Below are 143813 nucleotides of genomic sequence, written 5' to 3'. Positions count from 1 at the left end.
GGCCGGTGGACTTTGTGCTATATTGGTCCATTTATGGTATATCAACGGTCATGAAGAATTTGACTGTTTTTGAGGCTGATTTCGACGACGAAATTTAACACAAGCCCTTGATAGGCTTGTGTTAAATTTTGCCAAAATTGTGTGGCTGCCTCCCGGTGTCCTGTGTCTAGACGTTTCTCAATATACGTTTTGTCAGTGTCTGATCGTGTATTTGCCGATTGGGGGGGGGGGGGCGGCGGTAACGTGACGAGGCGGTTGGATAAAACCGCAAATGAAACTGGCGAGACGCTTTGCAGGTCGCTGAGCTCTTGGATTATAGGCGGATGGAGTTCATTATTCCCATCCCTATCCAAGAGTTCAGCGACCTGCAAAACGTCTCGTCAGATTCATTTGCGATAGCATCCTGCGGTGAGAATGACAAGGGTGGGTGACAAGCCCCCGGTAGCTTTACAAGGGGTTGGGTAGTACACCCGACCCGTAGTAACATTTGCTGGAAGGGGCTAGTAGGCCCTTAGTAGCAGTGACGGAGGGTTGGCAATGTCTTCGTAGCAGTGACTATGAGGGGGTGGTAAGCCCGTGGTTCAGTGACTAGGGGGGCCTGGTATGACAGTGAAAGTAGTGACTAGGGGGCTAGTTACGCCATGGCTGCTTTAACCACCCCACCCGTAGTAAGGCCCTGGTTTAGGTTTAGTTTCTGCTAGGGTAGTGACCATCCTCACCTGGTAAAAACTGACACTAAGGGGTTACCAGGGGTCGCGCTCTCAGTGTAAAATATGCTACTAATGTAATGGATGGTGTTTTCTGCCATGATTTTTGATCAATTTGATTATTTTTCATTGATCATTTTCATTACTAATTTGATCATTTTTCATTGATGATCATTCATCATTTCATGCCACGATTCTTTTATTCAGTTTTGCCATGACTCATATTCTCACTAGCTTACACTATGCGCACACACTCTCACACATAACCTCTCCTCCTACACGCACCCCCCCCCCCCCCACACACACTGACACACTCGCACCAGCCATTGCCAGGATGACCTTTTCTGTTCAGTCTTGTATGCATGTGTATTCATTTTCACACTTATTCGGAGATTGGTTTTAGTCTTGTTGTTATGTACAAATGTTTAAGCTTCAATTTATGCAATGTGCTTTTTCTCTGGAATATCCAGAGACAGGGGCTGACCTTTTCATATCAACTATACAGCGTAAAATGACCAAACTTACTGCTCATAAAACCACCGAACGTTGGACACCTGTTCAACCATGGAAAACACCAGCCCTTCGTAGATGCATTGCTAAACGTAACCTCCTGCTAAAACAATTTCTGATAGAACGAACATCAGAAAATGAAAGAAAAATTAGAAAATATCGCAACGTGCTTCGGCTAACCATCCGCTCTTACAAAAAGTTATGCTATGAAGGCCAATTAAAAAAAACATGCAAACAACCCAAGACGTCTATGGTGTTCTTTACAAAAGGTTACGCATACAAAAAAGAACATATCTAGACTTCCTTTTCCATTCGAGGTCAATGGCTCACCCACAGATGATCAGCATCTCATTGCACAGGAATTCAACAATTATTATAATCAGGTTGGCCCAAAGTTGGATGACGCGCTTGGTCCCTCTAGTATTGACCCGATCAGTTATCTCGATGAAAATGCTCAACTGGATGCAACAATATTTTTGCCTGTAACACCTCATTGTGTTAAAAAAAGTAAATGACCTGAAGGAAACAAGTGCAGGGGCCGACGGAATCAGCTCAAAGCTGTTGAAATTGCTGATTCCCTCGATTATTTCTGAGGCAACTGATCTTGTGAATATCTGCCTGAGGAAAGGTGTGCTTCCCTCCATCTTTAAGGCCGCCCCACACTGGAACTCGCATGCGGGTTGCGGGTTTGCGGGTTTTGAGTTTGCGGGCATAATACTAATTCATAGTGATTAGACCGTTTCCTTATGGTAACTTCATGAATGCAGTGAAGCCGGTACACCTTCAGAAACTTACATATAGTCGCAATACCAGCGCAACGAACCAAAATTCGGCTCCAACGAAAAACCCGCAAACCGCGCAGAACTCGCAGACCTCGCAGCGAGGAAAATCGAAAGTTGACTCAAAATCAACTTTTGGAATGCAATGCAAGGTCGCTCGCGAGCTAAAAACATGCAGACTCGCTTGTTAGATGGTAGTGTGGGTCACTCGGCCTAGATTGTAGGTATTATTTGATTTTGAAGAAACCCGAAAACCCGAAAACCCAAAAACTCGCAACCCGCATGCGAGGTCCAGTGTGGGGCGGCCTTTAATGGCCGCCCCACACCGGACCTCGCATGCGGGTTGCGAGTTTGCGGGTTTTGAGTTTGCGGGCATAATACTAATTCATAGAGTGATTAGACCGTTCCCTTATGGTAACTTCATGAATGCAGTGAAGCCGGTACACTTTCAGAAAATTACATATAGGCGCAAAACCAGCACAACGAACCTAAATTCGAATTCAACGAAAACCCCGCAAACCTCGCAGAACTCGCAGACCTCGCAGCGAGGAAAATCGAAAGTTGACTCAAAATCAACTTTTGGAATGCGATGCAAGGTGGCTCGCAAGCTAAAAACATGCATACTCGCTTGTTCGATGGTAGTGTGGGTCACTCAGCTGAGTTTGCATTATTTGATTTTGAGGAAACCCGAAAACCCAAAAACTCGCAACCCGCATGCGAGTTCCGGTGTAGGGCGGCCTCAACCCGCGCACCGACGGGGGTCTGCGCCAACTTAGAACCGACGGAGAGGGGCGGATGACCGCCCCCCCCCCCTGAGATCTCGAGAACGAAGCAAGGTAGCGACAAGCGGTAAACGGCATGGGGTACGCACGAACAAGGTCTACAATTTTTACAAAGGTCATTTTCAGGTCAGGTCAAAGATGACGTCACAGGGGTCAAAAAAGTCAAAATGGCGGCGCTAGATATGGAGACAGTTTTTCTCTCGAATTGGTCAAGCTAGGAATAAACTAAGGGCACTGAGAAATCCGTGAGTTTGCAAACTCCCTAGGGAGTTTGCCAATTCACTGACCGGTCAGGGAGCTTGAGAAATGCCAGAGCGGTTGGGACAAATAAAAACAAATGCGTAGCATGTGAGTGGCATACGTGCCGTCCATGATGGGCAGGATGTTTGACTTTACACCGCTATTACTAGAAAAGTTGTGACCCGATTTTTTATTTCTTTCACGAGAAGATCCGCAGTTCAATTCTGGACAGGTAGCCAAAATTTCACATTAATATCATGTTTGCGGCGCGAGTTATTGGCGAAAAACAGGAGGGGTGGGCGAAATCCGCCCCCCTTCCACTGCGCGTGTTAAAGGGACTATCCCACCTTCGAAAAAGTCCCGTTTAGGATTCGGAAATGTTACTTAGGGCATTGTGACGAATTCTGCAAGTATTTACGCGTTTTCATTGTATACTTTTTGAAATATTGCGACTTTTATATTTCATCGTGACGTCATTTACATCGGATCTGTGACGTAATGAAGGATTTACTTCATGCCAATGAGGGGGGAAATTTGGCAGCAAATATATTTGCTTTCAAATATAACGCGGCTCATACAATAACAAAAGTGTCTGATTGGGCATTTTGTAACGGTGCAACGGCATTTTAAACGGTAAATTTATCCAAACCCAAGATAATCAATCAATTACTAATTTATCGCCGGGGCCGCCGCTGGGTGCCGCCGGGGCGCCGAGTCAGCCAACGCCAGCTTATTCGTAAATCAAGTGATACTCTACTCGAATGCGTAAGAGGCGTTCAAAGGGCAAATGACGTCATCAGATTGCCGTTAATGCCGCAGGGCTGCGGAGTCGATGGATTTTCGGCGACTCCGACTCCGACTCCGACTCCGGCTTCAAAAAACCAGCTCCGACTCCGACTCCGACTCCGGGCAGAATTGTCGACTCCGACCGACTCCAACTCCCGACTCCGACTCCGCAGACCTAGCAGGGCTGCGGAGTCGACAGATTTTCGGTGACTCCGACTCCGACTCGGGCTCGGGTTTCTAAAATCGACTCCGACTCCGACTCCGACTCCGGTCACAACTGTCGACTCCGACCGACTCCGACTCCGACTCCGACTCCGACTCCGCATCCCTGGACTTAATGGTTAACCCGCGCACCGACGGGGGGGGGCGGATATCCGCCCCCCCCCCCTGAGGTTTTTCGCGGATAGCGGGAAAGCCGCGGCGCGTAGAAATTTGGTATGACTATTCTCTCATCAATTTTACACATGGTGTGCAAGTTTGAACCTCCTAACTTTTAAGGTCAGGTCACCAGGTCACTTTGAATGACCCAACCTCAAGTCACTTTTTTGCAACTTTGTCACCGTGCCAGAGCTACAGTAGATGTCGGAGGCCTTTGAAAGTCGCAGGATCTTATTAGGTCATTAGTAGCTACAATTTGTTTATCTCGGAATTTTGATGTCGGTGACCTAAGGTCAGGTCAATTTCGCGACCTCCACATTATACCTAAGTCAATGGGGGAAAAATCAACTCCCTGTTTTTACCACTAAAACGGGTCGGAATGGCCCCATATACCATACATGACTTCACATACGATCAACCTTCACTACCTTGAGGTCTGTTTTGCTGTTGGGCAGCTGTAAGGTCATGTGACGTCATCAAAGGTCACCAAAGGTTTTTTGCCAATAACTCCTTACAGGAACAAGATACAGCCGCGCGGATGGTCTCATTGTGTTCAGCTCGTCAAGACGCATCGAATGATATACATGATGACCTCGAGGTCACGTGACCTGAGGTCAACCTTTGATCTTGACCTTTCGAGGTCAACATATATATCATTCGATGCGGATTGACGAGAGGATCACGATGATGCCCTTAGTTTGTTCCTATCTTTACTACTTCGAAAGTTATTCGAGAAAAACCCTCTCCATATCTAGCGCCGCCATTTTGACTTTTTCGATCCCTGTGACGTCATCTTTGACCTGACCTGAAAATGACCTTAGTAAAAATTGTAGACCTTGTCCGTGCGTATCCGATGCCGTTTACCGCTTGTCGCTATCTTGCTTCGTTCTCGAGATCTCAGGGGGGGGGGGCGGTCATCCGCCCCCCCCCCCCCGTCGGTACTAAGTTGGCGCAGACCCCCGTCGGTGCGCGGGTTAAGAGATTGGGCCTGCGCATGGCTCATTTTCAAATGAAGGGAACGAATTTCTTCAACAACACGAGGCCGCGGGGGTTGCAACCAAGATAGATAGTGGTTTCTGAACCTCGCCGCAAACTTGGCTATCTCAACTCAAACCTATAATGTAAAAGTGGGATAGTCCCTTTAACATCATGGACGGCACGTATGCCACCCACATGCTGCACACTTGTTTTTGTTTGTCCCAACCACTCTGGAATTTCTCAAACTCCCTGACATTATCTAAGATTTCCGTGACCTGTGCTGACCTGACCTTGACCTGAAAATCAAAGTACAGGTTTGGTATCCTCAGGGTAGCTGAAACATCTATTCACGAGTGCGTAAACCAAAAATGAGCCTCATCTGACTATGTATACTAAGACGGCGGCTACAGCCCAAAATGTAAACAAGCAAAACATCGGTAATTTTTACTTTGACCAGACCTGTGACGTCATCGGTGACCTCGAGGTCAATGAAATTAGATTTCTCTCAACAGTTTTTTTCGGGGCTATCAGACGCCGTTCGAATTTTGCCGATCGGCCCAGTAGTTTCGGAGAACTAGGAGGGGGGGGGGCTATGAATATCCCCCCCCCCAGTAGGGCGCGTTATACGCAGACCCCATGGTGGGGCGCGGGTTAAGAATGGCCGAAATACTTAATGTTGCATATCATTCGACTCGGCTGTTCAAGAGGCACAGAATGATACCATTTTGAAAGCTTTATATTTATCACGTGTTAAGTTAATGGCACCAACGTCCTTTAACCTCATTTGACCTTATTTGGCCTGACCCTTGGATAAGTACACCAAACAAAGAAAACAAGTGGACCAATACCCGGACCAAGTGACATAATGTTAAGTACTGTGGTATCAAAGCACAAAAGTGATAGAACCAAGCGGATATCTCTAGTATTTTCCTATTGGAGTTACTTGAATAGGTATTTTCCCATAGGCTTAACATTACGACGTAATGACCTCTAACTGATCTCAGGTCAGTGACATAAAAAAACGAACCATATGTTATACAACTCGGTAAACTTAGCACATCCAGAAAGTTTGAAGGAAACCAGTACATAACTGTGAGTTGGACAGGTGCATAAGGAAAATTGAAGTTTGATTATGACCTTGTTCCGGTTTTTGTGACCTGGTGACCTGACCCAAGGTCACCCGGACCTGAAATTTTCAGGTCATATGTAAAGCGGTTGCCGCATAGGCTGTGCCAAATTTGGCGCCGCAGGTTTTACGGTATCTTTGAAAAACCTTAGGGTCGCATCGACCCCTCCCCCGCCCGCCAGGGCCAGGGTTAAGGTACCTATGAGCCTTAGGTTTGTGTTTCAACAATTGAATATCACTTAGCTGTGAAATTCCAAAATTACACAACATCCGATATCCCGCATAAAGCTAGTTGCCTTGCCCATAAGCGCGTTTAAACCACCAGACATGACCAAACCACGCCAACAACGAACAAAACCATCGCTCGGACATCACCAGCCAGATCCATCAGTGAACAGAAACCACCGGACATGACCAATTCACACCGACACCACGTAAAGCACACCATACTCAAAGAACAGTAATCACGTGCCAGGTTTCGCAGCCTTCTCTGAGATACCACCTGGAAAACAAAAGTAAATAAACGGGCATTTCAAACGCAGAGAACAAAAAAAAAAACACACAATTAACAAAACAAGATTTAGTCTATGCAACGAGTCACGCTGCTAATTATAGAAGTGATTTTTTTAGCATCTACCTTCTACATCTTTGATAATGGACACTACGTATCGTAGGACTTTGCATGGACCCATCCCATCCCACGTCCAATGTAGGGTGCGCTGTTCATGGCACCGTCTGCCGTCAGACCAAGTTTCAGCACACGACCACTGCCCACTGCGTCGAGCAGTGGGAGAACAAAGGAAGGTGGAGATGGGAGGTAGCAATGGCCCATGACGTCATGCGCAGGGCTGACAGTAGACTCCCCGCTGATGAAAAATCCGCCAGCCCTGAACAAACTTTCAGCAGTAGACGCTATTGGGGCGCACCACGACAATTAATGGTAAACAGATACCATCCGAGCCAGCGTCAAGTAAAGGTACAGTCCACCGCCAAAGCAGGGGAGAGTGGGGCAAAGCGGCCACCCTAACTTTTTACGATGCCATCCCTTGCTTTCTAAACTTGGAAAGATTCTTTCCATACCAATGTGATCCCTATTAAATTGCTTTTCAGTTCAACCTCGTTTTACTTCCAAAGGTGTTCACATAAAAGGAGATATTGACAAAACTGCCTATGCCTAATTGCAAAATTGCCTATGCATTTTGTCCACTTTGTCCCATACCATGGGGCAAAGTGGCCACCGGCGACTTCTAAAGCCCGATATGAGGAACAGAATAGTTGCCTCATGTACGACTAGACTATTTGATGGTGACCAGGCTTAACCCGCGCGGGGCTGGGGGGGGTAAATTTTACCCCCCCTCGCGAATTTTTGCGATATCTCAAAAACGGCGGCGCGCAGCGCCGCCAAACTTTCAGTACCTTTTCTTACATCAATTTGACACGTTCCCTGAAAATTTGAGCGAAATCCGTCGGAAAATTTTTGAGAAATTGACGTTTTAGTGACGTCATGTTCGCCATTTTCGCCTCAAAACGGCAAAAGTTCAAACGCCGCTAACATCTTCATTTTTAAAGGAATCAAGACGTAACAAAAAAGGTTATACGTAATTTTACTTTGTCTATCAAATGGCTATCTCGGTTTTTTGAAAATTTTGGATTTTGGCCTAAATTTTTTCAAAAAACTGACTTTTTTGGGAAAATCATTATAAAATCCAAAATTTTGAGTCTATCGAAAAAACCGGAATATATGTCAGAGAAGTGGTCTATGTGCACCTACATACCAAATTTTAGAAGAATCGGTTCAAAAATGTGGGAGTTATTCAAAATTTTATAACGTCACGACACACAATTTTTTTGAAAAATGACTTTTTTGGAAGTTCTAGACCTCGTACGGAAACAAAAATAGCACCATTCGATTCGCCGTGAAGAACTGCATCAGATAGACACCTTTTTAGGCCTTAACAACCAACTTCAAAATTTGACCTCACTTGACCTGACCTTGACCTGACCTCGACCTGAAATTCATCCAGAGGTGGTCCATATCACTTATTGAGTGTGCCTATTGAATTCTATGAGTAAAATGACCCATAAAACATGTGTCGCACATGCCCTTTTCTATATTTTGTTTTTTGGTGACCTGACCTGACCTGACCTGACCTTGACCTTGACCTCTGAATGATATTGTATGCAATGAATATTGTCTTGGTAGCCTAAGAACACGTTTTGGGCGATCAGTCTCAGTCCATGACTCCATTCTTCGGCAACTACGGTGCAAGGCCGATACTGTAGAAACTTGCAATTTGTACCCTTGACCTGACCTTGACCTTGACCTCAAACTTTAAATTAAGTACATGTTTTTAGTAGTTCGTGATGAGAGCTTTCGATTGGCGTTTGAATTTTCCAAATCGGACCATTAGTTCGGGAGATAACAGGGGGGGGGGTAAAATTTACCCCCCCCCCCAGCCCCGCGCGTTCGGCTGGAGACCCCAGCCCCGCGCGGGTTAACCCTCGCCCGTATAGGGGGGGGGGGGGTTGAACATACCCCCTCGGTTTTTCGCGAATAACTCGCGTAAAAAGCGGCCGATCGCGACGAAACTTTCAGTACCCTAGAGTTGATCAATTCTACACCTACCCTGAAAATTTCATGACCCTGACCCAAATGACTTTGACCTGTGACCTACTTTTCGAGACCATGTTTGGCCGGAATCGCGATTCGGCGTACGTCGGATCGCATTAGTCGCGCGTTTGAAGTCTTTTCATGGTTGCAACTTGCAAGCGTTCAAACATGTGATATGATGTTGCCCCCATGCATTAGGGTGGGTGTCAAGGTCATCTGAAGGTCAGGTCAGGTCATTGACCTTTGATGACCTCGCTTCACTTTTTCGAGTTTTACATGTTTCTAGGCTAGTTTTTGGAGCTGAATTCGAATTAAGCAACCATATGAACATTTACGAAGTAGTTTTGGTGCCTTCGTAACATGTGACGAGGGCATGTAACATGTTACGAAGCTGTCAGACGCGGTTGACACCTACTACGAATACCCAGCAGGACCCCTACTGGTTGACCTGACCTGACCTGACCCGACCTGGCCTAAATGCCTGAAGACATCATCTGTGATCAAAACTAACACGATATTCGAGATCAGCACCCCGAAAAACCCAATAGCAGCCACACTTTAAGACGTTCTAACAGGTCCCGATTTTCCCGACTTTCGGGTCATTGACCTGACCTGGAAGGTCAACCGATGACCTAGGACCTTAAAATTGGGTATCATCGGCTTCCTCTCGTCACGGGCAACACGCTCCTTTTTTCGCGAAGCTCTAGCTCGATCAGGGGCGAAACGGCAAGGGGGGTCCAACGGACCCCCCCCCCCTTATATGCCGCGGCTGGAAAAACACCAATACGGGCGAGGGTTAAACGAGGATGGATGTTTAGTTGTCATCTTCCCCCCCCCCTGTAGGTAGACAAAGAAAGGAAAAACATGGAAAATATTTAATTGCACTTTTGGTAACTCATGTAACCGTAAAGTGGCCGAAATAAACGCATGACGATACACCTAAATATCAATAACGTTTATTATTGTCCAGTTGGAAACAAGTTCTGGCCAATTAGGTGTTGGACACTTTTCTCCGTCCAATATACACCTATATATTTACGGAGCGAGCGAAGCGAGCGTAGTCTTTCCTTAGACTAACGGAAATTTTTTAGTATGAGCGGCCGGGCCGTGCGGACGCTTTTGCGAGGCTTATATCTCAGCAACCACTTGACCGATTTACACGCGGTAATTTTTGTAGGGTAGCTTCATTCCTTCTACCAAGTATTGGACTATTCCCGATGCATGTGGGTGACCACTTATGCACGTGCCACGTGCAAAACGAAGAGGTATCAGTTTTGCAATTGTTGCAATATCTCGGTAACTACTTGGCCGATTGCGCTGAAAGTTGGCATGTAGGTAGGCACCCACTAGGCACTGCATATCCATGTGCCAGAGTTGGGGTGCTGCTGCACGTGCGCACGTGCAGGGGTCGTTTCCAGATCTCGAGAACGGCTGGACCGATGGCGCTCAAATTTGGTACATGGTTAGGGACCAGTTAGTAGGGTGCCGTGCACAAGTCAGTTGGAGGTAGCCCCTCGAAATTTCGCACGTGCAAGGCCCACCCTCTCGCTCGCTCCGTTAGTCGCCCCCAAAAGGCGTTATACTGGTAATAACGTTTATTATTGTCCAGTTGGAAACAAGTTCTGGCCAATTTGGGGCTGGACACTTTTCTCCGTCCAATTTGCCCCGCGCATACCGTCCGAGACAAAAATATTCCAGCTCAACCATTAGTGGGGCAAAAAGCATTGAAGTTGGTAGAAGGTATCTACGACAACCAAACAATGCATGAGCGAGAACGCTTAACCCTCGCCGGCACAGGGGGTTGATGCAACCCCCCCCCCCCTCCCTAAGGTTTTTCGCAAATAACTCGCGTAAAAAGCGGTCGATCGCGACGAAACTTTCAGTACCCTCGCATTGATCAATTTTACACCTACCCTGAAAATTTCATGACCCTGACCCCAATGACCTTTGACCTGTGACCTCTTTTCCGAGACCATGTTTGGCCGAAATCGCGATTCGGCGTATGTCGGCTAACATTAGCCGCGCGTTTGCAAGCTTTTTGTGGTTTCAAACGTTCAAACATGTGATTTGATGTCGCTCCCATACATTAGGGTGGGTGTCAAGGTTACCTGAAGGTCAGGTCAGGTCATTGACCTTTGGTGACCTCGGGTGACCTCGGTTCACTTTTTCGAGTTTTACATGTTTCTAGGCTAGTTTTTGGAGCTGAATTCGAATTTGGCAACCATTTGAACATTTACGAAGTAGTTTTGGTGCCTTCGTAACATGTTACGAAGCTGTCAGAGGCGGTTGACACGTACCACGAATACCCGTCACAACCCCTACCGGTTGACCTGACCTGACCTGACCCGACCTGGTCTAAATGCTTAAAGACATCATCTCTGATCAAAACTAACACGATATTCGTGATCAGCACCCTGGAAAACCACATAGCAGCCACAATTTACGACTCCTCTCTGTGCTGCCCCGGAGCATGCGCATGTCCCACTTTCACAAGTGGGTCCAGGGCTTGAACGCCCCGAGACATGCCTATTTTTTATAGTTGCTGCGATGTTTAAAAATACCGCTACTGTTTTCCGTTTGCGATAAAATCCTGTGCCAATGCTGTGTGCTTGGTTCTGTTCCCGGTGAAATATAGTGTTATTTTCTGAAAAAAAGAATTACGACTTTCTAACAGGTCCCGATTTTCCCGGTTTTCGGGTCATTGACCTGACCTGGAAGGTCACCCGATGACCTAGGACCTTAAACTTGGGTATCATCGGCTTCGTCTCGTGACGGGCAACACGCTCGTTTTTTCCGCGATGCTCTAGCTCGATCAGGGGCCAAACGCGAGGGGGGTCGTACCCCCCCCCCCCCTTGTGCCGTCGAAGGACGCAAAATGGCCTGTGCCGGCGAGGGTTAAATAAAATTCCAAACGGTTATGGAAAAAATAACATTTGAAAATCGTAAAAAATTATAACCTGGCAAGAAATACTTTTCCGTGTATCACAGAACAATGGTGACGGACCGGCAACCCCAGTGTGGCTCGTTCGAACGACCGCGAAAAGAACTTAAATTGGCAAACTTAAATTGGAGCTGACGCCAGTTGTGCTGGGCTAAAACAAAGGCTGGCCGCTTTGCCCCGGGTGGCCGCTCTGCCCCAATCTCCCCTGCGGTGAGGTCTTGCCAATCTCCACAGATGGTTTTGACTCTGAAGATTTTTAAATACGGAGTGATCCCAGGATAGACAACAAAAGATGAGCTTGCGGCTGCAAGGATGATGCAACTGGGGCATTCCACGTCAAATCGAACAAAAATCGGCTGTTTTGCACCTTACCATCAGCGATTTCATTATAAATTTGTGAGCGAGTTCCTGTGTGGCCCCGGACATTATATTGATGTTTTTTGCACATTCTGACCACAGGTCTTCTAAATATAGGGCATCAAATTTTTACAAAATGTTGCATCTTTATATTTTTGAACGACCATAACTTTGGTTGTACTTGTTTGATTTGAATGAAATAACCCTTACTGTTTAGGTAATTTCTTAAGCATTTGTTTAGAATTGCACCTACTTAAATATATGACCTTGAAATTTGCTTAACTCTGTTCTTAAGCACAAATATCGAAATAGCAAAAAACACGTCACCTTCGATTTGGCTCATTTTCATATATTTTATTGCCTACCATATTCTTAACAACCTGTGAAAAAATTAGAGTGGGCCATTCATAAGTTTTGAAGAAAATCGCACATATGCAAACATATGTTAGCACGCGCAGTGGAGGAGGAAGAGCGAATTTCGCCCACCCCTCCTGTTTTTCTCCAATATCTCATAAGATTAATGCGAAATTAATTATGGCTACCTGTCAAGAATTGAATTGGACATCTCATCGTGCAAGCAATAAGAAAATCGGTTCACAACTGTTCTAGTAATAGCGGTGTAAAGTGAACATCCTGTCGCCGCAGCGACGCGGCGACTCGGCAGCCGGCGCCGACCGCTACGCGCCGCCTGAATTGTAGACTGTGCCGGGACGGAACGGAGCGGTTCCGTCTTTACATCGCGCTCCTTACCGCTGATTACGTTCGATTCGCGTCCAATTTTGTGAGAAGACTAAGAAATGTACAGGCAATCTTATGGTGAAAGAATTTTGAAAATCGGTTGGTAAACAATTGAAATATGAACGTATAAACAGAAAATTGTGATTGCTGCATTTCCCGCATCGGCCGAGCCCGCCTTGCAGCCGGCGACATGTTACTCTTAGCAGGCCTTTAACTGCCATATTTATTATTGGATTAACTAGAAATTCCCCATACATACTATAAAATGTATGTTCTTTCGTATAGTGAAGATCAAAAGACGTGAAGTAATCGTTGCGTGATAATGTTTTCGTTGAATTTACTTCATGATGCATTTCCACACGGCTCAAAATTCACCGCAAAATACCGTTTGCCTGAGACACTTTTACTATGGAACGTGAATGGTTGACTACGATGACTATGCATTTCCATTCTCGCAGAGTTTAGGATATCACTAATCAGCAATCATTCATTTCAGAAAGTGTACACAAGCAAGCATGTCTTGACTCTGTCTTTCAAGGTCACGCGCTGTTGCGTGATGTTGATGCATGAAAACGGCGTTTGCCGCGAAAGTTATGAATGGCCCACTCCAATTTTTTCACAGAATGTTAGGAACATTGTAACGGACATAATATGTAAAAATTAGCCAAATCGAAGGTGACGTGTTTTTTGCTATTTAAATTTTACTGTTTTAATTCAAGGTCAAAAGCATTTCAAGGTCACTTCAAATTAATTTTATAATTAAAAATCAAAGCCTTATCAATTGCCTATAAGACCCTGTTAATATCATTTTGATACCAGAAAAGGAACCAGAGTTATAGCCATTTAAAAAATTGATGTGTGGCATTTTTCGCTATATTCGATGACCTATATCTCAGCGATACGTTATCAAATTTCGAAAATATTATACGTAACTCAGTTTTGAACCATGCCCAGTCTGCCTACAAAGTTTCAGAAAAATCGAAGGGGATGACGGATTTCGGTGTTTGATTTGACGTGGAATGCCCCAACTGTAAGCTACACTCCAAGTTCATGGTGGTCTGACAAAGCGTTCCTATAGGATACAGATGCAAGGCTCAAACATGACTGAAACCTCACATTTCTTCAGCGGTGGACTGTACAGTGTACGTTATTTCGAAAGCAGAGAAATGATCCCCCTCGGGCGCCCCTCAGGAGCGGTACCATGCTCATTCAAAATCTAGCCAGTCGTTCATAAGCCAGAATGTCAGTGCAACGAGCATGGTGATTGTGATAAATGTGATAGACTGTCACCAGGAATGGCTCACAATAAGTACCATTCTGACCAAAACGGTGGGAGTTTGCCGAAGGTTTTAGTGCTATTAGCAGGCTTTTTGTGCACGCCTCAGCAGTTTTGAGCGGAGTGATTCCCATGGCATAGATCAGTGTCGGCGCGTCTGCAATGGAAGCCTCCGGAACAGCCGTTGGTCAGTTCATCGACCAGGTGCACGGGGCCGTAAAGCCTACTGCGGAGGTTCAGTCGACTCTGTCTTGGCCGTCTTGGGTCGTTTTTTTCCCTTCTGACTAATAACGGCTGTTCAAACATTTAAAGACATGATGTGGAGATGAATTGTGAATTAAAATGAAATCGGACTTACTCCACAAGAGTTCGTTGGGTCGGAGCTTTCGAATTGTATTACAATTCTTCGTCAGCGAGAGTCGTATCGGATGTTAAGATCGAATCGAAGGTACAGTGTGGATCGAACAAATATGGGTCGGACAGGAGGGTCTCTGAGGCAACTAGTTGGTCTTGAAATAAACATACAAACACTGGGAAACACGTGAATAATAACAGGATGCACACTTACTAGAAAAAGCCTGTAAAATGGGTATAAAACACACTATAGTCCGTTTTTCTTAAGTTCGACCCTCACTGTAATCATCTCTTTGAACACAGCACGAGAATTGCTAGCTGAATTACTTAGAAAACTGGCTGGCGCACATTGATTTCACAGACGATTAATTTTACTCAAAAAAATTCTTCCTGGCTCTTATTTCCCAGACTCCTAGGTCGTATTTGCCTTTATATACAACCCCACAGGGATGGACATTTTGTCAGAAATTATAACTAAACTGATCAATAGATCGCACGGCGTTTAACAGAACGGTACCTATATCATCGGTGTTTAAAACTTATTTGGAAAATATTATTAATGTCTGCAGTACAATGTGCGCTAACCAGTTTTCTAAGTAATTCAGCTAGCAATTCTCGTGCTATGTTCAAAAAGATGTTTACAGTGAGGGTCGAACTAAGAAAAAACGAACTATATAGTTCGTTTTTCTTAAGTTTGCCCCTCACTGTAAACGTCTTTTTGAACACAGCACGAGAATTGCTAGCTGAATTACTGAGAAAACTGGCTGGCGCACATTGCATTGGAGATATGAATAATGTTTTCAAAATAAGTTTTGAACACCGACGATGTAACGTTAATGTTAAACGCCGTGCAATTTATTACTTAGTTCAGACATAATTCCTGAGAAGTCGTCTATCATCGTGGAGCTGTAGGTATGGGTAAATACGAGCTATGAGTCTGTGAAATAGTAAACAAATTTGATAAAATTGATTGTCTGTGAAATGTGGTGAAATCAATGTGCGCCAACCAATTTTCTCAGTAATTCAGCTAGCAATTCTCGTGCTGTGTTCAAAAAGACGTTTACAGTGAGGGGCAAACTTAAGAAAAACGAACTATAGTAAAATATCTAATACAAAAATATAGGCAGGTAGGTAAAAATACAGTTAATGACATGTTAATGACAGTTAATGACAGTTAAAACTACCAGGTGCACAAACTACCAGATCAGCCATCAGATCTGACTGCTTACGTGCCATCCGCTACTGCTCCTCCGTCAAAGACCGCCTGCAAGAACTTGATTTTATACGCAAGAAATTCCACCGACACGGCTACCCTCTCTCGTTCATCAACCCGATCCTAAGAAGAACAGAAAAGGACCTCCAGCTGAAGGCCAGGGCTCTGCCGTCGCCACCGAACCCCAGCCCGCTGCCTGCACCCGTCGGGCTCTCGGTTCCGTTCGCTGGTCCCTGCTTGTACCAACTGAAGCGAGAAGCCAACAAGATCGGCATTCAGCTCGTGTCGAAGCCGTCGCAGACCATCGGGACCCTCCTCTGTAGCCAAGCCAAGCACCGTCTACCCAAGCAGCAGGAAAGCAATGTCATCTACTGCATCGAGTGCTCCTGCCGGGTAGAGGGTGACCCGGTCGTCTACATCGGAGAAACGGACCGAGAACTTGGAACCAGAGTCCGCGAGCACCGAGACAGCTGGGCTGGCTCGGTCCGCTCCAGAGCCAACGCTTCAGCGTTCAGCACGCACCGGGACTGCACGCCGGCCTTCGACGACGCCAAAATCCTGAACCGTGCCTGCCACCACCAGATGAGACTCCTTCTCGAATCGGCCTACATTCGTACCGTGGGACGGCGGGAAGCCGTCCTAGTGTCACCCAATGACCAATGTGAACCGCAACTCTGGTGCCCTGCTGCAAGACAGGTGGCTCCCCATTATTCGCCGTTTCTGCCGTTAAAAGTTCATTTATAGATTTTATCATTTTGATATTTTATATCTTAGTCTAGTTTTAACTGTCATTAACTGTCATTAACATGTCATTAACTGTATTTTTACCTACCTGCCTATATTTTTGCATTAGATATTTTACTAGTGTGTTTTATACCCATTTTACAGGCTTTTTCTAGTAAGTGTGCATCCTGTTATTATTCACGTGTTTCCCAGTGTGTGTATGTTTATTTCAAGACCAACTAGTTGCCTCAGAGACCCTCCTGTCCGACCCATATTTGTTCGATCCGCACTGTATATACCTTCGATTCGATCTTAACATCCGATACGACTCTCGCTGACGAAGAATTGTAATACAATTCGAAAGCTCCGACCCAACGAACTCTTGTGGAGTAAGTCCGATTTCATTTTAATTCGGCTGTTCAAACGATCCTGAGAACCGCGAATGGTACAGGGTGTTCCGAAAGTCCGACACATTTTCCATATTAATAAAGCATACATAAATCAGCAAAATCTTATGTTTATACCTATGTTGATATACATAAATACATACTCAAAATCGCCTCATCTTTTGACAATTATTTCGGCATGTTGGAGACTAAACCCTTCGCCGTAGCCCCCAAAATGTCTGCCTATCTTAGTTTCTCCCCCGTCAGCTCCATCAGCAGGGTTGTGAAATGAAATGATTGGGAAGGAGACGTCAGCCGGCGGCAGACGGCACCGATCACTCACCAGGCTTGATGCTGACGATGATCGGCACGTAGGCGACCAGGCACAGCAGGATGAACGCCACGCACACCGCCAGACAGCGGCACGTGGAGCAGGCGCACCGAGCGCGCGGCGCCACCTCCCGCGGGTGGGACATGGCGCACCACCTGGCCGAATGGACGGGGGCGCCCGTCAGCCGGCGGCCGACTCAGCTCGACAGCGGCCAGCCGGAGGGTCGACGGTGGGCGGCATGACCATTGCGTTAACCCGCGCCCCGCTGGGCTATTCCGCCATACGCGCCCTGCTGGGGGGGGGGGGGAGGGGGGCAGATTTTGCCCCCCTGTCTAACTTCCGAACCGATGGTCGTAGAAAGACGGGGAGAACGGCAATCGAAAGCTCTCAACAATGCGGATCTTAAGAGCCCAATTTTTTTTTTGCTTAAGTAGGTCAGAGGTCAGGTCAAGGTCAGGTCAAGGGTACAAAATGCAAGTTTCTACAGTATCGGCCTTGCACCGTAGTTGCCGAGGAATGGACTGAGACTGATTGCCCAAAACGTGTTCTTAGACTACCAAGACAATATTCGTTGCATACAATGTCATTCAAAGGTCAAGGTCAAGGTCAGGTCAGGTCACCAAAAACAAAATATAGAAAAGGGCATGTGCGACACATGTTTTATGGGTCATTTTACTCATAGAATTCAATAGTTACACTCAATAAGTGATATAGACCACCTCAGGATGAATTTCAGGTCGAGGTCAGGTCAAAGTCAGGTCAAGTGAGGTCAAATTTTGAAGTTGGTTGTTAAGGCCTAAAAAGGTGTCTATCTGATGCAGTTTTTGACGGCGAATCGAATGATGCTATTTTTGTTTCCGTACGAGGTCTAGAACTTCCAAAAAATCATTTTTTAAAAGTTTTGTGTGTCGTGACGTCATAAACTTTTCAATAACTCCCACATTTTTGAACCAATTCTTCTAAAAATTGGAATGTATGTGCACATAGACCACCTCTCTGACAAATATTCTGGTTTTTTCGATACACTCAAAATTTTGGATTTTATAATTATTTTCCCAAAAAAGTCAGTTTTTTTAAATTTGGGCCAAAATCCAAAATTTTCAAGAAACCGAGATAGCCATTTGATAGACAAAGTAGAATCACGTATAACCTTTTTTTGTTACGTCTTGATTCCTTTAAAAAATGAAGATGTTAGCGGCGTTTGAAATTTTGCCGTTTTTGAGGCCAAAATGGCGAACATGACGTCTTTAAAACGTCAATTTCTCAAAAATTTTCGGACGGATTTCGCTCAAATTTTCAGGGAACGTCAAATTGATGTATGATAAGGTACTGTAAGGTTGACGTCGCTGGCGTAACGCGTTTAGAAGTTATTGGCGAAAAACGGGAGGGGGGGGCAGATTCTGCCCCCTCCCCCCAGCGGGGCGCGGGTTAAGGACGGTCTTTAGCAATGCCCATGCAAAATTTCGACATTAAATTTCTTGCTGCTTCGGAATTATTGACGAAAAAGCATGGCTGGTACCTGTCAACGAACTTAAGAGACACCCAGTACAGGGTGTCCCAGAATTACCCGAACATTGTTAATTGGCGTATAAAATAAGTCAAACATGATTGCGCTTTTTTCTTATCGTCCTATATAGTCAACTATGGTGGCTGTGAAATAGCACATGCAATAGATACGCTTGTTACCAGATCAGCCGACAATGATGGAAAATGCCAGCCATTGCTGGTCTCAGTTGTTTTAGGTTACAGGACAATTTGCCGAACTGCGTTTTGCCGAATGCTTATTCGCCGAATGTCAATATGTCGAATGCATTTAGCCGACGTGTCATTTTGCCGACGTGTCAAAAAGGCGAAGTGCTAAAAGTCGAAATGCAATTTGCCGACATGCCTTTTTGCCGACGTGCAATAAGTCGAAAATGTCAATTTGCCGAAATGCTAATTTGCCGAAATGTCAATTAATCGAAATGTCAATTTGCCGAAAAGCCAATTAGTCGAAATGTCAATTCGCCGAAAAGCTAATTTGCCGAAATGCTAATAAGTCGAAATGTTAATTTGCCGAAATGTCAATTAGTCGAAATGTCAATTTACCGAAAAGTCAATTAGTCGAAATGTCAATTTGCCGAAATGATAATTAGCCGAAATGAACCTAACCTAACCTAATCTAACATAACCTAACATAACCCGTAAGTATTAACTTTAGGACCGACTCTCTTTTCAAAGGTAATTTTTACACATTCTTCCATTTTTTTTAGCTCCTTAATCCTGATATGATACCTACTTACAAGTTACATGTCACCAAAATATAAGAAAAACATAACCTAACCTTACCTAACCTGAACTACTGATTTTTGCCTACCCGTGGCCGTGGATAAGGAAGAAGTTGCTCACTTGAATAGCTTGCAGACAATGATAAGTCAAATATTTTTAGGTTAAGTGGATAGGCCTTTGGCCTGAAGCCAGATACACAACCACTTAACCTAAAAATATTTGACTTACCATTGCCTGTAATCTCTCCTAAGGCATTGCCTTCGGCACTGCACTGCTTCGCCACGAGCAATTTGATGTTAATTTATATATTCTATTGGCGCATTTTTACCTCATTATGCCATGAACAATTATTAGTTATGAAATCAGGTTAACCCTCGCATGTGTAGGGGGGTCGGATTAATCCCTCCATGGTTTTCGCGAATAACTCGCGCAAAAAGCGGCCGATCGCGACGAAACTTTCAGTACCCTCGAGTTGTTCAATTTTACACCTACTCCGAAAATTTCATGACCCTGACCCAAGTGACCTTTGACCTGTGACCTATTTCTCGAGGCCATGTTTGGCCGGAATCGCAATTCGGAGTATGTAGTCGGCAAATTTATTTCGAATAATGGACATTTCGACTAATCGACATTTCGGCAAATCGCATTTCGGCAAATTTACATTTCGACTAATAAGCATTTCGGCAAATTGGCATTTCGGCAAAAAGGCATGTCGGCAAATGGCATTTCGACTTTTAGCATTTCGACTTTTTGACGTCGGCAAAAAGCACATCGGCAAAATTACACTCGGCGAAATGCATTCGGCAAAATGACATTCGGCAAATTGCCTTTCGGCAATTTGTCCGGATACCGTTGTTTTACGGGTCTCCCGAAACTGGGTGTAGGCCTGTTTTCCTTGACCTCTTGCCCGAGGATAATACAATCATATAAGATAAACTTAACATCAAAGTGCTCCCAGGCCATAAGGCATTATCCCCCAAAACAAACATTTCTGCCTACAACACTTTTGCCGCGCTTTTTTACATCTGAAGTGGAAAAGCTCCATGTCTGAACATGGCGCGACCTTTGGCTTCCAACAGATTTGGTTTCCAAAACAAACCCGTTCATGGCCATTTTGGTTCACGGCATCCAGTTTTTGTACTGGTAAAATATTACCGCAGTAGTAGGTACTCTGTGCTAACGGTTGTCTTTGGGCCATCATATCAAGCCGAATGAGTGCACGGTGGCTCAAACTGTCTCACAATTTGATTTTCGACGGGTGCCTGGCCGTCTCTGCTGTTGGGGCGTTGTAGCCATCTGACGTTCACACACGCCCTTTTCGGGCGGTTCAAATGAAAGAAAACCTTCGTTAGACCACAAAGTGAGCTTCAATATACTTTTTTGCTGTATATGTTATGTTTTTTGGATGAATTGTAGTGATTTGCGCTGCTTTTCCCGTAGTTTTCGCATATTTTTCAGGCGAAGGACCCCAAATTCCAAAATTTGTCGAAGATAGTGGTGCAAAGTAATTTGTTACTTTAATAATAGTCGAAGTAGTGAAGCAAAGTGGTTCTTCCGTGCGCGGCTTTGTGCGCACGTTAAACTTTGGACTCTAAATTCTGCCATAGCACCGGAATAGCGCGATCGGAGGGTAGAGGGCAGGGTCATCGCAACAAGCTTCGCTTAGCGCTGGCTCTGTCCTTGTGAATCCTTCCCATCAAAATATTCGGAGGAAATTTATAAAAAAAAGGTAGACTGATGTTTTGTAGGTAATCCTGATCTATAGTTTAGCTAGTTTTTAGTTAGATCGGCGACGTTTGTTGTCCATGACAAGCAAGGGCTCCGCCACCGGGGGGACGGGTGGGACATGTCCCCCCCAACCAAAATGTTGGGTGGGACATACCTATCTTTTGTCCCCCCCCCCAATAATCGGCTCCTCCGCTGGTAGATAAATCGACTCTTGTTCCTGACACCGAATACAGAACATAAGTGCAAAGAATCTCCGAAGAAAAAAAACGTGATGAGAATCTAATTAACCTGTCGTCGACAACCTATATTGTCGCCCTGTGCTTTAAGTCTTTTTCTGTTATGGGGGCCACGGATTTCAATTTTTTAGTAGACAATATCGACAGGCATTTTCGCGTTAGGTATATCCAGGGGCGGTCGCAGACTTGGAGTTTGGGGGGGGGGGGCAACTTGGCAAAGGGGCCCCTGCGCTGACCCGGGGGGCCCGGTGCTAGCTTAAAGGGGCCCACGGGCGTAGTGCACGGGTGCAGAAATCCAGGCCATGGCCGGTGAAGCGGGGGGGGGGGGTAGGGAGCGGCACCCGAGCGGAGGCTCATTGCGAGCTTTGAGGATGTTCCATGTCGAAAAGGTACCGATAAGTGCATTTTAAAGCATTGATAATGCCAATAACTCACGCAAATGTGAATGGACTACCGCAAAAGTAAAGACGGCTAACTTTGCCATTTTCTGAGATCATCGTGCTAAAACTTTTGACAGTGGGTCATCGGTATCTGTTCACTGTTCAATCACACGTGTTCCGTTTCATTTTTGTTTTTTTTTTAGGTACCTTAACCTACTTGAGCACAAATGTAAGTTTTGAAGATCATTACAGTAACAAATGCTTCGAAAGATGGATAGTGGGCAAAATATCCTAAATTTGTCGTGCTGCATGGAAAGTAGTGTTGCTGAGAAAAGGGGGTTTGTTCCAGATTATTGTGGATGCAGAATACATTGTCTGCACCCTATGCAGAATTATTGTTGGTGCAACTGCGCCCACTGCACCCATGGTTCCTACACTTATGGGCCCATCGATAGCGCTTCGGCGATACCTATCGCCTAGATGCTGCAATGGGGCCCTTATAGTACGGTGTCAGACCCCCAGAGGCCGGCGTTGGATCCAAGGGTCAGCGAAGGGCCCAGGTAGGGCCCCAGAGGGTGATGTGGGCCTTCAGAGGCAAGTGCGTGACGTCCAAAGGTAAGGCTTGAGCCCCCAGAGAACATAATAGGGCCATCAGTGGCCGGTGTAGAGACCTCATAGGCCAGTTTTGGGCCCCCTCAGAGGCTAGTGTGGGGCCTCAGGTGTCGGTATGAGGCACTTAAAGACCGTTATGGGTCCTCAGAAACCGGCATCAATCCTTCAGAAGCCAGAACGGGGCCCTCAGAGGCACATAAGGGTCAGTTTGGGTCCCAGAGACAGAAATAGGACCAACAGAGGCCGGTGTGGGACCTTTAGAGGCTGGTTTGGGCCCTTAGGGGCCAGTTTAGGGCCCTCAGAGACCAGTACAGGGCCTCCAAAGGGCAGTTTGAGACCATCAGAGACCGAATTGGGCACTCAGAGGCTAATCTAATGTGGGTCTTTACAGGCCAGCATGGAGCCCTCAGAGGTTAGCGTGGGGCCATAAAAGACCGACATGGGCCGGCGTTGGACCCCAGAGGCCAGAAGAGGGCCCTCAAAGGCCAAGATGGGCCCTCAGAGGCCGATGCGGGCCCTTAGAGGCCGGCATCAGGTCTTCAGAAGCCCGTGCGGGGCCCTCAGAGGCTAAGGTGGGTCCTTACAGGACAGCACGGGCCCTCAGAAGTCAGTGTGGGGCCCTAAAAGATCGGCTTGGGCCGGCGTTGGACTCCAGAGGCCAATAGAAGGCCCTCAAAGGCCAATATGGGCCCTCAGAAGCCGATGCTGACCCTTAGAGGCCGGCATCGGGTCTTCAGATTCCAGTGCGGGGGGCCCTCAGAGGCTAATGTGGGCCTTTACAGCCAGCATGGGGCCCTCAAAGGTCAGAATGGGACCCTAAAAGACTGGCATTGGCCGGCGTTGGACCCCAGAGGCCAGCAGAGGGCCCTCAAAGGCCAAGATGGGCCCTCAGAGTCCGATGCGAACCCTTAGAGGCCCGCATCGGGTCTTCAGAATCCAGTGTGGGGCCCATAGAGACTAATGTGTGTCCTTACAGGCCAGCATGGGGCCCTCAGGTCAATGTGGGGCCTAAAAGACCGGTACGGGCCGGCGTTGGACCCCAGAGGCCAGCGGAGGGCCCTCAAAGGCCAAGATGGGCCCTCAGACGCCGATGCGGGCCCTGAGCGGCCGGCATTGGGTCTTCAGAATCCAGTGCGGGGGGCCCTTAGAGACTAATGTGGGTCCTTACAGACCAACATGGGGCCCTTAGAGGTCAGTGTGAGGCCCTAAAAGGCCGGCATGGGCCGGCGTTGGACCCCAGAGACCAGCGGAGGGCCCTCAACGGCCAAGATGGGCCCCAGAGGCCGATGCGGGCTCTCAGAGGCCGACATCGGGTCTTCAGAATCCAGTGCGGGGCCCTCAGAGACACTTAAAGGTTAGTCTTGGGACTCGAGAGACAGAAATGAGGACACCAGAGGCCGGTTGGGCCCCTGAGGCCGGCTTAGGGGCCCTCAAAGGCCAGTGGAGGGCCCTCAGAGGTCAATGTGGGTCCTCAGCGGTCAATGTGGACGCTTGACCGCCACTGAAAGGCCCTCAGAGGTCAGTGTAGGACCCTCAAAGACTGGTATGGGAGCTGTTAATGGCTGGCGTGGGTTTCTCGAGCCTCGTGACAATCGAATACGGGCCAGGGCCCCATACGGCCATGGGGGCCCATCGGTTGTTTGGGGGGGGGCCAAATGATATGATGGCCCCCCCTGATTTGCCTTTGGGGGGGGGGGGGCCATGGCCCTGATGGCCCCCCCCCCCCTGCGACCGCCACTGGGTATATCAACGTGAGTCTACTGCAACGAATGTTCGCAATCATACGTCCCAGTCCGATGATGAATCCAGTAGGTATATCCAGTAGGTAATCCAGTAGGTATATCAAATAAGGATCTCTCAAATTCAATCAATTAAACAATCAATACGGAGATTATTTTTTCGGGTAAACGCTGTCGTTCTTTAAAGGTAGTGTGCCAGCTTTCTTGGACCGTATGGAGTTAATGGCCCAGATAAGGAGAACCGGATTTTTAGAACTTATCCATACCTTCAAAACTCATGGAAACGTCTTAAATTCTTCAAATTTTGAGTACCCCAGTGCGAAATTCGCCCCGACGGGTTGTCGGTCGTACCCCAGCCACATTTCACACCACTATGAACAATAAATGCACACACTGAAATCGCTATTACCGATATGCTCATCCAATCAAGTTTCGATAAACCCGTTCATCATCATCTCCTGCGGTTTCGAACACGCCTGTTAGGTGGCTTCTGATGCTCGTCGAGGTCGGAATTTCCAAATACGCGTGGTGCGTCGGGCCGCGCGCTCTGACTTCGGCCAAGAAAAATGCGTCAGCTGATCATTGTCATTTCTGCCACTTGCGTGTGGTGAAATGGGGTCATAACTTATAAGACGGCTTTTTCATATCAATTATTTTACATAAAATCATATTTCAAACCATAAATAATGTTCGACAGCCAAATAAAAGAAACAATACCAATACGGGCTTACAGTTTAAGGCTCGACATTGTGTTGTCTACGATTAGACAGCTGATAACTCATTCCCGTACATCGTATGGTCGTAACACTATAATGACCTTTGCTTATTGTCACAAGTGCGCCGCATTCGCGATTGTTGCCCGACGCCTGTTTGCAGGTGAGCCCACTACAGTTGTTATACATATCTAAAAACCGAAAAACTTTTAGGCGAAAAAGGCACTATTCCAGGCCCATTTTTGATTTTTTTGCGATATTAGGTAAAAACAGAAGCTTCTTATCCTAGGAAAAATAAAATGGGAAATCTTTCAAAGGTGGCACACTACCTTTAAGCGGAAACTTCCATCGGTCAAATAAGAATATCGCAGAACTGTAGGATGAGAGAAGCTGTTTGTTTAAAGTGTTTGAGAGGTTAACACTCGTTCTTATATGGACTATGGTGGGTCGGATTGACCCACCCTCAGTTTTTCACAAGTAACTTGCGTAAAAAGTGGTTTATCGTGACGAAACTATTAGTATTTCCCGGGAATTTTGCACATCCTCTGAAAATTTCATGATCCTAAGTCCTAACCCCATGGGCCATGACTTTTGGGCCTGTGGCCTATTTCTGGAGACCATGTCAGGCCGAACCACCGATTCGGTGTATGTTAGCGCACATTATCTGTACGTTTTCAGACTTGTTATGTCATAAAACCGAGCCAACATGTGAAATGACGGTAGACACATGCATTCTGGTAGGTGTCAAGGTCACGTGAATTAGACACATGCATTCTAGTAGGTGTCAAGGTCACGTGAATATCAGGTTAAGGTCATTACCGTTAGATGAATTTGGTTCACTTTTTCGAGCTAGGCATGTTACTAGGAAACTTTTTGGAGATGATGTCGAATTAAGCATATAACATTGAGAAGTAGTTTTGGTACCAATGCAACATGTTACGAAGCTGTCTGTGGTTGACACCTACTTTGGCTAGCCGGAGGGACACGCACTTGTTGATCTCACCTAACCTGATCCGACCTTCGCCAAATGCTAAAAATGGATTCAGATTCAGCGCAAAACTATGAGCCAGATACCATTAAAAAATTGAAGCTGGTCTTTCAAGTTTTTTTTTCTGTCTGGTGTGTCAATATGATGAAGGTACAATGACTACAATCTAATATTGGGTAATATTGCATGGGTCAGGTGGCCTACCATTTCTCTATTTTTTATTTTTCTAGTTAAAAAATCATCGTATCAGGGCTATGACGAAAAACAAGTGGCCTAAATCCGATGAGAAAACTGGATTTGGGGGTACCCTAGGTTTAGAGGAGACACTAGGGCGATGGGCGAAGAGCAGACCGTCCCCCCCCCCCCCCCCAACCAAAAGTCCGTGGCGGAGCCCTTGATGACAAGCAACCACCTCTTTGATAACTGGTGCATGACCTTTTTGGCCGAGCCCAAGCTTGTCAATCAGGTTTATCTCTTGCTCTCTCTGGCTTTGTTTGCTGATGTAATTGCGCTTTGCCCAATCCTAACTGCTTGCAGATGAGCTGCTGAAGCTCTCAAGCAAAAACCATGCCGAAAGTCCGTTTACAAAGTTGAGAACGGGAGTTGATTCACCATGGTTGCCTATTAGTGGCTTAAGCTGAAAACGGAAAAGGACTACACTTACTTGACTCTGGATAATAATTGACTCGAGTCGTTACCGGTCACCAAAAGCACACAGTCCCCGAGCTCGATAGCTAAGGGATATCTTATAAAAGTATGATGCTCGTACCTAGGTACCTATATCATTAGAATCGAGCGCAATCGTACTTTTAGCCAAAAAATAAATGTTCGGGTAATTCTGGGACACCCTGTACATGTTAAAGAGCCCATCATTGTGAAACTTTCCTGTAATAATGTGTGAATATAACATTGCTCTTTAACCCGCGCCGGGCCGGTGCTCCGCGACGGGCCGGGGGGGGGGGGTGTCTGAACACCCCCTCCCCGTCTAACTCGGCTCCTGGGCCACGTAGCGACATGCGGTAAGCGGCATTCGAAAGAGCGTCAAAAATAATGACGGAAACACTTCGGTCATTTTTGGGTCAGGTCAAAGGTCAGGTCGCCAGAGGTCATCAAAGGTCAAATGTAGGCCATTTTCAACAATTTTGGAAACTGCCAGCGGCTAACTCGGAAACCAATAGAGCTACAGCGCCGCGGAAAAGCGCATTCCATAGCCCTTTTACAGACCTTTCTGAATAATGTTCTCAGATTTGACCTCTGCTCAACAGTTTAGCCTCTAGAGAGCAAATGCTGTAAAAATAACCGTTTTCACAAAAAAGGAGTTTTTCGGTAATAACTTTTGATTCAAGCAAGCCACGACATAACTTTTGCCAGCATCGTGGTCCTCTCGTCGAGACGCGAACTTTTGCCAGCATCGTGTTCCTCTCGTCGAGACGCGTCGAATGAACTATTCGCTGACCTTGAAAGGTCATTTTGAAAATTTGACTTTAAGTCAAGGTCATGACCTGACCGGAAAGGGTCATGTTGCATATCGGTCGATCCGTATCGTCGAGCTGAATACATCTGACGTGTTTTCATCGCTGTAGCACGTCTCTATCAAAAGTTATAGCCAAAAAACTGCTGGTGACCGGTCATGACCTGATATGACCTCAGGAGCACAGAGAGGGGTCACAGCCCACAGGTGCATTTTTCCGATTCATTGTGTCATGTTTACCCATGAATCGATGTTTGAGAGGTTTTTGAACACCATTCGTCCACAAGAGGCGCATTTCAATTTTCCCCCTTTGACTTATAATGGAGAGGTCGCAAAATTGACCTGACCTTAGGTCACCGATATCAAAATTTTGAGATATACATTTTGTACATACTGTTACTCTTATCAATCGCTGAAAGTTGCAAGGCATTCGCTCAGCCGCTGTAGCTCTGACGAGGATTGAAACTTTTTCTAGAGTGAGGTCACTTGACGTGACCTGGTGACCTGACCTTGAAAGCCCTGGGTCTGAAATTTTCACATGTGCGGAAAAGATGCATAAACATGTGTGCCAAAAACGGCGGCGCTCCGATATCTGCGAAAATCGCATGGGGGTGTTCAAACACACCCCCCCCCCCCCCGGGCCGGCGCAGGTTAAAGGGACCCTCCCACCTTCAAAAAAGTTAATGAATTGGCATGAAAGTGATGTCGCTCGGTTCAGAAAGAGCAAAAATGAATATCTACCAAATTTCAATGAAAAATATTCACCGGTTTTCAAGATATTAGACTTTTACTTTTGTTTACTTTTTGAGATATCCGCTGTTCCTAGCGACTTTATTTGAAAGTGCGGCATTTGTTGCGCGCAAAGCAGCATATACCACCGCGTGCTGCCAAACGTTTTAGTAAAAGATTTAAAAATCGTTAGATCTCCGCTGACGTCACAAATTCTAAGGGGGCATACCAATGCATTAGCCCCTTAGAATCCGAAAACTGCAAGTTTGAAATTCCATATCTCCGAATTAAAGCATTTTTCGATGTTGTGAATGCCCAAACCGGTATTTTCAGGCCATGGCCACCAATTTGGCTATCTCAACTCAAAACTAATGTTAAGGTGGGAGGGTCCCTTTAATACTCGTATAAGGTGCAAATAAAAATCGTTCATGCAAGAAGGGTGCAAAAAATAAGTTATTATTTGAACTCTTAATCTTAACTAAGGTCAATTTGGAAAAAAAAACATTTTTGGATAGCTCAAAATTCATGCATCCTGGCTCCATGAGCCCAAAATGGTCGTTAGCACAAATGAAAACAAAAGTTATTAGTCCATAAAGCAGCAGATAACAGCAGCGTTTTCAGCCGGGAAGGCTGGTGGTCCCTCTTGCCCCGCTGGGCCGTCTTACCCCACCTTCCCCTACTTTTGTTATTTATAGGAATAAGCTATGGTCTGGACTTGGGAGAACCTAAACAGAACAGAACAGAATAAAAGAAAGCCCAAAAGCCATTGATGCATGTCTTTCTTATGCCTCAAATATCTCGGAAAACCTTCCTCTCATGACTTCCAATATTTTCTCTAAACTAAAGCAATATATTTGGATTAACTTACTTAGGTACAATGCACAACAAAATTTGAGAGGGAAATGAACTGAAGCGTCCATTCCAGTCGAATTTGTGAGTGACAGCATTACTGATCATGTGGTGGGGGCGGGGAGAATAGGAGGTGTCTCCAATGAGTGTCAACCTGATTCTTAAGTGTTTAGAGTTGGTGCCTGCCATTTCTAACAATCAAAACACATCAGATACTTGAACAGCATTCTTTCTCAGGTAGGTATGCCTGGCCATGCTTTGTGACTTCATATATATTTTTGAAGTGGCTACTGTGACTGAATGAAAGAACTCCATGGAAAATACATGTGACACAGAATGCAAAAGGTTCTACAAAGAAAATTTGGTTTTGTCACTTGATTTACTTGCATATCAATGCCAAGATTTTGGATTGATATCATTTGGAATATCAATATCTGTTTTAAGGCATGTTGTTTAAGCACAATAGCACCTTGCACCTTGAAGAAAAATCCAACAACAAAATAGGGCAGTAGTAATGCAGGCATCGCACATCACAGTTGTTTTTGGCAGCCAAGGAAAGGCACTGCAGGTTGTTAGGATGTAGGTTGTAGGTTTTAGGTTTCAGGTGGTAGGTTTTGGGCTGTATCATTTATGTGGTAGATTTTAGGTTGTAGGTTGTAGGTAAGATTAGATCAGGTTTGGTTAGGTTTGGTTTGGCTTGATTGGAAAGCATCAATGGGTATAGCATCTCTCCTTGGATGCAAAAAAAGTGTGATGCCTGCTTTACAACTAGGTACCAAAAATAGTTCCCATTGTTAAACCCTTACCAATAGGCATTACCTACTATATACCTTCTCTGGGTATACCTACCTTACAGTCCTAGCTTGCAAGTTTATTAGTACCTTAGATGCAATTCAAATTGCTTACCTTTATGGTATTGCCATCATAAGAAGTTTCTACTTTAGAAGCATCAGACCAAGCGTCCAGGAATCACGGTAGTGGTACACACCATAGTGGTGCATGTACATATGTAGTTGAATACACTGGTATGCACAGATGCCTACAAGAAACAGTTGTTGTTGGGTTAGGGTGTGTATAGTTCATTTTTTTTTAGTTTGACCCTCACTGTAATCGTCTATTTGAACACAGCACGAGAATTGCTAACTGAATTGCTGAGAAAACTGGTTAGCGCACATTGTATCAGTATTGGAGTAATGAATAATAATTGTTAAATAAGTTTTAACCACCGATAACATACCGTTATGCTAGACCCCCTGCAATATTTACTGATAAGTTTGGTTATAACTCCTGACAAGTCTTCTATCCCTGTGGTTTAGCAAGCATAGGCAAATACAAGCTGCAAGCCTGGGAAAATACATGTCAGGTAGAATTTCTTTTGATGAATTTCAATTTGATCGTCTGTGAAATCAATGTGCACGGGCGGACCAATCAGTTTTCTCAGTAATTCAGCCCGCAATTCTCGTGCTGTGTTCAGAGAGACGTTTACAGTGAGGGTCGAACTAAAAAACGAACTTGAACTAGAGTAGGTATATCTATAGATGGCCTTGGGCATATCGGATGTTGGTGACAGAAAGCTCAAGCACTGGAACTGACTGAAACTCTATAACTGGGATAACCAACAGCGAGCGTGCAGGGAACACAGCAGTCGCTGAAATCGCTGAAATGAGAAACCACGGTATAAAGGGTCTGTTCCCGTCGCTCCTCCCAAAAAATCTCGGATGAGGTTGGATGAGCTTGGAGGAGAGCCGTTTCAGAGGAGCCACGGGAACATTTTCGCGAGGAAATCAGCTGTTTGCGGGCTGTAACGGTCGGCAATTTATGGCGCGCAAACGTAAATCAAGAGATAATAATCGCTTTCTAATAAAATAACCTTAGATCAATATCAAACATTACTATTTAAAGATATCCAATCGTCATCAATCACTAAAATCATTTCCACTTCCCTCACATCTCATTTATAAACAATTCACATTTGTATTACGTGCGCCAAATATGTCTACGCAAGAGCCTCCTCCAAAAAACCAACTTTCGTTTGGGATGAGGGAGGAGGCAAATAGTGGTGGTGAGATGTGAAATCAAGATGAGCTTGGAGGAGCTTGGAGGAGCGACGGGAACGATTTTTTGAAACGAGAGGAGGTTAGAGGAGCTTGGAGGAGGTTAGAGGAGCGACGGGAACAAACCCATAGAGAACTATCAGTGATGCCATCCACATTTTTGCTCCATCCCAAGATCTCGACCAGAATTTCCCAAGATTCTCGTCTCGAATCCCAAGACTGCTTATCACATACCTAATATCTATCCTTAGGTGTACCTCAAGTAAATCCATAGCTTATTTTTCTACACGTTAGTGTGGTTAGTATTCAACTTTCTCTTAATCGGGTCCACCCACGTCCTCATTGGCGTCTTTACACAGCAGCTAATGTAGAGGTCGGGGAAGGGTGATCGATCGAACTCCTACAGCTGATCGGTTGGCAGGTCAAGGACCCAAAACACAAAGTCGGAATCTGTTAGAATTTCTTTGAAACGATAACGAAGTCTGTGGCATTTTGGATTTTTTATTTCGAATTTTGTTTTTAACATGACACATTTGGACTTTGGAAATGCTAGGTAGGGTCAGGTGAGGTCAGGCCGTTTTAAAGTGTTTTCCACCACTGACCACCACTGACAGTTCTGAAATATGGACTCCAAAATAAGGGCGCTGTTCGGTCGCAGTTTTTTTTTTTTTTTTTTTGTCAGCAGGCTGCGAGCATGCTGCTACTTCGTGGCTCTCATTGGTCGAATTCAAGTGGTCTATTCGTTAGACCAATGAGAGGCCAAGAAGCGCCAGCAATAGCTTCCTTATATGGGAAAACCGTTTTTATCAGTTTTTTATCGTCCCTGTTTTTATCGAGAGCACACTGATAAAAACAGGGACCGAACAGAGCTCCGCTCTCAAAAGCTTACATGAATCCCGAAATCGTGACACCTCTGCTGTGAAACTGCATGCGTGTAAGTGCTGGGGCCCATGAATTTTCAAGCCCACGATGGCGAGGGGGTCTAAACGAGCACCTAACTCGTCCCCTGGACTGTACCGGACAAGTCGTCAGCAGCGTTGTGAGAGTCGCAACTCGCAAGGATACGCTTTAATTATTTTTTTTAGTCAAGCAGAGGTCAGGTGACCACACACTTTTCCGAGGTCAAAGACAAATTGCCCTTATTTCGGTTCGGGTCAACGGATAAGCCTCCAAAGAGCAAACCCATAATATGAAACGCTTTGTGCGGGAGCCGCTCTCTGAAACATTCTTTTTAAGGCATAATGTTTGTTAACCCTCGCCCATGTAGGGGGGGTTGGTGCAACCCCTCTGAGGTTTTTCTTAGCTACACGCCGAACCGTTTCAGATAGCCTGCACAAATTTTCAGTACCCTTTGGGGCATCCTTTGCGCAACTTTTGGTATTTTATTTTTGTCAAGGTCATGTCAGGTCACGGAGTTATGACGTCATAAAGGGAACAACCTCCGGCCAGATTTACGCTAAATTGGAGATTGCTTCACATTGGTATAAATGCCGACTGACCTGACACACTGATGGATTGTTTTAGAATCACAACTGGCTGATTTGACTTTGGCGCAGTGTCCGTTGACATTTTGAAGGTTACTAAAGGTCAAGGTAAGGTCAGTGACCTCGGTTGACCTGTGATGACTTCTTGCACTTATATGCCTTTTCGGGGTATTTTGATGCCCTGAATTCGAATTTGCTATCCATTTCAGGTATCGTCGGTTGTTTCTTGTAGTTCATTTTGGGTCAGGGTCAGGTCAGTGACGTCACACGCCTGACGTGACCCAATGCACAAATGACCTTGCAGACTTATGATGCTCCCAACGCATCATTTTTAGAGGTATGACATCGAAATACACACCAAACGATAGAGAATTGATCAAGGATCACGATAGTGAAGGTTTCAAGTCGATATCTCTTACCGTTTTGGCGCAATCGGCGCGGAAATCTGAAAAAGTTAGATTTTTCCGAAAATTTGACCTTTGACCGGTCATAAGTAGGTCAAATGTTGACCTAGGACCAAAAAAATATACCACCAATCGCGAGATCTCGTTGAGAGCAATCCGTTGGTCTTTTCCGCTAAGCTCTACGACGCTCCGTTTTCAAACGCCAAGGGGGGGTCGCACCAACCCACCCCCCTGCATGGGCGAAGGTGGCAAAACACCGTTTACGGGCGACGCTTAATGCTTTTCATAGCCACCCAACATCATGTCGCCAAACCACCCATACCCGTTGATCGGTAGTTGGAAAATGAACAAATGGGCGCCAGTCGCCAAACGCCGACTGAGAGCTGCTGCTATACTCATAATAAGTAATGATACAAAACTAATCCTGCGATCTCGGGAAGATGATGCCTGCTAGAAACACCGCAAGCTCCGTCCGAATATAGCTTACTTCAATATGTTTGAATGCTCTTAACCGTCCGCGAGGCAAATCCATCTCAAATTTCTTATCGTCTGAGGAAAAAGCAATCGAAAGCATGAGAAGACAAATTGAAATCAGCTTCTGCCAGATCCCAAGATATACAGTGCAAATCACAAGATCCCAATGTTGATGTCCAAATCCCAAGATCTTGGGACAAATCCCAAGGAATGGCATCGCTGAGAACTATATACCGATAGGTATCTTGGTGTGAGCAGGGGGGCGACACGGCTATTCGCGCAATGTATTCAGTTATGAGCCGCGCGGGGCCTCGCGATGACGCGGCTGGAGGCAACTGCTCAGCGCGCTAGGATACTTCTGGCGGGGCCGGGCGCTGAACGGTGTGCAATGAATGGGTTATGGGCGGGAAGACATAGATGAGGTATTGAATTTGAATTGACATCAGCAATCGGGTGGGGAGGGAGAACGTGTCTAATCGAGCTTGGGATGGGGAAAGCCGAAAAAATGTCACGATCGGCTCAGAGTTCCGACAGGGCCGGGTGCCGTACCATGTGTAGTATATTTAGGCGGGCAGACAGACATGAGTTAGTGGATTTGAATTTGCCTTACCATCGGTTTCTGGTGGGGTTTGAAGACGTTAACACGTTTAGTAAAGCTCGGGGTGGGGCAGCCCACTGGCGGATCCAGGGGAAGGCATTTGGGGCCAATGTCTTCCCCCACAACCGCTGCAGCGCCCGAAATCGCTTTTCGAGAATAAAAGCAAACTTCTCAACTTTTCTGAGGAAATGTTGGTTAATCACACTGCACAGCAGTGCGCAAGGAATCGAAATCAGAGTTTTTAAAATTATTTCGGAGAAACCTTTTTGGGGTTACCCCCCGCTGTGTCCAAGACCGCTTCATGGATCCGCCATGTTGTGACAAAGTCACAGTCGATACCAAGCTTCGGCGGGACCAGGCGCTGTATACGTTGTAGGTACCTTCAATGAAGAGGCGGACAGACGCCTGACCCCACATCCTACTGCTATACCCGTGCTTCTGTGGGTGAAGCACTGAAGCATCACGGAACCCCACAGGACCTGCGAGTCGACGAGGTGGCCGCTTTGGCCGCCGAGTACTGCAGCTCCGTGGAGTTGCCTGGGACCGATGGTAAAACAACAGCTCCGGCGGTGCCCGCCCCTATGGGCCGTAGTAATTAGTGAATTCCCGTAATGTAGAGATCATATCCTCAATGATCTCCATTACGATTTTATATTCCTGGCAGACAATATGGCAAACCAATTATGCTTCCCTACGTCCAGGCATTACCTCTGATGTTTATACGCCCAGTACAACATGTGTTGTTGTCAAACAACAATCGACGACGGAATCCCATCATCTCTTAAACCATCGGCTGTCAATTCACCCACCCCGTTTCCCTAAAAATAGACGATCAGACTCGGTCTGGGTCCTTACGACCCCTCTAGATTCGCCAGAGACGGGATCGGGTCGCCGTTATTGCACTCGTCTTAGTGTCTTTAGATACATAGACAGCTTCGACCGTACGGACGTTGGACGGGGTGATCGTTCTTCGAATGTACGCACCATCCAGGCCTAGGATGCATCGAGGTTTATAAGAATGCAGTCTGTAGATCAATCAGCATAACAATGGTGGTATGCAACCACATTAAAATATCTCCTCGGCTCCCGTACCGTTCCAACGCCCCTCCGTTATGCATTCGACCGACGTGTCCGCCGAGCCAGCTTGCCTCCAATGACGTCATTGGCCGGCCGGCGGCGTTCAAGGTCAAACGGCTGGTGTCCTTACCTGGAGTTCTATAGCCTTGGGTGTGAGAAACCAAGATACCTATCATACCCAATCCAGTAAGATAGTGACATTTCACAACAATCACGTGACTATTGTCATAATTTGTGTTTAATATCTTTTAACCTTTCTTGGTTTGCATAGCCTTGCTTTTAACACCTATGCATGATTTTGATACAATAAACAACGATAAATTTAATATGTTATTTGAAGCAGCGTTTGGGTAATTGCGTGTTTAAATTGTTTTTAACTTTAAAGTAACACGTGATGCTACCATGGGTGCATGCTTGGCGTATTTGGAGATTCCGACCTTGACGGGTGTCTGTGGTAGAAAACCACCACTTTGGTAGAGGAAACTACTGCTGAGTGCTGTCTGCTACCATTTGAACATGAACTGCATATTTCGCTATAGTTGCGACTTGCGACATCTTTGCATACCTATACCTACATATTACATATACCTACCTAAACCGCTACATCTGTGCGCGCTGATTCTTTTTTTCGAGGAAAATTTACTACGTCTCCTGGGCTACCTGAATAACCTGATGCTATACCGTATTTGTAAATTCCGACCTCGACGAGCACCTGTGGTAGAAAACCACCACTCCTGGGACAAAAGACGTGCCATTTGCCTATGCGTATATGTTACAGGCCTATAGGCGTATTTGGAGATTCCGACCTTGACGGGTGTCTGTGGTAGAAAACCACCACTTTGGTAGAGGAAACTACTGCTGAGTGCTGTCTGCTACCATTTGAACATGAACTGCATATCTCGCTATAGTTGCGACTTGCGACATCTTTGCATACCTATACCTACATATTACATATACCTACCTAAACCGCTACATCTGTGCGCGCTGATTCTTTTTTTTTCGAGGAAAATTTACTACGTCTCCTGGGCTACCTGAATAACCTGATGCTATACCGTATTTGTAAATTCCGACCTCGACGAGCACCTGTGGTAGAAAACCACCACTCCTGGGACAAAAGACGTGCCATTTGCCTATGTGTATATGTTACAGGCCGTATGAAAACTCAGTCCGTTTGCAAACGGCCTGGCCCGATTCAGGCCGTTTGCAAACGGCCTGGACAGCCCAGTCAGTATGCAAACGGACTGAAAAGTCAGGCCGTTTGAATACGGGCTGAAATTCCAGGCTGTATGCAAACCGCCTGAAATTTAAGGTCGTTTGCAAACCGTCTAGGCCGTATGACAACTTTCCAGACACCAGGCCGTTTGCAAACGGTCTAGGCATTTTGAAAACAATCTGGTCTGCATAAAGTTACAGCTGGACAATGTTGAGTTTTGAGTATCCATGACAGGTTGGATGATGATGTAAATAATAAACCAAATTATTACAAATGCATTCAAATATATTCAAAAAGACACACATGTGTGTCTTTTTGAATATATTTGAATGCATTTGTAATAATTTGGTTTATTATTTACATCATCATCCAACATGGTTGAGTTTGTTGAAGCACGACCGTTTCATGACATTACATACATGGCACCATGAAATCCTGAGGTGCATTCGGCATCCGGAAAAATATTGTCACTCGGATATTCTCCGTCGGAAAATTATTGTTGAGCGCCTATCTTCAGCATGTCTCGTTATATCGATACCGTTCGTGATCCCCGATGATTCTCGCTAGTTCCGGAAAATTCTCCCTGATTTTCCCGATGACGAATGCAGGCCTGGTCAGGAAGAGATTAGCAGAACTGTGACCCGGCCCGTATAGCGCCCGGTCGACCCGGGCTTCCCCCCCCCCCCGGACTTCAAAGTTTCGCCTTCTACCGCAATGGTCATTGGTCAAGTATTGCCGGCGTACGCCACTGCACCGGCCAGCCGCTGGCGGTTGACCGGGCGCGGTGAGGACTCTAATGTGAACCAGTGGCGCGGGAATTTCTTCCAGACTGGGGGGGGGGCTGAACCATAATAGAGATCAACCTAGGGTACTCCCAAATCTAGTTTTCTCACCGGTTTTAGGCCACTTATTTTTCAGACCATGGCCTTTTCAACAAAAAACGAAAATATTTGCAAAAAAAAATCAGGTATTCCGTCTCAGCTGAGTGAAGAAACTACCGTTTTGGCAACCTGGAATAAAGGTTTTAACCCTCGCCGGCACAGGGGGGGGGGAGGTTGATGCAACCCCCCTAAGGTTTTTTGCGAATAACTCGCGTAAAAAGCTTCCGATCGCGACGAACCTTTCAGTACCCTCGCATTGATCAATTTTACATCTACCCTAAAAATGTCATGACCCTGACCCAAATGACCTTTGACCTGTGACCTCTTTTCCGAGACCATGTTTGGCCGGAATCGCGATTCGGCGTACGTCGGCTCGCATTAGCCGCGCGTTTGCAAGCTTTTCGTAGTTTCAAACGTTCAAACATGTGATTTGATGTTCCTCCCATACATTAGGGTGGGTGTCAAGGTCACCTGAAGGTCAGGTCAGGTCATTGACCTTTGGTGACTTCGGGTGACCTCGGTTCACTTTTTCGAGTTTTACATGTTTCTAGGCTAGTTTTTGGAGCTAAATTCGAATTTAGCAACCATTTGAACATTTACGAAGTAGTTTTGGTGACTTCGTAACATGTTACGAAGCTGTCAGAGGCGGTTGACACGTACTACGAATACCCGTCACGACGCCTACTGGTTGACCTGACCTGACCTGACTCGACCTGGTCTAAATGCTTAAAGACATCATCTGTGATCAAAACTAACACGATATTCGTGATCAGCACCCCGAAAAACCCCTTAGCAGCCACACTTTACGACTTTTTAACAGGTCCCGATTTTCCCGGTTTTCGGGTCATTGACCTGACCTGGAAGGTCACCCGATGACCTAGGACCTTAAAATTGGGTATCATCGGCTTCCTCTCGTGACGGGCAGCACGCTCGTTTTTTCCGCGAAGCTCTAGCTCGATCAGGGGCCAGACGGCCAAACGTTGGAATGCGCCAGCATTCACATAGGATTTGGAGTTTGGTCAATTCCTCTACTCGAAAACTGCTGTGAAAGTGTATTTTCGACATAGCCCACAAATGACCTTAGTCATCGCATGACCTTGAGTGGCCAAATAAGTGTTGGGAAAGTAAGATTAGATGCTGGCGAGTCGATTGGTGCCATTTTTAGCGCTCTAGATCTACTGGGTGGGCCACAATCTGCTGTGCAAATTTGGGCCACGTAACCTTTGCTGACCTCTGTAGGTCAAACGGCTGGGAGTGCCGCCGTATAACTCGGACTGTGGATTGAGCATGTCAGGACCTACATTGTGTGCGAGTTTCAGCTTGATCGGAGATGTCCCGAATCTGGGCTGAATCCGGGCTGAATCTGGGCTGAATATGGGCTGTCTTGACGGACATCACCGGCAGGGGAAACTACTATTGTCTGCTATCATTTGCACTGCATGGTGTGTCAGAAGTGGAAATAGCCGCCCGGCTTTAGTTCTCCACCCTTGTCAATAGATGGCAGTACCGCAGCAATGTGGGCAGCGGATCGTGCAATTGACGTCAAATTTTCGGTACCTGCTAAGAACTGAATGGCGAATCTTACTTGTCATGCAAGAATCAAGTAAATCGGTCCACAACTTTTCTAACAACAGGGGTATAAAGCAGGGCCTCGTCTAAGGAATTTTCACTGGGGGGGGGGGCAGAGACTGAAGGACCCAAACCTAGGGTACCCCCAAATCCTGCTTTCTCACCGGATTTAGGCCACTTGTTTTTCGTCACAGCCCTGAGACCATATTTTTTTAACAAAAAAAAAGCAACAACAACAAAAAGCAAAAAAGGCAATCCGAGCCATGCTCGTATTATAGGGGAGGTCGAACGGACCCCCTCTGTTTTTCACAAATAACTCACGTAAACTTAGCGGCTGACCGCGCCGAAACTCTCAGTAGGGTAAGGTACCTAATTAGCGACCCCCTTAATTTGAACCGCCATTGCTCACGCTCTATGGGTGCCACTGTATTACTAGCTTGATTTTCGGAGATATCGTTCATTTTTCTATTAACCCGCACCGTGCCGGGGGGTGTTTAAACACCCCCCCCCTGCGGTTTTTCGCAGATATCTCAAAAACGGCGGCGCGGAGCGCCGCCGTTTTTGGCACACCTGTTTGTGCATCTTTTCCGCACATGTTGTGAAAATTTCAGACCCAGGTCACATTAGGTCAGGTCAACAGGTCACGCCAAGTGACCTCACCTCAGAAAAAATAAGAATGCTCGTCATATACACCGACTGAACGATTGCCTTGAAATTTTCAGCGATTGATTAGAGCAGCACTATCTATAACATGTATATCTCGGAATTATGATATCGGTATCGGTGACCTAAGGTCAGGTCAATTTTGCGGCCTCTCCATTATAAGTCAATGGGAGAAAATTGAAAAGCGTCTGTTTTGCACGAACGCTATTCTAGACAGTCTCAAACATCGAGATGTATGTAAAATTGACACACTGAACCAGAAAATGGCAACTGTGACCCCTCGTTATGTCCCCGAGGTCATCTCAGGTGGGGAGCATTCATTCTGGCCAGGGTTCATAATGTCCAGGGTACGCTATGCCCAGTGTCAAAATGGCCAGTGCCTTGAATGGGCCAGAGTTCATAATGTCCAGGGATTGCATGGTCCAAATGTGGCCAACTGGCTGCAGATAGGGTATATTCAAAGAGGCCAGGGTTCATAATGTCCAGGGCACGATGTGTCCAGTGTTCAAAATGGCCAGGGTTCATAATGTCCAGGGCACGATGTGTCCAGTATTCGAAATGGCCAGGGTTCATAATGTCCAGGGCACGATGTGTCCAGTGTTCAAAATGGCCAGTGCCTTGAATGGGCCAGAGTTCATAATGTCCAGGGATTACATAGTCACTGAAAGTGACGTCATTATGTAAAAACACGGAATCAGCTCAATGCAAAGCAGTGCAGTGCCGAAGGCAATGCCTTAGGAGAGATTACAGGCAATAGTAAATCAAATATTTTTAGGTTAAGTGGTTATGTATCTGGCTTCAGGCCGAAGGCCTGAAGCCTGATGCATAACCACTTAACCTAAAAATATTTGATTTACTATTGCCTGTAATCTATTCATGCGAGAAACTATTTCCTTATCCCTGGTAGGCAAACATCATTACCTTAGGTTAGGTTAGGTTAGGTTAGGTTAGGTTAGGTTAGGTTAGGTTAGGTTAGGTTAGGTTAGGTTAGGTTTGGTTGGGTTGGGTTGACTATGTAATCCCTGGACACTATGAACTCTGGCCCATTCAAGGCACTGGCCATTTTGAACACTGGACACATCGTGCCCTGGACATTATGAACCCTGGCCATTTCGAACACTGGACACATCGTGCCCTGGACATTATGAACCCTGGCCATTTTGAACACTGGACGCATCGTGCCCTGGACATTATGAACCCTGGCCTCTTTGAATTTACCCTATCTGCAGCCAGTTGGCCACTTTTGGACCATGTAATCCCTGGACAATGTGAACACTGGCCAATTCAAGGCACTGGCCAATTCGAGCACTGGACACATTGTGCCCTGGACATTATGAACCCTGGTCTAAATAATACGCACCCATCTCAGGTCACGAACAAAATCTAACAGTTTTTTTTTGCCAGTAACTTCTGATAGAGGCGTGCTAGAGCTCTGAAAACGCCTTTAATGTGTTCGGCTCGACGTTGCGGATCGACTGATATGCAACATGACCTTTTCCGGTCAGGTCATGACCTTGACCTGAGGTCAAATTTTCAAGTTGACCTTTCAAGGTCAAATTATAGTTCATTCGACGCGTCTCGACGAGAGGGACGAGAAGAGTGCGATGCTGGCAAAAGTAATGTCATGGCTCTTTTGAGTCAAAAGTTATTGCCGAAAAACCACTTTTCGTAAAAACGGCTATTTTAGAGTTTTTGCCCTCTTGAGGCTAAACCGTTGGCCTGAGGTCAAATCTGAGAACATTGCTCAGAAAGGTCTGTAAAAGGGCTATCGAATGCGTTTTTCCGCGGCGCTGTAGCTCTATCGGCTCCCGAGATAGCCTTTGGCAGTTGCCAGTTTCCAAAATGTTGAAATAGTCAACATTTTACCTTTGGTGACCTCTGGTAACCTGACCTTTGACCTGACCCAAAAAAATGACCGAAGTGTTTTCGTCCTAATTTTGGACGTTCTTTCGATTGCCGCTTACTGCGTGTCGCTACGTGGCCCAGGAGCCGAGTTAGAAGGGGGGGGGTGTTCAGACACCCCCCCCCCCGGCCCGGCGCGGAATCTCAGAGCACCGCCCGGCGCGGGTTAAAATATAATCATTTTCTGCCCAAATATCCACTTGTGAAAGCCGAAAAATTATCCTCGTCTATATTCGTTGCAATACCGAAAGCGCCATACGAACGATATCCCGCGAGACGAGCATGAGACTTTCAAGTCGAATGGAAAACGGTTTGAAGTTGAAGACTAACTATCACTACGTTTCCTTGACACGTCTAAATCGATTTAGCGAAATTTCACGTGCGTTTTTCTCGGAAACTATTTACCTTATGCAAAAAAATGAGCGTATATATGGCTTTAGCAAGCACCTAATCCTATATTTACATTTTTACATTATGCCTAAATGCTATGATGGAGCAAATTCATTTTTCAAAATCGGCTTAACTTGTGCCATGGAAACGTAGTCTATGATTTTAGATTTAGATACCTTTAGAATATAATGTTTTTTCTGTAATTTTGGAACGGGATTTTGACACTGCTGAACTCATTTTGTTGTTTTAGTCTTTCTTTTCTCCGCCAATCCGTGCCCACTAAATTGTTAAAACCACTCAAAGCCGTGTGAAATAATACAGTGCGTTTTATCTTACGGGTTTCGCTTCAACAAGAACTGGCGGCGGAAACACCACTAATTTATTTGTAGTGAGCATTTTGGCAAACCATTGCAAAAAAAAACGCTAATAGGGAATCTTCCCGATTAGCGACCGGGCAGGGTCGCTATTAAGTATATGGGTTTTCCCATATTAAAAATGGCAAAAAATGCGACGCCTGAAAAGATGAAATATGATCCCAAAAAGGTAACCTATAAGCAAAGCACTCAATCACTCGAACAGGAACGTTTATCCAACACGTTTACGTAAGCAAAAACTGATCACGTGATGCACCGAAGGCGAAAAGAAGGCGAATAACCAAATTTTGCGGGTTATCTCGTATGAAATTCGAGGTCCGCACTGGATTCGGCACCCCTGCAGTCAGTGACGACATTTAGCATCTCCTGCCACACTTTGCAAGCTTCAGCAACACCTCATTTTCATTTCTCTCTTTCCCCCTTTCTTTCCCTTCTTGAGCTATTTGCGACCATGTCGGGCGCAAATAGGAAATATGAGTTGCGACACACTTTTAACCGTCATGCAGTACAGAGTTAAAGGGACTATCCCACCTTTAACATGGGGTTTGAGTTGAGATAGCCAAGTTTGCGACGAGGTTCAGAAACCACTATCTATGTTGGTTGCAACCCCCGCGGCCTCTTGGTGCTGAAGAAATTCGTTCCCTTCATTTGAAAATGGACCTTGCGCAAGGCCCTATCTTCAACACGGAGCGACCGTTAGTGTGACGTCACCTCGTTTAGTCATTCTGATTTAAATGGGTTTGTTCGTTGAAAAATCGCTTAAAACTTGGTCTGAACTTTGTTGTGGTGCCTACAGAGTAAAAAGAATCAGCTCTATGACAGTAATGTGGCCTGGGGAAGGAGGTAATTTTGGGCTGTGACGTCACATATTTGAAAGTTTGTGTTTGGAATATGGGAAGCCTAAGATGTTAAATGAAAAATAAATGCCAGAACCGTGTTCCTGGTTATCCAATCTATAAAGTCGGGCACAATTTAACTGGTTTTAACAACATTTTAGAAGGTGGGATAGTCCCTTTAAGCGATTCACTATGGGAAAACGGCAATCAATTGAAAAAGGATTGTCGATTCAGAATAAAAGAGGTGCATCATCCTAATGTGCATCGCTTTTCATCAGAGAGGGCCCAAATACACACGTTTTGGATAAGAAACTCGTCATTTTTATTTAAACTCACCTGAAACGTCCCACCAGAAACATCGACAACCGGAACATAATTTAATTTGATAATTAAAGTATGGCTGACCTCTTGACAATATTTTTACCCCTTTTTCTCCTGTCAGTTTTTTTTTCTGTAGGAAGGTATGTCGCAAATAGGAAAGGGTCGCTAATTAGGCACCTTACCCTACCCTCGCATTAGTCAATTTTACACCTACTCTGAAAATGTCATGACCCTGACCGTAATGACCTTAGACCTCTGACCTACTTTTCGAGACCATATTTGGCCAGAATCGCGATTCGGCGTATGTCGGCTCGCATTAGCCGCGTTTGCTAGCTTCTCGTGGTTTCAAACGCGCAAACATGAGATTTGATGCTGCTCCCATGCATTTGGGTAGATATCAAGGTCACCTGAAGGTCAAGTCAGGTCATTGACCTATGGTGACCTCGGTTCACTTTTTCGAGCTGTACATGTTTCTAGGCTAGTTTTTGGAGCTGATTTCGAATTTAGCAACCATTTGAACATCTACGAAGTAGTTTTGGTGCCTTCGTAACATGTTACAAAGCTGTCAGAGGTGGTTGACACGCACTACAAAATCCCGTCACGACCCCTACTGGTTGACCTGACCTGACCCGACCTGGTCTAAATGCTTGAATACATCATCATCTATGATCAAAACTAACACGATATTCGTGATCAGCACCCCCCCCCCCCCCCCCCTCTTAGCAGCCACACTTTACGACTTTCTAACAGGTCCCGATTTTCCCGACTTTGGGTCATTGACCCGACCTGGAAGGCCAACCAATGACCTAGGACCTAAAAATTGGGTATCATCGGCTTCCTCTCGTCACGGGCAGCACGCTCGTTTTTTTCCGCGAAGCTCTAGCTCGATCAGGGGCCAAACGGCAAGGGGGGGTGTCCAACCGACCCCCCCCCCCCTACACATTGGAAGCTGGCAAACGCCGCACACATGCGAGGGTTTAGGTTGTAGGCTTGTAGGTTTTAGCGGTTTTAGGTTGTAGGTTTTAGCGGTTTTAGGTTGTAGGTTTGTAGGTTGAAGCTTAGGTTAGGTCAGGTTAGGATAGGTTTACTTAGAAAGAAACATCTCCGGGTAGCGCCTGTCCTTTGTTGGAAATACGAAACCCGTACCCATGCTCCGAAATTATACCGATCATGTGTCCAAAAATATTGCCTTCATTCGGCATTCCAGGACGGGCAGGAAATTTTCAATTCGTTGCGAGTATATAGTTCTTTGCGTACCTACATACTCGGGGTAAAAAAAGACAAGTAAAAGTCTTACCTGACGTTCAGGCGAATGCATGTTCGGTAGAACGTCATCTGCTCGAGCACAATCGGTGGACACGTTTGGCAGTCCCACGGTGGCCAGCGCGTTTCCCGTGTGGCCTGCGATATGGCTGGCGCCCCACTGCCGCCCAGCGCCAGTTTTCACCGGAGCCGACCCGCAGAGAGACGCCATGACCTGTATAGGGTGGCGCGGCGCGGCCGCCGCTCTGCTGCTGCTGACCGGCCCACTGGCGCGCGCCGTGCCGCCGCCGTGTCCCAACACAAGCTGGGTGGAGTCGCCCGCCGGCGACTGCTTCCTGCCCCTGCACCTGCAGTCGCCCGTGACGGCCGACCAGGCGCTGGCGCTCTGCACAGATGCGGCGCCGGGATCGTACCTGCCCGAGACGCTCGATCCAGAGACAAACTTCATAGTAAGCACAGCAGGAGGCCTGTATTGAAAGGTCACAGGTGAAACAGTTATTACGAGCGAGCGAGCGCAGCGAGCGAAGTGAGTCTTTTCAATATAACGGAAAAATATCAGTATGAGCGGCCCGGCCCGGCCCGGCCTGTAACGCTTTTGAGAGGCTTATATCTCAGCAACCGCTGGACCGAATGGCCTGCGGTCTTTTTTGCTGGGTAGCCCCATCCCTTCTACCCCGTAATTGACTACTTTTGATACATCTCAGTGACCGCCGTGGCACGTGCCACGTGAAAAGTCAAGGGTGTTCAAGCAGTTTTGCAAAAGTAATGATTTTGAGAGGCCCATATCTCAGCAGCGGCTTGAGCGATTGTCTTGCGGTCATTTTTATAGGGTAGCTGCATCCCTTCTACCAAAGGTCGGATACTCTTCATCTATGTGAGTGACCCCCACTGCACGTGCAAAATACAACAATAAGAGGTGCCAAATTTGTTCCCATTTCAGTATCTCGGTAATTACTGGGTCGATTTCGCTGAAACTTGGCATACAGGTAGGCACCCACCAGACAATGCATTCCCATGTGTTGCGGTTAGGGTGCTACTGCACGTGCGCACGTGCAGGGGGCGTTTCCAGATCTCGAGAACGGCTGGGCCGATTGCGCTCAAATTTGGTACACGGTTGGGGACAGGTTAGTAGGGTGCCGTGCAAAAGTCATTTTGGACCCCGTTTGCACGTGCGCACGTACAGAATGCCGCTTCCAGATCTCAGGAACGGCTGGGCCGATCGCGTTCAAATTTGGTACACCGCTAGCGACCGGTTAGAAGAGTGCTTTGCACAAGCCCGTTGGAAGTACCCTCTCGCCCTGCTGCAGGTGCAGGGCTCACTATCTCGCTCGCTCGTTCTTCGCCCAAAAGGCGTTTTACTGGTATCCTAGATGGTTGATTTTCATAATATATTTGTGAATGCAGCCACATATATTGTTGTTGTCATTGTTGCATTCAAGCTTCCAATTGTTCAGCAATCTCCTTACTCTGCATCAAGCCGGCTTATATGTCGTTCTTTTTTTACTCCATTTTGAGAATGTCGCCTAACGAGCAAAGTATCGATTGAAGTCCTATGATGCTTCTTGAGAGGTGACAGGACGCCTATCCTTAGCGTGGATGGAGCGCTGACAGCCTGGCCCGTCCGTGTCGGTCCGGTTAGGTGCAGATGGTGGCCGAGCAGGATGTCGGCGTCAGTCGGTGGGTCTGGCTGGGACTGCGGCGTCCCTCCGAGTGGGACGACTTCGCCTGGCCGTCCGGCGCGCCGCTGGTGTTCGAGTACTGGGCGTCCGGCAGCCCGAGCGACTGGCCCGACAACTGCGTCTACATGTTCAGCGACGGCACCTGGGACAACGGCAGCTGCCACTCAGACGCCCACTACGTCATCTGTCAGACCAGGGCACAGTGATGCCACTTGGCTTACACGACTACACTGAGGTCACGTGACAGGCCAAGATACCTACCGTGCATGATATGGTGAAATGGAGAATATGATCTTTCTTATTTCTTGAAGAAAATGATTCGACCATCACATTATTTTTAGCGCAGGTATAGCTTTTAAAAACATCATAAATTGGCATATTTTGAAAGTGAAAACATTTTTTTTGCAAGAGGGAAGCAGTACTTGTAGTATTTGCAGCACCCATCGAAAATGCATTGTCCTTCTCTATAAAAAGTCGCAGTGATGGCGCTTGTGTCACAAATAACGGCGCTTTAATTTTTGAATGCTATCGCTTTGGTCATTGCTTGGTTTAGTGATGTCAATTACCGAAAATCGTAATACCGATACCAAACTAAATACCTACCAATCAAGACCGTTAGGAAATACCGAAACCGAACTAACTTGGGAACATGGCGGAAATACCAACTTAACACCAATTTATCAGCCTCTTATACATCAGTGAGGGTTCATAATACCAACAAAATATCAAACACATTAGGATTGAAATACTAAATACCAAGTTGGTAGGTATATGTTTGGTATCGGTCGGTATACCAAAAAGTTGGTATCCGATTGACATCTCTAGCTTGGGTGTTAAGGCCTGGCTACACTATGCGTTTTCTGCGTGCGTTTTTGCAGGTTTGCGTGTTTTGCTTAATATCGTTCTAGGAAAAAAGTTATAAACAATATAATTTTTACTTTGGTTATATACAAAAGCTAATATAGCTCTTATGTAACTAAAATTTAAGGTGAAAAACATCACAAAAACGTAATATCGTTCTTTTTTCTAGAACGATATCACGCAAAACACGCAAACACGCAAAACACGCACGAAGAAAACGCATAGTGTAGCCAGGCCTTTAGCGTTATGAGCATTTGGACTCAGGGGTGTAATTTTCCTAAAATGATTGTGGCCTGTGGGTGCCCAGCTGTAGGGGCGCAAGGCCGCCGTAGGGGCGCCAGAAGGTTACGAGGGCGCCGTGAGATCATGACAAGGGCGTCATTCTCCCAGACGGGCGCCAGGTGATTAAAAACGCTATATGATCAGTGGCGCAGAGAGGTCAGAAGGGCGCCGCACAGTCAGTAATGCTAAGTTGGTGGGGAGGGACGTACATACTACATAGAGGCGCCAGACGGTTACAAGGGCGCCGTGAGACCATGAAAAGGGCGTTATTCTCCTAGAAGGGCGCCGAGTGATTGAAAACGCTACATGGTCCAGGGTCGCTGAGAGGCCAGAAGGGCGCCGAACAGTCAGTAGGTGTGCTAAGTTGGCGGGGACATGGGGCGCGAGAAGCTTACGAGGGCGCCGTGAGACCATGACAAGGGGCGCCGTTCTCCCAGAAGGGCGTCAAGAGATTAAAAACGTTACATGGTGTAGGGGCGCTGAGAGGCCAGAAGGGTGCCGAACAGTCAATGGATGCCAAGGAACACAGACATGAGGGCGCGAGATGGTCAGGAGAGCGCCTTTAGACCATGAGAAGGGCGCGGTGCTGTCAAACGTAGCGCCCAAGATTTTGGCCATCTACACTGCGCATGCGCCGCCACGCCTGCCGCCGTGTAAAACTCGCCGTGCAAACATGTAAAACTCGAAAAAGTGAACCGAGGTCATCAAAGGTCAATGACCTGACCTGACCTTCCGGTGACCTTGACACCCACCCTAATGCATGGGTGCAACATCATATCCCATGTTTGAACGCTTAAAGGAAATAGTTCACTTTTTAACATGGGTTTTGAACTGGAATAGCAATTCCGTAGCTTGGGCTGAGACGAGCATAAATCAGGAGCTTTTACAACCCAACGATCACCCTAGGCAAAGATATTCTATTTCTCGTCCCGAAAAAGGTGTCTTGCGTTGAGGATGTGTGCCTTGCATATATTTCCATCCAGTATGAAAAGAGCATGGGTCCCGAAAAATTCTTCAGAAACTAGAGAAATTATCTACGAGAACTCTAGAGAAATTCTCGTACTGATCAATTAGGACATTCAGGGGAACATTATCAGATCGAGCAGATCGCCCAAATGCCGGTGGCTGCGATAATTTCTCTGTTTCTGAAGAATTTTCGGGACCCATGCTCTTTTCATACTGGATCGCGTGTGCCTTACAGAAACTGAAAAGTTCTTCCTATATCAAAATATAGAAGAAAAAATATATTTTGTTATAAAAAGGTTTTATTTTCTTTGCTGATTATTTTGAACATAAAAAATAATAAATCGTTGCAAAATAAAAAATAATTTCGTGAAAGTGAACTATTTCCTTTAAAGGTAGTGTGCCAGCTTTCCTGGACCGTATGGAGTTAATGGCCCAGATAAGGAGAACCGGATTTTTAGAACTTATCCATACCTTCAAAACTCATGGAAACGTCTTAAATTCTTCAAATTTTGAGTACCCCAGTGCGAAATTCGCCCCGACGGGTTGTCGGTCGTACCCCAACCACATTTCACACCACTATGAACAATAAATGCACACACTGAAATCGCTATTACCGATATGCTCATCCAATCAAGTTTCGATAAACCCGTTCATCATCATCTCCTGCGGTTTCGAACACGCCTGTTAGGTGGCTTCTGATGCTCGTCGAGGTCGGAATTTCCAAATACGCGTGGTGCGTCGGGCCGCGCGCTCTGACTTCGGCCAAGAAAAATGCGTCAGCTGATCATTGTCATTTCTGCCACTTGCGTGTGGTGAAATGGGGTCATAACTTATAAGACGGCTTTTTCATATCAATTATTTTACATAAAATCATATTTCAAACCATAAATAATGTTCGACAGCCAAATAAAAGAAACAATACCAATACGGGCTTACAGTTTAAGGCTCGACATTGTGTTGTCTACGATTAGACAGCTGATAACTCATTCCCGTACGTCGTATGGTCGTAACACTATAATGACCTTTGCTTATTGTCACAAGTGCGCCGCATTCGCGATTGTTGCCCGACGCCTGTTTGCAGGTGAGCCCACTACAGTTGTTATACATATCTAAAAACCGAAAAACTTTTAGGCGAAAAAGGCACTATTCCAGGCCCATTTTTGATTTTTTTGCGATATTAGGTAAAAACAGAAGCTTCTTATCCTAGGAAAAATAAAATGGGAAATCTTTCAAAGGTGGCACACTACCTTTAAAACCACGAAAAGACTGCAAACGCGCGGCTAATGCGAGCCGACATACGCCGAATCGCGATTCCGGCCAAACATGGTCTCGAAAAAGTAGGTCACAGGTCAAAGGTCATTAGGGTCAGGGTCATGAAAATTTCAGGGTAGGTGTAAAATTGATTAACGCGAGGGTACTGAAAGTTTCGTCGCGATCGGCCGCTTTTTACGCGAGTTATCTGCGAAAAACCGAGGGGGGGTCCGTTCGACCCCCCCTATACGGGCGAGGGTTAAAGGGACTATCCCACCTTCTAAAATGCTGTTAAAACCAGTTAAATTGTGCCCGACTTTATAGATTGGATGACCAGGAACACGGTTCTGGCACTTATTTTTCATTAAACATCTTAGGCTTCCCATATTCCAAACACAAACTTTCAAATATGTGACGTCACAGCCCAAAATTACCTCCTTCCCCAGGCCACATTACTGTCATAAAGCTGAATCTTTTTACTCTGTAGGCACCACAACAAAGTTCAGACCAAGTTTTAAGCGATTTTTCAACGAACAACCCCATTTAAATCAGAATGACTAAACGAGGTGACGTCACACTAACGGTCGCTCCATGTTGAAGATAGGGCCTTGTACAAGGCCCATTTTCAAATGAAGGGAACGAATTTATTCAACACCAAGAGGCCGCGGGGGTTGCAACCTAGATAGATAGTGGTTTCTGGACCTCGCCGCAAACTTGGCTATCTCAACTCAAACCCCATGTTAAGGGTGGGATAGTCCCTTTAAGTCATGTCACCTCAAGGTCATACATATCATTCGATGCGTCTTGACGAACTGAACACAATGAGACCATCCGCGCGGCTGCATCTCCTTCCTGTAAGGAGAAGTTAACAAATAAAAAAAAACTTTGGTGACCTTTGATGACGCCACATGACCTTACAGTTGCCCAAGAGCAAAAAAGGCCTAAAGATAGTCAAGGTTGATTGTATATGAAGTCATGATAGGGGAGATGTTGGCAAGAGTACGCACCTTAGCTTTGCAGGGCTACTGCGGAGTTCCTGATGGGTAAATTTAAAAACGCTTGGCTTCAGGCGATCTGTTGGACATTTATGTGCTTTGGTGCAAAAGCTGGTTCTTCAACTTTCTTTTGTTGTTCAGCTATAAAAGTTTTTGTAAGGGTCTGCAAGTGGGTCTGGCAAGACCATAAAAACGCATCAACATGCTTGCCTGTTGCTGTGCAGATGCGCCATATGAAGTCCCTTCTATGGTCCAAAGATGGGTATTCTATCCCATTTACAACCAACAAAAAAGGCTGTTGCGTTCTCTTACCAACCGCGTACTTTTGCCCGCACCTACCCTTTATTAGGCCATTCCGACTCATTTTAGTGAAAAAAATCAGGTAGTTGATTTTTCCCCTATTGACTTTTAACCCGCGCCGGGCCGGGGGGTGTTTGAACACTCCGCGCCGCCGATTTTGGCACACCTGTTTGTGCATCTTTTCCACACATGTGAAAATTTCAAACCAGATCGCTTAAGGTTTGACCTGACCTAAGGTCAGGTCAATTTTGCGGCCTCTGGGAAATGGGATTCAATGAGAGTCAATGGGAGAAAATTGAAAAGCGTCTCTTTTGCACGAACGCCATTCTAGACAATCTCAAACATCGGGATGCAGGTACAATTGACACCCTGAACCGAAAAATGACACCTGTGACCCCTCGCTATGTCCCCGAGGTCATCTCAGGTCACGAATAGTACCTAGCAGTTTTTCGCTAATACCTTCTGATGGAGGCATGCTAGAGCGATGAAAACGCCTTAGATGTGTTCGGCTCGACGATGCAGATCGACTGATATGCAACATGACCTTTTCCGTTCAGGTAATGACCTTGACCTGAGGTCAAATTTTCAAATTGACCATTCAAGGTCAAATTATAATTAATTCGACGCGTCTTGACAAGAGGAACACGATGCTGGCAAAAGTAATGTCGTGACTCTTTTGAGAGTTAAAAGTTATTGCCGAGAAAACACTGTTTACATGGGGCCCTACGACGAAATCGTGTAGTTTGGTGGTTCGCGCTCTATTTTAGGTATGGAATTGAAGGGGTGCACAGAAATTTCGGATTCAGTCCCACAAATATAAATGATTAGAGAAAACGTTGGAGCACATTTTTCGTGAGTGATTGGGTGTTTTCTACGATATTTGGGAGGTTAAACATGAGCACCTCTACGTGGACATGACTTGTAACAGTTGTACTATTGAAAGGCATGTCATTGGTATCATGTAGTGATCGAAACCTAATATTTGTGTGGTTTCCTTTAAGTTAAACACAAGTTGAGTCAATTGATTCATTTTCTCAATCATGTTGTGTTCTGCTTATTGTTTATTGTCTGAGTAACTTCTTATCGGCTGGGTCTCGGTTAGTTGTATTCCCAGCTTTATATGCATCTTTGGCAAGAGAGTTTGATAAAAAACAAAGAAGATAAATTAATCCGTGCCGGGCCGGGGGTGTTTGAACACCCCCTCCAGTTTTTCGCAGATATTTCAAAAACGGCAGCGCGGAGCGACGCCGTTTTTGGCACACCTGTTCATTAGAGCACTTCATGGGCCGGATAAATCCGTTATCCACGGATAAATTCGTTATCCACGGATAAATCCGCGGACCGGATAGGATTGGATTCTAAATTTGTTAAAAAAAGAACGGATATGGGCGGGCCGGATTTGGGAATTGAAGGTTGAACCCGGATCAAAACGGATCAAAATTTTAACATTCAACATTGAAGTTAAAAATTAACCTAATGTGTTAAGCGGCAGCAGAGGTTTGATTAAAGTAATAGGCATCATTTTATGACACTCACTTGTCACAAGACTTGTCTTCAAGTGGATAATGTATGCAATGCTTTTTGGAACCATGATGGTCTATGAGATGTATGGCTGTCTGGTCCCTTAGATTGAATTTGTTAGTCCAGTTTTGGGTGAAACCAGTTATTGGTGAAACGGATTATTACGGATATTTTTTGGAAGTTTGGCTGCAATACGGGCCATGGGTGGGCCGGATTCTGATATTCAAAGAAAGGCGGATAATGGGCGGATCTGGATATGACTTGCCGGATATGGGCCGGGCCGGATCCTAAAAAGCCTATCCGTGAAGTGCTCTACTGTTCATGCATTTTTTCCACATATGTTGTTAAAATTTCATACCCAGGGCTTTTAAGGTCAGGTCATCAGGTCACGTCAAGTGACCTCACCTCAGAAAAAGTTTCAATCCTCGCCATAACAACACCGACTGAACGAGCACCTTGAAACTTTCAACGATTGATAATAGTAGCAGTATTTACAAAATGTTTATCTCGGAATCTTGATATAAGTGACCTAATGTCAGGTCAATTTTGCGACCTCTCCATTATAAGTCAATGGGAGAAAATTAAAATGCACCTCTTTTGAACGAATGGTGTTTAAAACCCTCTCAAACATCGGTTCATAGGTAAACATGACACACTGAATCGGAAAAATGCACCTGTGACCCCTCTGTGTGCCGCCCCTGAGGTCATCTGAGGTCATGAACGGTCTCCAGCAGTTTTTTTTTGCTATGACTTTTGATAAAGACGTGTTAGAGCGATGAAAACACGTCAGCTGTATTCAGCTCGACGATACGGATCGACTGATATGCAGCATGACCCTTTCCGGTCAGGTCATGACGTTGACCTGAGGTCAAATTTTCAAAATGACCTTTCAAGGTCAACAAATAGTTCATTCGACGCGTCTCGACGAGAGGAACACGATTCTCCCAAAAGTAATGTCGTGGCTCTCTTGAGCCAAAAGAAGTTATTGCTAAAAAAACAGTTTTCGTGAAACTGCTATTTTTACAGTTTTTGCCCTTTGGAGGCTAAACCGTTGACCTGAGGTCAAATCTGAGAGCAATACCCAGAAAGGTCTGTAAAATGGCTATCGAATGCGCCTTTCCGCGGCGCTGTAGCTCTATTGGTTCCCGAGTTAGCCTTTGGCAGTTTCCAAAGATGTTGAAATGAACTACATTTGACCTTTGATGACCTCTGGTGACCTGACCTTTGACCTGACTTAAAAATTACCGAAGTGTTTCCGTCATGACGTGCTTTCGAATGCGGTTTACCGCGTGTCGCTACGTGGCCCAGGAGCCGAGTTAGACGGGGGTGTTCAGACCCCCCCCCCCCCCGGCCCGGCTCGGAAGTCGCGAAGCACCGGCCCGGCGCGGGTTAAATAAATTAAGTGCATATCTAGCCTGCATATGTCGTGTGCCTGCAGCTGCCTCTTGCCTTGTGGCCGAGATGGCGCTTGGCGCTCAAAGCAAATACTTGAGCTGTTTATTCAGACATGGTAACTACACAGTAAAATGCCGCTTCCTGAATGTATTATCGGAGTAGTTCCAGAGAAAAACACAATGTTTGCTAAAAGGGCTGGTAATCGTATTGAGCACGTCCGTCGTTTTAATCACCACTGGCTCAGGTCGCCTTCGGTCTCCAGGAACACCTGCGAGTCGAAGAACTCCCATATTTTATCGCTAGTCTCATCCAGCTCGTACTCTTGGCAGCTGCGATCAAATAGCCTGTAAAATAAACGCGATGATCAAAATCATTATTCTTTACGAATATATCTCAGATAATGACCATTCATAAACATTTCAGCGCGGCAACGTAAAAAGCCCTTGCTGTAGCTATACAAGTTTGGCCAGCACAGTCTTCACTAGGCTCCGAAATCAGAAAAAATCAGATGCAGCTGAATCAAAAGGCCAACAATTTCAAGCTGGCCACTTTGCACCGCTAGCTTTACAACCCTGAACAGTATATAACTCTACTTGAAGGAGAGCGCAGATGGGCTCCCGGCCACGTCCATCCTGTGGCACGCTGGTCGCCGAGTCTGTGGTTGCAGCTTACCCGCCGTAGCGCAGGCAGCTGACGATCGGGAAGTCCTGGCGGTAGCACTTGACCTGGAGGATGTTGTCGAACATGGTGCCCACGGCCGTGGCCACCGGGGAGCCGACCTCCCTCAGACACTGAGATAGCTGCTGGTCACACTCGCAAGCGCACCTGGCCAGTCAGGTGAGACAGGTCAGCCTTATCTAACTGGCCCGGCCCGGTCATTGATGGGTCAGCCGCCATCGCGCAGACAGAGGAGACATGCGCACTGGTGACAAATACAGCAAACACCCGCTGGATAGGCGGCGGACACGCACTTCAACTTTTGGAACAGAGTTGCGAGCATTTTCTACTTTAATATCGTTGGAGTGGTACCTATGAAATTACTACCCATAGGTGTAGCTAGCTCCAATTGTGTCTGACGTGTCGCACGATAAGTGGTAAATACAAGTCACCTGGTGAAGGGGGATGGGTTGTGCAGGCCGATAGTCTCGTTGGTTCCGAAGCCCGGAATCCAGGCCGGACAGTGGTCGTGCTCACGGCAACACTTGTCGGTCTCGGCGAACACGCCCAAGTCGCTGTAGTTGGCCGCGATGTCACCATCTCCGCACCACTTGGTGCCTGCCGGATAAGTCAACAATCAAATACAACAGACTCAAGCGCGTCCATGCCTGGTCTAGCAGCTGACACGGTTTGCCTTCTGGTGGAAGGTGTGGATTAGCTGGGTTGGTATGACCCATTCTTGTATCTCCTAGCTTTGCCTTGAGTTTCTGCTGATAGTCTTCTATTCTATCCCTAGCAGTGCCAGGAAATATTGACCTATCGGTGGTCAGCATTTGCCTTGCCAGCACAAGGTTTTGCAGAAGTGTGGTCTCCGCAACCAGTAGCGGCGGAGCACCTTCAATTAAGGGGGGGGGGGCACTGCTGACTTTTTGTCCCATTATTTCCATGCAACGCCCATAGGGCTTATGTTAAAATGCCAAAATCAAAGGGGGGCACGGTGCCCCGATGCCCTCCCCGTTCCGCCGCCTATGTCCGCAACAACGCCTGGACTGACGTGATTGTCATTATTCCGACTACAATAGAATAACTAGTTATAAGTGTTGACTTCCATTACAGACAATACATTCATTTCCACCCACTATCTCACCCGGAAAAATGAGTGGGATCGGTAGATCTGCGTCGACCGTCACCCCCCATATCTCGCCGATATGTCCGCGCTGCTCCTCGCTGAGGTCGCTGAGGTGGTGAGGGGTGAGATCGCCGGGCCGGCAGAGGACGACACCCAGCAGCGCCGGGAGCGCGGCACCGAGCACCAGCGACCGAGCCATGGTCACAGGCCGCGTCCGTCGTCTTACTGAAGGCACCTGGTTTTCCGTTCTGCCGCCGGCCATTCGAGGTCACCTTTTCAATATCTCCGGCGAACTTGGAGCCTGCGGTGCCAGCTGCAGTCCTTCCCAAGGTGCTGCTGCTGACGCTGAGGCCGATTCCCATGGGTCAGCACTGTGCGTCAATCGTGTTTGGCGCCGTCACGTGTTTACTTTTGTCCTTGAATCCTCCGACAGCCAGATGGCCGGGTCGCACTGTACGTACTGCTGCACTAGGACACTTCAGGTGCCAATTGTGCTTACATAAAAGGGACATTGCTAACGTTACTACAACCTCGATCATCGTGTGGAGATTCGTATATTTACGGCGCACCAACGAAGCCGGTCCTGTACCTCAGTTGGTAGAGCGTTGGACTCCGCGTGGAGAGAGCACGCATTCCCGGTTACAACAGTCCGGGTTCGAAGCGCGACGGGCGCTTGACATTTATGGACCTCCTGACAGGTGGGGCGTTCCACGATAATTTTTTTTTTTTATAAATTTAGTCCGAACCTTTTGATGGGAAGGATTCACAAGGACAGAGCCACCGCTAAGCAAAGCTTGTTGCGATGACCCTGCCCTCTACCCTCCGATCGCGCAATTCCGATTCTATGGCAGAATTTAGAGTCCAAAGTTTAACGTGCGCACATAGCCGCGCACGGCCGGTCCCCTCGCTGACTTCACCTGGCTACGGCCTGCCACCAACCGCAACCATACCTGTCAGGAGGCCCATAAATGTCGAGCGCCCGTCGCGCTTCGAACCCGGACTGTCATAACCGGGAACGCGTGCTCTCACCACGCGGAGTCCAACGCTCTAACCAACTGAGCTACGGGACCGGCAAATAAAAAATTTAAAATGGAAAAAAATCGACAAATAAAAAATTAAATTTGCACCCTCATGTTTTATTTTTCGTTGAAAACTGGTGTAAGGGGTTGTGATGGGCGGGGAAGCCAGCTGTGGCAAGGATTTTTTTCTTCGAACAACGGTTTCTGAGATATTAGCCTCGGGCAATTCCAGCAGGCGCGCTGCAGCCCTATGTTTGGCGGCCTATAACTCAGAAACTATTGGTTTTCTAAGATAAAAACTTTATATGGTTCAACTCACAATCAGCCAACAAACATTTTGGCTATCTCGGATTTTCAATTTTTGAAAATTTTGATCACGTGACCTTTTGACCTATTTTTCGAAGAGTGACCTTAGGTCACGTGACCTTAGGTCAACTTTTGACCTTTCGACCTTTCGAGGTCAACATACATATGTTTCGATGCGGATCGACGAGAGGATCACGATGGTGCTATTAGTTTGTTCCTAGCTGGGATACCTTGAAAGTTATTCGAGAAAAACTTCATATAGGTATGTAGTGCCGCAATTTTGACTTCCTTTTTGCTCCTGTGACGTCATCTTTGACCTGACCTGAAAATGACCTCAATAAAAATTATAGACCTTATCCGTGTGTACCCTGCACCGTTTACCGCTTGTCGCTATCTTCCTTTATTCTCGAGATCTCGCTGTCGCTCCTGCTCGTAATAATGGACAGGTCATAAAAATGACCTGACCTGAGGTCAACGCAGGGCGATATCCACTTTTTTATTTTCGCAAATGAATGACAATTGATAAGGCTTTAATCGTCATCAGACAAAATTGCAACTTTCAGTGGGGAAAATATCAAGGTCACTCTTCGAAAAATAGGTCAAAAGGTCACGTGATCAAAATTTTCAAAATTGAAAATCCGAGATAGCCAAAATGTTTGTTGGTTGATTATGAGTTGAACCATCAAAGTTTTTATCGTAGAAAACCAATAGTTTTTTAGTTATAGGCCGCCAAACATCGGGCTGCAGCGCGACATCCAGGAATTGCCCGAGGCTATATCTCGGAAACCGTTGTTCGAAGAAAAAAATCCTTGCCACAGCTGGCTTCCCCGCCCATCACAACCCATTAGACCAATTTTAAGCAAAAAATAAAATATGAGGGTGCAGGGCACTTGTCGATTTGTCGTGGAACGCCCCAGGTATGGCTGCGGTTAGTGGCAGGCCGTAGCCAGGTGAAGTCAGTGAAGGGACCGGCCGTGCGCGGCTATGTGCGCACTTTGGACTCTAAATTCTGCCATAGAACTGGCATTGCGCGATCGGAGGGTAGAGGGCAGGGTCACCGCAACAAGCTTCGCTAAGCGGTGGCTCTGTCCTTGTGAATCCTTCTTAGCAAAAGGTTCGGAATAGATTTATAAAAAAAGATGCATGAATAATGGAATACATATGGAGAGGAAGTGGCATGCAAATGATGCCCATATGCATCAATCCTCCCGCACACTGCGAAGTGCATACGAAATGTACGAATAAAATATGTCAGAGGCCACGTTTTTTTTTTAAGGAAACTAGTCCCAGCAATGTCAATGACAAGAATCAAATACAACATAATTTTTATGAGAATTTCTCGGCTCTTTCGGTAGCTATTCGCCGCTCGCAAGTGGTCTGGCATTGGGCAGTATAGGCCGTGCGCCGCCGCCCGTGTTCAGTCTCCGCCCCGGCGCGGCACGGTCACAGACTGCTGACCACGCTGCCGATGTGACGGCCCGCCGCTTGGCTGCAGGACAGCCGCCTGCCGCCAGGCCATCCCGGACCGGTCGGTAGCCCGCTCTTCTGTCGCACCGCACCGCCGCGCCGCCCTCGCCGACCGACAATAGTACGCTGCTGCAAGGACATTGTGTGCAATAGTTTCAATACAAAATGCGAAGTTTCCGGTGAACGGAAGCTGCTAAAAATGATCTTTTCGTTTAGCGCACACAGGCTGATTAAAAAAAAAAAATGTATATGCTACAGTTAGTATGCGAAATCCGTTAGTTTGCAATGCATCTAGTTTCGTTGCAAACTACCTGACCGGCCAGGTAGTTTGCAACGAAACTAGTTCCGTTGCAAACTAACTGACCGTCCAGTTAGTTTGCAAACTAACTAGTTAGGATGCAAACTACCGGTACGTTGCAAACTATCTAGTTACTTTGCAACGGAACTAGGTGTTTTGCAACGGAACTAGTTGTAATACGAAATCAACGAGGCAGTGGCTATATTTGTCGGTTATATTCAACTTTTATGTAAGTTTTAACAACGATTGTTAAAACAAAGCTGTGTTTTTCTAACGGGTAACACTAGACATACGAGTAGGACAGGACGTCACATTTATGGATGAGACAGTGAATTAACCAGATTCGACTACATAATATGATACATAATGTGACGATTACTGGCGGATCCAGAGCACGGGCAGTTCCGGGGGGGGGGGGCATTTTGCGATTTTGATTTTTTTTTGCGGCACACACTGACTCCAGTCACCACCGCCGCCGCACAGAACAGAACTGAACTGTATTGTCCCATTGTCCCGTGGTCCGGGGTAAGCGTGCGATCAAGACTCTGTCTCACCGGCCGACTCCTACTGCGACTTGCCTAGCCAGGTGACCTAGCGGTGCCGGGTCATTCAGTAACAGCCAATGATCAAAAGGCAGGTCGCGTCACAGACTGATCGGTTGTGGAGGTAGGAGCTCGTCAGCGGCCTGGTTCTTGAATATTCCGAAATCGGCAGCAGAACCTTTACTTTCCGCTTATGTCTACGCATTTATGGTGATCACTGGCGGTTCCAAAAAGATGGTCTTAACCCACGCATGACTGGGATATTTTCCATAACGCGAGTGACTGAGGGGGGCTCTTCAGAGCCCCCCCCCCCCTCCTCCTATCTCCGAAACTACTGGGCCGATCGTCAAAATTCAAACGGTGTCTGATAGCCCTGGAAAAACTGTCGAGCGAAACCTATTTTCATTGACCTCAAGGTCACCGATGACGTCACAGGCTGGGTCAAAGTAAGAGTTATCGGCATTTTTGCTTGTTCACAATTTAGGCTCTGGCCGCCGACTGACAAGTCCAATCAGGCTGATTTTTGGTTTACGCACTCCTTGATATATGCCTTAGATACCCTGAGGGTACCGACCTTTTACTTCGATTTTTTTTTTAGGTCAAGACCAGGTCATACTAGGTCACGAAAATTGTATATCATGTATCGGTCACGTGACGCATGTTTTATGGTCCATTTTACATGTAGATTTCGTAAATAATGTCGTATGTGTCATTTAAGGTCATTTTCAGCTAAGAATTTACCGGAGGTCAGGTTAATTTCAGGTCAGAAAAGGTCAAATTTTAAAAATGAAATTTTACACAAAAAAGTGCCTATCAGATGCAGTTTGAGCTCAGGAACACGATGGTGTCATTTATTTTACTGTACGATGTCAAAAATGTACTGAAAAATGGTTTTGAAAGATATATAATTGTAAAATTTTGGCAATAATGCAAATAACTTGGCCATTTTTGAAGATATTGGGCTAAAACTTACTAGTGCAGTTTGTCAGTCATTGTGTGTTCTATCACATATATTCCGGTTTTGTGAAAAATCAAAAACGTTTTGAAAAAATTGTAACTTTACAATTACAATTTTTCAAAAAGTTTGTTTTCAAAAAGTTTCAACATATTTTTCAAAATTTTCCAAGTTTTGAAAATTCGAGATAGCAGTTTGATAGCTACGTGTATTTGTAGTCTAATGATGCAAAGAAACTGGATCTAGCTTTAAAACTAAGCTCTTGAGAGCGTTCGGGGTATATTGTTTCATGGTTCCGGCTCCGGTTCCGCATCTCTGACTGAAGGCATTGCGGAAGTGCGAACATCTGAGGAAAATATGGGGAGAGGGCAAGAGCAGCATTAGGGGGGGGGGGCAAACTCAGCATTATGGGGGAGGCCGAGGGCCCATCAAAAGTATATTAATTGACACCAGTGATAATATGTGTGCATCATTAAGCGGTGTAGGGCACAAGCACAATTTTCTGAGACTGTCATATCGTCTTGTGGATGGATGCATGCAAATCTATACAAATTGTCTTTGTCCGATGACCAAGAGAGCGGGACTAATGCTGACGGTGGGTGATCAGCGCGAGCTCGCTGCTGGCGCGGCGCCGCGGCCGCTGATGGAGCCCGAGGGGTGCTGACGAGCAGCCCTCGGCGGCAGTCGGCCTGCCAGCGCCGCCGTCGGCGCCCACACGGCCACTGCCGAAAACGCCCGCCAGCATGGTGGCCATCTGCATTTGGCTGCTGGTCTTCATGACAACTGGTGAGTCAACAAACTAGCCCTCTGATACATGTGTTTTGTGCTTAAATCGATTGGTTAAATGCAGCCAGCTGATGATTTGTTAAAATGGATAGCATCGACTCATTTGGAATATACAAAACAAATCAACTGCTTCTGTGCGCGACCAATATGACAGAAAGTCTATATCCTGTATTGTTTGTATTTCACAGATCAGTCGCTGGCTATCAAGTGCCATGAATGTGGGCAATATTCAAATGAGAAGGGAATTATCGAGGCCTGTAACAGGACACAGACCTCCGATGCCGACCGGAAAGACTGTCACCACACCAGCATTCTCTGCCTGGTTAGTACTGACTGGTTAGGTATGTGCTTTGAATATTTACCGTTCACACCAACTGTGAATTTAGGTGATCTCTGGTCTTTCTTGACCTTACGTTCTTCGCCCGTTAAAAGCAGTGTGTGGGTCGGCGCGGTGGGTCGGAAGTCACCCCGAGCGGGCCACAGAAGCGCAAGCCGTCTCCGGCATAGTTCATCATTTGCTACGAAAACCGAAAAAATATGATAGCCGACACCCCAACATTTTGTTGTTGCTATTTATCTTTGAGTTTACCTTTCATTATTAAATTTTAGAATAAAAAAGATCCAAATACACTCCTGTTTTTATGCTCTTCACTCTATGAACCATAATGAGTTATACACCGCACAGCTGGCATCGCACTTTAAGTGCCCATCCCACATTAACCCTCGCCCGCAAATGTCATTTTCCCATCCTTGAACGCACATGTGGGAAAGGTGCCACCCCCACGCCATTTCGTTTCTGCTGAAGATAGAGCTTCGCGGCAAAGACCAACAGATTCTTTGGGAAGAGACAAATCCAATGATACCCAATTTTACCTAATTAGGTCAATCATTGACCTTCCAGGTCAGGTCAAACTAAGAAATGTTGCTGTTTGGGGCCACCGTTGGAATACCATGTGCTGTGCCCGTCATATACCGATGGCGCTGCCATTTGTGGTGCGAAGCCAGCTAGAACAGCTCTTCGTCACACTATCCGACTCCGATTTTACCGGCTGTGGTCATTTCGGGTTAAGTTAAGTCAAGGTCAATGATATGTGTTTGTATGTCTGTGACCTGTGTGTCTCTGTGTGTATATTGATGTGAGCACCGGTTGGTTTGTGCGTCCCTATTACATGAGATCATGATCTGAGAAGCTTTTACAAAAATGCAGTCAAAAAACTTCACGAAAAGTAAATTCAGCTAGCCTGAAGTGAAATGTTCCTAGATGACCTAGGCTGACCTTGACCTTGACCCTTACATCTGTACATCGTCGAATAACATGTTCCATGATAGGTGGGAGGTAAGACTAGATAAAAATACCGAAATCAAGGTGTTAAAAGCTCAGAAGACCCATAGCCAACGCAAGATATTGGGTATTGGTCATTTGGGTCATGACATGACCTGAAGAACAAGATCATATCTCCGAAACCAAAAACCACAGAAGCTTGAAATTTTCGGGGAACACTGAGAAGAGATAGAGAAGCAGCTATACGAAAACTCAGGCTTCTAGCGGTAAAATGTTCAGTGCAGAGCAGAAAAACTATCTGGGGGGGATGGCAACCACTCACCTACATATGCAGGCGAGGGCAACATTACATTTGAGTTGAGATAGCCCAAATGGGGTCCCTGGCTAACAATCACCGGTTTTGGCACTCGCAACGTCGAGAAATGCCCTAAATCGAAAATATGTAATTTCAAAGTGAATTCACTTGAATTCAGAACGGCTAATGCATTTGAATACCCCGTCTAAATTTGTGACGTTAGCGCAAATCTAGCGATTATAGAATCTTATACTAAAACCTTTGTAAAGCAGTAGTGGTATATGCTGTTTGGCGCGCAACATCTGCCGCACATTTAACCCTCGCCCGTAAACGGTGTTTTGTCACCTTCGCCCATGCAAGGGGTGGTTAACCCTCGCCCATGTAGGGGGGGGGGGGTGCAACCCCCCCCCCCCCCCCCCTGAGGTTTTTCTTAGATACACGCCGAACCGTTTCAGATAGCCTGCTCAAATTTTCAGTACCTTTTGTGGCATCCTTTGCGCAACTTTTGGTATTTTTTGTCAAGGTCATGTCAGGTCACGGAGTTATGACGTCATAAAGGGAACAACCTCCAGCCAGATTTACGCTAAATTGGAGATTGCTTCACATTGGTATAAATTCCGACTGACCTGACACACTGATGGATTGTTTTAGAATCACAACTGGCTGATTTGACATTGGCACAATGTCCGTTGACCTTTTGAAGGTTACTAAAGGTCAAGGTAAGGTCAGTGACCTCGGTTGACCTGTAATGACTTCTTGCACTTGTATGCCTTTTCGGGGTATTTTGATGCCCTGAATTCGAATTTGCTATCCATTTCAGGCATCGTCGGTTGTTTCTTGTAGTTCATTTTGGGTCAAGGTCAGGTCAGTGACGTCACACGCCTGACGTGACCCAATGTACAAATGACCTTGCAGACTTCCGATGCTCCCAACGCATCATTTTTAGAGCTATGACATCGAAACACACACCAAACGATAGAGAATTGATCAAGGATCACGAAAGTGAAGGTTTCAAGTCGATATCTCTTACCGTTTTGCCGCAATCGGCGCGGAAATCTGAAAAAGTTAGATTTTTCCGAAAATTTGACCTTTGACCGGTCATAAGTAGGTCAAATGTTGACCTAGGACCAAAAAATATACCACCAATCGCGAGATCTCGTTGAGAGAAATCCGTTGGTCTTTTCCGCTAAGCTCTACGACGCTCCGTTTTCAAACGCCAGGGGGGTCGCACCAACCCCCCCCCCCCCTGCATGGGCGAAGGTGGCAAAACACCGTTTACGGGCGAGGGTTAAGATACTAAAATATTGCTTCCAAATGACGTCATAGGATTAGTGTTGGCTCCACAAGAATAAGCAAGGGTAGATGTCTAACATTTCAAAAACCAGTGAATATTTTTTTCAAAATTTTGGCAGATATTCATTTTTGCTCTTTCTAAACCGTGGTACACCACTTTTATGCCTATTCATTAGGTTTTTTGAAGGCGGGATGGTCCATTTAAATCGGTCTTGCGCTCTATACGTTTCTTTATCGCGATTTTATTACATGACAGCAACCACAGAGATAATCTACACAGAGGCCCGACTCCCTCTGGCTCCAGGGCTGACTCTCCGAACTTTCCACTGGCTATTCGCAGAAGCACGTCAACGGGAATCGGATGGTGAAGATGTGCACCGACTTCTGTAAGCCGTATGGTAAGTAAGAGAGCGCTGAGTGCCCCCGATGGAATGTAATTTTTCTTTTTAACGGCAAAATTGGACTGCCAAGAAATTGGATTTTTTCAAGTGCGTAATGAGCTCCACTTAATAAGCGTAGAATGAAATGTAATTAGAAAATGGCACTCTGTTCAAAGAATCCATTCATGAATCACGGGTAGACGGCAGTGCTGGTGCGCCTTGGCGCGGCCAGATGCTGGAGTCGGTAGCCATGCTAATGCATATTGCACTGCAATTTGCCTCAGCAAAGCGGCAGCTGTGGAAACATATGTAGACGTTCTGTCATTTCCACACACACCGATGACAAACTTAACCTCATCTTACTTGAAAATCAGATGGAATAGTAACCTTTTGCTCATAACTAAAGTAAGCCAAAACAAATCCAAAATATATTTTCGGTGCTGAACCTTCTTCAGTGGAATGACAAAAACACGAAAGAGTGACACATTTTAAATCATGATAAGTAAGTACGCACTCGCAACGCTAATAAAGCTACTTCCGAGAAAACACATCACATTCATATAAAACATCCAGATTTTTGAAGGCATCAAACATAAGGCATTAGATACTGGAAAACATTGGACAGCATACCTAATATCAAATCGCTATGATATATGGTACATATGTATCACGTACATCACAGTTCTAAATGAGCGATATCAGTATGTAGCAGACACACGGTATCTAACAAGTAAAGATCATTCACGTACATTAGCATCAAACACTTCGTAAATGGTGTGTAGTGCATACAAAATACAGGCACGTACTCTTCAATGAGCCTGTGCCCTACTCTGTGCCCTACTCTGAACTACCTGTGCCCTACTCTGAACTATGAGTACATAGTAAATGCCACCTTCACACACATACCCACCCACACCCACCCCCACCTATACACTTGCACCCCCCCCCCCCCCCCACACACACAAACACATTCAGTGGCGCAAACAGGCATGAACATGAACATATTTATTTACACTTCAACACACACACAGGGCCCACTCTTTATGTTAGGCTCATTGAAGAGTACGTGCCTGTATTTTGTATGCACTACACACCATTCACGAAGTGTTTGATGCTAACGTATGTGAATGATCTTTACTTGTTAGATACTGTGTGTCTGCTACATACTGATATCGCTCATTTAGAACTGTGATGTACGTGATACATATGTACCATATATCATAGCGATTTGATATTAGGTATGCTGTCCAATGTTTTCCAGTATCTAATGCCTTATGTTTGATGCCTTCAAAAATCTGGATGTTTTATATGAATGTGATGTGTTTTCTCGGAAGTAGCTTTATTAGCGTTGCGAGTGCGTACTTACTTATCATGATTTAAAATGTGTCACTCTTTCGTGTTTTTGTCATTCCACTGAAGAAGGTCAAGCACCGAAAATATATTTTGGATTTGTTTTTGGCTTACTTTAGTTATGAGCAAAAGGTTACTATCCATCTGATTTCCATTATAATCATAATCATGCTAAAAAAAACGTTTCACACCATTCAATCATCTTACTTGATTTTATTTTAGTTCCACAAGATATGCCTTAATTAAATAGAGTACCTACATTCTTGCATGAGTTTTAACTTAAAACGTATTGCAATAAAAACGATAAAAACCTTTAACCATGATATTGACTGTTTCATGCAAAAGGAAATGGTAAGTTTATCGGTATTAGGCGTGTTCAGCTTAGAAAAAGGCGAATTGATTTCAAGAAACTGATGTAGCTTCCTGTAGTTGTTTTGCATGTTTTGATATTAGCAGACCAAGGTCAAACGGCAGGGGGAGGGTCCAACGTGCCTCCCATTCCCTTGTACCCTAGCGGCTGGTAAAACACCAATAGGTACGGGTGAGGATTAACCCTCGCCCGTATTGGTGTTTTTCCAGCCGCGAACGTATACGGGAGGGGGGGTCGTGTGGACCCCCTTGCCGTTTCGCCCCTGATCGAGCTAGAGCTTCGCGAAAAAACGAGCGTGCTGCCCGTGACGAGAGGAGTCCGATGAAACCCAAGTTTAAGGTCCTAGGTCATTGGTTGACCTTCCAGGTCAGGTCAATGACCCAAAAGCCGGGAAAATCGGGACCTGTTAGAACGTCGTAAGGTGTGGCTGCTTTAGGGCTTTTCGGGGTGCTGATCACGAATACCATGTTAGTTTTGATCACCGATGATGTATTCATGCATTTAGGCCAGTTCGGGTCGGGTCAAGTCAGGTCAACCAGTAGGGGTGCTGCCGGATATTCGTAGTAGGTGTCAACCGCCTCTGACAGGTCCGTAACATGTTACGAAGGCACCAAAACAATGTACCTCGTAAATGTTCATATGGTTGCTAAATTCGAATTCAGCTCCAAAAACTAGCCTAGAAACATGCAAAACTCGGAAACATGAACCGAGTCATCAAAGGTCAATGACCTGACCTGATCTTCAGGTGACCTTAACACCCACCCTATTGCATGGGGGCAGCATCATATCATATCACATGTTGTTTGAACGCTTGAAACCACGAAAAGACGGCAAACGCGTGGCTAATGCGAGCCGACATACGCCGAATTGTGATTCCGGCCAAACATGGTCTCGAAAAGTAGGTCACAGGTCATAGGTCATTTGGGTCAGGGTCATGAATATTTAACCTTCGCCCCAGTGGGGGGGGGCATATGTTACCACCCTGTCGCGTTTTTTGCGTGTGAATAAAAAACCGCGGCGCGTAGCGCCGCGCCGCTTGGGGTAGCTTTTGGTACATCAACTTTGGACAATGTGTGAAATTTTTGACCCCAGGTCATGTCAGGTCAGGTCACCAGGTCAAGTTAACTGACCAAGCCTAAAAAAAAGTTTGCAATCATGTCCAGCCTGCAGTGTTTGTCAGAAAGGTTTCAAACTTGGTGGATTGCATGCTGTTATGGGCGCCTACAATTTGTATATCTCGGATTTTTTATATCCGTGACCTAAGGTCAGGTCAGTGGCGAAACCTTTCCATTACAAGTCAATGGAGAAAAATGAAAATGCCTCTAGATCCGTGTGTACGCATCGGAACAGTCCAAATATTTCAGAATCACAATGATTTAGTCCACTCGTGATGACCAAGGTGTCATTTTTGCTGATAGCCTCTAGACAGGTCATCCGAGGTCACTTGAGGCTACAAACAGTTTTTTTGCCAATAACTCGCGATTGGAAAGAGATAGAACGCTGGGGATGGTCTCATTGTGTTTGCCTTGTTGAGACGCATCGACTGATATGCAACATGACCTTTTCCGGTAAGGTCATGACCTTGACCTGAGGTCAAATTTTCAACTTGACCTTTCAAGGTCAAATTATAGTTCATTCGACGCGTCTCGGCGAGAGGAACACGATTCTGGCAATAGAAATGTCGTGGCTTTTTGTTGTCGAAAGTTATTGTCGAAAAACACTTTTCGTAAAAACAGCTATTTTTGGACTTTTTGCCCTCTGGCGGCCAAACCGTTGACCTGAGGTCAATATTGATAATCACCTTTTCAAAAGAAGAGTTCAAAAGCTATCGATTGCTTTTCCCTGCGTTATTCTAGCTACCATAGTTCCTGAGATAGCGGCATGTTTTCTGAAAAATATAATGACAATTGGCAAATTTTGACCTTTGATGACCTCTGGTGACCCCAATATTGCTCTAAGGTGAAAAATGACCGAAATACTTTCAAACGTACGCATTGAGAGCTATCAACTGCTTTTTACCGCGTCTTTCTAGCCCTCTTAGTTTTTGAGTTAGAGGTGGGTGGTAACATATGCCCCCCCTCACTAGGGCGAAGTTGGCTGAGACCGCCACTGGGGCGCGGGTTAAGGTAGGTGTAAAATTGATTAACGCGAGGGTACCGAAAGTTTCGTCGCGATCGGCCGCTTTTTACGCGAGTTATTCGCAAAAAAACCAAATGGGTCCCCTTGACCCCCCTCCCCCTATACCGGCGAGGGTTAAAACGGAAAATTATTGTCAAGGCTCGGGCCCACCAATCCTTTGCAAAACGACAAACATGCTGTCATGCCCAATGCCATTTTATGAAGCAGAGTCTGCTCCGTGCAGACTCCGTGCTGCTCAGTTGCAGCGAACGAGGGTGAATTGCAGGTGTTTTTCGCGCCAGGCACAGCTTGCCAGGTCGCGGCGCGTATTCCAGCATTATCCTGCAGGTCTTTGTTAAACCCTTGTGCCGCCTTTGGCGCACTGCGGACATCACGGCCCTCTTGAGTTCTTTGGCAGTCCCGCGGGACTGCTATTTGAAAGTTCTGTGCTTTGTTCATCGACACATAGATGGCGGTGTCCGTGCATGTTGAAAGGTTAGCACGTAGCGAGAGAGAGAGAGAGAGAGAGAGAGAGAGAGAGAGAGAGAGAGAGAGAGAGAGAGAGAGAGAGAGAGAGAGAGAGAGAGAGAGAGAGAGAGAGAGAGAGAGAGAGAGAGAGAGAGAGAGAGAGAGAACTTTGTATTTACAGACACTTGGTCCAATGCTACATAACATGAAGATTCATGGCACTCCCAGAGCATCATTCCATGCCGCTCTTAGCGGTGATCGCCGGCGTATGTCACTGTCAACCAGGACATTGATGATGTCCTGGTTGTATGTAAACCATCAAAATGTCCGTATGTATGTAACGCGTCAGTCACGCTTGGCGGGCTATTGCTCCGGAACGGTGCGGGCTACGGGGGTGAAATTTTCAACGCAAGTCGGACGCGTGCATCTGTTTGTTGTACTAAATTTTGGTGGGGGTGCGCTCGCCGGTTTGCACGTGACGGGTGCATCTTTGCAGAATTTTGGCCGCGGCCGGCGCCGATCAGAGAGCACGCGCATTAGCCTCAGTTTCTTCGCTTGCAAACCTGAGCAAAATCAGAGCCGGCAGGTCACTGACCTTTGGCAATGAATACCGGAACAGGGCACCGCTGGCCAGGAGGAGACTTTTCGTAGCCTGTAGAGTAGATCACTCAATAAGGGTAATGCTTGTTTGCTTGCATTTTACTAAATATTGGGGTCTGGTGATAGTCAGGTAGTTTTTCTGCTCTGCAATCAACATTTTTTCAAGCTAAAAGCCTGATGTTTCGTATAGCTGCTTCTTTCCCTTTCTCAGTGTCCACTGAAAATGTCAACTTTCTGTGATTTTTGTCCCTTGTTTTTCAGGTCATGTCCTGACCCAAATGACCAAAACTCAATATCTTGCGTTGGCAATGGGTCTTGTGAGCTTTCGACACCTTAATGTCTTTTTTATTTTGCTAGTCTTACCTCCCACCTATCATGGAACATGTTATTCGACGATGTGCCATGTGTTAGGGTTAGGGTCAAGGTCAACCTAGGTCATCTAAAAACATTGCATTTTAGGATTGCTGAATTTACATTTCATGAAATTTTTTGACTGCATTTTTGTAAAAGCTTCTCAGATCATGATCTCATGTAATAGGGACACACAAACCAATCGGTGCACACCAGTGTTCGCCACGGGCCGCAAAATCCCAGTCCAGCCCAGCCCAGGCCCATGCCCAGCCCGAACCCATTCATGGTAAAAGTGTCAGAGCCCAGCCCGGCCCAGCCCGTCAAAAATGAATGGATCAAAAATTGTGGACACCACACGGGTCATCCGAAGTTAGCAAAGAAACAATCTTTCGCGAGCAGCATGCCCAAAGCACATTGCATACATGCTTTATCATCTCGTTTTTTTTTTCTTAAGTCGCACAGTAATAAGCTATAGTTCTGGTTTTTGTCTCAGTCGCGAACCCTTGAATCCACTTTACAGTTACTGGCCCAGCCCATCCACAGCCCATCGATCCTTCATATTTGCCAAATATGGGCCTGGGCCCACAGTGTGGGCCCAGCCCAGCCCGTAGCCCAGCACAGCCCATGGCCTATTGCTAATCCAATAGGGTGTCCCCGCGTGAGTTCGAATCTCATCCTCGTCGCCACTGTTGTAGCTTGAGGTGACGTCCGCCACACACTCTGGCTCGATCCAAACTGGTGTATTCGGCCCAGACCATCTCGGCCGGTCACCGCACAGCCGCAGGCGACCAATCCCCGTCCGTCCCGCACCGGTGACGTCAGAGGTCATCATATGACGTCACCGGTGACGTCATCTCACATCCTAACAGGCTGGCCCGGCCCGTGGCGAACACTGGTGCACACATCAGTATACACAAAGACACACACAGATATACAAACGCATATCATTGGCCTTGACCTAGCTTGACCTGAAATGACCACAGCCGGTGGTATTGTGACAAAGAGCTGTTCTAGCTGGCTTGGCACCACAAACGGCAGCGTCATCGGTATATGATGGGCACCGCACGTGATATTTCAACGGTGGCCCCAAACAGCAACAGTTCTTAGTTTGACCTGGCCTGGAAGGTCAATGATTGGCTTAATGAGGTAAAATTGGGTATCATTGGATTCGTCTATTCCAAAAGAATCTGTTGGTGTTTGCCGCGAAGCTCTATCTCCAGCAGGAACGAAATGGCGCGGGGAGTGGCACCCCCCCCCCCCTCCCATGTGCGTTCTAGGATGGGAAAATGGCATGTGTGGGCGAGGGTTAACTAATATTTAGCAATGTCGGTAGTGCGGAAAAAGCAAAACTACAGAAGGCATCCAAAATAACGAAATGAACCTATTACAAAACTGTCCTGTTATTCTTAACCCTAGAACGCCTAGGGGGGGGGGGGTTGTATCAACCCCCCCCCCTGAGGTTTTTTCGAAGTGCACGCTAAACGGCTTGTCGTAGCGGGCTGAAATTTTCAATACCCTCTGGGGCAACCTTTGCGCATTTTTTGCCGAAAAAAATTGATCGGGTCATGTCAGGTCACGGAGTTATGACGTCATAAGAGGTACAGCCTCCGGCCGGATTTTCACAAACTGAGTGCCAACGCCCGAGGTTTCCTGACGGTGGTACGGACATCGGTTGATGGATCGTGATGAAACTTCCCATGCATGTTGGGGCAAGTATTGGCTATCATATGGTATAAGAAATTTGACCGGGTCAGGTCAGGTCACGGAGCTATGACGTCACAAGAGGAACAGCGTCCGGTACTATTTTTGAAAAGCGCCCGAACCACTATTTTGCTATTTCTTGTCACCTCAATGGGAATATGCAGCAATATTAGCTTCTATAGGGAGCAAATGGACCTCCCAAATCCAAAAATACAATCAGATTTCAAAAATTTAAATTTTGATTTTTCGAATTTCTGTCGCCGACTGTGACCTTGCCGACTTCCGGCGCTCCCAACGCGCCATTTTTAGAGCTAGGGAAACGAAATACATACCAAACGATAGAGAATTGATCAAGGAACACGATAGTGAAGATTTCAAGTCGATATCTCCCACCGTTTTGCCGCAATCGCCGCCGAAATTTGAAAAAAGTCTATTTTTCCGAAAATTTGACCTTTGACCGGTCAAAAGTAGGTCCTAGGTTGACCTAGGACCAAAAAATATACCACCAATCGCGAGATCTCGTTGAGAGCAATCCGTTGGTTTTTTCCGCTAAGCTCTACGACCTTCCGTTTCGAAACGCCAGGGGGGGGGGTCGTAACAACCCCCCCTGGTCGTTCGTGTTATGAGAAATGGCCTGGTCGTGCGAGGGTTAAAGGTAGTGTGCCAGCTTTCCTGGACCGTATGGAGTTAATGGCCCAGATAAGGAGAACCGGATTTTTAGAACTTATCCATACCTTCAAAACTCATGGAAACGTCTTAAATTCTTCAAATTTTGAGTACCCCAGTGCGAAATTCGCCCCGACGGGTTGTCGGTCGTACCCAAACCACATTTCACACCACTATGAACAATAAATGCACACACTGAAATCGCTATTACCGATAGGCTCATCCAATCAAGTTTCGATAAACCCGTTCATCATCATCTCCTGCGGTTTCGAACACGCCTGTTAGGTGGTGCGGTAGACCGCGCCCCAAAGCCAGGGCCCCGGTAACGTGAGGTAGCCGAGTCGGGGCAGCGTGCGCTGACCCAAGCCGGGGCCGCGCGTCCTCCCGGTGTCATGTGATAGCCCGGGGCTGCCCGGTATGCGATAGACCGCGCCCAAAGCCGCGGCCCCGGCTTGGGTCAGCGCACGCTGCCCCGACTCGGCTACCTCACGTTACCGGGGCCCTGGCTTTGGGCGTGGTCTACCGCAGGTGGCTTCTGCTCATACTGGGCCTCGGTAAAAACTGGATTGCGTCAGCTGGCTGGCCAGCTGGCGACATACGATAGGTATTTTAATATAGGTATAAGCGAGGTAGTAGGATGGATTTAAATGTTTCAAATGGCTTTAAATGTAAAATTGATAGGTAAATATTTATTCTTTAATATGTAGCATTGATATGTAAGAAGCTCTGCTAGCGCCACCATACGGCGCCAGCTGGCAAATAATCCAGTTAATACCAGGGCCCCTCATACTTTGTGGTGCGGTGGTGGTGCGTTGGGCCGAGCGCTCTGACTTCGGCCAAGAAAAATGCGTCATCTGATCATTGTCATTTCTTAACTTTAGATACGGCTGTTTCATGTCAATTATTTTACATCACATAATATTTCAAACCATAAATTAATGTTCGACAGCCAAATTAAAGAAACAATACCAATACAGGCTTACAGTAGAAACTCGACATTGTGTTGTCTACGATTAGACAGCTGATAACTCATTCCCGTACGTCGTAACTCTATAATGACCTTTGCTTATTGTCACATGTGCGCCACATTCGCGATTGTTGCCGACGCCTGTTTGCAGGTCAGCCCACTACAGTTGTTATACATATCGAAAAACCGATAAACTTTTAGGCGAAAAAAGCACTATTTTAGGCCCATTTTTGATTTTTTGCGATATTAGGTAAAAACAGAAGCTTCTTATCCTAGGAAAAATAAAATGGAAAATCTTTGGAAGGTGGCACACTACCTTTAAGCCGGGTCAAGCGTCAAGTAAAAATGGGATTTAAGTTTTCCAGCTCAGTACCGGTAGACGTTTAACCCGCGCACCGACGGGGGTCTACGCCAAAGTTTATAACCGACGGGTGGAGGGCGGATGACCGCCCCCCTGAGGTCTCGAGAACGAAGCAAGATAGCGACAAGCGGTAAACCGCATGGGGTACGCACGGACAACGTCTACAATTTTTACTGGGATCATTTTCAGGTCAGGTCAAAGATGACGTCACAGGAGTCAAAAAAGTCAAAGTGGCGGCGCTAGATATGGAGTTTTTTCTCGAATAATGTTCGAATTAGTCAAGCTAGGAACAAGCAAAGGGCATCATCGTGATCATCTCGTTAATCCGCATCGAATCATATATATGTTGATCTCGAAAGGTCAAGGTCAAAGGTTGACCTCAGGTCACGTGACCTCGAGGTCATCATGCATATCATTCGATGCGCCTTGACGTGCTGAACACAATGAGACCATCCGCGCGGCTGTATCCCGTTCCTGTAAGGAGGTATTGGCAAAAAAACCGTTGGTGACCTTTGTTGACGTCACATGACCTTACAGCAGGCCAACAGCAAAACAGGCCTCAAGGTAGTCAAGGTTGATCGTATATGAAGTGATGTATGGTATATGGAGCCATTCCGACGCGTTTTAGTGAAAAAAAAGCAGGGAGTTGATCCCCCTCCCATTGACTTATAATGGGGAGGTCGAGAAATTGACCTGACTAAGTCATTGATATCGAAATTCCCAGATACACAAATTGTAGCTACCAATGACCTAATGACATCCTGCGACTTTCAAAAGCCTCCGTCATCTACTGTAGCTCTGACACTGGCAAAGTTGCAAAAAGGTGACTGGAGGTTGGGTCATCCAACGTGACCTGGTGACCTGACCTTAAAAGTTAGGAGGTTCAATCTTGCACACCATGTGTAAAACTGATAAGCGTATAGTCATGCCAAACTTCGCGCCACGGTTTTCCCGCTAATCACGAAAACCCTCAGGGGGGGGGGGGTGGATAACCGCCCCCCCGTCGGTGCGCGAGCTAGCGGAACTGCAGAATATTGCTCGACGTTTTTGAAAATAAAGCTGTTTTTGTTCACAAAAGTCAATATGCCTACAATACTTCAAATCTCCGATCTGTTCTCTAAATTTTGAAAATGCTGAAGGTCATATGAAACAGGTATCAGTCGCGAATGCCTTTAATAAACAGTAAACTATAACGGGATACCTATACCAAATTGACATCCCTATTTTTGTTTGCCTAAATAGTATATTCATGGCTAATCTGAGGAAGGTGGCGTGCCCTGCCTTTACAGATCTGTAAAGACACGTCGCATTCTATCTATAGTATGCGACGCTTTCTTGACATGCTCGGAAATCCGACATACCGACTTTGTATGGGTTCTGAGACAATAGTACTAGGACATCATTAAGTTTTGCTCGTTCTCGACTGTCCATCCGTGGCTCCGGTGACTCAGAGGGGCGCTTCCGGCCTTCTTTGGCAGAGGTACACGGCGGGACCACCTACTGCTGCGCCATGCCGGACTACTGTAACGCGGCGCCCGCGGCCGGCGGCCCCCCGCTGCTGCTGCTGCTGCTGCTGCTGCCGCTCGGCCGCCACCTGGCCTCTCTCACGGCGCCGATAGCGAGACGAACGAAAACTCAGCAGTGACCTCAGCAGTGATCTCAGCAGCGAGTGACCTCAGCAGTGACCTCAGCAGCGAGTGACCTCAGCAGTGACCTCAGCAGCGAGTGACCTCAGCAGTGACCTCAGCAGCGAGTGACCTCAACAGTGAACTCAGCAGCGAGTGCTGTCGACATGCGCGGTGCGAGTAAAAATTAGTTCTGAAGTCTGATATAAGTGTATATGAATATATCATTGCAAACATGTTCCGTTAAAAGCCTTTTAAACCGGCAGGCGGTGGGCCTCCCGGCCACTTTCCGCGCGTTGGGAGGGGGGGCATTCCCCCCCGTATCTCCGAAACTACTGGACGGATCCGTAAAATTCAAACGGCGTTCAATAGCCCTGTCAAATTTGTCGAAAGAAAACAAATTTCATTGACCTCGGGGTCAGCAATGACGTTACAAGTCAGGTCAAAGATAAAATGTTTCGCCGTTCACGGATCTTCTAGGGAATGCGCTATAAAACCGAGTAAAATGCATTTTGTCGAAAATCAGCGATAGCCGTCAGTTGCCTAAAAGTTACTACATATGTTCCTATTAGAGGTCACTGATAATACCAGGTCAGGTCACAGGTCAGGTCACCAAAGGTCAGCATGAGAGAGAGAGAGAGAGAGAGAGAGAGAGAGAGAGAGAGAGAGAGAGAGAGAGAGAGAGAGAGAGAGAGAGAGAGAAAAAGAGAGAGATTTCCAACTCAATGGTGTCGTTATAAGACCATCAGGTACGGTTTAGGTCACTTTCTGGTGGAGGTCAGGTCAAGGTCAGTTCAAAAAGATCAAATTTCAAACTTGATAGCTTTGCATAAAATGGGTATTGATTCGATGCAGCTCGACAAGTGGAGTCTAATGGTAGTCTGTGTTTTGCGCTACGAGATCTAGAATTGCTAGAAATTGAGTTTGAAAATTTGACGTCATCAATTTTGAACAGGTTTTTTTTTTGCTATAACTTGGCCAAAAAAAAGACGTATCGATCTCAAATTTGTTATGTAGATGGAAGGTGTTAGGGACTATCACATATAGGTATTCCGGCTTTTTGAAAATCGTAAAAATATTTTGGATTTTTCGGCTATCATCATATTCAAAACTCTATTTTTATTTTTGGGGTCAAAATTCAAAAATTTCAAAAATCCAAGACCGCAGTTTTGTAGCCCTGTTGATTTTACACCTTTTATGCCGAAACATTTTTTTTGTATCTCTAAAGCTGTAGGCCTGACAGCTCTTCTCGCGAAGCCCTTTTTGGGTCGAAAATGGTAGAAAGGACGTCACTCCGACGTCATTAGCGGCCAACCTATCATAGCCTTTGGAAATTTTTTGGTCCCAATGTGCAAAAGCTATTCACGGAAGGATACTGAGAGTTTGGTGACGATCAGCGCAGCGATTCTGGATATATATAAGAAACTAAGGGGGGGGGGCAAAAAAATGCCCCCCCCTACCGCCTGGAAGGTTAACCCTCGCCGGCCGAGGGGGAGGCGGGTGCCGCCCTCTATATGTTTTTTTTTTCGCGATAGCTCCGAACACACCGGTGATAAAGGGCTGAAGCCTGGCATATCTAACTTTTGATTCAAGCCGGATCTTTTGACTCCAACCGCATTTTCGGGTCAGGTCAGGTTAATAACCTATGACGTCATAAGTGAGCCTATGCACGTTCTTCAGATGTCGCACCTTCGCAACGTCCTCACTGCCAGTGGAGCTTTCATAGGGAAATGAAACTTGCAGGAGCTAGTATCCATTACGAATCTCACAACTTGTATATCTCCAATTTTTCTATAGGTCATATGAGGTCAGGTCATTTTCGTGACCTCACCATTATAAGTCAATGGGGAAAATGAAACCTGCTATTCTGGCGCCGGGAACGATCCCAACTATCTCAAGCACACAGAATCGTGATTTGATGCACTCCTTGCAAGGTTAGATGCGTCACTATAGGGGAGACTGGCCATATTGCGCCACGTTAAGCGAAACTGGCTTCAGCTTGGAATACAAAGACAGCACAGGTTAGTTGTTTTCACATTATATTTAGAAACCTTTTTCCTACCTTTTAGACACTAATTTATCGCATACTTCAACTCATTAGCCAGACACGGTCGTTTTAGAAAGTGTTGCAAAGGGTGCAATTGTCGAATACCTTCGATAAATGCGCCCACACCATGGTGCAATTGAATTCAAATGCGCCCACCGCAAATACATGCATTAGCTATGGGCTGTAAAGATATACTTGCGTCGTCGAGAGAGTATATCTTTATATACTCTATATACTGTATATACATATATATACTCGAGAGAGTCGAGAGAGAGTCGTATACTTGCGTCGTCGTCGTACCCTGCGTCGAATAAAGTCTACTTTACTTGGCTATCCGTTGCGCGGGTGACAGTCGCTGGCCACGCCACTGAGGCGAGCAGGAGCCGGCAGTCACCGGCGGCGTTACCGGCGGCGTTACCGGCAGCGTTACCGGCGGCGTTACCGGCAGCGTTACCGGCAGCGTTACCGGCAGTGTTACCGGCAGCGCCGAAGTCAGCCCACGTAGAAGCTGACGCGCAGAGAAGCCTGCACGCGCGTATGACGCACGCCGCAGAACCAGCAGGGGTCGGCACGCAGAAACCGCGCAGAGATCGCGCGCGTCCGTAGACCGAAGAGCCAACCAGGTGCCCTCTCAGGAGACGGGCGCAGAAACTGACGCGTACAGAAACGCGAGTAGAAACTGACGCGTGTCGACGTGGCCAGGTTAGCCAGCGCAGATGGCTCGTGTAGAAATTTGGCGAGCAGACACGGCGTACATCCGAAGAACCAGCCAGCAGCTTGAGTTGAAACTGTAGCCGCCGCCGGAAGGCTTAGTGGATTAACACGCTTAACCTTCGCCCCAGTAGGAGGGGGGGGCTTATGTTACCACCCTGTCGCGTTTTTTGCGTGTGAATAAAAAACCGCGGCGCGTAGCGCCGCGCCGCTTGGAGTACCTTTTTGTACATCAATTTTGGACAAGGTGTAAAATTTTTGACCCCAGGTCATGTCAGGTCAGGTCACCAGGTCAAGTTAGCTGACCAAGCCTAAAAAAGTTTGCAATCATGTCCAGCCTGCAGTGTTTGTCAGAAAGGTTTTAAACTTGGTGGATTACATGATGTTATGGGCGCCTATAATTTGAATATCTCGGATTTTTTATATCAGTGACCTAAGGTCAGGCCAGTGGCGTGACCTTTCCATTACAAGTCAATGGAGAAAAATGAAAATGCCTCTAGATCCGTGTGTACGCATAGGAACAGTCCAAATATTTCAGAATCACAACGATTTGGACCACCCGTGACGACCAAGGTGTCTTTTTTGCTGATAGCCTCTAGAAAGGTCATCCGAGGTCATTTGAGGCTACAAACATATTTTTGCCAATAACTCTTGATTGGAAAGAGATAGAACGTGGGGGTGGTCCCATTGTGTTTGTCTTTCCGAGACGCATGTACTGTTATGCAACATGACCTTTTCCGGTCAGGTCATAACCTTGACCTGAGGTCAAATTTTAAATTGACCTTTCAAGGTCAAATTATTGTTCATTCGATGCGTCTCGGCGAGAGAAACACGATTCTGGCAATAGAAATGTCGTGGCTTTTTTTTAGTAAAAAGTTATTGTCGAAAAACACTTTTCGTGAAGCAGCTATTTTTGGAGTTTTTGCCCTCTGGAGGCTAGACCGTTGACCTGAGGTCAGTTTCATTGACCTCGAGGTCACCGATGACGCCTCAGGTCAAAATGAAAATTATCGATGTATGGCTTGTTCACATTTTGGACTCTGGACGCCGTCTTACAAGTCAGATCAGACTCATTTTTTGTTTACACACTCATGAACAGCTGCTTTAGATGCCCTGAGGGTACCAAACTTGTACTTTGATTTTCAGGTCAGGGTCAGGTCAACACGTGTCACGGAAATCTGATATCATACGTTGGTCACGTGAAGCATGTTTTATGATCCATTTAGGCCATATATTTCGAATTCGTTGTCGTTTATGTCACTCGAGGTCATTTTGAGTTGAATTTAGCTTAGGTCGGGCCTTTTTCAGGTAAAAAAGGTCAAATTTTCAGGTTGGAATTTTGCAACAAAAACGTGTCTATCGGCTGCAGTTTCAGTTTGGGAACACGATGGTGCTAGATATATTGGTGTACGATGTCAAATATGTACTGAAAAATTGATTAAAAAAAAATACAGTTGTTAATATTTTGCTATACCTAATGCATATAACCTGGCCATTTGTGAAGATATCTGGCTAAAACTTGCTAGAGTTAGTCACAAGCGGGTATTCTATCACATGTATTCCGGTTTTTCGAAAAGTTGAAAATTTTTGAAAAATGAAAACATAATATTTTAATTTTTAAGTATATAATTTTCAAAATTGTAATATTTTGAAAATCCGAGATAGCAGAGTAATGCCGTAGTCTTTTCTTAGTCCTCTCATGCAAAGAAATTGGATCGATCTTAACCACTAAGCTCTTGGGAGCGATTTCCGTGGTTCAATATTTTGCGTCGAAATCGGCTAAACATGACATCACTCTGACGTCATTTCCAGCCGACTTATGATCGTTACGTAGGTCATATTCTGACACAACGTTTCAAATTGATGCAGACGAAGGTACCGCAAGTTTCGCGTCGATACATCAAGCGGTTTGGAAGTTATTGCAGAAAAACGGGAGGGGGCTATGAATAGTCCCCCCCCCATTTAGGCGCGGGTTAAAGTTCATTATGACGTAACAATGACCATCAAGTGTGCAGAAGGATGCCCTTTACGTACGTTGACGTTATTTGCTACACACACAATTGTTCTTGGTATATAATCGAGTAACCCACACCTGCTCTCGCGCCGCACCTGGGCAGGGACACACATCAGTTTGCCGCCTCAGCGGAGCCCCAGGCCTATAACTCCTCCGTTGGCGGCGTACGGAACGCCGCTGGCGGACGGCCTGAAATCAATGGGGCCGACGTGGCAAGTCCGGTCGGCCGCCGCCGACACCAGTGACCGGGACTCAGTGGCGCGGCGAGGCTGCGGGGCCACCTGCCTCCATGGACAGCGGCGCACTCTGATCGTCCGTAGGTGCCCGGCTCCGTGGGTAGGGCACAGACAAGACATGGCGAGAAAGGCGCTCTCAGTGCCGACACTGCTCCTTCTCTGGGCCAGCGCCTCAGGTAGGAGTTGCGAGTGCATTTTAAAAAATCAGAGTCTTGTCTTGCAACTACGCTTTCAACCCTTAACCCTCGCCACCACATGCCATTTTTCCATCCTAGAACGCACATGGGGTGGGGGGTGGGGGTTGCCACCCACTGCGCTATTTCTGTTATTTATTTTCTATTTATTATTAGTTAGAAAGAAGTTATCTGTTATTAATTTCTATTTATTATTCGCTGCTGGAGATAGAGCGTCGCGGCAATGACCAACAGATTCGTTGGGAAGAGTCGAATCTAATGGTACCCAATGTTACCTCATTAAGTCAATCATTGACCTTCCAGGTCAGGTGAAACTAAAAAGTGTTGCTGTTTGGGGACACGGTTGGAACATCACGAGCGGTGCCCATCATATACCGATGACGCTGCCGTTTGTGGTGCCAAACCAGCTAGAACAGCTCTTTTTTGTCACACTATCCGACTAGGCTTTTACCGGCTGTGGTCATTTCAGGTTAAGTTAAGTCAAGGTCAATGATATGTGTTTGTATGTCTGTGTGTCTCTGTGTGTATATTGATGTGAGCACCGGTTGGTTTGTGCGTCCCTATTACATGGGATCATGAACTGAGAAGCTTTTACAAAAAGAAATGCAGTAAAAAAAACTTCACGAAAGTAAATTCAGCTAGCCTGAAATGAAATGTTCTTAGATGACCTAGGTTGACCTTGACCTTGACTCTTACATCTGTACTTACATCGTCGAATAATCTACGTCGTCGTCTCTACGTCGTCGAAGATGTTCCATGATAGGTGGGGGGGGGGGGGGGTAGGACTAGCAAAAAAAATACCGAAATCAAGGTGTCAAAAAGCTCAGTAGACCCATAGCCAACGCAAGATATTGGGTATTGGTCATTTGGGTCATGACATGACCTGAAGAACAAGGTTATATCTCCGAAACCAAAAACCACAGAAACTTGAAATTTTCAGGGGTCATTGAGAAGGGATAGAGAAGCAGCTATACGAAAACCCAGGCTTCTAGCGGTAAAAATGTTTAGTGCAGAGCAGAAAAACTACCTGAGGGTGCCCCCCTCTGTGCGGTTGAGGGTTAATTAAGAGCTAAGATGATCAATGTCAGGCTTCACAGATTTTCTCAGGCCGTTTCAGCCCTATCTCAGGCCTAGACTGATATGCATTTTCAGGTCTTCGGGGCCCTTACTCAGTCAAGGAAGGCCTGTTTAGTCGAAGTCGAATCCAAATCAAGTCCGAGAGGTCTGTATAGGCCTGGTTAGTTTTTCACACATAGTCCCGGGTGCCATTCCTTGTCCTAAAAGGACCCGTCATAAGTCTGCGAAGGATCAAATTAGACATGCTAGAGTCCAGTAAGGACCCAAGACCTAATATTTTTTAGTCTTAGAAATGCCAAACTCAGATATAAGACACTCGTTCTGGGTAAAAGAAAGACAACTAAATGTCAGAGACCGTATTCCATGCCTGAAAAGACTAAAATGTACTTTCGTTAAGTGATACCGCTATTGTCTAGCCCAAAGAGGGTCCATGGCTCCTGCCATCCGAGATGGAGCTGATTGTCCCCAAGGAATAAATATAATTCGAATCCAACAGAGCTTCAATATGTGACTTAACCCGCGCCCTGCTGGGGGGGTGTTTGAACACCCCCCCTTGTGGTTTTTCGCAAATATCTCAAAAACGGCGGCGCGGAGCGCCGCCGTTTTTAGTACACCTTATCATACATCAATTCTACACATGTTGTGAAATTTTCAGACCAAGGTCATTCAAGGTCAGGTCACCAGGTCACTTGAAGTGACCTCACCTCATAAAAAGTTTCAATGTCTGTCATAGCTACACCGAGTGATCGATCGCTTTGAAACTTTCAGCGATTGCTAAGAGCAATAGCATGTACAAAATGTATATCTCAGAATTTTGATATCGATGACCTAAGGTCAGGTCAATTTTGCGACCTCCCCATTATAAGTCAATGGGAGAAAATTGAAATGCGCCTCTTTTGGACGAAAGACATTATAAACACTCCCAAACACCGAATTACAAGTGGTTTAGACATACTGAACATAAAAATGGTGTCCGTGACCCTTGTTTATGCCCTGAGGTCATCTTGGTCACGAATGGTATCTAGCAGTTTTTCGCAAATAACTTTTGATAGAGGTATGCTAGAGCGATGAAAACGCCTTAGATGTGTTCAGCTTGACGATACGGATCGACTGATATGCAACATGACCCTTTCCGGTCAGGTCATGACCTTGACCTGAGGTCAAATTTTCAAGTTGACCTTTCAAGGTCAAGTCATAGTTCATTCGATGCGTCTTGACGAGAGGAACACGATGCCGGTAAAAGTAAGCTCGTACAATGCTTGGGTCAAAAGTTATTGCAGAAGAACTGTTTCCGAAAAAATCGGCTATTTTTGCAGTTTTTGCCCCCTGCAGGCAAAACCGTTGACGTTAGGTCAAATCTGAGAGAATTACTCAGAAAGGGCGTTAATAGGGCTATCGAATGCGGTTTTCCGCGGCGCTGTAGCTCTATTGGTTCCCGAGTTATGCGTTGGCTTCTCGGAAATTTTCGACATTTTACCTGGAAATCGGCGCAATTTTGCCTTCAATGACCTCTGGTGACCTGACCTTTGACCTGAACAAAAAATTGACCGAAGTGATTTCGTCATTATTTTTGACGCTCTTTCGAACGCCGCTTTCCGCGTATCGCTACGTGGCCCAGGAGCCGAGTTACAAGGGGGGGGTGTTCAAACACCCCCCCCCCCAGCAGGGCGTGGAAATCCAGGACCCCCAGCCGGGCGCGGGTTAACCCGCGCCCCAGTGGCGGTCTCAGCCAACTTCGCCATAGTGTGTGTGTGGGGGGGAGGCATATGTTACCACCCACCTCTAACTCAAATACAGTAAAACTAAGAGAGCTAGAAAGACGCGGTAAAAAGTAGTCGATAGCTCTCAATGCGTAGGTTTGAAAGTATTTCAGTCATTTTTCATCTTAGAGAAATATTGGGGTCACCAGAGGTCATCAAAGGTGAAAATTTGCCACATGTCATTATATTTTTTTCAGAAAACATGCCGTTATCTCAGGAACTATGATAGCTAGAAAAGCGCATGGAAAAGCAATCGATTGCCTTTGGACAGTTCTTTTGATAAGGTCATCATCCAAATTGACCTCAGGTCAACGGTTAAGCCTCCATAGGTCAAACACTGTGAAAATCGCTGTTTTTGGATAACATTTTTTCACGAATATCTTTCGAACAAGCAAAGATGAGGAATTGGCAATGGCACTGCCGTGTTAATCTCCTTCAGTCGCTTCAAAAAATATATTTTTTACCTGGAAAGGTCAAGGTCAAATTTTGACCTCAGGTCAAGGTCACGCGGTGACCAAAATAGGTCATGCTGCATATCATTCTATGTGTCTCGACAAAACAAACACAATGAAGCCATCCCCAGCGTTCCATCTCTTTTCAATCGAGAGTGTTTGGCAAAAATCTGTTTGTAATCTCAAATGACCTCGGATGACCTTTCTAGAAGCTATCAGCAAAAAAGGCACCTTGGTCGTCACGGGTGGTCCAAGTCATTGTGATTCTGAAGTATTTTGACTGTTCCTATCCGTACAAACGGATCTAGAGGCATTCTCATTTTTCTCCATTGACTTATAATGGAAAGGTCACGCCACTGTCCTGACCTTAGGTCACGGATATAAGAAATCCGATATACAAATTATAGGTGCCCACAACATCATGCCATCTACCAAGTTTAAAACCTCTCTGACAAACACTGCAGGCTGGACATGATTGCAAACTTTGTTAGGCTTGGTCAGTTAACTTGACCTGGTGACCTGACCTGACATGACCTGGGGTCAAAAACTTCACACATTGTCCATAATTGATATAAAAAAAGCTACTGCGGCGCAGCGCTACGCGCCGCGTTTTTTTTTTAATCAATTTCACACGCAAAAAAAGCGCGACAGGGTGGTTGGGTTAAATGCATGACTGAAGTTTAACCCTCGCCGGACCTATTGGTTTTCTACATACGCGCCGGCCGAGGGGGGGGGGGCGGGTACGACCCCCCTCGCCGTTTCGCCCCTGGTGGAGCTAGCGCGTCGCGAAAAAAAAAAACGAGCGTGTGCGCCGTTACGAGACGCAGAGATTGGTACCCGATTTTAAGGTCCTAGGTCAACCGGTGACCTCTGAGGTCAGGTCAAGTGCCCCAAGGTACGGTTCAGTTTTTGGTGAATAACTTCGCAAAAAACGGCCGCAGAGCCGCGATTTTGGTAGCATCGTGTTCGCCTCGCTCAGGCGCGTCGAATGATATACTTTTTGTCGGGGTCAGGTCAACTTGGGGTGTTGACCTCAGGTCAAGGTTAGGTCAGCACCCCCAGGTCACGAAGTTGGTCGAATGAAGTCATGTCGCATATCATTCGATTTGGCAGGTCTTCCTGAGTCCATTGGTGGCTTTCCCGACCCGCTAGCTCAATTTGATCAAGAGTTATTGACGAAAAACTAATATGACCTTGATGACGTCATAAATGACGTCACGCAAGGTCAACATTGCAAAACTGACGCATCTAACCTTGCAAGGAGTGCATCAAATCACGATTCTGTGTGCTTGAGATAGTTGGAGATCGTTCCCGGCGCCAGAATAGCAGTTTTCATTTTTCCCCATTGACTTATAATGGTGAGGTCACGAAAATGACCTGACCTCATATGACCTTTAGGAAAAATCTTAGATATACAAGTTGTGAGACTCATAATGGATACTAGATCCTGGAAGTTTCATTTCCCTGTGACATCTCCTCTGGCAGTGAGGGCGTTGCGAAGTTGCGATATCTGAAGACCGTGCAGAGGTTCACTTATGACGTCATAGGTCAGTGACCTGACCTGACCAAAAAATGCGGTTGGTGTCAAAAGATCCGGCTTGAATCAAAGGTCAGGTATGCCAAGTTTCAGCTCTCTATCCCCAGCGTGTTCGGAGCTATCGCGAAAAAAACCCTATGGGGGGCGGCACCCCCCCCCCTCGGCCGGCGAGGGTTAATTCGCGTTCAGTATGAAAAAGTGTCTAGACATACAGTTTTACACAAGACAAGAATTGAAACGCAGGCCATGTTGATAATTAACACGGTTTACATAAACAAAAGTTCCAGCAAAACGAGATTGAATTACTTTGGGAGTTTTCTTCTGGGAAACGTCGCTGGCATAGGTGATCCGGTCTGGAGGCAGTGTCTCTCACATTCAAAAACCCTGTGCGCATGTCTGCATACACTACGGACACGCTTATGAAAGGTCACATCAAATCGGCTGTATGAACACATGGCAACACTAGGCCACCAGATCGCAGCGCAGGAAGGTGACACCGGTTGGGTTGACATGGACGGTGATGGAGTCTTCCGGCAGCAGCGTGCCGTAGGACTGGCCGTCGAACACCTCCTGCACCCGGTAGCCGGTCGGACTGTCGAGGCCGAGCTCGCGCAGCGTCATCGTCAGCCGGCTCGGCGTGCCGTCCGTGCGCCGGTCCAGGAACGCCAGCGCGTACGAGAACTGCTCGTCCACCTGGGGCGTGATTGCACGCCGCCAGATCTCCATGCCCTGGTCCTGGAACACGCGCCTGCCCTGGATGCCCAGCCGATCCTGGTTGATGGCGAGCGCGGCGCTGTTCTGCAGGATGGCCGCATACTCGGGTCGGATGGTGCGCAGGTCCACCGACATAATGAGCGGGGCCGCCAGCACCGACCAGACGGCCATCTGGGCGCGGCTCTGCTCGTAGCTCAGCCCGAAGTCGCCCACGATCAGCATGTCCGGGTCGTTCCAGTGGCCCGGCCCGGCCACTGGGATCAGCTCCTCCTGATGGTCGCCGTAAAAGTCGATGATGGACGCCACCGAGTCCCACGAGTCCTGGATGTCGTCAAAGTTGCGCCAGAGGTTGCAGGCGCGGGCGATGGCTGGGTAGTCGGGGTTCGACTGGTACGCGGGCCACGAGCACGAGTACACCATCGGCCGACCGGTGTCGTTAAGGTATCCGCCAAACTCGGGGTAGCCGACGTCCATCGAGTCAGGGTCGCTGTAGCAGCCGTCCAGCTTCACGTAGTCCACCTCCCAATCGGCGAACGTCTGCGCGTCCGTCTCCATGTGGTCGATGCTGCCCGGGTAGCCGCCGCACGTGTACGTCCCATAGTCTCCGTAAATGCCCAGCTTGAGTCCCAGGCCGTGCACGTAGTCGGACAGCGCCTTGATGCCGCTGGGGAACCGGTCCGGGTCGGCCTGCAGACGCCCCTCGGCGTCACGCTCGTGGGACGACCAGCAGTCGTCGATGATGATGTACTGGTAGCCGGCGGCCAGGTAGCCATCGGCAGCCATTCGGTCGGCCTGCGCACGGAACAGCGCCTCACTGACGCAGCTGTCAGGCTCGGCAGCGCAGTCGGTGATGCAGCGGAACCGCTCCCAGGCCAGCCAGCCCAGGGGCGGCGTCAGCGCCAGCCCGTTGTCGAGACCGAGCACGAGGTGCGGCGCCGCCAGCAGCGCCGTGGCCGCCGCCGTCCATCGGAGCAGTGCCATCTGGCGGCAGATGGTAGCGGCAGTCACAGACACAGACACAAAACACTGGCCGTCCAGACTTTTTTCTCAAAGTAACTGCATATATTTGGTTTATGGTCTGGGGATTGAATATGACTTTTCGACAGTCAGTACTTTACACACCTCTTCGATCACTAGTGATTCTGGATTTTCGCACGCTGCTGTGAGGAGGATGTTTCATCATACTACCCACCATGCTCGTCTCCAGGACCATGTAGCGGCAAGCAGTGTTTGAAATGTTGTCAAAAGTCACTTATAATATGTTTAAACCACTCTTAGATCAGCTGAACCGACAGGTCAAGGTAAGTCAGCGAATGTCAATTAGCCCGCGCGTCAGGGGCTAATCCGCCCCCTGAGGTTTTTCGGAAATTGTGAGAAAACTGCAGCGCGTAGCGCTGCAAAATTTACCATGACTATTTTCACATCACTTTTACACGTCGTGTGCAACTTTAAACCTCCCACATTCTAAGGTTAGGCCACCATGGCACTTTGAATGACTCAACATCAAATCACTTTTTAGCAACTTTGCCACCGTGTCAGAGCTACAGTAGATGACGGAGCACTTTGACAGTTACAGGAGGTAATGAAGTCAATTATAGCTACAATTTGTATATCTCGGAATTTTGATATCAGGTCAACATTCCGATATATCAGGTCAGGTCAATTTTGTGACCTCCCCATTATAAGTCAAAGGGGGATCAACTGTATTATTTTGTCCCTGAAAAGAGTCGCAATGGCCTATTATACCATAAATGACTTCATGACAAACCTTGACTACCTTGATTTATTAGTTGCTATTTGACAACTGTAAGGTCATTTGACGTCATCACAGTTCACCATTTTTTTTTTTTTTGCTAGAAACTCCTTACAGCAACGAGATACAGCCGCATGAATGGAATCATTGTGTTCAGTTCATCAAGGTGCATCGAATGATATAAACGATGACCTTAAGGTCACGTGACCTGAGATCAGCCTTTGACCTTGACCTTTTGAAGTCAACATATATATGTTTCGATGCGGATTGACGAGAGGATCACGATGGTGCTATTAGTTTTTCCCTAGCTTAGTCGCTTCAATCGTTATTCGTAAAAACTGTCTTTATCTCTACTCCCTAGCGCCGCCATTCGGACTCTTTTTACACATGTAACGTCATTTTTGACCTGACCTGAAAATTTAGTGGCCTCTCCATTGCATTGGGTCAAGGGGAGAAAATTGAAATGCACCTTTTTTTGGACGGAGGTCAAACTTAACAATTTAAAACATTGCATAACAGGTAGACATGACACACTGAATCGAAAAATTGCCACCCATGATCCCTCTTTATGCCCCTGAGGCCATCTCAGGTCATGAAATTTCGCCAACATTTTTTTTGCGATAGCTCCGAACACTCCGGCGATAGGGAGCTTAAACTTGGCATACCTGACCTTTGATATTCAAGCCGGATCTTTTGACACCAACTGCATTTTCGGGTCAGGTCAGGTCACTGACCAATGACATAATAAGTGAACCTCTGCATGGTCTTCAGATATCGCAACTTCGCAACGCCCTCATTGCCAGAGGAGCTTTCCCAGGGAAATGAAACTTGCAGGACCTAAGTAGTATCTATTAGGAGTCTCACAACTTGCATATCTCGGATCTTTCCTAAAAGTCATATGAGCTCAAATCATTTTTGTGACCTCACCATTATACGAGTAAGTCAATGGGGAAAAATGAAAACTGCTATTCAGGCGCCGGGAACGATCTCCAACTATCTCAAGCACACAGAACCGTGATTTTGTGCACTTCTTGCAAGGTTCTATGCGTCATTTTTGCAATGTTGACCTTGCGTGACGTCATTTATGACGTCATTAGGGTTATATTAGTTTTTCGTCAATAACCCCGATCAAATTGAGTTAGCGAGTCGGGAAAGCCACCAATGGACTCAGGAAGACCTGCCGAATCTAATGATATGCGACATGACCTCCTAAGACCAACTTCGTGACCTGGGGGCGCTGACCTGACCGTGACCCGAGGTCAACACCCTAAGCTGACCTCACCCAAACAAAAAGTATATCATTCGACGCGCCAGAGTGAGGTGAACACGATGTTGCCAAAATAGCGGCTCTGCGGGCGTTTTTGCGAAGTTATTCACCAAAAACGGAACCGTACCTTTGGGCCCTTGACCTGACCTCAGAAGTCACCGGTTGACCTAGGACCTTAACCCGGCAGGCGGTGGGCCTCCCGGCCACCTTCCGCGCGGTGGGGGGGGCAATTTTTTTTGCCTCCCCCCGTATCTCCGAAACTACTGGACGGATCCGGAAAATTCAAACGGCGTTCGATAGCCCTGTCAAATTTGTCGAAGGAATTCAAATTTCATTGACCTCGGGGTCACCGATGACGTCACACGTCAGGTCAAAGATAAAATGTTTCACCGTTCACGGGTCTTTTAGGGAAAGCGCTATAACACCGAGGAAAACGCATTTTGTCGAAAATCAGCGCTAGGGCGTCAGTTGTCTAGTACATATTTTGCTATTAGAGGTCACTGGTCATACCAGGTCAGGTAATAGGCCAGGTCACCAAGGGTCACCAAGGGTCACCACATGAACCCAACTTTACTAAGGTTGTGCGATGCATGTTTTATGACCAATTTTTCATTTCCAACTCAATGGTGTTGGTTATAAGACCATCAGGTACAGTTAAGGTCACTTTCTGGTGGAGGTCAGGTCAATCAAGGTTAGGTCAAAAAAGGTCAAATTTCAAAGTTGATAGTTTTGCATAAGATGGGTATTGATTCGATGCAGCTCGTCTAGAATTGCTAAAAATTGAGTTTGAGAATTTGACGTCATCAATTTTGAACAGTTTTTTTTCGCTATAACTTGGCCAAAAAAAGAGGTATCGATCTCAACTTTGGTATGTAGATAGAAAGCGGTCGGGACTATCATATATATTCCGGTTTTTTTCGAAATTCAAAAAAACTTTTTTGGATTTTCCGGTTATTATATTCAAAAAATATATTTTTATTTTGGGGGGTTAACCCTCGCCCTGGCAGGACATTTTTCATAACATTGGCAGGGGGGGTCGATGCGACCCCCCTCGCGATTGGCTCCTATGGAACCTAGAAACACCAAATTTTGTAGATAGGTGAGCCCCCTGGAGTTCTCGCCCCTGTGCAAATTTGGTTGCTCTAGGTCAATATTTAGGGGAGTTTGGGGGGGGGGTTATAAATGTAAAAATTTCTCTAAAAACAGGTCAAAAGTTTTTCGCCTATAACTTTTGATCTAATAAAGATGGCGCAAAAATAAAAGCACCAGTGAACTCAGCACGTCAAGGCGCGTCGAATGATATACTTTTTAGCTTGCATAAGTGTGCTTAAAGTTTTTTCTTAATTTTTAAGTAAAATTTAATTAATTAATTAAGTTCAAGCTAACCAAATTGCATCATATTGCGTATCATTCGATTCGGCTGATCGCCAGGAACACAATGACACCATTTTAAGCTCTAGCGTCATTATGTGCCAAGTTATTGGCAAAAACGTCATTTGACCTCAGTTGACCTCATTTGACCTGACCATGGATAAGTACACAAAAAAGAAGCACCAAGTGACCTGCTGTTAAGTACTGTGGTTTCAAAGCACAAAAGTGATAGAACGAAGCGGATATCTCCAGTATTTTCCGAATTTAGTATTTTCCCATAGGCTTAACATTACGACGTAATGACCTCTAACTGACCTCAGGTCAGTGACCTAAAAAAAACCGGAACTATATGTTATACAACTCGGTGAACTTAGCACATCCTGAAAGTTTGAAGCAAATCAGTCCAAAACTGTGAGCTGGACAGGTGCAAAAAGAAAATTGAAATTTGACCATGACCTTGTACCGGTTTTTCTGACCTGGTGACCTGACCCAAGGTCACTTGGACCTGAAATTTTTAGATCATATGTAAAAAGGCTGCCCCATAGGCAGTGCAAAATTTGGCGGCGCTGCGTGCCGCCGTTTTTACGCTATTTTCGAAAAACCTTAGGGGGGGTCGCATCGACCCACCCCCTGCCACGGCGAGGGTTAAAATCCAAAAATTTCAACAATCCGAGATGACAATTTTGTAGCCCTTTTAATTCTACACCTTTCATGTCGAAACATTTTTATGTATCTCTAAAGCTGTAGGCCTGACAGCTCTTCCCGCAAAACCTTTTTTGGGTCGAAAATGGCAGAATTGACGTCATTCTGACGTCATTAGTGTTCAACCTATCAAAGCCTTAAGAAAAAGTTTTGGTCACAATGTGCAATAGCTATTCACGGGAGGGTACTGAAAGTTTGGTGACGATCGGCGCAGCGGTTCTGGAGATATATCGAAAAAACTAAAGAGGGGGTTGGGCAAAAAAATGCCCCCCCCCCCCACCGCCTTGAAGGTTAACCCACGCACCTACGGGGGTCTGCGCCAACTTAGAACCGACGGGGGGCGGATGACCGCCCCCCGTCGGTTCTAACTCCCTAGGGGAGTTTGAACCGGAAAACTCCCTAGGACGTCTCCCGACGTTGCTCCCGAGACCCCCCCCCCCCCCTGAGATCTCGAGAACGAAGCAAGATAGCGACAAGCAGTAAACGGCATCGGATACGCACGGACAAGGTCTACAATTTTTACGAACATCATTTTCAGGTCAGGTCGAAGATGACGTCACAGGGGTCAAAAAAGTCAAAATGGCGGCGCTAGACACGGATAAAGTTTTTCTCGAATAACTTTCGAATTAGTCAAGATAGGAACGAACGAAGGGCATCATCGTGATCCTCTCGTCAATCCGCATCGAATGATATATATGTTGACCTCGAAAGGTCAAGGTCCAAGGTTGACCTCAGGTCACGTGATCTCGAGGTCATGATGTATGTCATTTGATGCGTCTTGACGAGTTGAACACCATGAGACCATTCGCGCAGCTGTATCTTGTTTCTGTACGGAGTAATTGGCAAAAAAAACTTTGGGACCTTTGATGACGTCACATGACCTTACAGCTGCCCAACAGCAAAACAGACCTCAAGGTAGTGAAAGTTGATCGTATATGAAGTCATGTATTGTATATGGGGCCTTATAATGGGGAGGTCGAGAAATTGACCTGACCTTATCGATATCAAATAAGGTCAGGTCATCGATATCAAAATTCAGAGATATACAAATTGTAGCTACTAATGACCTTATGACATCCTGCGACTTTCAAAGGCCTCCGACATCTGCTGTAGCTCTGGCACTGTGGCAAAGTTGCAAAAAAGTGACTTGAGGTTGGGTCATTCAAAGTGACCTGGTGACCTGACCTTAACCCGCGCCAAAGTGTGGGGGGTGTTTGAACACCCCCCCCCCCCTTCCGGTTTTTCGCAGATATCTCATAAACGGCGGCGCGGAGCGCCGCCGTTTTTGGTACACCTTATCATAAATCAATTTTACGCATGTTGTGAAAATTTCAGACCAAGGTCATTCAAGGTCAGGTCACCAGGTCACTTGAAGTGACCTCACCTCATAAAAAGTTTCAATGTCTGCCATAGCTACACCGAGTGACTGATCACTTTGAAACTTTCAGCGATTGATGAGAGTAACAGTATCTATAAAATGTATATCTCGGAATTTTAATATCGGTGACCTAAGGTCAGGTCAATTTTGCGGCCTCTCCATTATAAGTCAATGGGAGAAAATTGAAAAGCGTCTGTTTTGCACGAACGCTATTCTAGACACTCTCAAACATCGAGATGTAGGTAAAATTGACACACTGAACCGGAAAATGGCAACTGTGACCCCTCGTTATGTCCCCGAGGTCATCTCAGGTCACGAACAGAATCTAACAGTTTTTCGCTTATAACTTCTGATAGAGGCGTGCTAGAGCGTTGAAAATGCCTTGGACGTGTTCGGCTCGACGTTGCGGATCGACTGATATGCAACATGACCTTTTCCGGTCAGGTCATGACCTTGACCTGAGGTCAAATTTTCAAGTTGACCTTTCAAGGTCAACTTATAGTTCATTCGACGCGTCTCGACGAGAGGAACACGATGCTGGCAAAAGTAATGTCATGGCTCTTTTGAGTCAAAAGTTATCTTCGAAAACCAATTTTCGTAAAAACGGCTATTTTTGGAGTTTTTGCCCTCTGGAGGCTAAACCGTTGACCTGAGGTCAAATCTGAGACCATTACTCAGAAAGGTCTGTAAAAGGGCTATCGAATGCGTATTTCCGCAGCGCTGTAGCTCTATCGGTTCCCGAGATAGCCGTTGGCAGTTTCCAAAATGGTGAAATAGTCAACATTTTACCTTTGGTGACCTCTGGTGACCTGACCTTTGACCTGACCCAAAAAATGACCGAAGTGTTTTCGTCCTTATTTTGGACTTTCTTTCGATTGCCGCTTACTGCGTGTCGCTACGTGGCCCAGGAGCCGAGTTAGAAGGGGGGTGTTCAAACACCCCCCACACCAGGTCGTGGAAAATCCAGACTGACACTGGGGCGCGGGTTAAAAGGTAGGAGGTTCAAACTTGCACACCATGTGTAAAATTGATGAAAATAGTCGTACCAAATTTCGCGGCGCTACGCGCTGCGGTTTTCCCGCTATTTGCAAAAAACCTCAGGGGCGGCTATCCGTCCCCCCCCCCCCCCCGTCGGTGCGCGGGCTAAAATTGGGTATCAATCTCTGCGTCTCGTAACGACGCACACGCTCTTTTTTCCCGGGCTACGCGCTAGCTAGCTCCACCAGGGACGAAACGGCGAGGGGGGATCGTACCCCCCCCCTTCCTCGGCCGGCGCGTATGTAGAAAACCAATAGATCCGGCGAGGGTTAAAGAGACGAATCGGCTGGTGTAACTTGGGAAAGCTTTTTACACGTGCGGTCAATAATATTCCGGGTCGACTAGCGAAAAGCAAACATACCTGTGCGTGCGTTGTGCTGAGCCTGTGTGTATCTCTGAGTCGGAGGAATCGCTGAGTGGATGTGCTCGGAGCTGCGATCTGTAGGTAGCTGTGTCTGTGGGCCTATGTGTGCGCCTCTCTCGCTCGGAAACCGCCCCGGATCGGCATCAGCCCGGTCATTGTCCGAGCGGGCCGATGTACTTGCACAGGTGACGCTTTCACACGGAACAGAGCATGTGCCTATCGTCTATGTACACTACAGGCAGCTTTTGACGGGCTCATTTTAAATATCCGCACAGTGTTCTTTTAGGAAAATAGTGGACCGTTCAACCGGGAAGTATTAACAAATAACGCCGACGACCTTAATGAAGTAATTAATGACGTCAATATAATCCAACTTGAAACCTTGCAAGGAGTGAATACAATCACGCTGCCATGTGCTTGAGATTGTCTTAGGGCATTGAGGTACGTGACCTCACCCCTATAAGTCAACGGAGAAAATATGGAAACATGGAAACTATTATGGATACTATTAACCCGCGCCGGCCCGGTCCTGTTCCGCAGGTCCTGTTGAGGGGAGGGGGCAAAGGTCCCCCCGTCGTATCTCCGGAACCAATAGTCGGATCGAAAAATCCAAAAGGCATTCGCAATTACTCATCAAGCTGCACAAGAAGCGGTATCGTTAACCTCTTTTTTGACCTGTGACGTCATATGGAGGTCAAAAAGGTCAAATCTGTCCAATTCACAGTGATGGGCGGTCGGTTCTAAAAAAGAAATAGAAGTTTCTAAAATGAGCCCGGATGCGATCGATATATATCATAGATCTGACACGTGGATAGTCATCTGAATGGATGATGACCGGTGACGTCACAAGAGAGGTCAGCCTCGACCAATCAAAAGACACATGAGGGCTATATGCATTATTGTGCCTAAGTAGTGCATACATATTAAGCCACAAAAACGTACTTGGTCATTTTCTTTTGTCTTATGACGTCACATACAGGTAGAAAAGGTTAATTGTAGTTGTAACGATTTTCATTGGCAAACATTGTATTGGGTAAAAATAAATTGTGTTATGTAAAAGAGACGTTAGCGGTCATATTTAGTGAGGAAGAGATGAATATGTGCCATATATAGTCCCCGAAGATATAGTTGGAAGAACAAATGCTGAACATATTGTGACGTCATAAGAATAGTCCCTGTATTTTTAGCCTTTTAAAGGGTTATATCTCTGGGAGTTTTAGATATATTGTCTTGATTATCGGCATGCACAAGGGCAGTCAGGTGCTCTCTGAAATATGTTCTGTTTTTGAAATATTCTTCAATTTTCAAAATATCTCAAGAAATATACATTTTCAGTTGGATCATCAAGATCATGAGAATAATAAAGTTTGGGAATTTCGAAATAGACATTTTGTTTGCCATGCATTATTGTGCCTACGGTTTAGTTTTTGACTCTCTATGTTGATAATGTAATTGTCTGCGATTTTTTTCCATGAGTAGCTTTTTCGACCAAAAATTGCCGACCATGACCTTGACCTCTACTATAAGTCATGATCCAAGATGATCTAGGGCCCATTATTATCAATAATTGTGGCAAATTGATATCCGGAGAGGTACTAAAAACGGCGAGTCAAAATCCGCCGCCGTTTGTAGTAACATACGAAAAAGCACACGGGGTCCCTGCCCTCCCCCCCCCTCCCAACTGGTTCCGGGTTATCGAACGAGATTCACATTGCAGCACTAATGAAGCGCATTTGATTGTGGGGAAATAAATGCTTCGCTTCTATTTGCGATGCACCAATATAGTCATAGATACTACAAAGCATAGGTTGAGAACTGTGAGGCGTGAGTGTTGACAGTGATATCGTGATTGTAAGACATGGTGTTCGTCTTCAGTGCCGATCGCAGGCAGTTCCAGCGTTCAATCTCAGTCCGATGGTGAGGGTGCTTGGATCCCCTGGTGGCGGCCGGCCAGCTCCGACCCTAGTGCCGGCACGCAGCGCCCCCAAATGCAGCATGTCATCCAGCCCAGCGCAAATCTGAACGGTAAGATGCTATGTAATCGTTACACCCCGGTTTGAAATTCTTCCTTTCCAGTCATATCGCATTTTCTCCGTCGGGCTCAAAGCATGCGTTACATAAGGTCAGCCTCAGCATCAAGTGTTGCCAGTTGTAGTGTATCCTTGGACTGCCGGCCCACTCTGCAGGCGTCTGTGGACATTTGCTGCTTGGCATATTTCTGGTTACTGCCAGTGCGACTTGCTCCAATGAGTGGCTATGTCTGTTCTCAGCAGGTGACCTGGACTGCATGACCGACCTCGGTCTGGCCGATGGCACTATTCCCGACCAGAACATCACGTGAGTTGGCGTACCTACTTGCCTATCGGGGTTTATCAGATGCGTGATTTTTTTTAGGTGCAATTTAGAGTTCTAACTTAGTTTTGTTGTCACCGGGACTGAGTGAGATCGCCTATTTTCTAAAACTGTTCATTTTTGCTCTGTACGTACTTCTGTGGTTTTGTTTATTTCTCTCGTTGCCTTGAGTTAATACGGTGGACTGCGACCCCAGTGGAATTGTTGTTAAGGGCGTTATCCCAGTGACTGCACTCAGAAAACACTTTGAGAACATTTTTGAATAAAGACTCAATTGAGTGCTGAAACAAGCCTGAAATGTGTGTGATTTTAAAAACGGTTTCAGTAAGGCTTCCTTTTAAGGCTCATGTACTTTTAGCCCGAATACTGGATTCAAGTGAGACCGAAATTGGGGATCGGGCTGAAAACTGGTTTCATAGTGAGACTGATTTTAAAAGCTTGACACCGATTATGGGTACTGACTGAGATCTGTTTCTGCGATCAATGGCGTTGCTCAGAAAGTATTCTCAAAATGTGTCGTCTGTTTTGAATAGGGGACATAAGCCCGAAAACTGGTCTCTGAGACCGAATATGGAAAAACTACTTTCTCAGTGTGGGTGACTTTATGCTCGATTTACGGTGCCCTCCCCCTCCCCCACGCACCCTAGGGAGAAACACTGGAAGACGAGCAGGATCTCTCCTGGAAATGGATGTTATTTGTATTTGGCGACCAGTAATACATACCCAATCGTATGTACGTACATACATGCACTACACTGTATTTGGCTGTAGTCACTACAGCCTGGCGGCCGCCGCGCTCTCAACAGCACTTGGAGGCCCCATGGGTCAGGTCAGGCCGCCACCGCCGCGACCCGGCGGACGGCCGCCCCCCCCCCCCCCCGGGTTTGCCTTCTTGGCAAACCCTTCTTGGCCGTGCTGGTGGAGGGCGGCGGATAGCCGGATACCGTCGGATACAGTGTGCGATGCCTGTTTACATGCAACTAGTCACCGCAGGGTGTAATAAGCCCTCTGGAGATGAACACATCGGGGTCCGTCACAGTGGGACCCAAACTCAATCTCGTTCCCTCGTCCATCGTGTAACATTGGTGCACCTTTTCTCGGCGGGCAGCGGGTGGCCCAATGTGAGCTTCTCCGGGGCTCCCGAGTACAGCTCGCCGTCTGGAGCTCGGCTCAATGCGGCCTCGGCCTGGTGCGTCAACGCCTCCAGCTTCCCGGAGCAGGACGCCACGCTGACGATCGACCTGGGCTCCAGCCGCCTGATCTCAGGTCAGTCAACACCAAATACAAACGCGCAGTTCGTACCACCTCAGCAAATACAAACGCACAGTACAGAGCAGCGCCCGGCGGCTGCTCTTCTGACGGCTCTGTCCTCTTTACCTAGTTGCATGCGGTCGCGAAGTATGCGGCTTGTAACCGATTTAAAATTAACGGATATCTGACACGCAGTCTTCGTTGACACTGCTGTGTGTTCACACATTTCACATTTTAATAAACTGTAGCCTTACACAGAGGAAACTGGGGCACGGGTGTTCCCAGTGCAGCGAACTGAGTGGCCGGGCTGAATTATACAGGTGGCCGCCGCTCCGTTAGTGGCGGCGCGCGGTGACACCGGCCCGGCCCGGCCCGACCGGCACCGGTCCTACACCACAGTCCCCGTGCAGCCAGTGGTCGTTCATTCGAATGATGCCCTGCTCCTGTGGTCAGTTTTCACTGTCGGCAACACCATCCTGGACCACTCCATTAGGGACACTCCCACCTTCAAAAGAGGTAATGAATTGGCATAAAAGCTATGTTCCGAGGTTCAGAAAGATAAAAATGTATATCTACCAAATTTCACCGAAAAATATGCACTGACTATATTCAATGGCGTAAAGCGTTTAGAAGTTATTGGCGAAAAACGGGAGGGGGGTAGATTCTGCCCCCCCCCCCCCCCAGCGGGGCGCGGATTAAACATGTCGCAATGCAATAATTATATCCGAAGATACTACTCACCATGAATTAACCCGCGCCCCGTTAAGGTCTGGCAGGTTCGACGTCCTGTGGGGGGGGGGGCAAAGGGCACCCCGTCGTATCTTCAAAAGCAATACCTAGTCGGATCGAAAAAAAATCAAACGGCATTCCAAAGAGCTCATCGAGATGCACAAGATAGCATGTTGATGACCTTGATAATTGGCCTTTGACGTCACAGGGAGGTTAAACAAGGTCAATTCAGTCCAATTTACAATGACGAGAAGTCGGTCATAAAAATGAAACCTAGGTTTCCAAAATTAGTCTGAATATGACGTATATGATAGACCTGGCATGTGGATAGTCACCTGAATGGATGTTGACCTGTTACGTCACAGAAAACACTTACGTGAATGGTAAGGAAAGGCATGTTAAATTGTGAATAATCGAGTCTTTATGAAGACATGTCATATATATGCAACCACAGAAACCTCCTTGACCATTTATCTTGGACCTATGACGTCACAGGAAGGTCAAATGAGGTTAAGTTGTGAAATTCGCAGCCGTTTCTGAGTTATCTGCGAGAAACCAGAGGAGGGCCCTTTGCCCCCCCCCAACGGGTCGCGGGTTAACCCTCGCCCCGTAGGGCTATTGGCGGACCCTGCCACCCGTAGGGGGGGGCGTGTCAGCACCCCCCTAATATCTCGGAAAATTACCAACCGATTTTCAATATTCAAACAACGTTTGAAAGCCCCAACGAGGACCTGGTGACCAAGTTTCTTTGACCTATGTCGAACCGATGACGTCACAGGTCAGGTCAAAGGTCGAACTTTTCACCGTTTACAGACCTTCTAAGAAATGCGTTATAAAATCGTGTAAAAGAATAATAATATTTCGAAAGAATAAAAGAATAATAAAATTTCGTAAATATCGTGTAAAAGGCATGTTATCGAAAATCATCGACAGGGCGTTGGTTGACTAATCAATGTTGCTAAATGAGGTCGCTGATACCAGGTCACTAAGGGTCACAGCGGACGTTTTCACGACGGAACTTTCTTGGTGGAACCTATTTCATACCTGGAAAGTACCAACCCTTAAACCCGCGCCCCACTGGGGGGGGCTATTCATAGCCCCGCCCCACTGGGGGGGGGCTATTCATAGCCCCCTCCCGTTCTTCTGCAATAACTTCCAAATCGCTTGACGTATCGACGCCAAACTTTCAGTACCTTCGGCTGCATCAATATGACACCTTGTGTTAAAATATGAACTTCGTAGCTACCATAGGTCGGCCGGAAATGACGTCAGAGTGACGTCATGTTCGGCCGATTTCGACGCAAAACATTGAACCACGGCAATAGCTCTCAAGAGCTCAGTTTTTTAAGCTAGATCCAATTTCTTTGCATGAAAGGACTCAGAATAAACTGGGCTATCAAACTGCTATCTCGGATTTTCAAAATTTTGAAAATTTCGAGGAAAAATTATAACAAAATTCAAAATTTAAATTTAAAAAAAAAAGTTTTTGACTTTTCGAAAAAAACGGAATGCATGTGATAGAACGCATGCTTTTGACTAAGTGCAGCAATTTTTAGCTAAATATCTTCAAAGATGGCCAAGTTATACGCATTATTGCAAAAAATTCACAATTTTTAATTTTTCAAATCAATTTTTCAGTACGTATTTGACATCGTACACAAATATAAATAGCACCATCGTGTTTCTGAGCTCAAACTGCATTCAATAAGCACCTTTTTTGTTGAAAAAAAATAACTTCAAAACGTGACCTTTTTGACCGGAAAGTGAACTGCCCTAAGCTAAATTCGACTCAAAATTACCTCGCATGACACAGACGACATCAAATTCGAAATCTATGGCCTAAATGGACCATAGAACATGTGTCACGTGACCGACGCATGATATAATATTTCCGTGACCTGTGATGAACTGACCCTGACCTGAAAATCACCTGACCTGTGACGTCATCGGTGACCTCGAGGTCACTAAAATTTGGTTTCGTTCGACAGTTTTTCCGGGGCTATCAGACGCCGTTTGAATTTTGACGATCGGCCCAGTAGTTTCGGAGTTAGGAGGGGGGCTATGGAGAGCCCCCCCCCCCAGTAGGGCGTGTTATACGCAGACCCCAGTGGGGCGCGGGCTAAGGCTTTAGAGTCCTTACAATTGAGGTCTTCTGCCTTAAAAAAAAAATTTAAAAGTTGTAATCCAGACGATTTTGACCATCATATCGCTTATTTATTTAAAAACAAATCAATTGTTGGTTCTAGTAGTCCATCTTTCAACTATGAGGGATCAAATCAGCCTGGCAACTAGATACCCGGCTTCTGTTTCACCGGCCCGACGCTGCGCGCGCCCTGGTGGTGCCCGGGCGCAACAAATCCGCCGCCGCCTTAGCAGTGGCATTGACTTCCGCCGTCTGTTGCGGTTCCAAAGTCAAGCCAGCGTGGAATTGGGAGAGCTCGGTCAGCCATGGTGGTGCCCGGGCGCATCAAGTCCGCCGCCGCCTTAACAGTGACATTGACTTCCGCCGTCTGTTACGGTTCCAAAGCCAAGCCAACGTGGAATGGGAGAGCTCGGTCACCCGCAGCTGGCAGCTCAGTATATTTCCTTATCATTGTACTAGCATTATATGTATAGATATGAGAATTTCATAAACGTGCTTACGCTTTAGGTTTACATGAGTGGTAAACCCTTAGATAAAATAAATTAATGTATTATTTAGTAGAAAATCAACAAAGTAACGAACCACTTATTCAACAGGTAGAAAACCTACTACAATGAACTACTAAAATTCCTGAGGCATCAAAGGAAGCTACTAAAATTCCTGAGGTATCAAAGGAAACTACTAAAATTCCTGAGGTATCAAAGGACCAAACAGGCATCTATTAGGTACCCGCTATTGAAAACGGCTAGCATGAACCGGGCTATACTAGGGTAGTGTGACGCATGTTTTATGGAAAATTTTACATTTCGAATTCGATATTGTGGGTAAGGTGACCACAAGGACCAGTTTGGGTTACGTTCTAGTGGAGGTCAGGTCAAGGTCATGTCAAAACGGTAAAATTTTTAAGTTGTTATTTTTGCATAAAAAGGGTGTATGCGATGCACCTCGTCTCGGGGAATCCAGTGGTGGTCTTTGTTTTAGGGGAGAGCAGGGTAAGACTCCCCCTTGGGAAAATGCAAACACTTGCTGCATAATCGCATCCACCATGGAGATGTGTGTGCATTAGAATAGACCACTATTTCTCTTTCTTTGCGAGCTGGAAATTGTGCATTATCACCTAACATGTAGTGAGCGACACATGTTTAAAAAAGTCTTGCAAATGGGCGTCTTACCCCACGGGGTGGGTAAGACGCCCCGGGGAGAGGCTCGTACCATATACTAACCTTATATACTCACTTATACTTGCCTTACTTACTTTATACTTACCTCACCTAATACTAAACTTATAGTCGGAGTCGATTATGGTAGTAAAGCCGGAGCCGGAGTCGGAGCCACCGAAAATCCATCAACTAAGCAGCCATTCAAGGTCTGCCGAATCTGAGTCAGAGTTAGTCGATCGGAGTCGACAGTCGGAGCCCGGAGTTGGAGTCGAAGTTGCATTTTGGAAACCGGAGTCTGGGTCGGAATTGGAGGCTCGAAAAGGCATAGACTCTGCAGCCCTGACGCAGACAGTGAATTTTGTGGGGGTCTTATCCCTCAACTACCAAATGTCTTTGAGCTCCAATTCTTTCAAGAGATTCAATCGTGAGGCTCAAACTCGTTGCAACACGTAAAGCGCCTATATTCGCTATGTGCAAAATGCATATGGAACATAATTTAAAGGCCGGCTCCCAGTTATTAGATGGAAGACGATGAGATTTTTTATATCAGAACATGTCAAAACATAACAGTGCTCACCGCCTGCAAAAGACACCACCTCGGAACCGAAAATCTTGCCCCTATAAGTTAAAGGAAATAACAAACGTTGCAAGAACTTACAAATAAAATAACCCTGTTATATCGAAAAGGCGTCTTACCCCACCCGGGCGTCTTACCCCACTCTTCCCTACTCTAGGTGGTTCAGAACGGCAAAAAAATAAGTTCGAAAATTGACATAATCAATTTTGAGTAGTTTTTGTTGCCATAACTTTGCCAACAGTTAAGCTATTCAGCTGAAATTTGAAATGTAGATGAAGGACCATTAGTTCTATAACATATATCCCGGTTGACGGCTCTCCCGCAAAAAAAAAAAAATTATTGGGTCGAAAATTGTAGAACATGACGTCACTCTGATGTCATTTCTGGCCAACATATCGTAGGCTCTGGATTCATTTATTTATTTTTTGCCGCATGATATAAAATTGGTGCCCGGAAGGGATCTAAAAGTTTGGTGGCGATATCTGCAGTGCTTTAGGAGGTATCAACGGAAAAAGAGAGAGGGAGCGTTTCGCCCCCCCCCCCTACGGGGCGCGGGTTGAGCTGAAGGACTAATAATAGCAATCGAAATGGAGGCCGCATCCTGCAGTGTGCATCACGCACCCCGCACACGGTCCTCTGGCGGCCATCATTGGCTGTGCACTGTGCAGTGAGCGTTGCTTGGAGCCTGGGCGTCTGGAACTCCCTCATCGCCTGCCACCACCGAGCATTATCATGGTCCGTATTGACCGGCCATTCATGTTTCCATGGTCGTGGCTGCACACAGTGTGCAAGGCGTGACGCCATGACCGGACTGCAGCGGTGCACCCGACCATTACAGTAATGCAGAAGGCAATCAAACATTGACTGATTGCTAGCCTCTTCGGCCCAGAAACACCATTGCAAGCTCAGGTAATGATAGATTGGGGAACCATTGGGCTGAGGTGGCTACTGGCTACCAGTTCTCTCAGCAGTCCGACATTAGTTACTTTTTCTTGATGATGATAAGCCGGTGGCGCATTTGTGGAAAACCCGTAAGTTTAATGAGCTGTAAACAAAAAAAGCTGAATTCGTTCGGTGCTCGTTTGGAAATGGGCCACGCAAAACGTGTTTAAATGTAGTTTTGCATAAGCACGTACTATCAAAGGTAAGCTACCCGCGAGGGTCAAAGTCAAAATCGCCTGAATCGTGTCTTACTTAGGAAAGTTTAATTTTAAAAGTTGGTTTCTTTTGATCGTTCTGTCTGATATTTGGTCTGGTATATCGAGCCTCAGACCGGGTGGGAGAGAGCCCACGGACGAGTGAACACGTCTGCACAGAGGCTGCTCGTCTGCTGTTGGCAGGTTTCCGAGTGCAGCCCGCTCCTGCCGAGGTGCACAGCAGAGACTACAGCAGCTTCGCGGCGCTCGAGTACAGTCTGGACGGCGACGCGTGGACCCTCTGCTGCAGCATGGAGACGGTCGGCGTCTCCCACTCGGTCAGTCGGGTGGCGCACACTCACCGTACCGTATAGGAAGAAAGCCGTCCTTCTGTGCAATCCTACGTAGATGACTTACCAGTGCCATTATGTATGTTATTTTGTGTAATTTGACAAATATTGGAACGTTGTGTTGGGCATTGTTAAAACGATTATTGAAAGGATGAAAAATAACCTGTTACTCATATCTAGAAGAATTAAAAAACACAATCTAATGATGACTTTAACGAGCGAGCAAGGCGAGTGAAGTCCCTATAGCATGATAGCAGAAATAACAGCGTAGAATAGTATATGAATACTGCATGGGGTAGCGGGCAACAGTAAAAGTTATTGCCCAATGTGACGTCACTGTAGCCCGAGGGTGAGGGCATACCTCATGCAGTATTCATTTTATTACATGGCCCACCTCGTCTCGTATTACCTATTCGTAGTAACTTTATTTATTATCGTTTAGCTGTATGACAAAACGGGTTAGCATAATAACACACAATTTGTTTGAATCTCAATGATGAATGTATTTCATGGCATCACACATTTCTCATCACATCACAACAAACACTTTCTGCTGGAGCCTGCCATTGGCGAGGAGTAGTTTTGCGTGTAAATATTCAGTTTTTCTCAGTCGCCTCGGCTTATCGGCTCCTTGTGGTCAACTGATCCTCGCCCATCCTTTTTAGACAAGTGCATTGCGACCTGGAAAGCCTCTGTAGGTACTCAAAGGAAAACTTCCTACTTCACTTGTCTTTTCCTAGTTGATTGATGATGAACTGTTTGATTCCGTACTTCAGTGAGTGTAGACTTTTCGTTTTTTTTTTTTCTTTCTCCATCTTTGCGCTTGACATTAGAGAAAAACTCCTTAGCAGTGTCGTCGAGAGTAGCATTACTGTACTGTAGGTCTTCCAGCGTTAGACCTTTAGCTGTTAAAAATTTCATGGAATATGTCTCCCGACGATTTTATCACCCTTTGCCTACCTTCAGCCCTGCGTGAAAAAAGGAGCTCATCTAATTCACTTGGTTCAAATAAATGAAAACGAGGCAGCGCTGTCATAACTACACATATAGGTACGTATGATCCTTCAGCAATGACGTCCACCAACTGAATGAGGATGAGGTGAAGAACCTAAACCCCCCTAAAACCTAAATTTCAAAATTCTGAATGTTTTTTTTAAGCACGCGCAAAATACTGTTGCCCGTTGTCATGGTATCATTAACAAAAATACGTCATCCTTCAAAAGAAAATTAAACGTGAAAATTGCCGGTCAACAGTCAAAATTATTACACACCCAGTTAACCCTCGCCCGTATAGAGGGGGGGTCGAACGGACCCCGCTATGGTTTTTCGCAAATAACTCGCGTAAAAAGCGGCCGATCGCAACGAAACTTTCAGTACCCTCGCGTTCATCATTTTCACACCTACCCTGAAAATTTCATGACCCTGACCCAAATGACCTTTGACCTGTGACCTACTTTTCGAGACCATGTTTGGCTGGAATCGCGATTCGGCGTATGTCGGCTCGCATTAGCCGCGCGTTTGCAGTCTTTTCGTGGTTTCAAGCGTTCAAACATGTGATATGATGTTGCCCCTATGCATTAGGGTGGGTTTCAAGGTCACCTGAAGGTCAGGTCAGGTCATTGACCTTTGATGACCTCGGTTCACTTTTTCGAGTTTTACATGTTTCTAGGCCAGTTTTTGGAGCTGAATTCGAATTTAGCAACCATATGAACATTTACGAAGTAGTTTTGGTGCTTTCGTAACATGTTACGAAGCTGTCAGAGGCGGTTGCCACCTACTACGAATACTCTTACTGGTTGACCTGACCTGAACTGACCCGACCTGGCCTAAATACATGAAGACATCATCTGTGATCAAAACTAACATGATATTCGTGATCAACACCCCGAAAAACCCCATAGGAGCCACACTTTACGACGTTCTAACAGGCCCCTTTCCCGCCTTTGGGGTCATTGACCTGACCTGCAAGGTCAACCAATGACCTAGGACCTTAACCCTATTCCTGGCGGGCTCCGCCGGGACAAGAAACTGGCGGGGGGGGCCGATTCGGCCCCCCCCTGAGATCTCGAGAACGAAGCAAGATAGCGACAAGCGGTAAACGGCATCGGATACGCACGGCCAAGATCTACAATTTTTACAAAGGTCATTTTCAGGTCAGGTCAAAGATGACGTCACAGAGGTCGAAAAAGTCAAAATGGCGGCGCTAGATATGGAGAGAGTTTTTCTCGAATAACTTTCGAATTAGTCAAGATAGGAACAAACTAAGGGCATCATCGTGATCCTCTCGTCAATCCGCATCGAATGATATATATGTTGACCTCGAAAGGTCAAGGTCAAAGGTTGACCTCAGGTCACGTGACCTCGAGGTCATCATGTATATCATTCGATGCGTCTTGACGAGCTGAACACAATGAGACCATCCACGCGTCTGTATCTTGTTCCTGTACGGAGTTATTGGCCAAAAACCTTTGGTGACCTTTGATGACGTCACATGACCTCACAGCTGCCCAACAGCAAAACAGACCTCAAGGTAGTGAAGGTTGATCGTATATGAAGTCATGTATGGTATATGGGGCCATTCCGACCCGTTTTAGTGGTAAAAACAGGGAGTTGATTTTTCCCCCATTGACTTATAATGGGGAGGTCGCGAAATTGACCTGACCTTAGGTCACCGATATCAAAATTCCGAGATATACAAATTGCACATACTGGTACCCTAACTAAACCCTGAAGAGAAGAAATTGATCGGTCAAAAACTCTAGCTCTGGCGTGATTGCAAACTTTTCTGAGGTAGGGTCACCAAACCGCCTCTGGTGACCTGACCTGAGGTCAGATCAACTCAAAATTTTCAGACATGTTGCGTAGAAGCCTTTTAGGAAAAGTCAGAAAATTTGAGCTTCCTAGCTCAACGCGTTTGGGAGAAATAACCAAAAAACCTCAGGGGGGGGGCTCCTGAGGCCCCCCCCCCCGCCAGGAATAGGGTTAAAATTGGGTATCATCGGCTTCCTCTCGTCATGGGCAACACGCTCGTTTTTTCCGCGAAGCTCTAGCTCGATCAGGGGCGAAACGGCAAGGGGGTCCAACGGACACCCCCCCCCTTATACGTTCGCGGCTGGAAAAACACCAATACGGGCGAGGGTTAACATACGAGCCATGTAATAACAGACATTTACTTATGTATATCCCCACAACTACCGAACCGATTTGCTTACTGTAATTTGTGTATGGTAGTTTCATTCCTACTACCAAGTATTGGACTATTCCCAATGCATGTGGGTGGCCCCTTATGCACTTACCACGTGCAAAATGAAGCGGTTTCAGTTTTGTAACAACCAGTATAACGCCTTTTGGGGCGACTAACGGAGCGAGCGAGAGGGTGGGCCTTGCACGTGCGAAATTGTGAGGGGGTACCTCCAACTGACTTGTGCACGGCACCCTACCAACCGGTCTCTAGCGGTGTGCCAAATTTGAGCACAATCAGCCCAGCCGTTCTCGAGATCTGGAAGTGGCACCCTGCACGTGCGCACGTGCAAAATGGGTCCCAACTGACTTGTGCACGGCACCTTACTAACTGCTCCGTAACCGTGTACCAAATTTGAGCGCAATCGGTCAAGCCGTTCTCGAGATCTGGAATCGACCCCTGCACGTGCGCACGTGCAGCAGCACCCCAACTCTGGCACATGGATATGCATTGCCTAGTGGGTCACTTACACTACCTACATGCCAACTTTCAGCGCAATCGGCCCAGTAGTTACCGAGATATATCAACTATTACAAAGGTGACACCAAGGCCGTATATAGTGACACCTCTTCGCTTTGCACGTGGCACGTGCATAAGGGGTCACCCACATGCATCGGGAATAGAATAGTCCAATACTTGGAAAAAGGAATGAAGCTACCCTACAAAAGTTACCGCATGTAAATCGGTCAAGTGGTTGCTGAGATAGAAGACTCGCAAAACCGTGACCACGTCCGGCCGGCCGCCCATACTAAGAAATTTCCGTTAACTAAGGAAAGACTACGCTCGCCTCGCTCGCTCCGTAATTACAATATTTCGGTAATTGCTATGCTGATTGCGCTGAAACTTGGCTTATAAGTAGGCACCCACCAGGCAATGCATCTCCATATGTCACGGTTGGGGTGCTGCTGGACGTGCGCAGTGCGCACGTGGAGGGGTCGCTTCCCAGGCCAGAGGAACATGTGACCTCAAAATCATAAGGAAAAGTGCCATTAGAAACTGTCTATTTAGTCCTGCATATGAACTAATAGCCGTTTTCCGACGGGAACAAATACACGAATCGAAACATAGGGGAGAGTGGGGTGGGTTGTATCAGTTTTTACTCCGAGACCCATAACCTCGTAACTATCCGTGATAAACTCATAATTTCCATACCATCCCCTTCCTTGATTCTTCTGCTTTTTTGTGCAAAGTAACTTTTCCGCTACCTCTACCAGTTTTTCTTCTACGGTCTGCCGAATAGAACAATGTTTTTGATACAACTTACCCCATGGCTTGGGTGAGTTGTATCACATGGTGGGGTAATTTGTATCACTATTTCACGTTTCAGGGAGTGTGCTTGCTACTGGTTTTGAACATAACAACAACATTAAATGGGGTTAATACAATGTATAGGTATGCTCAAAGGCTTCACTTTATTAGACCAAACTTAGGTCAATGCAATCTGAACGAAACATCAACAGACTAGACGCAAAAGTGGCCCGTTAAGAGCAAAGAAGCCAACACTTTGTGCCGAAATGGAACGAGCATTGGCTAGCTACCTACAAACGCGAGCCAGGGCTTAGCTTTCGCGATCAAAAGCAACATACCCATACATACATACATACATACATACATGTTACAACATACCCCACCCGGCTCTGATACAACATGTACCTAGCCGCCATCTTGGAAAAAACATCCTCGTGCTCAAAAAACAGCGGACAGCTGGAGAAATCCGTTTTCACTCACGCAGCCTTAGAACCTACCCTCACCACCGCTACGGAGATCTTTCAAATTCGTGCACATCTAAATGCCCAAAACACACATTTTCTTGCAACTTATTTTTTTAGAATGACATTAAAAAAACATAAAATCGGCTCTCACCTCGAAACGCGTCCACTCAGCCACAAGACAGAACAGGGAAAGATGGCGCCCGGAAAACCTCGTCGGCTGGTCGTGTCGCGAGCGCCATCCATTGGATAAGTTTGGCACAATTCGCCCTGATACAACTTGGACATGATACAACTCTCCCCGCTCTCCCCTACCTGATAATTTGATAGCTAAGGCACCTGTAATCAACTAAGACAATCTAAGCTGAAAACTAGTAGCTGAAAACTGAACAAAATCAACTGTGAACCTAATTTGAGAAAATGGCACCGAATGTGACCAAATATTTATCAAGATAACCGTCTTGAAACGCATTTTATACACTTCCTCGGCACGTGCGTTGTGACTCTTTACACCCATTTTCATATTTAATCCCATTCACATCGGTCTTTTCACAGTTACGGCGCTGAGCTCACTTGCAGCATCTTAGGTAGTAATGTCAAGTTTGTGTTTACACCCTCGTAACTCAAAATGTTACTGGCCGATTTTCGTATTTCCTTGAGCATACGATTGCCTGTACATTTCTAAGTCTTCACAGACGCGAATCTACCAATATCAGCGGTAAGCAGCGCAATTCAAAGACGGGACCATCCGGCGCCGGCACAGCCTACCAGTCAAGCGGCGAATAACGGCCGGCGCCGGTCTGGCGAGATGTTTGTTTTTACACCCCCGTTACTAAAAAGTTGCGGACTGATTAGCTTATTGCTTTCAGGTAAATATGTGCAATCCAATTCTGGGCAAGTATACCAAATTTGACGTTAATATAATGATTACGGCGTGAGTTATTTGGAGAAAAAAAAAACAGAATAAAAAACTTCCACTGCGCCCTTATTCAATTCAATTCAATTCCACCCCCTTATTCAATGTTAATAAACCGTTAACACAAGTCCTCTTTTGCAGTTTCGGATATTAGACCAGGAAGCTTCATCTGACACAATACGAGATTATGATTTTGGTGTCCTCAAACTCGCAAGATATGTCAGATTTCGGTTTGACAAATCTAGCTGGCCCCAAAGCGTTCAGTGCGTTCGTCTGGAACTCGTGGGATGCGAAGAAGGTAAGACAAATGTGCGAGCATTTCTTTTATCGAATACTTAATGTTATTATTGTTATATCTATGTCCTGTTTGACGAAATTTTTCCCAGCGTTCAAAATCAAGATAGAAAACTTACATTTTGAAATATTGGCTCTGCCCCTCGTTGCATTGTTTCATGTTTGTATTGCAGTTATATTGCGTCTTGTCTGTCCCGTAGCTCAGTTGGTAGAGCTGGACTCCCGGTAGTGAGAGTCCTGGTTCGAGTAGCTGCCTGCGCCACTCGATATTTGAGCCTCCTGAGTCCTCACGGGGATGGTCATTGGTCTGCAGTTGGTGAGAGCAGACAGTCAGTTGAAGTCAGTTGAATGGGACAGGCAGTGTCCGGCTTTGATGAGCAAAAGAAACTTTGGCATCTAAATTCTACCGTTACCCGGGGTTCTGTGATCGGACGGTAGGATTCAGGGTCTACGCAACAAGCTCTGCTAGCGTGGGCTCCGGCTCTGCCAACCCACCCATTCAAACTTTCGAGCATAATTTTTTAACCCTCGCCGACACAGGAGGGTTGATGCAATCCCCCTAAGGTTTTTCGTAAATAACTCGCGGAATAAGCGGCCGATCGCAACAAAACTTTCAGTACCATCGTGTTGATCAATTAAACACCTACCTTGAATATTTCATGGCCCTGACCCAGATGATATTTGACCTGATCTACTTTTCGAAGCCATGTTTGGCCGAAAACGCGATTCGGCGTATGTCGGCTCGCATTATCCGCGCGCTTGCAGTCTTTCCGTGGTTTCAAGCGTTCAAACATGTGATTTGATGTTGCTCCCATGCATAAGGGTGGATGTCAATCCCACATGAAGGTCAGGTCAGGTCATTGACCTTTAATGACCTCGGTTCACTTTTTCGAGTTTTGCATATTTCGAGGCTAGTTTGTTGGAGCTAATTTCGAATTTAACAGCAATTTGAACATTCACGAAGTAGTTTTGGTGCCTTTGTAACATGTTACGAAGCTGTCAGAGGCGGTTGACATGTACTAGGAATACCCAGAAAAAACCCCTACTGGTTGAGCTGACCTGACCTGATCCGACCTGGCATAAATGCACAAAGAAATCATCTGTGTTCAAAACTAACATGATATTCGTGATCAGCACCCCGAAAAACCCCATCCACACTTTACGACGTTCCAACAGGTCCCGATTTTCCCGACTTTTGGGTCATTGACCTGACCTGGAAGGTCAACCGATGACCTAGGACCTTAAAATTGGGTATCATCGGCTTCCTCTTGTCACGGGCAATATGCTCGTATTTTTCCGCGAAGCTCTAGCTCGATCAGGGGCCAAACGCAAGGGGGGTGGGTCGTGCTAACCCCCCTCCCCCTTGTGCCAGCCTGTCTCGGCGAGGGTTAATGTTAACCCATTAACCCTCGCCCGCACATGCCATTTTCCCATCCTAGAACGCACATGGGGGGGGGGTTGCCACCCCCCCCCCCCCGCGCCATTTCGTTCTTGTTGGAGATAGAGCTTAGCGGTAAAGACCAAAAAAAATATTTGGTAAAAGACAAATCCAATGGTACCCAGTTTTACCTTCTCAGGTCAGTCATTGACCTTCCAGGTCAGGTCAAACTAAAAAATGTTGCTGTTTTGGGTCACCGTTGGATATCAAGTGCACCGCTTATCATATGCCGATGACGATGCCGTTTTCTGGTGCCAAGCCAGCTAGAACCTCTTTGGCACACTACCCGACCAGATTTTTGCTGCTGAGGTCATTTCAATTTTCAGGTCAAGTTAGGTCAAGGTCAATTATATGTGTTTGTATGTCTGTGTGTGTCTGTGAGTATACTGATGTGTGCACCGATTGTTTATGTGTCCATATTACATGAAATCATGATCTGAGAAACTTTTACCAAAAATGCAGTCAAAAAACTTCATAAAAAGTAAATTCCGCTTGCCTAAAACGCAATTATCTTAGATGACCTAGGTTGACCTTGACCCTGACCTTGACATCTGTACATCGTCGAACAACATGTTCCATGATATATGGGAAGTAAGACTGGCAAAAAAGGCCGAAATCAAGGTGTCAAAAGCTCACAAGGCCCATAGCCAACGCAAGATGTTGAGAATTGGCCATTTGGATCTTGACATGACCTGAAAAACAAGGTCATATCTCCGAAACCAAAAACCACAGAAACTTTAGATTTTCAGTGGACGTCAAGAAAGGATAGAGGAGCAACTATACGAAAAATCAGCCCTCTATCTCTAAAAATGTTGAGTGCAGAGCAGAAAGACTACCTTGGGGGGGGCAACCCCCCCCCCCCATGTGCGGGCGAGGGTTAAGGATACATTACTAGCAAGGAAGCTGTAAACCGAACGCCGATGTAATAAAACCTACCTTTCCAGGTAATTTATTGTCTGGGAGAAATATTAATTCAGCGTAGAAGCATTTTAATCCAGATCACTTAGTTTCAAGTCACAAGTTCAAATTAAGTTACGTTGCACCTAAATTAATTTGCTGTTTTAAGCTCTTGCAGCATTTTCGTACAATAAACTTTTTAAGTATTGCAAAAGGATTTTAAGGATGCAAAAATATGACATTCAAAATATTTTTAGACCTACTAAGATTTCTTAAATTGTGTTTCAAATCCGTGAAATCTCCAAAATGTGTTTAAGGGAAACTGCGGCGCGCAACGACAATAAACTTCGGATTGCTTACGAGCATAACGAGCATTTTTCATGTTTTATCATTCTGATCCCAAATCTAATTAGGTCAATTCACCAGACCATATTGAGTAATTCTGCCTTTAAAACTTCCTGTCGCGCTATTCTATGTTGAAATTCAGTGCACAGACATAACAGGCCAACAAAAGAATTAAGTGCAGATGCATAAGAGGCCAACAATCGGCTGGACATCTGGCGTCGCGCTACAAGTGCTCACCTATCACTTGTTCGGTGTGTTTGAACGCATCGACTAGTTAGTTACTTGGAGAGTGTCCCCATGGCCTTCCTGTTAAGATATACGTATGACCTATTTATAATTTACCCGTTTTGACCCGTGGTTCTGACCATTGTTGCTCTCGGTCCACCCGTTTGCCGATGCGCTGGTCGGCCCTGTTTCCAGGATGGCTGCCCACGCCGCGCATCTGGCACGTAGCCGACGCTCGTGGATGGCTGGATATAATGTGGCAGCCACTGTCCGCAAACCTGCACAACGGAGAGACGCCTGTCATTTCCAGGTCAGAGAGCAACGGCAAACACTACAGGCTCTAAACATAAGCTTTGCACTAGGGTGGGTGAGGGGGTCTTTCCGGCCACACTCGCCAGTGTTTTGCGTGTTGAAAAAGTGAACGCGGCGCATAACACAAGGTGTCCTGTTAATTTTTATCTGGAAAGTGTATGACCTGACATGGCTATAAGGACAATATCCCAGGGCACACTAATTTGTGTGCCCTGGGATGTAAAATAAGTATATCTTTTTTTATTCCACCAAATCGAATAATTGTCCCAGCCAGGTAATGCAGTTTGCAGACTTAGCTATTTAGCTGCTATGCCATCCCGTGTAGCAGACTCCACCTGTCGTATCTGATTCTCGTCTGTGCGGTTTGGCTGCAGACTGCCGGTGGACCGGTTCGCCTTGGAGGTGCTTCATAGAGAGGGCTCCGAGCACGTGGCCAGTCGCGGAGAGACCACGGGCACGCGCTGGACGGTGGCACGGCCACTGTGGGGCGCCGCGTACGAGCTCCTGCTGTGGGTGCAGATTGCTGGCGTGCAGTTCCCCTGGGCTCAGTACAGCGTGCGCGCCAAACTCGGCTGTCCGGACGGCCAGCAGCGCTGCGCTGCCGACGGCGCAGGTAAGACACTAATGACGCAGCGGACGGCGCAGGTAAACCACTAATAACGTAGCCGACGGCGCAGGTAAGAGTCGCAGGTTAGACACAGATGACGCAGCGGACAGCGCTGGTAATTTACACTAGGGTGACACTCATGACACTCATGGCACACCGGACGGCGTGGGACGCCAATGAAGTCCCAGTTATCGGTTGAATTCACATTGGCTCCAAGACCATTTCTTTGGCGAATTTGGGAATCGATGCCTATAACTATCTTAATTTGATTTTGATTTCATAAAGGCATGTTGGTCGAATACAAATAAATTATTTGTTGAACGTGGCCTTAATAACTATCCAATTTTCGCTTCATTGTTGGCTTTTTTACTAGCCGTAGCATGATGTACCCAAGCTTACGATAAATTAGTTTGCTGTCGGCGATAGGTATTAGCGCTGGCGGCGCACCGTGGGCGTCATTACACACCAGAGCATACCCATTAGGCCATTGAGCGTGTCAGGCTCGTTACTGGGCAGCCGCGCGGCGATTCAATTACCAATAGCGTGGAACGATCGCCGCGCCTGTGCGACCCTGTGCTGATGGATGCACATGTCCTTCGGCTAGGGGCACCACAGTTATATGTTGGGTGAGGTAAATGACAACTGCTGCACAGAAACAATGCAGTTTGTGACTTCTATGCATATTCCTATTCATGTAATTGAAAGTTTCCCGATTAACTCGGGACTTACTTTTCATAAAAGCTTGATGACAGCAATAAGCGCAAAAGCATGCACTACGCTACACGGTACATATTTCACAGCATACATGTGCCTCTGTTTAAAGGGCTGTTCGACTGGATATCACTACTGCCTAAGGGACGCTACCTCATTTTGCTATGTTGCTGTCCATGTCTACCTAACGGTGATATATGATTAAGTTCTTAACCCGCGCCCTGATGGGGTCTGCCGAGCAACGCGGTCTGATGGGGGGGGGGCATTTTGCCCCCCCCCCCTAAGATCTCGAGAACCACGCAACATAGCGACAAGCGGTAAACGGCGTTGGATAGCCCCAACGGGGAACTAACTTGTGACGCAATTTCATTGACCTGGGTCAAACCGATTACGTCACAGTTCAGGTCAAAGGTCGAATTTTCACCATTTACAGGCATTTCAAGAAATGCGTTGTAAAATCGAGTAAAATGCATTTCATTGAAAATCATAGATGGGGAAATGTTCTTAAAACACATATTTTGCTATTTCAGGTCACTGATACCAGGTCAGGTCACAGAGGTCAGGTCACTGGGGGGGGGGGGGTCACAATATGAAAGTATCGTGTGATACATACATGTTTTATGGTCCATTTTACATGACAAATGCGATTATGTGGGTCAGGCAGACTTTTGGGCCAGCTTAGTTCACGTTTTTGTCAAGGTCAGGTCAAGGTCAGGTCAAGGTCAGGTCAAGGTCAGGTCAAGGTCAGGTTAAGGTCAAGTCAAGGTCAGGTCAAATAAGGTCAAATTTCAAAGTTGATATTTTTGCATAAAATGGGTATCGATTCGATGCAGCTCGCCACAGGGCGTTCAATGGTGTTCTCCGTTTTGCGCTACGAGGTCTAGAATTGCCAAAAATTGAGTTCAAAAATTTGACGTAATCAATTTTTAACAGTTTTTTTCGCTGTAACTTGGCCAAAAAAAGAAGTATCGATCTAAAATTTGGTATGTATATCGAAGAGCGCAGGGACTATCACATATATACTGGATTTTCAAAATTCGAATTTTTTTTTGGATTTTTTAGTTTTTGTAAAAAAAATCATTTCTTTATTTTTGGGGGTCAAAATCCCAAAATTTCGAAAATCCGACATAGCAGTTTTGTAGCGCCGTCTTTTCTCTACATAACCACATAAAGAACTTTAAAATTGCTTGTTAACTGTAGAATTGGTGAGCGTTTCAAAATGTCATGTTTTTTGCTCATTTTTACTCGAACATGACCTCAGTTTGACCTCAATAACTCCTGACCTGAGGTGACCTGTGACTTGAAATTTTGTGTGAAGGTGTCAAATTGATGCCCGGTAAGGTACGTACCCAAAATTTGGCGGCGCTGCGCGCCGCCGTTTTCTCGCTATTAACGAAAAACCATAGGGGGGGCCAAAATGGCCCCCCCATCAGGGCGCGGGTTAAGGTTTTTTTTCTTCAAAACTGTGAAGATTTACTTACGTGCGTTTGATTATTCAATCCGATGATGCAACTGTTTCATGTTGATGTTGGCATCGAATTTTATCCCAGATTCGCAATTTCATTCCAAATATCTGCTATAAGCAGCGAATATTTAACAATGCCAAGACTTATAGTAAGACATTTTCGTCATTTGTGGAAGCGTCTCTGATCTCTGGCGTTCATTTTGCCTCTGCGTTGTCCAAGCGATGTTACTACGGTGTTCCTTCCTCGCCGGTGTTGGAGTGACTATGGCGTCCCTCCTTCGCCAGTGTTCGAGCTGCCCGATGTGCTGTTGTCGTCCTGGGACAGCGCAAACAATACGCTGACGGCCAACTGGTCGATGACATCACATGGCTGGCGCGTGCCTGAGTTTATGTTCTCAGTGGTTGTCAGCGAAGCTGGGTCGGGGATCACCAATCAGGTGAGAAAGACAGTGCTGTTCAACGATTTCAAATGCTTAAAATACATCTCAAATTGCAATTAGTTAACGCAAGCTCTAGCATGTGTGCTTAATTATCAGTTGCATGCAATTCAGATGCATTAACGCTTGACAGCGTGTGATGGGTTTTCGTCAGATAATCAGCTCGTCAGTGACCGGGCGGGATATGCCCAACCTGGCCAGCGATCAGGATTATGAGGTGTTCATTACACCTGTGGTACCTGAGCTCACGTCGCCCCCAACCTTTCATCGTAAAGTTGTGCTTGGTAAGTGATTATGCTAGATTGCATATACTAGAGTACGTGGAAGGGTGTTTTCAGCGGTTGTGCGGAGCGTTATTGAGATTTATTTAGAACTGCCAGCTGCGAGTGTTTAGTGGACAGTCAATGGCCGCCCCACACTGGAACTCGCATGCGGGTTGCGGGTTTGTGGGTTTTGAGTTTGCGTGCATAATACTAATTCACAGAGTGACAAGACCGTTCCCTTATGATAACTTCATGAATGCAGTGAACCCGGTACACCGTCAGAATCTTACATATAGTCGCAATACCAGCGCAACGAACCAAAATTCGACTCAAACGAAAAACCCGCAAACCCCGCAGAACTCGCAGACCTCGCAGCGAGGAAAATCGCAAGTTGACTCAAAATCAACTTTTGGAATGCGATGCAAGGTCGCTCTCAAGCTAAAAACATGCAGACTCGCTTGTTAGATGGTAGTGTGGGTCAATCAGCTTAGATTGCATTATTTGATTTTGAAGAAACCCGAAAATCCAAAAACTCGCAACCCGCATGCGAGGTCCAGTGTGGGGCGGCCTACTCGTGCCGTGCCGAGGGAGGGGTGCTTGGACATACCCTCTGTGATTTTATTTGCAGATATCTCAAAATTGGCGGCGCGGCGCGGCGCAGTTTTTGGTACACCTGTTCATGCATCCTTTTGGCACATGTCTAAATTTCAGATCCAAGTCACCCAAGGTCAGATCATCAGTTCACGTCAAGTGACCTCTCCTAAAAAAGTTTAAATGCTCGTAGCTACATCGAGTGACCCATTCTTATGTCCCCGATATCTTGCTATTGTTATTTTATTCAGGCCTGTCGCCATAGGCGATTATATGAAGGGTCATGAAGGGTCGATTATATGAAGGGTCATGAAGGGTCCCCAGCAGTTTTTTTTTTGTTGCAATAATGTATGATAGAGACGGGCTAGAGCGATGAAACCACCTTACATGTGTTCACCTCGACGAAACGGATCGACTGATATGCGATATGACCTTTTCCGGTCAGGTGATAATCTTGTCTTGACCTGAGGTTAAATTTTGAAAACTTTTTTTTAGTTTTTGCTCTCTCGAGGCTAAGCTGTTGGTCCCAAGTCGAATCTGAGAGCTTGCTACAGAAAGAGCGTTAAAAAGGTTTTTGAATGCGCTTTTCTGTGGCGCTGTAGATCTATTGTTTCCCCAGTTATGCACCGATGTTCCATGCTGTATCAGGCAGCATTTTACCTTTGATAACCCTGGTCACGTAACCGTTGACCTGAGGCCAGTTTTACTAACAGAAAAATAGCCGCCTGCCGGAATTTTTTGCTTAAAAGCCGCCTCACATACGGAGCGTAAACGGTAAAGCCCTACTACTATATTAACTACGTGCCCATCGCGTTTACGCTCCGTATGTGAAACGGAAACATTTCGGCAGGCGACTTTTTCTGATGGTAAAACTGGCATCTGATCTATAAAAAAAATGACTGCAGTATTATCGTCGTGATTTTGGACGCTTTTAAAACCGGCCCTGCGCGGTTTTAATAAAGGTGGAAACACTCAACAAGTGTTTTGGGATTATTTTAATAGGCATTTCCCGTAGCTCAGCTGGTAGAGCGTTGGACTCCCGGAAGTGAGAGCAGAATCACCGCACACTCAATAACCAGTTATAGGAATAAGGAAACATACTAAAGCATGAGAGTAATTTACGTGAAGCTCATCCCGCATTTCATTAAACTTTCAGCCGTTGACTGAGCTAGGGGAAGAGGGCGTTTAACGCTTCTCAGATTATCTCTGAAACTAAATGCTATGATAATTGTCTATGGTATTGAGCCCATTTGGGCGAGGGGTATGTAGAAAACCGATAGTCCCGGCGAATGCTCACATTTCTTATGCATTTTCTGCCTATGTGAGTCATACAGCTCACTTTGTTGGCAGTTTCGACGTCTCCTGCTCAGTCGGCCGAGCTGTCTAAAATCGTGGAGCAAGGAGGCAGCAGCTCATCCTCTGTCGCAGGTAAGGACGGCAACGGAGCGTTCCATTGTAGCACCGATAGAAACATCTGTTGGCACAATTTTTGGTACGAAAATATTCCTTCCACTCGCTAAACTGATCGAACTTTGTTAATATTATTAAGTGCTCGAGTGAGGAGCATATTGAATATAATTGAACAAAGAAATGAAAGAAATTGACCTTTTCCTCGACATCAAAAAATGTAAAAAAAACGAATAATATATTTAAAAAACGGTAATCTTTCGGCCACTGGCCTTTTTCAGACCAACTTGATAGCAATGTTAACCCGCGCACTGCTGGGGGGGGGGGGTGTTTCAGTTGAGCAACCCCTCCCCCTGTGCTTTTTGTACACCTGATCATACATCAATTCTAAACATGTTGTAAAAATTCCAGACCAAGGCCATTCAAGTTCAGGTCACTTGAAGTGACCTCACCTCATACAAAGTTTCAATGTATGCCATAGCTACACCGAGTACCCGAACGTACTTGATTGTGTACTTGAACATACTCGTAAATAACATGAACTACCTGGGTTGGACACTCGGTTTTAGTGCGAAAAATAGGAGCCCACTTTTTCGAATAAGGTTCGTAGTTCTATGGTTGTATTTAGGAAGCCAGTCGGCCAATCATGTTTACATTTTGTGTGCGCCCCAAAGCTAGTAAGTCGCCGCGATCTTCAATTAGCCGAAAAATGTAGCTCTGCACGTGCTCACGTGCGCACGTGCACACCTCTCTAAGTACAATCCCAGTATGAGTGGCCCCCTGGCCTGAGCTGTAACGTTTTTGAAGCTTAGCAACCGCTGCGCCGATTAGCCTGCAGTCTTTTTGGTTGTAAAGCCCAATGCCTTCTACGCCTTAATTGACTACTCTTGATGCATCTAGGTGACCGTCGTGGCGCGTGGCGCTTGAAAAGTCGAGGGTGTTCAAGCTGCTCTGTTGAAGTAGCGCTTTGAGAGGCCTATATCTCAGCAACTGCTGGGGCGATTGACTTGCGGTAATTTGTGTAGGGTAGTTCCATCCCTTCTACCAAACTTCGGATACATTTGATGCACGTGGATGACCCCCCACTGCACATGCAAAATGCAAAGAGAAGTGTCAATTTTTTCCCATTACCATAACTCGGCTATTACAGCTGTGATTGCCCTGAAACTTGGCATGTGAGTAGGTACTTACCACTGGGCAACGCATATCCATATGCCACGGTTGGTGACTGATGTTGGCCCCTGATTGAGCTAGAGCTTCGCGGAAAAAAAACGATCGTGTTGCCCGTCACGAGAGGTAGCCACTAGCCAATGATATCCAATTTTAAGGTCCTAGACTCCTAGGTCATCGGATGATCTTCCAGGTCAGGTCAATGACCCAAAAATCGGAAAAATCGGGACCTGTTAGAAAGTCGTAAAGTGTGGATGCTATGGGGCTTTCCGCTGTCCTGATCACGAATATCGTGTTAGGTTTGATCACAGATGATGTCTTTAAGCGTTTAGACCAGGTCAGGTCAGGTCAACCAGTAGGGGTCGTGACGGGTAGGTATTCGTAGTACCTGTCAACCGCCTCTGACAGCTACGTAGCATGTTACGAAGGCACCAAAAATACTTCGTTAATGTTCAAACGGTTGCTAAATTCGAAATCAGCTCCAAAAACTAGCCTAAAAACATGTAAAACTCGAAAAAAATGAACCGAGGTCACCAAAGGTCAATGACCTGACATGACCTTCAGGTGCCCTTGAAATCCACCCTAATGCATGGGAGCAACATCAAGTCACATGTTTGAACGTTTGAAACCACGAAAAGCTTGCAAACGCGCGGCTAATGCGAGCCGACATACGCCGAATCGCGATTCCGGCCAAACATAGTCTCGGAAAGTAGGCTACAGGTCAAAGGTCATTTGAGTCAGGGTCATGAAATTTTGAGATACAAAAGTTATCAGATTTTTTTTAGAGTTCACCACGTACTGTTGAAAGGTCATTGCACGCTTAGTCTTAGTCCTTGTCTTACGCGTAGTGATTTTTTGCATGCTTGCCGTCAATGTATCCAGGAGTTCCCTAGCGAGTGCATCAAAGGTCATGTGAAGCTGGTCAAGTCACGGTTCTTTGATGACCTCAACTGAACTGTTTGAATATTTCAACTATTTAGGGTAGTTTTTGGAGCTGGTTTTAAAATTGACTACCCGTTTGAACTGCTGAGAACTAGTTTAGTTTCGGCGCCCATGCAGCATAACTATTAACCGTTTTCAGGACGGCCATCTGGTACACATTTTGTGCACAATTGGTGCAGATTTGGTGAAGAATTGGTGCACATTTGGTTAAATTAGGTTCAGTTTGTTTTTAGCAGCTATCAGCTAAGGTTGCACTAATTGCTTATATGCCTGCTTTGTCAAAGTATCAGACAGTATTATCGATTAACCCGCGCCCCAGTGGCGGTCTCAGCCAACTTCGTCCTAGTGGGGGGGGCATATGTTACCACCCACCTCTAACTCAAAGTATTTCAGTCATTTTTCATGTCAGAGCAATATTGGGGTCACCAGAGGTCATCAAAGGTCAAAAATTGCCAATTGTCACATTTTTCAGAAAACATGCCGTTATCTCAGGAACTATGGTAGTTAGAAAACCACATGGGACAGCAATCGATAGCTTTTAAATTCTTCTTTTGATAAGGTCATTATCAAAATTGACCTCAGGTCAACGGTTTAGCTTCCAGAGGGCAAAAACTCCAAAAATAGCTGTTTTTACGAAAAGTGTTTTTCGACAATAACTTTCGACTACAAAAAACCACGACATTTCTATTGCCAGAGTCGTGTTCCTCTTGCCAAGACGCGTCGAATGAACTATAAGTTGACCTTGAAATCTCAACTCTAAAATTTGACCTCAGGTCAAGGTCATGACCTGACCGGAAAAGGTCATGTTGCATATCAGTCGATGCGTCTCAACAAGACAAACACAATGAGACCATCCCCAGCGTTCTATCTCTTTCCAATCGGGAGTTATTGGCAAAAATCTGTTTGTAGCCTCAAATGATCTCGCATGACCTTTGTAGAGGCTATCAGCGAAAATGACACCCAGATCATCACGGGTGATCCAAATCACTGTGATTCTGAAATATTTGGACTGTTCCTATGCGTACACATGGATCTGGAGGCATTTTCATTTTTCTCCATTGACTTGTAATGGAAAGGTCACGCTACTGACCTGACCTTAGGTCACGGATATAAAAAAATCCGAGATATACAAATTGTAGGCGCCATAACAGCATGCAATCCACCAAGTTTAAAAGCTTTCTGACAAACACTGCAGGCTGGACATGATTCCAAACTTTTTTAGGCTTGGTCAGTCAGCTTGACCTGGTGACCTGACCTGACATGATCTGGGGTCAAAAATTTTACACATTGTCCAAAATTGATGTACCAAAAGCTACCCCAAGCGGCGCGGCGCCACGCGCCGCGGTTTTATATTCACACGCAAAAAACGCGACAGGAGGGTAAGTGGTAACATATGTCCCCCCCCCCCACTGGGGCGAAGGTTAAAGCACTGATGTTAATTCCTGAAACGAAGATATTTGCAGTAAAAGATGTTTGGTGCACACTTGGTTAGATTAGGTGCGAGGTGACCTGTCGTGAAAACGGATAATGTAAAGCTGTCAGTAATTTTAATGCGCAAGATCTATAGCCGACGGAGCGCCCACTGATTGAGCTGACCTGAAGATTGAACCAACCTATCAACAATGCATGAAAAAGTCGCCTTTGATGATACATATGATGCATTATGTCCCTATTACCAAGAGGCGTGCAATTTTTTCGCTGACGCCGGCGAATGAGCACCCTCGCTAGTCATGTCGACCGGCCAGGTTCAATGGTGACGGCGGCCGACGCTCCCCACGGTCTGTGCCCCGATCGGACGCTATGGATCGCTGGACGGCGGCCGCGTGCGTCTGTTTACATCGACTGTTGGCCTGACTACCCCCGACGCTGTCGTATGACTGTCGCTGCTAGACGCCCTCGCTGTCCTGATAGTCGTTCATAACACCTTCATAACACAGGCTGACAAAACAGACATCTGTTGTAACAATCCTTCCCCCGGCCGTTCGTGATATGGAAATGGGACTGGCTCAGTGAGGGTTAACCCTCGAGAGTATGTATGGGGGTTACATGAGCACAGTAAATATGTATTAAGCCGCTAATTCGAATTAGGAACGCATTACCGACTCATGTAGCCACCTGCTAGTGCGAATCGGCGATCCGATCCGCGGTTACATGAGCAAAGCAAATACGTATCACGATCGGAATCACCGCTAATGCGAATCAGGAGCGTACTACCGACTCATGTATCCACCTGCTAATACGAATCGGCGGTCCGAACAAAATCCGCTGGGAAAGGAGGCTTAGAAGCGAATAGGACCAAGATACGTATTACAGGAACTATTTCTTCCCAAAAAGAAACATTAAAATGCAAAATAATAGGTATTCTTTCATTTTCTTCTTTTGAAATAATAATTAAAAAAATATGTCGGTATTTTGTCAAGTTTTAAAAAAATAAATATAGTGAAAACCAAAAAGTAAATATCCAAGTAATTTCAGTTGAAACATTTTTCTGACAGCACTACAGACGAATCAAGAGAGGCAAGTGCCCAATGAGTCAAAGCAAGACAACTTAAGGTTCAACTTTTTTTTGTCAAGTTAATTGAGAATGTTCTGAGCAGATTAACCCGCGCCCGGCTGGGGGTCCTGGATTTCCACGCCCTGCTGGGGGGGGGGGTTTGAACACCCCCCTTGTAACTCGGCTCCTGGGCCACGTAGCTATACGCGGAAGGCGGCGTTCGAAAGAGCGTCAAAAATAATGACGAAATCACTTCGGCCAATTTTTTGGTCAGGTCAAAGGTCAGGTCACCAGAGGTCATTGAAGGCAAAATTTCGCCGATTTCCAGGTCGAATGTCGAAAACTTTCAAGAAGCCAACGCATAACTCGGGAACCAATAGAGCTACAGCGCCGCGGAAAGCGCATTCGATAGCCCTATTAACGCCCTTTCTGAATAATTCTCTCAGATTTGACCTAACGTCAACGGTTTTGCCTGCAGGGGGCAAAAACTGCAAAAATAGCCGATTTTTTTCGGAAACAGTTTTTCTGCAATAACTTTTGACCCAAGCCTTGTACGAGCCTACATTTACCGGCATCGTGTTCCTCTCGTCAAGACGCATTGAATGAACTATAACTTGACCTTGAAAGGTCAACTTGAAAATTTGACCTCAGGTCAAGGTCATGACCTGACCGGAAAGGGTCATGTTGCATATCAGTCGATCCGTATCGTCGATTTGAACACATCTAAGGCGTTTTCATCGCTCTAGCATGCCTCTATCAAAAGTTATTTGCGATGAACTGTTAGATACCATTCGTGACCTAAGATGACCTCAAGGTATAAACAAGGGTCACGGACACCATTTTCATGTTCTGTGTGTCTAAACCACTTGTTATTCGGTGTTTGGGAGAGTTTATAATGTCTTTCGTCCAAAAGAGGCGCATTTCAATTTTCTCCCATTGACTTATAATGGGGAGGTCGCAAAATTGACCTGACCTTAGGTCATCGATATCAAAATTCTGAGATATACATTTTGTACATGCTATTGCTCTAAGCAATCGCTGAAAGTTTTCAAGCGATCGGTCACTCGGTGTAGCTATGACAGACATTGAAACTTTTTATGAAGTGAGGTCACTTCAAGTGACCTGGTGACCTGACCTTGAATGACCTTGGTCTGAAATTTTCACAACATTTGTAGAATTGATGTATGATGAGGTGTACCAAAAACGGCGGCGGCGCCACATTTGTATGCTATTCCGTTTGTAGTGCGCATTACCTTCCGTCAGGCCAAGAGCCAAACTAGATCCGTTTGACGTCACTGATACGAATTTGCTCATATAGTCGGTGCACTGAATGCGTTCTTGGGAGCTGATGCGAATTAGCGTAGTACTTTTTTGGAACGGATCGCTCATGTAACCGAGGCACACGATTCGGACCGTATTTCACAAGAACTATTCTTTGCTGAATGGAAGCGTCAAAATGCAAAATACTAAGCATTTTTTTATTGGCTGCCTCGTAGAAAATGGCAAAAAAAATATTGGTATTTTGGTTTAGTCTTTGAAGGTGAATTTGATAAAGATCAAAAATAAAATGAATGAAATATTTTGATAGATAATTTTTTTCTGACCACCCTGCTGTCGCTGCATGGCAAATCAGTGCCCAGTGACTTAAAACAAGAAAACTTTGTTTTCATATTTTGATTTCATGTTAATTTTAAATGTTTTTTGAGCCTATCAAATGATATAAATATTTAAAATTTAGTTCAGTCGTCCCGGTAAATGCCGCAACTGCGCCATGACTGTACGCTAATCCTATTCCGTTTGTGATGCGAATAACCGGCCGTCGAGGAGTGAGCCAAACAAGATCCGTTTGACGTAGATAAAACGAATTAGTCTCATGTAACCGGTGCCGTAGATACGTTTTTGGGAGCTGATGCGCATTACCGTAGTACGTATTTGGAACGGATCGCTCATGTAACCCCGGTAATTAATTTTTTTTTGCCAGTCAGCGTTCGTCTGCCACATTGCATTGTCTGTTTTCCCATTTATGTAGGTGTTTCCCATTATTATAAGTGTCCCATTTATTGCTGTGTGTGTTGCAAACACAACACACACAGCAATAAATGGGTACATTACTGCCTTGACAACACATCACACGTCATAATTTTGCCTGGCTTCGCACCGTTTCACGAATCATGAATACGATCGGCTCGCTGGAGCCTGGAGCGATGCCCTAGGTCATCGGCCGTGCTCGCGACTCATTATACAACTTTGTTGCTTTCTGCATTCGACAACTTTCACACACAATCATTTATTGACTGCGTAATGCATCGATATGTTCGGGTCGCGCAGAGGTAATAGAGGTGTATATGTAGATAGAATGATAGGAGAGGTTATGAGTCATGGGTAACTGGCTAATGGCCGGCCCCTATGATAGGCTTACCTCGATCCCTGATGGGCACACACGGCCTCTGACCAGTTACGCCGAATCCTGATGGGCCTACATGGGCCTTCGGTGGTCATTTGCCGCCCACTGGTTACAATGAAGGAGCTTGGCATGCGGCAGAGCCCCATTCTTTTACCGCTGGGTGACAATATTTGAAGTCAGCCCTCCTTCTCCCCTATAAGCTCGTGGCACTTTAAATTTGCCCGGGGTTTTCTTAGCACGGAACTGAACCGGATGGACAAGGGACATGTTGGTTATTCATGTAGGTAGTGGGAATACTTGGAAATTGTATTGTTTGTACTGTATTTAACAATCATGACCGATCCACATTCTCCAAGTTCGTGGCGATTACTTCCAGAATCCATATCAGGGATTACTATTCTAAACACGGCATGGGATAATTTTGGGATTGCTGTAGGTTATAGCCGTTGCGAAAAATAGTATCGACTGGGGATCGATCTGTCAAAGCTCATGTCATTAGCCCACTATCCTAACCACTACAATAAGCTGGCTTTCAGTGTGTTGGCTTGTTTTCCCAATTTTTTTTCTTCTATTTATATTATATTTATTTATCTTTTACTTTTGACTGTTAACCTGCGCATGACTGAGGTATTTTCCATAACGCGAGTGACTAGGGGGGGGGGCTCTACAGAGCCCCCTCCTATCTCTGAAACTACTGGGCAGATCGTCAAAATTCAAGCGGCGTCTGATAGCCCTGGAAAACTTGTCCAGCGACACTTAATTTCATTGACTTCGAGGTCACCGATGACATCACAGGTTGGGTCAAAGTAAAAAATTATCAGCATTTTGGCTTGTTCACAATTTAGGCTCTGGCCGCCGGCAAACAAGTCCGATCACGCTCATTTTTGGTTTACGCACGCCTTTATATATGCCTTAGATACCACGAGGGTAGCAAACTTGTACATTGAATTTTTCAGGTCAAGACCAGGTCATCCTAGGTCATTGAAATTTTATATCATATAGCGATTGCCGTAGATCAATGTTTTGCATCAAAATCGGCTGACATGACGTTCCGGCTCACCTAGCGTAGCTACGATGTTGTAATTTTGACACATGGTGTCTAATTGATGCAACTAAAGTTACTGCAAATTTCGTGTTGATGCGTTAGGTTATTTAGAAGATATTACAGAAAGACGGGAGGGGGCTCTGTAGAGCCCCCCTCAGTCATGCGCGGGTTATCCAAAAATCCCACGAGCCGTTGGGGGTGGCATAAAGTTGCACCCCCCTTTACGTTTTGTAGAATATGTCTGAAACCTGATAAACTACGAGGTTGAAACTTGGCATAGCTTCAAATGAATACCGAGGCAATGTTTGAAGAAAGTTTGGTGGTTATAGCACTTAAGATGACGTTACAGTGACGTCATAAAGTTTTGTCGTTTTCCGATATGGACCGTTTCTGATGTCGCTGAGGATGAAACTCAACTGTAAATGAACTAGAAAGCATCTGCTGTCATCCGAAAACATCTAAGCACACTTCCAACTAGTCACTGACCAATAATTGGTCCTTTATATTCGGTCTCATATATCGGATATATCGTGAGGAGACTGAGAGTCGCAAATCTATAATTTGACTTCTGACGTCGCTGTGACGTCATTTCAAATAGGATTGACACCAAATTTGGACACAACCTTGGCTAGGTATTCAGGAAGATGTGTGTCAGGTTTGGCTTTTCTATCTCTTCGCGTTGCGACGATATGGTCGCAGATATAAAGGGGGGCAACTATATGTACCCAGCGGCCGGCGGGTGGCGCGGAGGCCCAGCGGCCGCCGGGTTAATATAGTCTCTTGACGCTGTTTGTCCGGGAATTGTCCGATGTCCTGTTTCTCGGATAAGCTGTGATTGTGGGCGCCGTTGGCTGACCCGGCGCGCCGCCCGGCCGCCAGCAGCGGTGACCGCGGACGTATCGCTGCGCGCCTGGCCGCGCTGGGCCGGCGACATCGCCGTCCAGTGGCGGCCGGCCGTGCTGCGCGGGGATGGTGGCGACCTGCCGGCCTCCGCCTACCGGCTGGTCGTGTCCGCCGACGGGCGCCAGCTGCGCTCCGACCTCGTGGACGGAGCACGCACCGCGGCCGTCTTCGAGTGGCGCTACACCGGCACCGTGGCAGCCGGCACCGAGTACCGCATCCACGTGGAGTGCTCCTTCCCGACCAGAAACTTCTCCTGTGGCGCTGTCACCGTGACGCCTAGTGAGTGTTGAATGTGACGCAACTTGCGACTGCCAGACTACATTTTGATGTTTAGCGAGATAATTAAAAATGAATTGCATCAGCTAGTGGTGGCGCTCATGCATCTTTTTCAAGTTTTTTTTCCCCGAGGAATAGGCTCGGATTTTAGCTGCATGTAACACACCTCAACCGAGGACTGATCCGGTTGTTTTTCAATTGCAAAACAATGCTACCGAATAGTGTTTGTCAATTTTTAACTGCCTGCGGTTACCGTGCATGACTATCTAGTGGTTGTGTCAAGATCGTGAGCGTTTCCGGTATGTGTCACATTACAAATGTCGGTACTTTGAACTGTCCTGCAGCTATCGGCCGAGTTGTGGCTGACGCAGCCGTCGTACGCCGTTTCAGCGGCCCCGGATGCCGCCACACCCACTGACTCCGGCTGGCTGGTGCTGGACGTGCCCGAGCCAGCCGGCTCCTGGGCAGAGGCCAGCAGCACGTGCCAGAGGCGCGGCGGCCACCTGGTGGCGGTCACCTCCGCGGACAGACAGCAGCAGCTGACCGACCTGCTCGAGAGGCGGGGGCTGTCGCAGGCCTGGATCGGACTCAGCGTCTGCCCGCCTTGTCAGTAATTTCATTAGCTCTGACCCGTGACAAGCTCTGTCATGCGTTTATCAGCGCTGGCTGTCCCTCCTCCGCCTCCTATTAATGAAGTGGCTCCTGCCCATCGGTTGTCGGTAGTTGGCATCTCTTACCCTCTCAAGCTGACCCGTTGTCACCGGTGCCTGCTACACTGGGGTTGCCATCACCGATCTCTGAAAACGGTGTTTGACCTAGAGCCGTTGTGACCGGTCACTGGCAACATTAAAATGCTGTTATCAGTCAATGACATGAATACAAGGAGAGTGATAATGTTTTACAAACGAATTATACTGTTAAGGAAAACAAAAAATTTATTCGTAATGCGGCTTTCCTTGCTGATGTGTCCCGATAAATGCTAATGTTCCCTATCAATGATGGGGTTGATTTCTGCAGTCACGGGCGCTTGGTCAGACGGATCGCGCGCCCGGTTCGAAGACATGGGCACGCCACCGCCCGCGGCGGCCGGCGAGTGTTGCGTCAAGCTGTTCCGCACGGAAGACGTGACCAGCGGCACGGTACACTACCAGTGGAGGATGGACATGTGCCAGTCTGTGCTCCCACCCATCTGCGCCTCCCGCGTCGAAGGAGGTGAGGCGACACTGCACCTTCAGCTATAAATTTACGTACTGACGCACTTCAGATGATGTCGGTGTTCGGATCGCGGCAGAGAGGGCTTAAAAAGACGATGAGATGCGTACGGAGTTGTAACCAATTCCTACCCAGTACCATTGAGCATCCAGGAGCCTGCTATAAATAGGGTTCGGTGCTGCCAAGTAACTGGGTAAAAACTGTGTATTTGAACGATTATAATGCAGCGTATACTGAGGGAAATTATGACCATTTCAGAGCTGCTGAACCCGGTGGAGAACCTGACGGCCAGGTCCGAGTACCCTCTCAGCCTGGACCTGTCGTGGCAGCCGCGCAGTTCCGGGTGGGCGCCCAGTTCCTGTCTGATTCAGGTACGAGTACATAACACCTCAGGGCGAAGGCGCCCAGCATATTGGACTAGACATTGGATAGCGCGTTGGTGCCAACGCGGACACCCCCACTAACCCGTTTTTCGCCTGTTGTCCAGGTGTGTCCCACTAGGGACCTGTCGCAGCGCGAAACGTCGCTGACGCTTCCCTGCACCAACTGGACCTCCTCAGACGGGCGCCAAGCTCACATTTCCGGACTTCCGGGATACCACGAGTTTCAAGTGACCGTCTGGAGCCAGCTGGCTTCGATACAGTCCACGGAAGCCGCCTATGTGACAGCTAGATCACGTGAGTTTGTCCCTTAACCCTCGCCCGCACATGGGGGGGGGGGGTTGCCACCCCCCAGGTAGTCTTTCTGCTCTGCACTCAACATTTTTAGAGCTAGAAGGCTGATGTTTCGTATAGCTGCTCCTCTATCCTTTCTTAATGTCCACTGAAAATTTCAAGTTTCTGTGATTTTTGGTTTCGGAGATATTACCTTGTTTTTCAGGTCATGTCATGACCCAAATGGCCAATTCTCAACATCCTGCGCTGGCTATGGGCCTTGTGAGCTTTTGACACCTTGATTTCGGCCTTTTTTGTCAGTCTTACCTCCCAACTATCATGGAACATGTTGTTCGACGATGTACAGATGTCAAGGTCAAGGTCAAGGTCAACCTATAATTGCGTTTTAGGTAAGCGGAAATTACTTTTTGTGAAGTTTTTTGACTGCATTTTTGGTAAAAGCTTCTCAGATCATGAGTTCATGTAATATGGACACAAAAACAATCGGTGCACACATCAGTATACACACAGACACACACAGACATACAAACACATATAATTGACCTTGACCTAACTTGACCTGACATGACCTCAGCAGCAAAAATCTGGTCGGGTAGTGTGACAAAGAGGTTCTAGCTGGCTTGGCACCAGAAAACAGCATCGTCATCGGTATATGGTAACTGGTAAGCAGCGCACTTGATATCCAACGGTGACCCAAAATAACAACATTTTTTAGTTTGACCTGACTTGGAAGGTCAATGACTGACCTGAGAAGGTAAAACTGGGTATCATTGGATTCGTTTCTTCCCAAAGAATCTTTTTGGTCTTTACCGCTAAGCTCTATCTCCAACAGGAACGAAATGGCGCGGGGGGTGGCAACCCCCCCCCCCCCCATGTGCGTTCTAGGATGGGAAAATGGCATGTGCGGGCGAGGTCCCTCCCAAATCTATCAGGCGCCCTCTGGGAAAGACCCATCCTGGATGGCACCTTCCATGATCATTTCTGGGCGCCGAAGGCGCCTTTCCAGTGTCCAGCACTCAGGCGTCCTCGACGGTAAGCCTCGGCATTGATGGCATCCTCCTCAACCGATCTGTCATTTAGATCGGATCTGTGACGTAATGAAGGATTTACTTCACGTCAATGTGGGGGAAATTTGGCAGCAAATATAGGTATTTGCTCTCAAATATGACGCGGCTCATACAATAACAAGTGTCTCTGATTAGCTTATTCGTAAATCAAGTGAAACTTCACATGCGTGGCAGGCGTTCAAAATGCAAATGACGTCATCAAATGGCCGTTGATAGTTAACCCGCGCCCGGCTGGGGGTCCTGGAATTCCACGCCCTGCTGGGGGGGTTTGAACACACCCCCTTCTAACTCGGCTCCTGGGCCACGTAGCGATACGCAGAAGGCGGCATTCGAAAGAGCGTCAAAAATAATGACCAAATCACTTCGGTCAATTTTTTGGTCAGGTCAAAGGTCAGGTCACCAGAGGTCATTGAAGCCAAAATTTCGCCGATTTCCAGGTCGAATGTCGACAATTTCCAAGAAGCCAACGCATAACTCGGGAACCAATAGAGCTAAAGCGCCGCGGAAAAGCGCATTCGATAGCCCTATTAACGCCCTTTCTGAGTAATTCTCTCAGATTTGACCTAACGTCAACGGTTTTGCCTGCAGGGGGCAAAAACTGCAAAAATAGCCGATTTTTTCGGAAACAGTTTTTCTGCAATAACTTTTGACCCAAGCCTTGTACGAGCTTACTTTTACCGGCATCGTGTTCCTCTCGTCAAGACGCATCGAATGAACTATAACTTGACCTTAAAAGGTCAACTTGAAAATTTGACCTCAGGTCAAGGTCATGACCTGACCGGAAAGGGTCATGTTGCATATCAGTCGATCCGTATCGTCGAGCTGAACACACATAAGGCGTTTTCATCGTTCTAGCATGCCTCTATCAAAAGTTATTTGCGAAAAACTGTTAGATACCATTCTTAATCGTTTGGATGGTTGGCATGAGTGAAGACATTATAGTCAAAATTGATGTGAAAATGATCAATAACATGCCAAAAATTGTATTGGTTCTTTAGTTTACCAAAGAGAAACAAAAGAGACAAGCTTTCGACAACACTGTCATCATCAGGTCTGAGTTTTTGAAATTCCTTTACTTTGTTGTGAAGTGTGTAAAGGAATTAAAGGAAATTAAAGGAAACTCAGACCTGATGATGACAGTGTTGTCGAAAGCTTGTCTATTTTGTTTCTCTTTGGTAAACTAAAGAACCCAATACAATTTTTGGCATGTTATTGATCCTTTTCACATCAATTTTGACTAGATACCATTCGTGACCTAAGATGACCTCAGGGCATAAACAGGGGTCACGGACACCATTTTCATGTTCAGTGTGTCTAAACCACTTGTACCTAATTCAGTGTTTGGGAGTGTTTATGATGTCTTTCGTCCGAAAGAGGCGCATTTCAATTTTCTCCCATTGGCTTATAATGGGGAGGTCGCAAAATTGACCTGACCTTAGGTCATCGATATCAAAATTCTGAAATATACATTTTGTGCATGCTATTGCTCTTAGCAATCGCTGAAAGTTTCAAACCGATCGGTCACTCGGTGTAGCTATGACAGACATTGAAACGTTTTATGAGGTGAGGTCACTTCAAGTGACCTGGTGACCTGACCTTGAATGACCTTGGTCTGAAATTTTCACAACTTGTGTAGAATTGATGTATAATAAGGTGTACCGCCGCCGTTTTTTAAATATACGCGAAAAAACAAAACGGGGGGTGTTCAAACACCCCCCCCCCCAGCAGGGCGCGGGTTAAGAGATGGGGCCTTAGCTAAGGCCCACCTTTTAAATGAAGGGAACGAATTTCTTTAACACCACGAAACTGAGGATATTGCGACCAGGATATATAGTGGTTTCTGAACCTGGCCGCCAGCTTGGCTATCTCAACTCAGAACTAATGCAAAGGTGGGACAGTCCCTTTAACGTGAAATTCATCATACACACTCAGAAACGTACGTTCTTTCGTATAGTCAAAGAAAAAGTAAAATCGGCCGGTAACTTTTTGTCTTATCGGCGTTTAAACGCAAAAATGTCGCTCATATTGCAGATTTTGCCATATTTGACCTCATTTGACCTTGAAGATTTTGACCTAGGGTCATGAAATTCAGACACAACAGAGTACCCCAGTGCCCCCACCTACCCTCCAAATTTCGTCTCTCTTGCTTCAGTGGGAGCTGAGATCTTAGGGGGACGACATTCGCCTCTAAGATCTCTGGGCGTAGTACTAGCAACCCTTCCACTGCGCGTGTTAATGTAGGCTTATGGTTCTGCGGCGTGTGCAAACAATGTGCGGAAAAGTATAAAATGTCTAACGGGATTTCAGATATTTCGAAATTGTCCGTGCATGTGTCGGCCGTCTAGTGTGCTCAGGGGGCTGGTGGTGACGGTGGCCGGGCCCGTTTCAGTGTCGCTGCTGCCGCTGAGTGTGGCCATCTCCCGCTCCGGCCTGCTGACGGCCGTCTGGCAGCGGAAGGTCGTGGCCGGCGCCGGGGACCAGGCCGCCGACGTGGTCCTCCGGCGAATGGATGTGGCTGAGCCGCCCTCGCCCAGTGTGCAGGCCCTCTCGCAGGCTCTGGGTAGGTCGTTACGGTCCATACTCCATAGAAAAGCGGACATTGGGGATCAGACCTTTATTATTAATAAAATCTAAATAATTTTCTTCACTAAACGGTTGTTTCTATATGCAGCGAGCATTTAGAAAGAACGTCACACTTAGTTACCAACAAACGATATCATAACAGCTGGATTTTTGCCAGTATACTGGCTGCGGCCCAGTCGGCGACGGTAGCGCCCACTCTCGGCTACTCAATGCAACTATGTAGGTCTCGCGGAGGCCGAGCTTGGGATTAAAACGGCTCTATGGGAAAACTTAACTATTAACTAAAAAGTCTGTATACTACAATAGCTTTCAATAATGTTCGTTCACTCTGACGTACTTTTCACCCATGTTCATGAAAAATTGACACCGGAATTTGGGAGTAGAAGATAACAATGTTCATCAGCATCACTGTTTTAACAAAAACACGTTAGTCCGATGACAATCTACTATGTATGTAGGTACTTATTTCTGGTATCAGTCGCTTCAGAATTTTTCGGAGCATTGCAATCAACTGGGGCATCCTAAACATCATTACCAGTAAAGCGCCTTTTGGGGCGACTAACGGAGCGAGCGAGAGGGTGAGCCTTGCGGGTTCCGGACAAAATATCGAAAAGCAAAATATCGAATAGCAAAATATCGAAGACAAATTATCGAAGTGGCAGAATATCGAAAGCAAAATATCGAATGCGCAAAATATCGAAATCGCAAAATATCGAACCGCAAAATATCGACATCGCAAAATATCGACATCGCAAAATATCGAATTGCATAATATCGAATTGCAAAATATCGAACTCGCAAAATATCGAATAGTATAATATCGAAAGCAAAATATCGAAACGCAAAATATCGAAAGACAAAGTATTGAAAGACAAAATATCGAAAGACAAAACATCGAAAGACAAAATATCGGAAAACAAAATATCGAAAAGGCAAAATATCGAACGCAGAATATCGAAAAGACAAAATATCGAACGCAAGATATCGAACAGACAAAATATCGAAAAGGCAAAATATGGGACGCAGAATATCGAAAAGACAAAATATCGAACGCAGAACATCGAAAAGACAAAATATCGAACGCAAAATATCGAAAAGGCAGAATATCGAACGCAGAATATCGAAAAGGCAAAATATCGAACGCAAAATATCGAAATGACAAAATAACGAACGCAAAGCGTCGAAAAGGTAAAATATCGACTTGAAATGGCCCTCTGCGGACTCCTTAGAGCTCTGTCGAACTCTGTCGAAATTAGGTTTCGCTCGACAGATCTTCCGGGGCTATCAAACATAGGCGGATCCAACCCAGAGTTTTCGGAGGGTCTCGGAGGGTCTCAAATCAACGCAGGCAGGTGCCAGGGGACATGCTGGCCTCTAAGGGCTCCGCAGAGTTCAGATTCAGAGGGCACTCAGAACGACCTTTGTGGGCCCTACGAAGGTCTCCGAGAGCTCACGCAGACTCCTAGAATTCCACACTGATTCTCAGGCCAAATGTCGGCTTGTTGAATCACTTTATCCGCTCTTGGTTCCCCTTCCGTCGGCCTCTGAGAGTCCCAACGCCGGAACTTATGGGGCCATGGGCCCTACACCGGCTTTTAGGGCCCCTACATCGACTCTTGGGACTCATGACTCATCATATATGGGTCTAAGCGGCTTCTAAGAATCCCCATGCAGGTTCTAGTAGCCGCCAGTCGAATATTTGGGCTCACACGCTAGCTCCCACCTCGCTAGCGCACGGGGTCCCACCCCGTGCACGCTCCAGGGGCCTACCTGCCTCTAAGACCCCACACATACTTTTGGGGCCCAAACGCTTGCTCCTGAAGGCCCCACTGAGACTCCTAGTCCTTTCCTCTATTCAGTCCTCCATACTGGCTCTTTAGGCTAATCATCGGCTCCTGGTGGCCATCCAGGCTTTGGAGGGTCACCATACAGGCTTTTTTGGGTCCGATGCCAGTCTCTGAGAGCCATCAAAAGCCTTTCGAGCCTACGAGTATACTGCTTCCTGAAACTCTTCAGCAACTTCTGAGGGACCGACCCTGGTCGGATGGCTCATTCGGTCTGGGGAGTCATGTAGGTCTCTGGAGGAGCCTCTAAGGGGTCGGTTTCCAAGGGGTTTTTAAAGGGACTATCTCACCTTTAACATGGGGTTTGAGTTGAGATAGCCAAGTTTGCGGCGAGGTTCAGAAACCACTATCTATCTAGGTTGCAACCCCCGCGGCCTCTTGGTGTTGAAGAAATTCGTTCCCTTCATTTGAAAATGGGCCTTGTACATTTACAAGGCCCTATCTTCAACATGGAGCGACCGTTAGTGTGACGTCACCTCGTTTAGTCATTCTGATTTAAATGGGTTTGTTCGTTGAAAAATCGCTTAAAACTTGGTCTGAACTTTGTTGTGGTGCCTACAGAGTAAAAAGAATCAGCTTTATGACAGTAATGTGGCCTGGGGAAGGAGGTAGTTTTGGGCTGTGACGTCACATATTTGAAAGTTTGTGTTTGGCATATGGGAAGCCTAAGATGTTTAATGAAAAATAAATGCAAGAACCATGTTCCTGGTCATCCAATCTATAAAGTCGGGCACAATTTAATTGGTTTTAACAGCATTTTAGAAGGTGGGATAGTCCCTTTAAACACGGTCTTCTAAGAACGGTCTCGTAGGGCCCTTAATGGTCCACTGCGGATCCAGAAAAGTGGGTTGAGATGCTGAGGGTGGTGGCGAGACTAAAACAAGATTAGATGATAAAAACTATCTGCATTTGCTTCGTTATGCTTTATTTGAGTTAGGTACACTGTAATTTCAAATATTTTGCAGAACTTGTGTGTTTGGGGATAGTTTTCCAAAATCTTCGTTTTTCATAAAGCAATGATAATCACTCTAACACATATCGGGGGGGGGCGAAACTTCCAGAGAGGCCCCTTGAGAAAACTTTGCACCCTCATCCGAAATTACCTTCCGCCGCCACTGCTGAGATCTAGGTACAAAACAATATCAGAGTTTTCCAAGTCTGTCATGGACCCGCTGATTGCTCTTTGAGGCCTACAGATAACGGAGGGCCCGATGAGTTCGACAGAGCTCTAAGGAGTCCGCAGAGGGCCATTTCAAGTCGATATTTTACCTTTTCGACACTTTGCGTTCGTTATTTTGTCTTTTCGATATTTTGCGTTCGATATTTTGCCTTTTCGATATTTTGCGTTCGATATTTTGCCTTTTCGATATTTTGCGTTCGATATTTTGTCTTTTCGATATTCTGCGTTCGATATTTTGCCTTTCGATATTTTGTCTTTCGATATTTTGTCTTTCAATATTTTGTCTTTCGATATTTTGTCTTTCGATGTTTTGTCTTTCAATATTTTGTCTTTCGATATTTTGTCTTTCGATGTTTTGCGTTTCGATATTTTGCGTTTCGATAGTTTGCGTTTCGATATTTTGCTTTCGATATTATGCTATTCGATATTTTGCGATTTCGATATTTTGCAATTCGATATTTTGCGATTCGATATTTTGCGAAATCGATATTTTGCGATTTCGATATTTTGCAATTCGATATTTTGCGATTTCGATATTTTGCAATTTCGATAATTTGCGACTTCGATATTTTGCTTTCGATAATTTGCGTTCGATATTTTGCGCTTCGATATTTTGCGTTTCGATATTTTGTCATGGAAGCGAGCCTTGCACGTCCGAAATTTCCAGGGGGTATCTCCAACTTACTTGTGCATGGCACCCGTCTCTAGCGATGTGCCGAATTTGAGCACAATCGGCCCAGCCGTTCTCGAGATCTGGAAGCGGCAACCTGCACGTGCGCACGTGCAGAATGGGACTTGTGCACGGCACTCTACTAACTGCTCCCTAACCGTGTACCAAATTTGGACGCCATCGGTCCAGCCGTTCTCGAGACCTGGAAACGACCCCTGGGCCCTGCACGTGCGCACGTGCAGCATACCCCAACTCTGGCACATGGATATGCATTGCCTAGTGGGTGCCTACCTACATGGCGAACATTCGCGCGGGGGAGTGTAGAAATCCCGAGTCCGACGAGCTGCAACATTATGATAGAAAGAGTGTGGTACCAATCGATTCAGAATTGTTCAAAGAATAAAATTCCGTTGGGGCATCTTAATATTTGGCATTCGTTCTTGGTTAGATTACAGTAGCGGCGGAACACCTTCAATTAGGGGGGGGGGGGGCACTGCCGACTTTTGGTCCCATTGTTTCCATGCAACGCCCATAGGGCTAATGTTAAAATGCCAAAATCAAGGGGGCATGGTACCCCGGTGCGCCCCCCCCCCGTTCCGCCGCCTATATTAGATTATATGAAATACACTCTGTTGTCTGCGGAGCCTTCGCCGTCAGTGTATAGACGGGGCCCGTTACTAGCGGAACTAACGGGCCACGGGGCCCGTTAGTTCCGACACCGGCCGCTATATGCTTGCGGGCTGGCGCTAGTGTTGCTATGTCCGCCGGTGGACACTGGACAGTAACGTACCGAACGGACACGGCAACGTTAGCGGCCGCCGAAGTAGCCGGGAAACGGGGACCGGCTATAACGTTGCTCGCTCGGACGGGAGCAAAAAATCCGTATCCTCTCCCCTCCGCAAGAGTTTCCATACATATAATGTAGCAATGGCGTCGTGCGAGGCCGACACAACCCGTGGGACGACGCCCGTACCCAGGTTAGAAACCCTGATATATTTTGGCTCAGTCTTTCCTACATTTACCGGGGTTACATGAGCACAGTAAATACGTATTTAGCCGTTTATTCGAATTAGGAACGCATTACCGACTCATGTAGCCACCTGCTAGTATAAATCGGCGGTCCGAACAAAATCCGCTGAGAAAGGAGGTTTAGAAGCGAATAGGACCAAGATACGTATTACAGGAACTATTTCTTCCCAAAAAGAAACATTAAAATGCAAAATTATAGGTACTTCTTTCATTTTCTTCTTTTGAAATAATAATTAAAAAATTATGTCGGTATTTTGTCAAGTTTTCAAAAATAAATATAGAGAAAACCAAAAAGTAAATATCTAAGTACTTTCAGTTGAAAAAAAAATTCTGACAGCACTACAGACGAATCAAGAGAGGCAAGTGCCCAATGAGTCAAAGCAAGACAACTTTATGTTCAACTTTTTTTTGTTAAGTTAATTGAGAATGATCTGAGCAGATTAAATGCAAAAAAGACATAAGATAATAAATTTTTAATTCAGTCACCTCTATTGCTACGGAAATGCGCCACATTTGTATGCTATTCCGTTTGTAGTGCGCATTACCTTCCGTCAGGCCGAGAGCCAAACTAGATCCGTTTGACGTCACTGATACGAATTTGCTCATGTAGTCGGTGCACTGAATGCGTTCTCGGGGAGCTGATGCGAATTAGCGTAGTACGTATTTGGAACGGATCGCTCATGTAACCGAGGCACACGATTCGGGCCGTATTTCACAAGAACTATTCTTTGCTGAATGGAAGCGTCAAAATGCAAAATACTAAGCATTTTTTTTTTTGCTGCCTCGTAGAAAATAGCACACAAAAAAAGTTGGTATTTTGGTTTAGTCTTTGAAGGTGAATTTGATAAAGATCAAAAATAAAATGAATGAAATATTTTGATGGATAATTTTTTTCTGACCACCCTGCTGTCGCTGCATGGTGAATCAGTGCCCAGTGATTTAAAACAAGGAAACTTTGTTTTCATTTTTTGATTTCATGTTAATTTTAAATGTTTTTGAGCCTATCAAATGATATGAATATTGAAAATTTCGTTCAGTCGTCCCGGTAAATGCCGCAACTGCGCCATTACTGTACGCTAATCCTATTCCGTTTGTGATGCGAATAACCGGCCGTCGAGGAGTGAGCCAAACAAGATCCGTTTGACGTAGATAAAACGAATTAGTCTCATGTAACCGGTGCCGTAGATACGTTTTTGGGAGCTGATGCGCATTACCGTAGTACGTATTTGGAACGGATCGCTCATGTAACCCCGGTAATTGTTGGGTATTCTGCGTTGTTGACCTAACTGTGGCGGCCAGCCGCCGCCCAGCGGGCTGCGGATCTGGAAGCTGACGGCGCGGCGAGCGCTGTCGGGGCGGCCACTGCCGAGCCGCTGAGTAGGCTGAGCACGGACCGAGCGCGGCGCCAGCCGTCCGACAACATCCGCTGGTCGGGCCTGGAGTTGGGCGCCCGCTACCTGCTGGCGCTGTTCGACGCCGACTCCAACCACACCACCGACTACGTGGCATTCAGCGCCGGTCAGTAGGCCACGGCGACGCACGACCCAACAATGCTCAGATCACCTCTATTAACCACGCCGTACACCTTAGCGACGTCTGGCCTCGGGGTACTGTTATTGGGCGTCTAAAGTCATAACGAGGACTACGAATAGTACCTGTGGTCATTCCTTACCTGTGGTGTGAGGGATCATTTATTCATCATGTCAATGTGTTTAGGCGCCACCGCTCCGGTGATTGCCATGGCTGACTGTAACGGACGCCCTGCATGCTGTACAGGGCCCACCTGTATGTCCGGCGAGTATCAGCTGGGCGCCCTCTGTTTCTGGCCGTCCCAGGAGGCGGCGACATACTCAGAGGCTCTGTCCACGTGCGACACCAGCGGCGACGCCCGACCGGCCAGCGCCAGCCTGAGGGCTCGCCCGTGGGTGGCCCCCATCGCCACCAGAGAGGTGAGCATATGAGCATGTAGGTATGTATGCATGTATGTCTTGCAACAACGTGTTTTGCGCAGGGATGCGGAGCTGGAGCCGAAGCCGCCGGAGCCGGCATATTTTGCCCGGAGCCGGAGGCGGAGCCGTGAAACAATACATATAGCCCGGAGCCGGAGCCGGAGCCGGAGCCGTCAAAAAACGGGGCGACTCCGGCTTCTTTTTTTAAGAGGAAAAAATATTTACCTAGTTCGGTTTGACAGTACAAGGCGTAAAACAATGTGGCATTCAAAATAGCCTTGTTATACAGGGTGACACAAAAAAAGCGGTCATCACCAAAATTCGAATAACTTCGGAAGCTTTATTCAGATCATCACCAAACTTCGGCCACTTTAGGTCACACCTATGTAGCAGACATCCACCAAGTTTCAAGTCTTCACTACGAATACTTTTAGTACAGTGTGTGTTTTACGGACGCTCCACAATGTGCTCCGGGTGAGCGCCCCGGCGCTGCAGGGCGTAGGCACACCTGCATCCGGCGGGCAAAGTTGCCGATAACCCGATAAGAATAACGTTTCAGGGGTAGCACACCCCTGAGCAGTGTCTCCAGAGGCCATTGCACTCTGTAAAGTGCACAGCCATCGGGTTATCGACAACTTTGCCCGCCGGATGCAAGTGTGCCTACGCCCTGCAGCGCCGTGGCGCTCACCTGGAGCACATTGTGGAGCGTCAGTAAAACACACACTGTACTAAAAGTATTCGTAGTGAAGACTTGAAACTTGGTGGATGTATGCTACATAGGTGTGACCTTAAGTGACCGAAGTTTGGTGCTGATCTGAATAAAACTTCCGAAGTTATTCGAAATTTGGTGATGACCGTTTTTTTTTGTGTCACCCTGTATGCAAATACAGAAGCAACGTGTAACAATCCCATCGCCTTATTTCTTCCACCCGTATTTAATTAACTGATCGCATAGGGGACGTACTGAGTAGGAGCCGGAGCCGGAGCCGCCGGAGCCGGAGCCGCCCGAGCCGAGCCATTGTACTCTGAGCCGGAGCCAGAGCCGGAGCCGCCATGACATTTCACCCGGAGCCGGAGCCGGAGCCGGAGCCGTCTAAAATTTCCACGGCTCCGCATCCCTGGTTTTGCGGTTGCAATTACGGAGGCACTATGCCATGCGAACTGCGCCCGTCATTCCGCTTTAGTTTGAATATTGTTTTTTGCAGGAGTACCAGCTGGTCAAAAACATCTCTCTCGTGCTGAACAAGAGCTTCTGGGTCGTCCAACGGGAGAAGCGACGTCGCCGCCGTGACTTGACCCGACGCTCAGAGCCCGGAGATGTTGAGCTGCTACCCGGCTTCAAGGAGCCGCCCCCTGAGCCGACCTCGGACCCACTGGCCGAGCTGCTCTCTGAGGATCTGGCGGTGAACACAGCCGAAGAGAACTTTACCGAAATGGACGCCGCTGCAGAGTCCGACGTGGAGTTTTCCGAGCCGACAGTCCTAAAGCCATGCACGTATGTGCAGCAGGACCGCAGCGGCATCCAGGCCTCCACGAGCAGCTGCGATCAAGAAATGCAGGCCATGTGCAGCACCAACATAACAGGCAAGTTGAGAGATCTATGTAGCTTATGCAGTATTTTATATCTGATACTTAACCTGCGAGTTGCTAGAGGGGGGCGTTAAGCGCCCCCACTTTTTTCGCCGCGCTATAGCATAAAAATGGCGCGCCGCAGGCACGCTTAACCCGCGCCCCGTACGGGGGGAGGGGGCGAAAAGTCCTTTTCCGTAGATATCTCCCAAACGGCAGCAGATATCGTCACCAAACTTTCAAGACTCCTCCGAGCATGAATTTTACATATTGTGACCAAAAAGGTTTCTAGAGGCCATAATAGGTTGGCCGCAAGTGACGTCAGAATTACGTCATGTTCTGCCATTTTCGACCCAAAAAAGGTTTCGCGGGAAGAGTTGTCAGCCCTACAACATTAAAGATACAGGAAAATATTCTAGACATAAAAGGTGTGGAATAAACAGTACTACAACACTGCTATATCCGGTTTTTGAAATTTTTGGATTTTGACTCACTTAAATAAAAGTCATTTTTTAGATATAATAGCCAAAAAATCTAAAAAGTTTTTTTCGAATTTCAAAAAGACGGTATACCTATATCATAGTCAATACCGTGTTCTGTTTACATACCGAAATTCAGATCGGTATCTCTTTTTTGGCCAAGTTATAGTGAAAAAGCTGTTCAAAACTGATGACGTCGAATGTTCAAACTCAATTTTTAGAAATTCTAGACCACCTAGCACAAACAAAGACCACCATTAGACTCCCCGTGACAAGCTGCATCGAATTGATACCTACCCATGTTAGGTAAAAATATTAACTTCTGACCTTGACCTGACCTTCACCAGAACGTAACCTTAACTGGCCCCAAAGGTCGCCTAACCCACACAATCGCATTTTTCATGTAAAATGAACAATAAAACATGTACGGGGACCCGCAGTTGCTACTGTACAGCGACCCTGAGTAAATTGTCCCAGCACCCTCACAGGGAACAACGATAAGCTGTCAGGACTGGCAGTCGATATCAATGTTATCGGTTGTTACTAGGCAGGACAGACGGCTAGAGTTGGGGTTCGTGTACAGTAGCAACTGCGGGTCCCCGTACCACCACACGACACTTCATATTGTGACCCTCAGTGACCTGACCTCTGTGACCTGACCTGTTATCAGTGACCTCAAATAGCAAAAGATATGTTTGACTGACAATTCCTCATCGATGATTTGCAATGGTAGGGGAGACTAGGGAGGCATGGCCCTCTGGAGGTATGGGCCATCGCAGTTTTGAAGAAGTGTTGCATATTTTTACACATTTGGCCGCGTAAACTGGTAGCAGCCATTCCGTTATACAACCCACGTGATTTCCATAATCTTCCTCGGTCTTCTTTGGCAATGAGCGATAAGAAAGTGTTTTTGCCCTCTTCGAGTAAATTACGGTAGATACAGAAAATTCGTGATAAATTTGAGCCAGGCTCGTTTAATTATGTCAGACCATCGCTAACATCAAGTTTAAAGCATGCAAATTAAGACTGGGTAGAAAATTTGAAGCTTTTTTGCAAGATTATGAGCTAAGATGCTACACATTCTGGCGTGCTATTCGGGACGTTCGGGCCACCGACCCCCGTTGATCCTAAATCAATGAAACGATGCTTTTTTCATTAAATGTCCTCTTCAATAAGTTCAATTTTTGTCGCGCAAGGTCAAAAATGTAACTACAAAGTTCATTTGAACAGAAAAAAGTATTATTTATCTTATTTCGTAGAGCATGATTGAATTTACCAAAATACATATGTGCCGTAGTGACCTCCATGAAGTAAGCTGTTGGCCGCTTATGCAGTTCCTGAACTCTAAGAGATATCAAGGTAGATACCAGCTACGAGTATTGTTCTCATTGTCGAGAGAAGAATATGTAACATGGCACCGGCTCATACCTCCCGGACCGTGGCCCATACCTCCCGGTGTATTTTGATGGATCGAAAAAGTGCATGATTTATTGAAAGTTATCTCGAGACAAAATAGTTGGTCCCAGATGCCTAATATCAGGCACACTTTGCAGGCGAAATGCAATGTCACGTACACAGAGTGAAAAACCGGGTCTAGCCCCTGCCCACTGGAAGAAAATTGCCTTTTCACAAAACTGGCCCATACCTTCCGGGTCTCCCCTATTCCTTTTTACTCGATTTTACAATACATTTCTGGAAACGCCTGTAAACGGTGAAAATTCGACTTTTGACCTGACCTGTAACGTCATCGGTTAGGCTGAGGTCAATGAAATTAGGTCACAAGGTAGTTCCCTGTATGGGCTATCCAACGCCGTTTGAATTTTGAAAATCGGCCGGTAACTTTCCGAGATCTTAGGGGGCTGAAACTGCCCCCCCCCCTACGGTTGGTAGGGTCCGCCGATAGCCCTACGGGGTGCGGGCTAATTTTGGGTACCTGTAGGTAATTGATTGCAGTTGATTGTGACGAAATTAAAAAAAAAGATATTGAGGTTTTAGTGACGTCATAATTTCTGAGTTTTCGACCGAAAACGGCACTTTGTTCAAAAAAGCATCTAAAACCACAGGATACAAATACAGATATGCTGTAAAAGCTGTAGGGGAGAGTGGGGTAAGATGCCCAGGGTGGGAAAGACGCCCCACCCCCTCTAGCGGCGAAACAAAGAATCAAACCTGGAAATTAATGTTCTTAGCGTAAAGCGGAAGCCTGCCTTGTTAACTGCACAAAAATTTGCGAAGCTCAGTTGGGCAACGGCTGGCTGGTGATTGCATGTTTTTTATTTGCTGCTTTCAAAAAATATTTTGGTGTCAAAACATTGTAAATATCAAAGAAGGTAGACAATTTTTGCGTCCCTTGCTATAGTCGTGATACATTAGCATGCGTGTACTGTGTCCCAGCCAGTTTGTTTCAGGGTGTAGTTTTAGGGCTAACAAATTGTACTGATAAAACGTTAATTCGGTACCTTGGGGTAAGATGCCCCCTGCCCT

At 46.3% G+C, this 143813-nt stretch overlaps 7 protein-coding genes across 8 annotated transcripts in view; 4 read left to right on the top strand and 3 right to left on the bottom strand.

Moving 5' to 3' along the window:
• LOC122368382 (beta-1,3-galactosyltransferase 1-like) overlaps nucleotides 1-44519 on the bottom strand; it is a 54625-nt gene extending 10106 nt beyond the window's left edge. Inside the window, exons 1-3 of the mRNA XM_043342270.1 lie at nucleotides 44467-44519; nucleotides 17229-17371; nucleotides 6759-6788 (exon numbers count right to left, since the gene is read on the bottom strand). Of these exons, the coding sequence (XP_043198205.1) occupies nucleotides 6759-6788; nucleotides 17229-17371; nucleotides 44467-44504 (211 nt within the window). The 5' untranslated portion in view covers nucleotides 44505-44519. The remainder of the gene's footprint in view (nucleotides 1-6758; nucleotides 6789-17228; nucleotides 17372-44466) is intronic.
• A 34-nt stretch (nucleotides 44520-44553) lies between these two features.
• LOC122368383 (C-type lectin domain family 4 member G-like) lies at nucleotides 44554-46440 on the top strand. The gene is made up of 2 exons (XM_043342271.1): nucleotides 44554-44881; nucleotides 46072-46440. The coding sequence occupies exons 1-2, from the start codon at nucleotides 44642-44644 to the stop codon at nucleotides 46315-46317; spliced, it is 486 nt and encodes a 161-aa protein (XP_043198206.1). The 5' UTR covers nucleotides 44554-44641; the 3' UTR covers nucleotides 46318-46440.
• Nucleotides 46441-53772: 7332 nt separating this feature from the next.
• On the bottom strand, nucleotides 53773-55736 carry LOC122368396 (phospholipase A2-like). The gene is made up of 4 exons (XM_043342297.1): nucleotides 55487-55736; nucleotides 54792-54957; nucleotides 54355-54507; nucleotides 53773-54026 (listed from the first exon to the last, which is right to left on the bottom strand). Exons 1-4 carry the CDS (start codon nucleotides 55728-55730, stop codon nucleotides 53912-53914), a joined length of 678 nt encoding a protein of 225 aa, XP_043198232.1. The 5' UTR covers nucleotides 55731-55736; the 3' UTR covers nucleotides 53773-53911.
• A 4916-nt stretch (nucleotides 55737-60652) lies between these two features.
• On the top strand, nucleotides 60653-74906 carry LOC122368392. Of its 2 annotated transcripts, XM_043342290.1 has the most exons (5): nucleotides 60653-60841; nucleotides 61030-61163; nucleotides 64052-64109; nucleotides 65787-65792; nucleotides 74522-74906. In XM_043342290.1, the coding sequence occupies exons 1-5, from the start codon at nucleotides 60799-60801 to the stop codon at nucleotides 74686-74688; spliced, it is 408 nt and encodes a 135-aa protein (XP_043198225.1). In that variant the 5' UTR covers nucleotides 60653-60798; the 3' UTR covers nucleotides 74689-74906. The 2 variants fall into 2 exon arrangements, with proteins under 2 accessions (XP_043198225.1, XP_043198226.1); XM_043342291.1 differs by lacking the exon at nucleotides 65787-65792 and having other exon boundaries at nucleotides 60654-60841.
• A 4780-nt stretch (nucleotides 74907-79686) lies between these two features.
• Nucleotides 79687-103005, top strand: LOC122368391. The gene is made up of 5 exons (XM_043342289.1): nucleotides 79687-79852; nucleotides 95159-95308; nucleotides 95554-95620; nucleotides 96744-96901; nucleotides 102836-103005. Exons 1-5 carry the CDS (start codon nucleotides 79795-79797, stop codon nucleotides 103003-103005), a joined length of 603 nt encoding a protein of 200 aa, XP_043198224.1. The 5' UTR covers nucleotides 79687-79794.
• LOC122368395 (alpha-N-acetylgalactosaminidase-like) lies at nucleotides 84900-93441 on the bottom strand. The gene is made up of 2 exons (XM_043342296.1): nucleotides 93281-93441; nucleotides 84900-86391 (listed from the first exon to the last, which is right to left on the bottom strand). Exon 2 carries the CDS (start codon nucleotides 86389-86391, stop codon nucleotides 85159-85161), a length of 1233 nt encoding a protein of 410 aa, XP_043198231.1. The 5' UTR covers nucleotides 93281-93441; the 3' UTR covers nucleotides 84900-85158.
• A 9175-nt stretch (nucleotides 103006-112180) lies between the features above and the next one.
• LOC122368390 lies at nucleotides 112181-142677 on the top strand. The gene is made up of 15 exons (XM_043342288.1): nucleotides 112181-112356; nucleotides 112733-112971; nucleotides 115427-115578; nucleotides 115733-115862; nucleotides 117783-117860; nucleotides 126777-127076; nucleotides 127464-127679; nucleotides 128091-128285; nucleotides 128544-128656; nucleotides 128773-128962; nucleotides 132416-132586; nucleotides 138632-138850; nucleotides 139109-139281; nucleotides 140487-140865; nucleotides 142664-142677. Exons 1-15 carry the CDS (start codon nucleotides 112217-112219, stop codon nucleotides 142675-142677), a joined length of 2709 nt encoding a protein of 902 aa, XP_043198223.1. The 5' UTR covers nucleotides 112181-112216.
• The last annotated feature ends 1136 nt before the right edge of the window (nucleotides 142678-143813 follow it).

This window comes from Amphibalanus amphitrite, unplaced genomic scaffold (genome assembly GCF_019059575.1).
Source record: "Amphibalanus amphitrite isolate SeventyFive unplaced genomic scaffold, NRLGWU_Aamphi_draft 000944F_arrow, whole genome shotgun sequence".
Classification (NCBI taxonomy): domain Eukaryota; kingdom Metazoa; phylum Arthropoda; class Thecostraca; order Balanomorpha; family Balanidae; genus Amphibalanus; species Amphibalanus amphitrite.
Note: the sequence above shows the minus strand (reverse complement) of the source record. Positions and strands in the feature narration are given on the sequence as shown.

What these genes read in the sequence shown, in the direction of transcription:
- LOC122368391 (XM_043342289.1), top strand. Translation starts at nt 79,795, where the DNA reads ATGGCGAGAAAGGCGCTCTCAGTGCCGACACTGCTCCTTCTCTGGGCC. An exon ending in TCTCTGGGCCAGCGCCTCAG is followed by an intron (nt 79,853 to 95,158) that starts GTAGGAGTTGCG and finishes GTTCGTCTTCAG; the next exon opens with TGCCGATCGCAGGCAGTTCC. An exon ending in GCCCAGCGCAAATCTGAACG is followed by an intron (nt 95,309 to 95,553) that starts GTAAGATGCTAT and finishes GTCTGTTCTCAG; the next exon opens with CAGGTGACCTGGACTGCATG.
- LOC122368396 (XM_043342297.1), bottom strand. Translation starts at nt 55,730, where the DNA reads ATGGCCGGCGGCAGAACGGAAAACCAGGTGCCTTCAGTAAGACGACGG. An exon ending in GATCCCACTCATTTTTCCGG is followed by an intron (nt 54,958 to 55,486) that starts GTGAGATAGTGG and finishes CTTATCCGGCAG; the next exon opens with GCACCAAGTGGTGCGGAGAT. An exon ending in AACCCATCCCCCTTCACCAG is followed by an intron (nt 54,508 to 54,791) that starts GTGACTTGTATT and finishes CTGACTGGCCAG; the next exon opens with GTGCGCTTGCGAGTGTGACC.
- LOC122368392 (XM_043342290.1), top strand. Translation starts at nt 60,799, where the DNA reads ATGGTGGCCATCTGCATTTGGCTGCTGGTCTTCATGACAACTG. An exon ending in GCTGGTCTTCATGACAACTG is followed by an intron (nt 60,842 to 61,029) that starts GTGAGTCAACAA and finishes TGTATTTCACAG; the next exon opens with ATCAGTCGCTGGCTATCAAG. An exon ending in ACACCAGCATTCTCTGCCTG is followed by an intron (nt 61,164 to 64,051) that starts GTTAGTACTGAC and finishes GGCTATTCGCAG; the next exon opens with AAGCACGTCAACGGGAATCG.
- LOC122368390 (XM_043342288.1), top strand. Translation starts at nt 112,217, where the DNA reads ATGCGCTGGTCGGCCCTGTTTCCAGGATGGCTGCCCACGCCGCGCATC. An exon ending in CGCCTCCCGCGTCGAAGGAG is followed by an intron (nt 128,286 to 128,543) that starts GTGAGGCGACAC and finishes TGACCATTTCAG; the next exon opens with AGCTGCTGAACCCGGTGGAG. An exon ending in CCCCCATCGCCACCAGAGAG is followed by an intron (nt 139,282 to 140,486) that starts GTGAGCATATGA and finishes TGTTTTTTGCAG; the next exon opens with GAGTACCAGCTGGTCAAAAA.
- LOC122368383 (XM_043342271.1), top strand. Translation starts at nt 44,642, where the DNA reads ATGACCTGTATAGGGTGGCGCGGCGCGGCCGCCGCTCTGCTGCTGCTG. An exon ending in ATCCAGAGACAAACTTCATA is followed by an intron (nt 44,882 to 46,071) that starts GTAAGCACAGCA and finishes CGGTCCGGTTAG; the next exon opens with GTGCAGATGGTGGCCGAGCA.
- LOC122368395 (XM_043342296.1), bottom strand. Translation starts at nt 86,391, where the DNA reads ATGGCACTGCTCCGATGGACGGCGGCGGCCACGGCGCTGCTGGCGGCG.